At 37.0% G+C, this 140,280-nt stretch overlaps 16 protein-coding genes, 1 long non-coding RNA gene and 2 pseudogenes across 24 annotated transcripts; 10 read left to right on the top strand and 9 right to left on the bottom strand.

Moving 5' to 3' along the window:
• Nucleotides 1-43,077: 43,077 nt before the first annotated feature.
• LOC103330061 (uncharacterized) lies at nt 43,078-48,146 on the bottom strand. The gene is made up of 4 exons (XM_008232604.2): nt 47,610-48,146; nt 46,266-46,501; nt 45,293-46,091; nt 43,078-45,077 (listed from the first exon to the last, which is right to left on the bottom strand). Exons 2-4 carry the CDS (start codon nt 46,497-46,499, stop codon nt 43,285-43,287), a joined length of 2,826 nt encoding a protein of 941 aa, XP_008230826.2. The 5' UTR covers nt 46,500-46,501; nt 47,610-48,146; the 3' UTR covers nt 43,078-43,284.
• Nucleotides 48,147-52,737: 4,591 nt separating this feature from the next.
• Nucleotides 52,738-54,007, bottom strand: LOC103330060 (PPR containing protein (DUF179)). The gene is made up of 2 exons (XM_008232603.2): nt 53,722-54,007; nt 52,738-53,632 (listed from the first exon to the last, which is right to left on the bottom strand). Exons 1-2 carry the CDS (start codon nt 53,816-53,818, stop codon nt 52,872-52,874), a joined length of 858 nt encoding a protein of 285 aa, XP_008230825.2. The 5' UTR covers nt 53,819-54,007; the 3' UTR covers nt 52,738-52,871.
• A 337-nt stretch (nt 54,008-54,344) lies between these two features.
• Nucleotides 54,345-56,554, bottom strand: LOC103330059 (Tetratricopeptide repeat (TPR)-like superfamily protein). Its single transcript, XM_008232602.2, has one exon. The coding sequence runs from the start codon at nt 56,422-56,424 to the stop codon at nt 54,607-54,609; it is 1,818 nt and encodes a 605-aa protein (XP_008230824.2). The 5' UTR covers nt 56,425-56,554; the 3' UTR covers nt 54,345-54,606.
• An 858-nt stretch (nt 56,555-57,412) lies between these two features.
• Nucleotides 57,413-60,587, top strand: CM1 (chorismate mutase 1). Its single transcript, XM_008232601.2, has 6 exons — nt 57,413-57,928; nt 58,583-58,808; nt 58,894-58,980; nt 59,621-59,764; nt 59,973-60,065; nt 60,172-60,587. Exons 1-6 carry the CDS (start codon nt 57,747-57,749, stop codon nt 60,409-60,411), a joined length of 972 nt encoding a protein of 323 aa, XP_008230823.1. The 5' UTR covers nt 57,413-57,746; the 3' UTR covers nt 60,412-60,587.
• Nucleotides 60,588-61,815: 1,228 nt separating this feature from the next.
• LOC103330057 (early nodulin-like protein 17) lies at nt 61,816-63,618 on the top strand. Its single transcript, XM_008232600.2, has 2 exons — nt 61,816-62,167; nt 62,956-63,618. Exons 1-2 carry the CDS (start codon nt 61,972-61,974, stop codon nt 63,294-63,296), a joined length of 537 nt encoding a protein of 178 aa, XP_008230822.2. The 5' UTR covers nt 61,816-61,971; the 3' UTR covers nt 63,297-63,618.
• Nucleotides 63,619-63,737: 119 nt separating this feature from the next.
• Nucleotides 63,738-66,354, top strand: LOC103330227 (glucan endo-1,3-beta-D-glucosidase-like). Its single transcript, XM_008232770.3, is given in 2 exon segments — nt 63,738-65,315; nt 65,317-66,354. Coding segments are annotated over 2 exon segments (2,085 nt in total). The 5' UTR covers nt 63,738-63,944; the 3' UTR covers nt 66,031-66,354.
• Nucleotides 66,355-66,841: 487 nt separating this feature from the next.
• Nucleotides 66,842-68,445, top strand: LOC103330056 (early nodulin-like protein 20). The gene is made up of 2 exons (XM_008232599.2): nt 66,842-67,343; nt 67,939-68,445. The coding sequence occupies exons 1-2, from the start codon at nt 67,136-67,138 to the stop codon at nt 68,304-68,306; spliced, it is 576 nt and encodes a 191-aa protein (XP_008230821.2). The 5' UTR covers nt 66,842-67,135; the 3' UTR covers nt 68,307-68,445.
• Nucleotides 68,446-68,994: 549 nt separating this feature from the next.
• Nucleotides 68,995-70,382, top strand: LOC103330055 (cell division topological specificity factor homolog, chloroplastic-like). Its single transcript, XM_089050027.1, has 2 exons — nt 68,995-69,185; nt 69,805-70,382. Exons 1-2 carry the CDS (start codon nt 69,093-69,095, stop codon nt 70,360-70,362), a joined length of 651 nt encoding a protein of 216 aa, XP_088906153.1. The 5' UTR covers nt 68,995-69,092; the 3' UTR covers nt 70,363-70,382.
• Nucleotides 70,383-70,506: 124 nt separating this feature from the next.
• LOC107880940 (F-box/LRR-repeat protein At3g48880 pseudogene) lies at nt 70,507-71,122 on the bottom strand (annotated as a pseudogene).
• A 906-nt stretch (nt 71,123-72,028) lies between these two features.
• On the top strand, nt 72,029-74,934 carry LOC103330054 (glutamate NMDA receptor subunit epsilon-1, putative (DUF3598)). Of its 3 annotated transcripts, none has more exons than XM_008232598.2 (7): nt 72,029-72,450; nt 72,821-72,915; nt 73,124-73,244; nt 73,355-73,473; nt 73,701-73,887; nt 74,000-74,143; nt 74,361-74,934. In XM_008232598.2, the coding sequence occupies exons 1-7, from the start codon at nt 72,175-72,177 to the stop codon at nt 74,649-74,651; spliced, it is 1,233 nt and encodes a 410-aa protein (XP_008230820.3). In that variant the 5' UTR covers nt 72,029-72,174; the 3' UTR covers nt 74,652-74,934. The 3 variants fall into 3 exon arrangements, with proteins under 3 accessions (XP_008230820.3, XP_016649125.2, XP_016649126.2); XM_016793639.2 differs by having other exon boundaries at nt 72,126-72,450; nt 73,348-73,473; XM_016793640.2 differs by lacking the exon at nt 72,821-72,915 and having other exon boundaries at nt 72,286-72,450.
• Nucleotides 74,935-76,888: 1,954 nt separating this feature from the next.
• On the top strand, nt 76,889-80,611 carry LOC103330053 (putative WRKY transcription factor 3). Its single transcript, XM_008232597.3, has 4 exons — nt 76,889-77,517; nt 78,584-79,302; nt 79,393-79,551; nt 80,018-80,611. The coding sequence occupies exons 1-4, from the start codon at nt 77,077-77,079 to the stop codon at nt 80,298-80,300; spliced, it is 1,602 nt and encodes a 533-aa protein (XP_008230819.1). The 5' UTR covers nt 76,889-77,076; the 3' UTR covers nt 80,301-80,611.
• Nucleotides 80,612-82,033: 1,422 nt separating this feature from the next.
• LOC103330052 (cyclin-dependent kinase C-2 C-like) lies at nt 82,034-86,330 on the top strand. Its single transcript, XM_008232596.3, has 9 exons — nt 82,034-82,890; nt 83,279-83,563; nt 83,724-84,041; nt 84,281-84,508; nt 84,721-84,818; nt 85,051-85,153; nt 85,263-85,670; nt 85,756-85,891; nt 85,981-86,330. The coding sequence occupies exons 1-9, from the start codon at nt 82,369-82,371 to the stop codon at nt 86,013-86,015; spliced, it is 2,133 nt and encodes a 710-aa protein (XP_008230818.2). The 5' UTR covers nt 82,034-82,368; the 3' UTR covers nt 86,016-86,330.
• A 1,129-nt stretch (nt 86,331-87,459) lies between these two features.
• On the bottom strand, nt 87,460-92,860 carry LOC103330051 (uncharacterized). Of its 2 annotated transcripts, none has more exons than XM_008232592.2 (10): nt 92,306-92,860; nt 90,082-90,465; nt 89,887-89,970; nt 89,226-89,729; nt 88,979-89,114; nt 88,696-88,858; nt 88,476-88,604; nt 88,145-88,339; nt 87,932-88,054; nt 87,460-87,848 (listed from the first exon to the last, which is right to left on the bottom strand). In XM_008232592.2, exons 2-10 carry the CDS (start codon nt 90,383-90,385, stop codon nt 87,735-87,737), a joined length of 1,752 nt encoding a protein of 583 aa, XP_008230814.2. In that variant the 5' UTR covers nt 90,386-90,465; nt 92,306-92,860; the 3' UTR covers nt 87,460-87,734. The 2 variants fall into 2 exon arrangements, with proteins under 2 accessions (XP_008230814.2, XP_008230815.2); XM_008232593.3 differs by lacking the exon at nt 92,306-92,860 and adding an exon at nt 91,661-91,800.
• Nucleotides 92,861-98,364: 5,504 nt separating this feature from the next.
• Nucleotides 98,365-106,574, bottom strand: LOC103330226 (uncharacterized; annotated as a pseudogene). Its single transcript, XR_016126126.1, has 16 exons — nt 106,392-106,574; nt 105,169-105,252; nt 104,887-105,077; nt 104,372-104,379; nt 104,219-104,296; nt 103,943-104,077; nt 103,574-103,849; nt 103,334-103,469; nt 103,062-103,212; nt 102,843-102,971; nt 102,512-102,706; nt 102,350-102,421; nt 99,390-99,565; nt 99,092-99,299; nt 98,883-98,948; nt 98,365-98,775 (listed from the first exon to the last, which is right to left on the bottom strand). The product of XR_016126126.1 is annotated as an uncharacterized LOC103330226 (transcript).
• A 194-nt stretch (nt 106,575-106,768) lies between these two features.
• LOC148918083 (uncharacterized) lies at nt 106,769-110,232 on the bottom strand. The gene is made up of 6 exons (XR_016125849.1): nt 109,437-110,232; nt 109,214-109,338; nt 108,983-109,058; nt 108,111-108,868; nt 107,445-107,569; nt 106,769-107,251 (listed from the first exon to the last, which is right to left on the bottom strand). It is a non-coding gene; the product is annotated as an uncharacterized LOC148918083 (long non-coding RNA).
• Nucleotides 110,233-117,950: 7,718 nt separating this feature from the next.
• Nucleotides 117,951-119,991, top strand: LOC103330050 (transmembrane protein (DUF872)). The gene is made up of 3 exons (XM_008232591.3): nt 117,951-118,090; nt 119,040-119,328; nt 119,770-119,991. The coding sequence occupies exons 2-3, from the start codon at nt 119,061-119,063 to the stop codon at nt 119,847-119,849; spliced, it is 348 nt and encodes a 115-aa protein (XP_008230813.2). The 5' UTR covers nt 117,951-118,090; nt 119,040-119,060; the 3' UTR covers nt 119,850-119,991.
• A 1,924-nt stretch (nt 119,992-121,915) lies between these two features.
• KIN11 (SNF1 kinase homolog 11) lies at nt 121,916-126,563 on the top strand. Of its 2 annotated transcripts, none has more exons than XM_089051054.1 (11): nt 121,916-122,095; nt 122,888-123,086; nt 123,232-123,416; nt 123,508-123,690; nt 123,811-123,942; nt 124,181-124,366; nt 124,629-124,718; nt 124,789-124,872; nt 125,314-125,454; nt 125,711-125,953; nt 126,097-126,563. In XM_089051054.1, the coding sequence occupies exons 2-11, from the start codon at nt 122,897-122,899 to the stop codon at nt 126,208-126,210; spliced, it is 1,548 nt and encodes a 515-aa protein (XP_088907180.1). In that variant the 5' UTR covers nt 121,916-122,095; nt 122,888-122,896; the 3' UTR covers nt 126,211-126,563. The 2 variants fall into 2 exon arrangements, with proteins under 2 accessions (XP_088907180.1, XP_088907181.1); XM_089051055.1 differs by having other exon boundaries at nt 121,942-122,095; nt 122,893-123,086.
• Nucleotides 126,564-127,249: 686 nt separating this feature from the next.
• On the bottom strand, nt 127,250-128,706 carry LOC103330225 (uncharacterized). Its single transcript, XM_008232769.2, has one exon. The coding sequence runs from the start codon at nt 128,704-128,706 to the stop codon at nt 127,444-127,446; it is 1,263 nt and encodes a 420-aa protein (XP_008230991.2). The 3' UTR covers nt 127,250-127,443.
• Nucleotides 128,707-131,444: 2,738 nt separating this feature from the next.
• On the bottom strand, nt 131,445-137,846 carry LOC103330046 (hyperosmolality-gated Ca2+ permeable channel 2.3-like). 3 transcript variants are annotated; one of them, XM_008232587.3, is made up of 11 exons: nt 137,446-137,758; nt 137,188-137,340; nt 136,583-136,728; nt 136,338-136,401; nt 136,025-136,234; nt 135,090-135,278; nt 134,416-134,714; nt 134,054-134,330; nt 133,315-133,593; nt 132,138-132,371; nt 131,445-131,887 (listed from the first exon to the last, which is right to left on the bottom strand). In XM_008232587.3, exons 3-11 carry the CDS (start codon nt 136,600-136,602, stop codon nt 131,729-131,731), a joined length of 1,731 nt encoding a protein of 576 aa, XP_008230809.2. In that variant the 5' UTR covers nt 136,603-136,728; nt 137,188-137,340; nt 137,446-137,758; the 3' UTR covers nt 131,445-131,728. The 3 variants fall into 3 exon arrangements, with proteins under 3 accessions (XP_008230809.2, XP_008230808.2, XP_088907179.1); XM_008232586.2 differs by lacking the exon at nt 136,583-136,728 and having other exon boundaries at nt 137,446-137,846; XM_089051053.1 differs by lacking the exons at nt 133,315-133,593; nt 136,583-136,728 and having other exon boundaries at nt 137,446-137,844.
• Nucleotides 137,847-140,280: the final 2,434 nt, after the last annotated feature.

Raw genomic sequence — 140,280 nt, 5'->3', positions numbered from 1 at the left:
TTTTTTTCTCTCTTTCTTTGTTTCTCTGTTTTATTCTGATCAGACGTGAAAATCTTAGCAGGCTCACAGGGTATCCTAGCTTCAGTTTCTGATGAAGGAAACATTTATAGTCTTGTGCTTTATTAGCAGTAAAGTAAACAATGAAGGATTGTCTTGGTGACCGTGGCAACCAAATAGAAAACAACTCACAAGGGGGATTAGCTAGCTCATACTAATTCTTCATAAAGCAAGATTAGCATAAACATTGTCGATTATGAACAAGTAAATTACAAAAAGACTAATACTACTACTTGTACCTCCTCAAAGTAGTATATATGCATTGTCAGCACAATTTGGGCAAAAGTAGCTACAACAGTATGAAATCAAAGAAGTAATATGAGAAATCCACATGCACACTAACAAGGCCCATTCTCAGCACAATTTGGGCCAAAGCACAAAAACGAGGAACGCAAAAAGCCTTCGCGGCTACATACTACTATTACAACTTTAAAAAAATATGGACCTTATTACAGAACACAACACATGCTTGATTTGAAGCGTGGTATATATATAAAACTTACTTAGGGTAACCCAGATTGCTCCTCGTCAGGTTTCATTGTGAAGCAGCGGGCAATGATCATGTTCTTCAGATACACTCTATCAATTTTTCACAGGTGTGAACAATTCCTCCAACTGCACTTGTAAATAATGTTTTGACGTATGGGTACAAGTAAACAACTTCAAAGCTCACAATCCAAACGAGGAGGGCAGCTGACCCTAAATATGGGACAAGGATCATCAATTCCAAAATGAAGGTAAGAGCTCCAAAACTGAGGCTAAGCGTGCTCACGAATTTTCCAAAGTTTGAGTTAGGGTGAGCTTTTAGTATATATGTAGCACCAATTAGTGCCCCGAAGTAAATGGTTAAAGCAACAATAAGCATCACAAAAATCGGATGGTTTGTGTCAAATAGAGATGTCATTCCAGCTCTCTGCTTTAGCGAGAGGAGTACGCCTAGCATAGCGATGAAAGAAAGTATATATGTGTGCAATGCCTTTGTAGAAGGTTCTTCACTTGTGCTGTTATAATTAATGACAAAGTTTAAATGGTCTTGCAACAAAGGATTATATATATATATATATATATATATTTATAACTAATAAGATAAATTCTGAGTAATATTTATGAGAATAAATAACAGACCATAGATAGAAATAAGCCGAAGATAATTTCTGGGAAGCAATTGGTGCCCAAAAGAAATTTTTTTTTTAAAAAGGAGATGTCTGAAAATGAAAACAAAGAGAGACACAACATTTCCCCCACAAAGAAAGACCAAGTACCTCAACATTTTTTCTCCAACAATCTTTCTCATCAAACCATGCAGGATTTCATACCTCAACTTTATGTTTTTGGAGAGAGATTCTTCTCGAAGAACAATTTTGGAGTCAGGTTGGTTTTTCTGTTTTCCAGAGACCCATATGGCATAACAAAAGGAGAAGAAATGTGTGTGTGGGCCCTAGGGGAGTGATGAATTCGAAGAAGATGCAGCTTAAAGGAGAGGAGAGAGAAAATTAAAAAAGTTTAAAATTTCCAATTTGTACCAACTGTTTGATAAAATAATATATTTGTTTTGTGAAGAGATATTTAGTCAAAAAATGAAAGCTGATTTTATTGAATTTAATTTAATTTTGATTATTAAATTACTTTGATGCCCTATTGAGTGTTTTGGTATTTTTTATGAGGTTTTTAGATTGAGTTTGTTTTAAGAAATTAATGGCAATTTTGTAATTTAAAAGAAGTTTAAAGCGTTTTTGTTATGTTGTAAATGGGCTTTGGGTGTGTTTCTAAAGTCAATTTCATATAGGGTTTTTATTTATTTATAATTTGGGCTCCTATATTGGGTATAATGGTGAATCTCCCAAAATTTAAACCAAGAGCCTGAGCTACGACTGAAACAAAGGCAAAAAGAGTTTAATTTGTACAGATACTGCTAAGTTGTTGGTGATGAGACCTGGTGTTAGCATTAATGTATACTCATTGGGTCTTGATTCAATCAAATTATCCTTGTTATAATTTTGAATATCAAAATGGTTAGCATTAAAGTCCGAGAAATAAAATCCTTTCTCAACAAGTTGGCTGCAAACAAATATATATTTATAGCTACAACAATAACAAATTGGATTAATGAAAGGCAAAGTAGTATATATGCATGGTAGTACACTTACCCCTCTGAACGTAGAGGGTCGCTAACAGGAATGCTTGATTCATCATTCATCCCGAACGCAGCCATAAAGCTACAGTAAACACTTCAGAAACAGAGTTCAGTTCAGGAAGCAAACATGCATATGTCTGCCTTATTATACAGAGATCAAAGAAGCATCACGTATCAGAATTCATCTACAACATAAGAAGAAAAAATAACAATATCGACAAAATGAACTTACTCTTCAAAAACGACGTATGGAAAAGTAAGATTCAGAGCAAGTGTTTGATAAGAAAGAGCTTCGCCTCGCTAAATAATAATTTTTTATATTCTTTTTGGGGTGAAAATATAATAACAGGAGTAGTTAGACACTCCGTCGATTTCTTCGTAGCTTTGACTCAGGCATAAAAGTCTCGTTTTCGTCGTAGATTTTTATCCCTCTTTTATTATATTATATATAATATATAGAATTTGTAATAAAAGACTTATAATTTAGGTTAAATTTCCTCTTAAACAAATTAGACATGACTCAATTATAAATATTTAGCTCTAAATATGTAATTATTGAATATCTAGGAGCCCGTTTGGTAACGTTTTCGGAGAATGTTTTCTGAGAATGAAAACAGAAAAAATAAATTTTCATGTTCTAGATTCGAAAATGCGTCTGGTAGATGAATTGAAAAACATATTCATAAAATAAAAATAGTGAAAACATATATGGTAGGACAATTTGAGAATAACGATATGTGAATTATTTTTCAAGTATATTTTTTGCTCATAAAGTAGACTAAGTACCTCAACATTTATTATTTTATTATTTTCTCATAGAGTCAACAGCATTTTGACTCGCTTAAGTGGAAGGACAGATGTCACAATTTTAGAATAGAAGTAGAAAGGGAGACACAATTTGGGTACAGCAGATCTCAAGCCCGTTGGGGTAACCATGCAATTCCTGAACGTTGGAAGTTTTTCATGGCTATTTGAACAAGACAATTTAAACCAAGAGCAAATGGAGCTACGACTGAAACGAAGGCAAGAAGGGTTTGACTTACGGTTCTGATCGTGGAGGATCGCTAACAGGGAGGCTGGCTTGATGATTCATCCCGTGCGGTTGGCCAAAGTCTGCTGCAGTAAGAAAGAAACAGAATTTAGATCAAAGGCGCGTCGCATATTATTGGATATACTGTTTCTGGGTCTTAGAACAACTTTGGCGTGGCGGTAAGGTGGCTTCTTGAGTAACAACATAAGAAAAAATGAAAGCAAAATAATGCACTGAATTCGATCCTCTTATGGGTCTCAGAACAACTGTGTGGAGACAACTTTAATTCCATAACCAAAGCCAGAAAAATAAAAATTAAAAAATAAAAAAGAAGAAGAAGAAGAAGCAACTGGGTTCGCGAGCTGACACAAGAAAAAAAAGGAAACAACTGGGTTCGATCTTCTTATGGGTCTTACAACAACTGTGCGGAGAGACAACTTAATTCCATACCCAGAGCCAGAAAAAAGGAAAGAAGAAGAAGCGACTGGGTTGAGCCAGACAAAAAAAAAAAAAAAAAAAGGGGGAAAAACTAAGTGGGTTTTTGAGCTACAACACAAGAAAAAAAAAGGAAACAACTGGGTTCGATCGTCTTATGGGTCTTAGAACAACTCTTCGGAGACGTAACTTAATTCCATACCCAGAGCCAGAAAAAAGGAAAGAAGAAGAAGCGACTGGGTTGAGCCAGAAAAAAAAAATGGCAAAAAAGAAGAAGCAACTGGGTTCTTAAGCTACAACACAAGAAAAGAACTGAAAGAAAAACAGCGCACTTAGCTCGATCGTCTTATGAGTCTTTGAACGATTGTGCAGAGACACAACTAAATTCCATACCCAAAGCCAGAAAAAAAAAAGAACAAAAAGAAAGAACAAAAATGAAGAAAAGAAGAAGCAACTGGGCATGTTCTTGAGCTACAACATAACAAAAAGTACTGCTTCCCCAGACAACTTATGAAAAAGTACTGCTTCCCCAGACAACTAAATTCCATATCCAGTTCCAGAGCCAGAAAAAACGAAGGCATGTAGATTTGCAAAGTACTGCTTCCCCAAACAACTTGGGAAAAGTTTGGGACCAAAGCCAACTTATAAAGCTTATCATCATGCACTATTGACAGATTTTGGCGAACTCATAAGAAAAACAGTCAAACAATGAAAGCAATAAAATGTGCACTTACTCTTGTAAACGGCTCACGGTTGTATGGTATGGTATAGATATGGAAGAGTATGGTATGGTATAGATATGGAGTGCCCTTCCCTTCGTCCGAACCGGAAATGTAAAACTCAGAGCAAGTCTTTTGGAGGAGGGAGGAAGTGGTTGTTAACATAGGGACGAGTGACACGGTTGTTAATATATATATAGGACGCGGAAATGAAATTCCTATTTAGCCAGACAAGATCATTTTGTAAAATACTTACGTCATACCCTGCCTTTATTTTATTTTTTTAGTATTATTATTTTTTTGAAAGATCCCCGGTGTTTTTTTTTTTTTTTTGGTCAAGTTTATTTGCACAGGTCTTTGAAGAAGAAAAATACTTACGTCAGCCACCCCATTGCTGATACGTGGACAATGGGCCTTGCCGTAATCCCCTGCCTTTATTTATTATTATTATTTTTTTGTTTTTGGGCGAAAGATCCCCTGCCTTTATTTACAACAAGTTAGGGAAATCGTCTTATTAGAAAGAAAACGTCAAGGGGACCACAAGTACACCGAAAACAGAGAGTCAACAAAAACTGCATACATGTATGTTTTCAATTCAATTAATTTTTTATAGAGATGATATTTAATAAAAAAAGTGGTGTTAACAAACGAAGCAGAATAGTATAGTCGGTATAAGTCGGTGTGTATAGTCGGTGTTATACACTTGAATGTTCATTTGAGGTACAACAGAACGAAACCAAACAAGTCGGTGTGTATAGTCGGCCGCTAATTGTTTAATTCCAAATCATGACATTTTAGCGGCTCTAATTTGCTCAGTGTTTAATTCCCGCTATTTAAACGCCACAATAGAGGGAGAAATAAGAGAAAGAGAGAGTGACTGAGCGAGAGGAAAGCGCTCTGTGTTTCAAAAAAAAGGCAGGAGAATTAAGAAACGCTAGAAAACGAGAAGATCAGCGACCCAGGTTTCGAAACGGGAGTTTTTTCTTTTGTTTGTTTCGGAGATTGTGAAACGGCAGCGTTTTTGCGATGGCGGAGCATACGGAGGAAGTGAAGGCGGCGGAGGCTCTGATGGATAAGATACGGAGGAAGTGAAGGCGCCAGTGTCGCCGGCGTTGGAGTCGCTGCAAGAGAAGGCCGTCAGCAGCGGCCATTCGGCGTCGTTGAAGGCCAAGGCTTACAGGCTCTTTGGGAGGGAGAAGCCCGTGCACAACGTCTTCGGCGGTGGAAAAGGTACATTTCGCGATCGAAACGAATTGTTTGTCGCTAATTGATCTAGATCTGGAGAATGGAGCTTGTGGCTTTGATTGATGGTTAATTTTGATTTTGTTTAATTACAAATGGTCCTTAATTTCTTCTTTGATTTGATTGATTTTTAAAAAGGTTTGCTTTTTATGCTTTTCCAGTTTTGCTAATCAAACTAAGACTCTCAAGCTAATTATGAAAGTGAACCTTTATAATCATATAGTTAAAGACGTATTTAATTACGTGGGTTTTGTTTTATCATCTAAAATATTGCGAATTTCAGAGAGCATGCAATTGATAAATATTGCGAATTTCAGAGAGCATGCAATTGATAAATATGTGGATTTGACGTACAAAAAAATGAAATCAAAGATGGCAAAACAAGTATATATACTGACAACCGACTTATAAAAATTAAAAATATATAAATATGTGAAAAATGAGTCGAATATTAATCATCATCAAATTCAAAATAACAAGCCGCTGAGCTCAAGTCTTGGTCGTGCTCGTGCATATGGAGACCTTACAGAAAACATAGACAAGATCTGAAGAAGCAAACTAAGTTGAAGCTTATAAGTTAACTTACTTACGGCTATACCCAGTTTGCTCCTCGGCTTACGTTGTGAAGCAGGCAATAATTCTGTTCACATATTCTTTCAACTTTTCAAAGCCGTAAACAATTCCTGCAACTACCATTTTATACAATGTTTTGACGTATACCCATGAGTACAGAGCTACAAAGCTCATAAAACAAATGATCCAGAAGAGGAGGGCAGCTGACCCCAAATGCGGAACAAGGATCACCAATTCCAAAACCAAGGCAAGAGCTCCAAAAAGGAGGCTAATCTTGCTCATAAAGTTTGCCAAATCTCGATTAAGGTGAGCTTGGAGTATGTATGTGTTGCCAATCAATGATCCGCCGTAAAGGATTAAAGCAACAATAAGCATCACAATAGTCGGGTAGTCTGTATCAAATAGAGATGCATTTTTGGTTCCTTGCTTCAATTGGAGGAGCACGCCTAGCATGGTAATGACAAAAAATATATATTTGTGCAATGCCTTTGTAGAAAGTTCTGTGCTTATTCTGTTATAATTAATGACACAATCAATTTAAATATCGCAATATAGGATTATATATAAATAACATATCATAACTGGAAATTAATTAACCGGAGATGTATATGCTCCCAGCTGATGTTTTCTTCAATGTTAGTTAATAACAAACAAATCTTGAACGTAAGCATAACAAACGAAGCAGTTGTTGAGGAATATAAATTCCCACATTGGAAACTTAATTAAATATAATATAATATATAATGTAATATGATATCATAGCGAGTCGATATATTGAGCCCGATTAACCCAAATCAACTGAATGTATAAAGGCAGAAGACCTTAATAAAGTTGAAACATTTAAAAGATAAATTATGGTAAAACATTCAAATTACCGCCAATTACCCTTAATTAATAAAATTTCAAGAATTTTTTTTACTTAATGATATATTAAGAATTAAATTTTTTTAAATTAAATAAGGATAATATATTTATTTTTTATATTTAAAAAATTAAAAATAAAAAACAAAATCAGAACATGGTTAACAGAAGTGTGTCCACGTGGGCCATGTTGAACGACGAAGCAGCAGAGTAAGGAGATGAGAGAGAAAATAAGGTCTCCCCATCTTTTTTTGTTTTTTTTTTTTCAACCAAAATAAAAGGATATATGATAGAGAAAATAATATTCCTGGAAATGTGGGGACCATAAGAAACTATTTAATCACTGTTTCTTCTTAGTTAGTAGAATACAAAACGAAAAAAGTATGAATAAAATACGTATATGTTATTTGGCAACTGAAAAGTTCGGTCATTATATAAATTTTTAATATATATAATTTTATTCAATAATATGTGAAAAATATGTGTATAATAAGTGAATTTTGTTTGTATTATTGAAAATTTTGTAAAAAACACGTGTATTAAACATGAAAAATACAGACATATGTGTATAATATGTGTATTGTACATTTGCTTTTTAAAAACGTGTGTTTTACTGAGTCTTTAAGACATGTATAGATAACAGAAGTATTATTGAAAAATAAATATGTACATGTATAATACGAGTATTAAATGGAAAAATACTAATTTGAAATTTACCCATTTTGTTATACAATAACAACCCGCTCCATCTATCCTAACCCGGAGACAAGCAAAAAGACCGGCCTGTTAATCTTTCTCAGGACACCATAAGTAACTCTTTACAATCCATCCATGTCATTAAATTTGTACAGATATCAGATGCAGCTAGCTAACTGGTGATTGTGAAGATAAATAACAAATAACATGTACACTTACGGCTCTGAACGTAGAGGGCTAACCGGAATGCTTGCTTCATCATTCATCCTGCTCGCAACCGCCTTATATAGCTACAGTAAAAAAGAAAAGAAAAAAAAGATTCAGAGCTCAGGAAGCTACGTATATATTAGGACGGAAGCAAACATGTCTGCCAGTGCCATATTATACAGAGATCAAAGACGTGACATATCAGAGTTCATGTATAAACACTTGTAAAGTTATTGGATCTCTTTCTGGCTCTTAGTCTTAGAACAGCCACTGCACATTCGTTTCACAAGGTGCCTACAAGTTACAACATAAGAAAAAAAAAATGAAAGCAAAAAAATGCACTTACTCTTCTAAACGTCTCACGATTGTATATAATGCCCTTCCCTTCGTACGTACAGATATGGGTGTGGCTGTGATCGTTGGGTGTCTTGAGAAATTATTTGTGGGAAAGAGAGTGGGAGGGAGAGAGAGAAAGGCAGGGCAGGGCATGGGAGAAGCGCAGAGAGACAAAGTCAGTGCTATGGGATAGATGAAGGACGAGAGAGAAAGGCAGTTGGACCTCTGTTTGAGCACAGAGAGAAAGGTCGGGCAGGCAGGGTAGTCGGATTTTTTTATTTATGAAAGGCCGGGCAGTAGGATTTTGATGCACGGTGGGCAGTAGGATTTTGATGCAACGTCGGGCAGTCCGGGCAGTCGGATTTTTTTATTTATGAAATGCAAGGTCGGGCAGTCCGGGCAGTCGGATTTTTTTATTTATGAAAGGCCGGGCAGTAGGATTTTGATGCACGGTGGGCAGTAGGATTTTGATGCAACGTCGGGCAGTCCGGGCAGTCGGATTTTTTTATTTATGAAATGCAAGGTCGGGCAGTCCGGGCAGTCGGATTTTTTTATTTATGAAAGGCCGGGCAGTAGGATTTTGATGCATGGTGGGCAGTAGGATTTTGATGCAAGGTCGGGCAGTCCGGGCAGTATCAAAAAGAAAGGCCGGGCCGTAGGATTTGTAGGATTTTGATGCAAGGTCGGGCAGTCCGGGCAGCCGGGCAGTTTCAAAAAGAAAGGCCGGGCCGTAGGATTTGTAGGATTTTGATGCATGGCCGGGCCGTAGGATTTGTAGGATTTTGATGCAAGGTCGGGCAGTTTCAAAAAGAAAGGCCGGGCAGTAGGATTTTGATTGATGCATGGAATCATGGCAGTCCGAGAAAGTCAATTTTTTAAACTCAAAAATAATTTTTATTTGAATCCATTAGATTAGATTGGACTCCCGACTTGTATCCAATCTAATGGAACCTATTAGATTACATATGAATATTTTTAGTCTTTTGACCGATTAAGCGTGGAGAATCAGGTGGAGGGGAAAAATGGAATCCACATGTGAAACTAGAAGCTATTTGTCCTTGTGTGGGCAGTTGCTCTATCATGTTGGAACATTGTCAATTATGAACAAGTAAATTACAAAAAGACTCACCACTTTAAGGAAAGATGAAATGGTAAATTACATATTTAGTTACTTCTCTTGAGGAGGTACAACAGAATGAAATCAAACAAGTTTATATGATTTTGTTTGATATAAGGAAATTCTTTTTTTTTTTTTTTTTTAGGGAAGGTAAAAATAACAGATTTAGATTTAGTAGATAACAATCTGCATACAAGAAAGCCCACATGCACATGCAGACTGAACTTTAACAAGGCCCCTTCGGTTGGCCCGAGCACAAAAAGAGAAATGCATGAAGCCTGCGGCTATATACTCCAAATTAAGAAACATATTATATACCTATGTGATTAAATTAAAGAGTCAAAATATAAATCATCAAAATTGAAATAACAAGCTACTGAAGTCTTGGTCGTGCATATATGTATGGACCTTACAGAACACACAGACAAAGATTTCGACCAAACTCTGACTTGCAGCTTGTTGGTTCAAGCGTGGTATGTATAACTTACTTACGGCAACCCACTTTGCTCCTCAGCTTTCACTGCGAAGCGGGCAATGATCATGTTCACATATTCTTTCAACTTTTCAAAGCCGTAAACAACTCCTGAAAATGCAATTTTATACAATTTTTTCACGTATAGCCAAAAGTACGAGCTACAAAGCTCATAAAGCAAACGATCCAAAAGAAAAGGGCAGCTAACCCTAAATTCGGAACAAGGATCACCAATTCCAAAACCAAGGCAAGAGTTCCAAAAAGGAGGCTAATCTTGGTCATGAACTTTTCCAAATCTGGATTGAGGCGAGCTTGCTGTATGTATGTACTTCCAATCAATGATCCGCCGTAAATGGTTAAAGTAACAATAAGGCTCATAATAGTCGGGTAGTTTGTGTCAAATAGAGATGCCACTGCAACTCCCTGCTTTAGTTGAAGGAGCACGCCTAGTATGGTGATGAGAAAAAATATATATTTGTGCACTGTCTTTGTAGAACATTCTTTGCTTATGCTGTTACAATTAATGAGAACATGTTATTGGCATTGCAATAAAGGATTATTTGTTATCTTATAATGAACTAATAAAACTATGACCGTAGCATTTATCAGAATAACATATCATAGGTAGAAATTAATAAAGCCGAAGATATATATATACCTAGCCACCATTTTCTTCCAAGTTAGAGAATAATAGATCTAGAACTTAACGCTAACAACATATCAAGAGCTGAGTTTTTTAAGTAATAGTCCTATAAACTGCTTCTAATGAGCTCTTCTCTGGTCTACACCAATATCTCTCTTCCTTCTTCTCTTGCAATCCCTAAATCTAATCCTCTTCTTCTTGTTAAGATATGTCCGGGGCATGCATAAAAGTGCTTTTCTGGCTGCCCATTTACCCCATACCTAACAACAGACCTAGGGAATTGCGAGAAGATTAAGACACTATGAGAAAAACACTTTGATTATTTTCTCATAGAGTCAACAGCATTTTGATTCGCTTAAGTGGAAGGACAGATGTCACAATTTTAGAAAAGAAGTAGAAAGGGAGACACAATTTGGGTACAGCAGATCTCAAGCCCGTTGGGGTAACCATGCAATTCCTGAACGTTGGAAGTTTTTTATGGCTATTTGAACAAGACAATTTAAACCAAGAGCAAATGGAGCTGCGACTGAAGCGAAGGCAAGAAGGGTTTGACTTACGGTTCTGATCGTGGAGGATCGCTAACAGGGAGGTTGGCTTGATGATTCATCCCGTGCGGTTGGCCAAAGTCTGCTGCAGTAAGAAAGAAACAGAATTTAGATCAAAGGCGCGTCGCATATTATTGGATACACTGTTTCTGGGTCTTAGAACAACTTTGGCGTGACGGTAAAGTGGCTTCTTGAGCTACGAATACAAGAAAAAATGAAAGCAAAACAATGCACTTAATTCGATCATCTTATTATGGGTCTCAAAACAACTGTGTGGACCATGGAGACAACTTTAATTCCATACCCAAAGCCAGGAAAAAAAAAAGAAGAAGAAGAAGAAGAAGCAACTCCCAAACCGATTATAAAGTTTCAACGAAAATAATAGATGTACAACTTAAGACACTATGAGGGGTGAGTGATCAGACCACGGGGCAACTGGGCAGAAAAAAAGAACATGTACCTAGTGAGAATCAGTTGTATATGTATAGTAATAATAGTATATATATTGACAAGAAACCAAGAGCCAATTTGAGCTACGACTTAAAGGAAGGCAAAAAGAGTCTAATACGTACGCAGAGATATCGGATGCAGCTAGCTAGGGGTAGTTTTTCAATTAGAAAAAGTTGAAGCATGCATGCAGATGGTTTGGTTTAATTCGGGTAAAATGAATTACTTATTCAGATCGTTTCTCAAGTTGGCTACAAATAAATTAATAAATTAAACACAGGCAAAGTAACATGTTACACTTGCGGCTCTGAACGTAGAGGATCGCTGTTGCTAACAGGAATGCTTGCTTGATGATTCATCTCGCGTGGTTGGACAAATCTCGCCTTATACAATTTTAGAATTGAGATCGACGAAAGCGTCACATATTTGGAGTTCACATTCTGTTCACTCAAAAAAAAAAAGGCAGATTTTGGCGAACTCATAAGAAAAACAGACAAACAACTATAGTAAAGCTACATGGGATCTCTTCCCAGGTCTGACAGCCATGACCACCACCGTGCACTTTTCCGTTTCGAGAGAGCTACAACATAAGAAAAAATGAAAGCAATAAAATGTGCACTTACTCTTGTAAACGGCTCACGGTTGTATGGTATGGTATAGATATGGAGTGCCCTTCCCTTCGTACGTACCGGAAATGAAATACTCAGAGCAACTCTTTGGAGGAGGGAGGAAGCGCTTGTTAATATAGGGAGGAATGTCACTGGTGAAATTCCTGCCCTTTGTGAGTTGAACTTTGTCAGACTGGCATGAATTTCCCAGGCAACTGGTATTTGGAAATTTGGAATTGGGAGTTTAACTTTGTCCGACTGGTGAAATTCCTGGCATGCCCTTCGTGGGTTGAACTTTGTCCTTCTGGCATGAATTTTCCAGGCAACTGGTATTTGGAAATTTGGAATTGGGAGTTGAACTTTGTTCGACTGGTGAAATTGTCCGACTGGTGAAATTCCTGGCATGCCCTTTGTGAGTTGAACTTTTCCTGGCATGATTGCCCTTTGTGAGTTGAACTTTGTCTCCTGGCACGATTGCTTTTCATGGCAGATTGCTTTTCCTTTTCATGTCCGATTGCTTTTCATGAGTTGAACATTGATTGCTTTCCTCTTCATGGCAGATTGCTTTTCATCATGGCAGAATGGTTTTCATGGCAAGATTGCTTTTTGTGAGTTGAACATTGATTGCTTTCCTCTTCATAGCAGATTGCTTTTCATCATGGCAGAATGGTTTTCATGGCAAGATTGCTTTTTGTGAGTTGAACATTGATTGCTTTCCTCTTCATGGCAGAATGGTTTTCATGGCATGATTGCTTTTTGTGAGTTGAACATTGTCCGACTGGTGAAATTCCTGGCATGCCCTTGCTCTTTGTGAGTTGAACTTTGTCCGATAACTTTGTCGGATGAGGTGTAATTTCCATTGGGATCCAATGGCTCTTATTTGAGCCCAATAAAAAATTATTTTTTGAATAAGAAATAGTAAGCACTCTCAACCCAAACCCAACTTGTGAAGGAGATCTGTAGCCAAAAAGTTTAATTACATTTTTTGTCAATGGAGTTTGGCCCGAAATTAAATTTGGTCATCGTGATTTCAATTTTTTTGATTTAGTCACTGTATTTTCAGTAGTTAACAAATTCAGTCCAACGTCTCAATTCCGTTAGTTTGTTGCATTAAAAATGATGCAACAGATGTATAAGGACTTACAGATCGACAAAGTCTAAACCTGAAAAAATAAACTAAAATCAATCAACAACTGGAATCCACTTGACAAAAATTTAAATAACATAAACATACATTAGCCAAAAAAATTAACATAAACATAATCATAAAAAAATATAACGTAACATAAACATACATTAGGAGTTGAAACTCCTGGTATGCCCTTTGACCAACGGTGGAGAATCATATGTAGAAATTAATAAAGCCGAAGATATATATATACCTATTTTGTCCAACTGCCGTAAACAATGTTTTGACATATGGGTACGAGTAAACAACTACAAAGCCCACAAACCAAACAAGCCAGAAGAGGAGGGCAGCTACCCGTAGAACCGGAACAAGAATCACCGATTCCAAAACCAGGGCAAGAGCTCCAAAAAGCAGGCTAATCTTGCTCATGAATTTTCCCAAATCTGAATTAATCAGGTGAGTTTGGCATATATATGTACCATCAATTAATGACCCGCTGTAAACGATTAGAGCAACAATAAGGCTCACAATGGTCGGCTAGTGTGTTTCCAATGGAGATTTCATTCCAACTCCTTGCTTCAGTTGTAGGAGCACTCCTAGCATGGTGATGATAGAAAATATATATTTATGCAATGCGTTTGTAGAAAGTTCTCTATTACTTGAGCTATTACGATTAATGAGAAAATGTTATTGGCATCGCAATAAAGGGTTATGGATATGTAATCTTGTAATTAATAAGAACAACTAAGAGCAATAATTATGCAAATAAATAACAGAGCATATATAGCTAGAAATTAGTTAAGCCGACGTTAATTACATACTTCTAGCTGCTATTTCCTTTAATGTCAATTAACAACAGACCAATAGCTAAGGGCTGTCTTGTACGGTTTTTAGAGAATGTTTTCAGATAATATTTTTAGAGAATGAAAACGAGAAAACAAATTTGCATTTTTAGGATTCGAGAATGAGTCTAGTAGATTAATTAGAAAACATATTTAGAAAATAAAAATAGTAAAAACGTGTCTAGTAGTATAATTTGAGAATAATAATATGTGAACTATATTTCAAAGGTATTTTTGTTAATCTCTGATATAAAAAAAACTATAACACAATTTTATGTATAAAGCAAAACTAATAAGAAACAACTTCAACCCCACTCTTTTAAACAAAGGAAAGGTTGATTTAAAATTTAAAAATTAAAATAAAAAAGCTAAAGAAAAGAAAAAAAACAAACACACATGTCACCTCTTTTTTTATTGGGTATGAATTTGAAAATGACCCTATAGGTTGGGGGATTTTATGTAGTTTGTCCTAATTTTTAAGAGTGGCGGTGAGTATACACCTTTGGTTAATGTGGTGACTAAAAATGTTCCCGTATTCATAACTAACATGTTACTTCTCCTTCCAATTCCCTCTTCCAAACTTATTTTACAAACAATGTCGTGTAGTTCGAGCATTTAAATTGGCTCAAAATACCACTCTGAGTAGGGATGGAAATAATACCCGTCAGGTTGGGTCCCCGTCAAGTCCCCGTCCTAACGGGAGAGTTTCGAAATCGAGGCTGGGGGATCCCGATCGGATGGGCCGGGATGGATTGTTATCCCCATCCCTGAACCCGACCCGATAAGTAATATATATTTTTATAATCAATATATATTAATATAATATAATAAACAAAATTACCCTAGAGACTAGATGGATTTATTGTGCTTACTGAAAAAGTTTCTAAAGATTTGGATATAAATGATTTCAAGTTTTGTGTCCACCTTCTTTGGCTTGTTGAGTTATTATTTTAACAAGAAATATCTTGTGGTGGTTGTTTTTAAAATTTCACAATGATGTGATTGTGCTTTAGAAAATTATTTTAACAACAAATATCGTATTAAAAATCGGGATTGGGCGGGTATGGGAGGCACTTCAACGGGACGGGATGGAGATTCCCAAAAGCCTAAACCGGGGATTGGGCGGGACGGGACGGGATGGTATTGCATACCCGACCCTAACCGCCCGTTGCCATCCCTAACTCTGAGTCATTATTTTGGTCCTCTGGTGTTAGTTACTCTTACTCAAATCGTCGTCTAAATCATATCCTTTGATCAAATTCTTACTCCTTGTACAAGAAAAAGGGTTTGATAAAAGGATTCCCAGCTGCATTTAGGTATTGTGCATTTACTCGCATTTCGTAAAATTTGGATCATTCAACTAATCCAATGCTTGTGGTATGCCACATCAACTACAATTGTTTGTTTCCTTTAAATAAATAAAAAAATTGACATTGTTATTCCATTTGACAGAAAATTTATTTAAAAAAACCTCCGTCGCTGGTTTCATTATTCCTTTCATCTTTTTTATATTTATTTTTTCCTTTGGGAAGCCGTAGTCATCAACTTCCTTCCAACCTTTGTACCTCATCCTATGTACCCCTCCATTTCTCCTCCCACCACAGAAAAAGACACAAAACCTTTACGTCTTCAAACACCTCCGCCATCACACTCATTGAAAACCCAACCACCGTTCCTTTGTAAATCCCGTAGCTCAATAAATACATACGCCTTTGTCCTCATTGCAGGGAACCCAAAAGCCGTATGATTTTACTCCTTCCACAGCAAACCCTTATGATCACCCAGCACCATCCCCATCATCACCGCAGAAAACTCAAGATCTCACAGAAGCTCATCATCAATCAGAATAGCAATCAATTGCAAACGAACTCGTACTTTTTTCTTATTTGTCGTCATTTGTCACAACAAGGCATCTTTATTTAATCGTGCATGGCTGGACCTGATTGAGTATCTGAAATACTACATACAATCCCACATGTTAAATCAAGAGCCAAACTTACAAATCTATGAAGAAAAGAAAGCAACTACATCACCACACCACAAATATTGTAACTATTTTTTCACTTAAGCCTTAAGCTAACAACTGTCTAACAGATTAAAAACAAGCACGTGATGTACACGTGAGATTAAGTTTTATACAGTTGTTACTTAGAGTTGAATGAATGGTAAGAAAAATTCCTGATGAAATGCTTTATTTATTTTTTTGGTAAAAAACAAAAACAAATTCTCTATCCATGAAATTATGTCCATCCACGACTCACGAGTGATCAATTTTCTGCTAGTTATGGCCAAATAGATATTGGAAATAACTGTAGAGCAAAAGCAAACAAAAATGGAAGGCAAAAAGAAGAAAAGAAATATATTGCTAACTTTTGTATGGGGAGGCTTGCGTTGGTTGGGCTCAATATGTCTCTAATTAGATATGTTTTTGGGATTAAACTGTAGGGCATTTTCTTCACGGCCCTACAAAATAATAAGATGATGAGCATGAGCAGTGCTGAGCTAGCATATTCAATCGAAGCCCATATTCTTGCAAAGCTTATTTCAGACATATAATATAACCAAATGCATGCATGCATGGTGCCTTTTTACATTGGGTTGATAATACTAAGCAAAGTGGCTTAGATTGGCTTAAATTGCCATAAGCTGCTCTGCTTCTATGAGCTCTTTTTCTGGCTTGTTACATCAATATGTCCGGGGTATGGATGTATTTGTATTTGTATGTGTATGTTCACCTTAAACAAAGACAAAAGGAGTTTAATTTGTACATATAACGAATGCAGCTAGCTTGGGGTAATTTTTCAATTAGCAAAGTTTAGTTTCAGACAGTAAAATAAGAAAAAGAAGAAGCATTCAAATTAGTTGGGTTAAGTGTTTAACGAAGCCTAATATAATTATGATTGGGTCTTTATTACATCTTGTTATAATTTAAGAATCCAAATGGTTCGTTTAATTTGGGTCAAGCTAAAGCTATAGGCATGACTCAAAGGCCGAGGGTCAAAGGAGAATGTTGAAGACAGTAATGTCTGTATGCTTGTCATCTTGTCCTTCCACCACCCATCAGCCTGTGTGTCGACATAGACTGAGACGACTTCAAAATCATAACTTCATTAATGACAGATGTATGAGATAACGACCATTCTCCTACTACCCTTATCACCCGCACACTATCAAATCTCTATGCTTTTTATCATTTTTATTTTTGAGACACAACTTAACTTCGCTTAACTTCGCACACATGGCATGCAACTTAATTCATGCATATTCAAATTTTCACTTATGTTTTCTTTAATATATAATTATTATTTTTGTATGTACATAAAATGGTGATTTGCATGAAGGAGAAATAAAGTAAAAATACAAAATATCCGAAAATTATTCTTTTTAAAAAGAAAGGAAAAATCATGAAAAGTAAACATTATTTGACATGTTAATACGAATATGTATAAGATTGTTTGAGATGCGGGTATGTTTTTGTGCTTGAAAACTTTACACTTAAAAGAGCAAAATCATATGCATTTATCAGGTTTATATATATATATATATATATATATATATACAGAGAACTTCCATTGAGGATCCTCAAATAAGCTTATTTGAGGGACACCCCTTGTAGGGCCCACTCCGGATTGTATTTCACTAATCCAAACCGTCTATTTTGTTGATACTCATTCACAGATTATCTCTACAAAAAATCACTTGAATCCGATATCATTTGACCATTCAATTAAGTTATTGAAATTTTAGTACTTTCTTAAAACACCGTGTTCATTGATTTTGTAGGACACAATTGGATGTCGAAACGGTTTCCGATTTGTCTAATTTTTTGTAAGGATGATCTACGAATGAAAACCTAAAAATAGATGGTTTGGATCATTGAAAAAAATTGTAGGGTACTTAAAGGGCATCCTCAAATAAAATTATTTGAGGATCCTCAATAGAAGATGTATATATATATATATATATATTCATATATATTAGAAACAAAAACAAACACAAAAAGCTTAAAATGATACAGGAATTTCTAACAGGATTAGCACCAATGTATCTATTATGACCAAATAAATGTTAACAGGAAATTAGGTACAAAACACAAGCACTAAAAATAAACGAAAGCGAAAACATGCATGGTTTGGTTTTATCTCTAATTGCAGGCAAAAGTGTTTACTAATTAACAAGTGCCGACTAATTATGAACATAATATATTGTTTAGTAAGGCCGTGAGGAACATAATATTTTGTTTATCAATAATGATGAAGACAAGAAAGACTAGTTTTTTTCCTGATCGTTAACCAATAGGGCAAGACTTTGTAAATCTTTGGAGCAGTCACACATAGCACGTGTCCCATTGGCTGGGCACGCGTTGATGTGTCCCTACCTAACGAAAACCCTCAGACACTCCATGGAGATGAGCAGTGAGATGAGCGTGTAAATGGATGAAGTGTAAGGGTGGTGGCCTATGTCGCTGTCTACTGACATCCAGGAAATTTAAGTGCCATCGTTAAATTATTAATCATACATTAATCGCAGGATAATGACATTTGCATCGATTTTCACAACCCAATGTGTTTGACTCCACCAGAAATTTTGTCGATCAAGTTATAATGATTTCTTCTTCTATTTTTAAAGAGATTTAAAGGGTAAGTCATAACAAATTTAAGCAAACCCATCTCGAAATATACATATTTGCACAAGTACTTGTTTCAAAATGGTTTGAAACCGTTTGTTTTCTAGATTGGCAAAAACATGTTTAATAGTTTATGTTAGCAATTGGCTTATTTAGTCGGACCAACTTTGAAAAACTCTGTGCTAAAGCGTTACTTTTTTCTTATTAGTCCTTTGAAAAAGAAAACGCCACAGGCAGTATTTTATAAACTCAATTTTACACGTAGTTTGATTCAAAATGAAAACGAGGACCATCACACTGTGCTAATATGCTATACATGTGACATGTCGGTATAGTAGATTTTTGGACGGTTGGATGTGAGAGTGTTTTAATAGATCAATGGCTGTAGTCTGCAGAGGAATGACGTGAAGAAAGGGTACTCAGGGGTAATAACCTGAAGAAAATGTGTGAGGAGGAGGTTTCGCGGGAGGTCATACTCATATACAGCCGTAATATTTGACCGTCATATATTGGGTGAATTAGCATGCGAATACACAGCAATTTGTTTGTCCATTTCCTACTCTTCACTATGAATTCAAAAATGACAACCCCTAGGCCTCTCCTCACCAAAGAAAAAGAAAATTGACAATCTCCTTTCGTTAATGCTTTCTTTTTAAAGTATTTTTCTTCTTGTGCACATTTGCTCTCTATCATCTTGGAACAAGCTTGTGGCAACAACACAAGAAGACCCATTCTAAACACAATTTAGGGCAAAGCACAAAAACAAGGAATGCATAAATCCAACTTAAAATATCATATATATGAGGCAAATTTAAATTATCAAAATCAATATGGAACTTATTATATACAGAACACACCCCAAGACAGTATTTGAAGCTAAGTCAGAGTTGCAGCTTCTTGTTTCAAGCGTGGCATGCATATGTAACTTAGGGCAACCCAATTTGCTCATCGGGTCTCACTGTGAAGCGGGCAACATATTCTTTCAGTTTTTCAAAGGCCTGAACAATTCTTGCAATTGCACTTTTATACAATGTTTCCAAGTATAGGCACGTGTACTCACCTACGAAGCTCACAAACCAAACGATCCAAAAGAAGAGGGCGGCTAACCCTAAATTCGGGACAAGGATCACCAATTCCAAAACTACGGAAACAGCTCCAAAAAGGAGGCTAATCTTGCTCATGAATTTTTCCAAATTCAAATTAAGGTGATCTTGGTTTATATATGTAGCGCCAATTAATGATCCGCCGTAAACGACTAGAGCAAGAATGAGGATCACAACAGTCGGGTAGTCTGTGTCAAATAGAGATGACGCTCCCTGTTTCAATTGGAGGAGCACGCCTAGCATGGTGATGAGAGAAAATATGTATTTGTGCAATGCCTTTGTAGAAGTTTCTTTGTTTATGCTGTTTTGATTAAGGAGAACATGGAAATGGCATTAAATAAGTATGGATACGCATATTTATATATATAATGTTGTAATTATTAAGAACAACTATGAGTAATATTTATGCGAATTCAATAAATAACAGATCATTGCTAGAAAGTAATTAAGCCGAAGATTCCTCAACTACATGCTATTTTATTTCGTGTTGGTGAATCATATGGACTATCTGAAAGAAAGAGAGAGATGCAAAGAAAAGAAACAAAAAAGGAAGAGGATACTAGGAGATTCTGAACTAGAAGGAATGACTGCCCAAACTGAAAATGCAGGGGGCTATAAGAAAGAACTCAGTCAGTGGGACTCGTAGCAGAACAAATGTGTGTCAGTGGCCTTATATTAATTACTGTTTAAAATAATGAATATAGAAGGTCCTAAAACAATTAAAAATATAGATCTCTCTTTTTAAAATTTGTTTAAATAAAAAAATCAATCTAACAGATTAATATATATATATATATATATATATATATATAATTCCCAATCATCCGTTCCCTAATTCCCAAGCGAGAGCGACCAACCCGCTACACTCCAACATCTGTCTCCTTCTGTCTCTCTTTCCCAGCTACACTCCACCCCGATCCACCACCTCCGAAGGACCGGCGACTCTCTCCCAACTAACACCCTAGATCTCACATCTCTCGCCGACTGGAGGATCTACCTTCCACCTCCCAGGCCTCCTCGTCAATTTCTCCGACCGTCCCCATGCCCTCCAGATATTTTCTGCGGCTTTTGTTTTTGGTAATTTAGTTTGGGGGAAGAAATATAGGCTGGGTTTTAAAGATTCAAATGACAGGCTTGCCCTCTGGAAAGGTCAAATTAAGAATTTATTTTGGAAGTAATCTTAGACGTTGAAAGCTCCTTAGTTTTCCTTAATTTGTATTTGATTGAAAGCTCCTCAGTGAGTCTACTGGTCAACATGACTCAAGTTCAAAAAGGGGAACATGGCGATTGTATTGTGAAGATATATAAAGGTATCTAAATCCAAAACAAAAACAGTGTTTCATTCAATTCAATGCCGAGAAGCAAAATGCCGTCAGAAATAATGTTTTCCAACCACTGGGTCGGAGATAATGTATTTTCGACACCCATGTTTTGCCTATATTGATATTGCTTAAATCTCCGTCGGAAATAAATTTAAGCAAAATCATTTTCTCAACCAGGCTGCAAACAAATTAAATGATTATGACAGGCAAGGTAGTATATGTATGTATGAAACTTACGCCTCTGAACGTGGAGGATCGCTAACAGTAACAGTAGCAGGAATGCTTGATTGATCACTCATCCCGCACCCCTTGGCTTTGCTTTAGAGAAACAAAGAAAAAAAGAGAGTCAAGGAACGGAGTTCAGGAAGCTCGGAACATCAGAGGGTCTTAGAACAGCCACTGCACATTCGTTTCTCATAAGAAAAAAGAGTGTGTGCACTTACTCTTCTCAACGTCTCGTTCCTGCAAAGCGTAAAGAGAGTGTGCACATTCGTGGTATATCATATAGATATAGAATGCCCCTCCCTTCCTAGCTACGTACGGATATATCATTTATGGCTATGCCTGGGGCAGTGATGCGCGTTACCATATATAGATATAGAATGCCCCCAACCCCCCCCTTCCTAGCTACGTACGGATATATCATTTATGGCTATACCTGGCGCAGTGATGCGCGTTGGCAGATAAACATTGTCAGAGTGAGGGAACTGCAGAGAAGAAGAATCGCAGAGCATCAGCTTTTGCATAGTTTTCGAGGGGGGACAACTGATCCCAAAACAGGACACAATCAGCCATCATAAAATTACATAGAAAAGCCCCTAGGGCAGCCCTGAACTAATCCCACCAGTGGGGAACCAAGTGAATCTAGACAATGCTATAGCATCCACCATAAAGAAACTTGATGACCACACATAAGGACAAATATGAAGAGAGAACAACATCAAATAGCATTGATACTGCTGCTGTATCACCTTATCATGCACCTCGTAGATAGCAGATCACTTATTCTACAGTTTGTTAGAGTCAGTTAGTTTTGGTTAGAAAACTGGTTTAGTTAAAATGTTTTCTAAGCTTGTCCAGGTGGCCCTGATTAGTTGCCCAAACCAACCACCCCTGTATAAACACATTCTCTGTAATTATCTTTACACAATAAATTAGTTAACTACTTTCTGCTGCTGCTGATAATTTTTCTCGGCTCCCAAACACTGAGCTGAGGGATTAAGAATAAAAGGAGAATTACAAGTTTTCAATTACCAGAGCAAATCGGAGTAAACTCAAAAAGCAGTGCCAAGTATTTTGAGTTTGGGGCCGCGTGGGTGCTTTTGTACTGTTCTAGATCCACCGGACCCAAGAAGCCGTACATGCAGCAGTAGGGTTACTAGGGTCTCATTATCCTCTCTTTAATTCGTTATAGCCACAAAAAAATATAAAGCCTTTTTATTTTTTATTTTTTATACTTCTGTCTGTTTTCGATCTGCCTGCTTTTTCAGTCGCCTCCAGGCACTCACTCTCTCTCTCTCCGTATCATTGACTTCATGAAACAGCAGTTCATTGTAGTTTCAGTCTTGGACCTCATCAACTTCCGGCAGGTTGCTTGAGTTGCTTGTTTGTTCTGAAATCAACCAAACCATATGTAAGCTTTTATAATCTAGTGCTTTATTAGCAGTAAAGTAAACAATGGAGGAAACATGCTCAACTAGTTGTCTTCTTGATTTTGTTTATTTAGTTAAACCAATTATGAAATAAGCTTAGAGCGTTTCTCTGTAATAATGAATCTTAGAGACACAAGACATTTCAGAAATAAAAAAGAAGTCAGATAACTAGTTCCTTACCAGCCTTGAAAGCATTTGTTGACCACTCTTTTTGGTGCCTTTTGTTCTTTAAATGCAGATTACTAACTCTTCCATCCTTCCCCATTTGTGGGTTTTTAGGGAATTCCTTTCAAAAGGCCAGACACCTTTGTAGGCATTTGCAGTAAAACCTGCCTTTCTATCTCCTCTTTGGAGCTGAAGTCATTGCCAAACTTAAAGACAGAAGTTGAAGCGGACACTCTGTCTATCTGAATAGGTTCATTCAGATCAGTCAAACCACTGCTTCTTTCTACATCAAAACATTGTTATAGCCGGATGTTTCACCAATGTGATTAGATAAAATATCATCTCTTGCCTGAGTAACCACATTTTTTCTGTTAGGAGGATAATTTTCTGTGTCTGACCCCATGAAATCTCCTTCTGGTTCTTCTCCATCACTGATGTATTCATCGGCTGGAAGTTCAAGATTGAACAATCTTCTCCGAGGTTTCTTCCCTCTGGAATCCGGAGATTCGCGGTCCTTCATCCTGACTATACGTTCGCTGGGGCCACCACTGGTTTGCAGGGTTTTTCCAATAGAATTACAAGCAGATTGGCTGATACTTCCAGTACTCGATGTACATGGTCTACCAAAGCTGGAATCAACCAAGGGTAAATTAGAATTATGCCTACTGTTTCTGTCATCTTCGTTTGGAAAGCCAGAGGAAGAGAGAGTTGATAGTGATGTCCCTGCTACTTTTTGATGTTTGAGTAGTTCTTTGCTTTTGATCTCGTTCATCAAGTCCTTTTGCCTTTCGTAAACACGATGGAGTTCATTGAGCTGAATGAGAAATCACACATAAAGGTGTTCAAATATTAGCTAACGATTTTGAGTACTCAAAGCTTGACACTTTTTTACCAATATAAAACCATTGTCGTCTGATATTTCTTAATATTGAAATAAAAGCTATAGTCATAATCACACTTTAGAGCTCAACAGATTAATTTAGGTTCTAGAATATACACCTGATGCCTGAATACTGACTCATGCTTCAGTATAGTTTGCCTCATTTGTTCCTTATCGCGTCCATGAAATCCATCCATAATCGGCCTTGTCAAGAATAATTCATATTGTTGCCCATTCTTCAAGTTTTTGTTCTCATGAAGCAGGGACCAGCTACCATGGCAAACATTGCTACTTAGTTTCTGCACGGAATAATATCCTGGTTGATACATCTTTGACTGTACTTCAGTTCCCATTCTTGCAATTAATTCAGACGCATTGCCAAATCGGTTTATACATAGAAAGAAGTAATAGTTGGAAGAAAAAAAAGTAATAAATTTCAAAGGAGGTCAGAGTGGACAGATTGCACACTGAAACTTGAGGCAACTCACTAATTCCGACAAGATTTCAAAGCAATATAAATTTTTCTAAAAGGCTTCAACAATAGCTCAGCCATATGCGATACCAGAAAACTAATCAACTGAGAAAGCATAAATCTTTGTCAGCTGTTTTTAAGACATAATTTTGGAAATTGCAATTCATCTGTAGTGATATCATTAATCATAGTTCCACGTTAGCACATCTTCAACCCAACATCCCTTGCCTGTCCATCTAAGTTTCATGAAAGGACAGAATTTATCATCTTGAGCTACATGCAGCTCAAAGTTACTATTTTAAAATTCGAATTATGATGGTACATCTCATGGATAAAGAATAAATACACGCGTTTAACTAGTCCATCAAATCATGCAGTCCAAAATCTGAGCCTAGATGGAAAAATAGCAGAAGCAGAGATACAGTCAGTTCACTGAAGAGAGGATCCAGACGATCCAGATGCAGAGGAAGGCTAACCCTAAAACCCGGACAAGATCACCAATTTCAAAACCAAGGCAAGAGCTCCAAAAAGAACGCTAATCTTGTCCCGGTGTACAACACCACCACTTTTTTGTTCGTAACGAGGGAGAGATAGAATGGAGTTCTTCACGAAGTTCGAGACAAAGGAATAAAAAAGAGTTTCTCTATGGCCTCCTCCTTTTGAGACATTATGGCTTTGGGGTCGACCCCGGTAACAAAGAAGGAATCCATAGGAGAGGGAGAGGGAGAGGAAGAGAAGAACCAAAGTAGACGACCTCCTTGAGATGGGGAGAGAGTTTGACCACTTATAGGAATGTTATTCAGCACCAAATGCGCGCAATAAAGCAGTGCGCCTGGAAAGAAAGAGGAGCAGAGGGGGTTGATTTACAATTTTAAAGCTGAAAAGCACAAAAAGAAAAAGGAAGGTCTTGTCTTTAAAGGGGACCAGGTCAGCCATAGCTTCTTTGATCATGCCGGAATGGGGAAGAAAAGAATGCTGATCGTTAGCGAGAAGAAAAAGCGGGAGACCCCGCTCTCTCCACAATATCCTTAAAGACCTCTCTCGTCAGGGGGCCATAAATTTTGCCACATCTGAATAATTAAGGTGAGATTGGTGTATATATGTACCGCCCATTAATGATCTGATGTAACCCATTAAAACAACAATAAGGGTCACAAAAGTAAGGTAGTATGTGTCAAATACTCCCTGCTTCAGTTGGATCAGCCCTGCTAGAATGGTGATGAAAGAAAATATATGTTTTTGCAATTCCCTTGTAAAACATTCTTTGCTTGTGCTGCTATTACAATTAATTAATGACAAAATGTTATCAGCATTGCAAACTAATAAGGAAAACTATGATCTACAACTTAAACGCTTGCAACAGTTCAAGAGCGGAGTTTTTAAATTAGTCTCATTCCCATAAACTGCTCTGCTTATAACATCAATATGTCTGGGGTATGGATGTATTTGTATCAGGGGCGAGCCCTAAAGGTGTGCAAGTGGTGCCACCGCACATGGCTCCAAATTTTTAAGGGCCCCGAAATTTTTTAACGTGTATATTATGTATATTGATATTATAGGTATTATATATATACTTGAGCATGTAAGAAAGTAACACAAGTGTGTATTTAGTTGAGTTGGAACTCATCCCCTTGAGTTTTGTTGGCAAGTTGGGTTCAAGTCTATATTGTGTCATTTAGTAGTTGTATATTTACATTTCTACTTCTATGAATGTTATTTATGATTGCTATTGCATGCTAATAGATGATGAATTTTATTTATTAAAAAAATTATTTTATGGTGTTAAATCATGGCAAATTTCTTTATGAATATTTTCATATTAGATTGAGGTCTCCCTTTTAAGTTTCGCACAGGCCCTCAAAATCTCAAGACCGGCCTCATTTGTATGTATATGTTCTCCTTAAACGAAGGCAAAGAGTTTAATTTGTACAGATAACGGATGCAGCTAGCTTGGGGTAATTTTTCAATTAGCAAAGTTTAGTTTCAGACAGTAAAATAAGAAAAGGATTTCAAATTAGTTGGGCTAAGTGTTTAAGGAGGCCTAATTCATGATGAATGGGTCTTCATTAAATCTCGTTCTAATTTAAAAATCCAAATGGTTCTTTTAATTTGGGTCAAGTTAGTAGGCTAACCATAAGTGCTGGACAAGTAAAAGCGTCTCTACAGTTGCTGCAAACTAAGTGAAAACCGTCAAACCAGTAAATCAAGTCGACTGGGACATAAAATATCGTGTTTACAAAACCCCAAAAAGAAAAAAAAAGAGTCAATTTCGGATCGGTTCTGATCCTGGTTCTTGCCTTAAAAAGATATGTTCAACCCAACTAGTTTATTTATTTATAAGCCTAATCCAAGTCATACTAGTGAGCTCAAGTAATACCTATATCATTTAGCCCAATTAATTTGAAATCAATTTTTAACAATAAGTGATTTTCTCGTAGTTTACCAAACGGGCTGGACTTTCCAAATTTTTTTAAAAATCACTTATCACCCAAAATAAGCAATGTCAAATGGGCATGAAGTCAATTCCGGATCGGTTCTGATCTTGGTTCATGCCTTTTAAAAATATGTTCAACCCAACCAGATTATTTGTTCATAAGCCTAATCCAAGGCATACTAGTGAGCTCAAGTAATACCCATATCATTTAGCACAATTAATACTCAAATGTTTTGGGCTCAATTTTTATCAAACTAAATGATGACTCTAACCTATATTTTTTTTTTCTTCTTTGTTAAACTCATTCTTCTTCTCTTATTCGCCTTCCTATTTCTCTCTAAACGTTTTTCTCTCTTTTTCACCTCTTACTCAATTTGAGAAAACGATGGCTCGCTGCTATCACCTCATAGCATCTTACATTCCCAAACCGAAATGAACTGGGCTGTGTGTAATATTCGATTTCGATACCAATTTGAGGGTAAATCGGACGGTGCACACCCCTGCTGCAAACATTCTGGCCCAAAAAAAATAAAATGCTGCAAACATGAAAGGTAAAGTAGTATGTATGTATGTAGACTTACGCCTCTGAATGTAGAGGGTCGCTAACAGGAATGCTTGTTTGATGGTTCATCCCGAGCGAAACCAAATTAATACCTGCAGGAGAAAAAAAGAAACGGAATTCAGATCGGAAGTTCACGTATTAACACAACTAGAGTTACTGGATCTATTTCTGGGTGCAATTTATAAGAAAAAAAGAGAGCATAAACATACGATTGAATGCATTCATATAACAGCTATCCATTGTTTACCACAATATACAACGATTTGAGAGAGCTGCAATTGTTCGCAAAGTAAAAGCGGTGCGAGCAATTTGAGAGAACTTGAGGAATTCGGGAGAATTAGGGATTTTGGCTTTTGGCTTTTGGGGAATGTAGTTTATGATATGAGGACAATGATGAGGTTGTCTTTATAGATTAATCAGAGTAACTGTTAAGATGAGGCACGTCAAAGCTCTTCCGGTGCAGCGTTACTTATGATGCAGACCAACCACAGGTCCACAGACAATCTCAAAGATTGAGCATTGACTTGGAGGCTCGGGTCTTACAGGCAACCACTTTTGATGAGCTCTTCCGGTGCAGCGTTGCTTATGATGCAGACCAACCACAGACAATCTCAAAGTCTTATTTTATTTTACTTTGGGTAAGAAAATAAAAAAATGTAAAAGTGTTCCGATTACGAAAGTGAAAACATGGTTTTGGTTTTTTCTCTAATTGCAGTCAGAGGTGCTTATTAACAAGTGCTGACCAATTATGAATTTATCGTTTGCTGAATAATACCTCTCGATATAAATTCATAATGTGCGACAAGCACGGAATTGATAGGCAAATATGGTGTACCATGTCCATTCGCAACATAAGTAATCAACAAAAGAGAGCAATTTACATATATGTATGTAGAAATTATACGGGCAGCCCATTTTGCTGCTCGGCATCCTCGGTCAAGTAGCCAATAATATTCCTGAAGAGCTCTTTCAACTTTTCAGATGCATGAGCAAGTTCTTCAGCTCCACTTTGATACAATCTTCTCACCACAACTGCACTTTGATGGTATGACTTTGATACAGCTATCGCAAGACAAATGCTCCACACGAAGATGGCAAACCATCCCAAAGCTGGAACAGTGATTAGCAATTCTAAGTTCAACGCAAAAGTTCCAGACAAGAGGCTAATCTTATCCATGACCTCGGCCAAGTCTGGATTATCATGAGCTTGGAGTATCTTGGCAGCATATGAGCCGAAGTAAACCAACAAAGCAACGATGAACGCCAGCATAGTAACGCGGTCTGTGACAAAAAGAGACGCGACTTCAGCTCCGCGCTTGATTGAGAGAAGCACAGCTAGCATTGTGATGGCAAAGCAAATACATTTGTGCAATTCCTTAGTAGAACTGCCATGATGACGACGCTCCTGCTCCTCGCTTGTGCTGTTATTAATTGTACGATGAAAAACTTCAACAGAATCGCCTTGGATTATCTATACAATTTCGTTTCGTCAAAATTATACCATCTTAAGCCAGAAAATCTTTGGGCAAAAGTTGTATTATTACCAATATTTCGAATGCATAAGACTAATAACAGTTTTGACCAAAAGAAGATTAATAAAAAGTAATATTGTCAGTGGTATATGAGTAGATAGCTAGCTAGGAAGTACTTACGCATGAGATGAAGGTGTTGGAAGGTTAGCACCTTGATTCATCCCAGTGTTTGTACTAAGCCCCTTCCCCCTAAAGAAATAATTCACAGAAAGAAGCGTTAAGCAACGGAAAGAAATGTTTGAATTTTGAGCTACGTAATTATAATTAACGTACAAAATGAAAGAAGAGAAGTATGTGTATGCTAACTTCGACTGTTTCGAACTTTCGATCAAGGTCTTCGTCTTCCTTTGGAAAGAGCTAATATAATTCAGAAGGAAGTATTACTCTATCCTTCATGTTTTTGGAAGGAAAACGAAAGATATTTATAGTACTTTATACCAGATACTGTCATAATCAAAGCTAATACTCTACATATTATGGATGGGCGTTCCTGTTCTTTGGGTCAAAAATTGTTGTATCTTGTCATGAGATGAATGTCCATGTTCTCTTCGGGTAAAAAAATGTAGCTTCGTTAAGCTTGAGATGATGTCCTAATCAAAGCTATTATACATACTTTGCATGAATGATCAAGTTTTCTTTGGTTCAGAAAAAAACAAAGTAGCTTATATGTGACATGATGTCATAATCAAAGTTATTGTGCATGAGATGAATGTCCATGTTCTCTTCAGGTGAAACAGAACGTAGCTTCGTTAAGCTTGAGATGATGTCCTAATCAAAGCTATTATACATACTTTGCATGAATGATCATGTATTCTTTGGGTCAGAAAAAAAACAAAGTAGCTTATATATGGCATGATGTCATAATCAAAGTTATTGTGCATCTAATGGACGGGACTTCCTCTTTCCTTTGAGTCAAAAAAAAAAAAAAACAAACAAACTCTATATATATGAGATGCTTTCCTAATCAAAAAACTGAGATGCTGTCCTAATCAAAGCAATACATACTTGTTCCCGTTTTCTTTGGGTTGGGTAAAGAAAAAACACGAATATGAGATGCTGTCCTAAGAACATTCATAATGGTCTCCTAAATCACCACCTTAGACAAATTTGAGGGAGGAATTGGCAAAATACAACCCCAACCATACTCCCTATCCACCTCCTAAAATAAGGAGACCTCTAGGAACTCCCTATAATTTAATTCTGCTTTGTTCTATGCATATTTTTAACATTCTAAATAATGCTAACCACTTTTTTAAATAATTTTTGTAATAGTGATGACCAATTACATTGAACTAAAAGAGAATTATAGTATTTATGACTCCCTAAAGTACAAAGTATGATTGGAGTTCAAATTTTATAGAGAGCTTCTAAACTAGATTTTGTGTGTTTTTAGCTAGAATTTAACTATAAAAAAATAAGGAGCATGATTGTAGATGCTCTAATAAAAAAAGTGTGCTTATTATGGATGGATCATGGATGTTCCTGGTTTCTTTGGGTCAAAAAAATGAGATGCTGTCCTAATCAAAGCAATTAATACATACTTGCTCATTTTCTTTGGGTGAAAAAGAAAAAGCTTATTTGAAGGATCCCTAAACGAAGTAGGTTATATATGAGATACTATCCAAATCAAAGCTTGTGCATATTATCATGTGATGTTCCGTTTTTTCTTTGGGTCAAAATTTGAGGTAGCTTGTATATGAGATACTGTCCTAATCAAAGCTATTACACATATTTGCATTGCTTTTCTTCCTACATGCTCCTTGCATAGCTATATCACGATTGAATTACATACAACACAATCCTGCTTGTTAAAATCAAGAGCAGAAGTTACAAATGTACGAAGAAAAAGAAAAGCAACTTATTCTTTTTACACGGAGATAATTTTATAGATTTAAATAATCAATTAATTATTTTTTATATTTTCATTTTTCTTCTGTTGAAACCAATTGTTCTTATTAGGATTTCCTTTCGTAACAAGGTCATAAGACATCTCATGGTCATCTTTAGATTGGATAATTAGACAACGTTACAGGCAATGTTTAACAAACTCAGGGCTCATTTTGAACTGCTTCTCTAAGACTTACTTTTACTCGTAATAAGGACTTCTAGTAAAAATGTTTTTGTTATAAAAGCATTGAAATTTTCATAAGAAATCCAAGTGCTTTCTAAAAAAGTACTTGGGAATGCTTCTTTTCTAAATGTTTATGCCAAACGTTATCAGAAACATTGTTAAAAAACACTTTTAATCCATTCAAAAACACTCTTAAACATACCCTCAATTTTATATACAGCTTAGGCTTAACCCGTTAATCTACACATAGTTTGGGCTTTACAGCAGTGACGGTCGATGACGATGAAGAAGACAGAGAAGAAAGGTGGCTAAAGTTATATATACGTGGCAATTAAGTAGAAGAAAGGCATTTCGTATGCAAGTTGTTTAGTATTCAAGCGTGGGAAAAAAAATGAACTAAAGTAGCCCATCCTGGTTTGGGCCCTGGACTCTTCCATCAAGAGGAGGCCCTTCAATCTAAGGATCAGCTCCTTCAATTTGTGTGCACTTTTAGTTGGCGTTCGCGTTTGTACACAAAATTTCCAAGTATGAGGCGGACTTAGCTACAATTATCACAAAATAAACAAGAGATATTTAGTTATATATCTATTCTTAGCACTAGTGTTATAGATAAACACTATACAATTTAATTTATATAAGCAAACTTAAAAAACCCATATTATTGCCAGCCGTCCTATTTTTGAGTTTACTTAATAAACTAATTTCCGGTTTTACCCTTTTGTTTTGAGTGTTTTGGGTTTTTTTGTGAGGTTTTTACGTTGGGCATGTTTTAAGAAAATCAATGGCAGTTTTGTAAATTATAGGAAGTTTCAAGCCTCCTTTTTATGTTGTAAATGGGTTTTAGGTGTGTTTTTAAAGTTCATTTCATATAATCTTTTTTATAATTTGGGCCCCATTATTAGGTATAATAGTGAAACTCCCAATAAACAATCAATATTCTGAACATTAACAAATGAAAAAAAAAATTACAAAAAACTGAAGCAGACAATATTTTGAGCTAGCAAAGTTACTGAGTGAAAAATCCTAAACAATTAAAACATAGCGCCTTTAGAGCATCTACAATCATGCTCTCTATTTTTAGTTAAATTTTAGCTAAAAATATATAAAAAATATTTTAGAAGCTCTCTATAAAATTTATACTCCAATCATGCTCTCTAGTTTAGGGAGTCATAAATGCTATAACTCTTTTTAAATTGGTCCATCTCTATTAAAAAATAATATAAAAAATAATTAACATTAATTAAAGGTTTGAAATACTCATTAAACAAAGCAGTATTAAAGTATAGAGAGCCACTAGGAGTCCTTTCTCTCTCCTCAGATTTAGGAGCTCCTATAGATCTCCCTATTTTAGGAGGTGGATAGGGAGTATGGTTGAAGTTGTATTTTTCTAATTTCTCCTTAAAATTTGTTTAAGAATGTGGTTTAGGGAGCTCATTGTGGATGCTTTTACGGACGTAATTTTGTACATCGCCTTCCAGCTTAGATATATTTAAGTAACATTTGTCCACGTAGAGTTGACTTCCTTTAGCCACGTTGGTTTGACTTTGTCATTTCGTGTGGCATATGCGTGCATAGGGTGGATGTGCAACAGGCGGTTGTACGAGTGGCACTCTCGCCTTATAAATATAAAACAAAACAAAAAAAATACGAATGTATATAGTCCAATTCATAAACATGTATATATAACGTGTGGAAACAGAAGTTGATAAAAACGAAAATAAAACTCGATGCATGGTCATGCATGCGTGAGCAGATAACGTGGTATCTAGATTCTAACCCTAAGAACACTATGGAATACACCAATTGTACAAACCAGCTAGCTGGCATGGATACCTAAGACTATAGTACAATATATATATATCTTTGTATGTCTGTGGTAATTATATAGGTAGTGCAGTCTGCTGCTCGGCTTCCTCGGTCCAGTGGAAGAGCTCTTTGAATTTGTCAAAGGCATGAAGAAGTTCATCAACTGCACACTGACCCAAGCTTTTCAAAACAACAGCACTTTGATGGTAAGACTTGATTACAGCAATCACAAAACAAAGGCTCCAGACGATGATCGCGAACCACCCAAAAGCTGGAACAACGATCAGCAATTCTAAACTCAAGGCGAGAGTTCCAGACGAGAGGCTAATCTTATCCATGAACTCAGCCAAATCTGGAATGTAATGATCCTCATGACTTGGGCTTGGAGGACTATCTTGATAGCCAAAGACCCGAAGTAAACCAATAAAGCAGCAATAAATAGAAGAAACGCAACTCCAGCTGCGTGCTTAAGTGGGACAAATACGGTTAGCATGGTGATGAGAGAGGAAATGAATTTATGCAATGCCTTTGTCGAACTCTGACGAGGATGATCAAGCTCATCCTCCCCCTCTTTTTTGCTATTACCATGACAAAATTAAATGGAATTGCATTATATATGATTGAATATTATACACAAGAATTCAATATATATATATATATGTGTGTGTGTGTGTGTGTCAGTGTGTGTGTTAAAGATAAGTGCAAGGTTTTCAAACGTGAAACAAGAAAATCTTTGAGCAGAAAACTTCATGTATGATGAACTTACGCATGAGGTAAAGGGTCGTTTATAGGAAGGTTGGGAGCTAGATCCATATATGTGCGATTGTCGTACAAGTGCCCTTTCCAAGGCAAAGAAGTGTTTTAATTACATTAATTGTGATAAGTAACATCAATTAACATATATACAAAGTGAAAGAAGAGAAGTATTCATTTACTTACTCGATGTTCCCAGCTGGAATGTTGTACGAAGAAGACCCTTAAATCCTTCCTCAGACAAAGAAGAAGTAATATAGAGCTCAGAGGAAGTGTTATGCTGATATGAAGTTATGAACTCAGCTCTCTTCCATGTGTTCTTTTGAAGGAGAATTTAAGGGTAAATTAGTAATTAAAGTGCCTTAAAAAAAATACAGGAACTGTGTCGCTGAGGCAGGCTGTCTTAATCGAACCTATTAAATTATATACTTGAATGTTTTGAGTCTTCTTTGACCCAAGAAACAGAGAACACATGGTATTGGAGGGGAATATGTCGCCTGCAGGATGTCCCTGGATGTGAAATTATGGATGCTACTTCCCCAATTGGTAAACAAAAAAGAAAAGGGGAGAAAACCAAACCGCCCCAATTGGTGAATTAGTGGTAGGGTTTCATTGCAATTGCACCATCGGAAGGAATTAATTCAACAAAAAGTTGGTAAACAAGAATTAATTAAAGAAATCAAATTCCTTTCTTTGAACACGACGGTGGCAATATTACAATTATCAATGAAAGAAAGGTAATTGACAAAATGAAATGGTAATTAATGAAAAATCATAAGTAGAAAAATATGGGTTGGAGTGACACATGACGTGGAAATGAAATTCCTGGTTATGTCCTTTGAAATGCAATAGTTTTAGCTAGACAATATCTTATTTTGTAAGACTCATATGTCTTAGATTTGTGCGTGTGAAGCTCACATTGCTGACGCGCAGAACCACAAAACAAGAGCCCAAGTTACAAATCTATGAAGAAAAAGAAAGCAACTTATTCTTTTAACACCGAGAGAAAAAAAAAAATTATTTTGATTTTAATTTTAATTTTAATTTTCTTACCTTGAAACCAGTTGTGCTTATTAGGATTCATATGTATGCTTTTAAAAGACAAGGTCATTAGACATCTCAAGCAGTGTTCAATAACCAAGCCATGATTATCAACTCGCCACTCCCTCTCTTTCTCCATCTTTTCTTTCTCTCATAAATCTAACTATCAAAATTCAATGTTGCAAACCAACTCGTACTGTTTTCTTATTTGTCGTCATTTGTCACAAGGCATCTTTATTTAATCGTGCCAGACTTACAAAATTATGAAGAAGAAAAAAAGCAAGTTATTCCTTTCACACGGATATAATTTTATAGACTTAAATAGTCAGTGATTTTTATTTTTATTTTCATTTCTTTCCAGTCTAAGTCCATCTTGTTGGGTGAGATAAAAAGATTGCCCTTCTCTTCGTAGGAAGTATTGCGCCTATAGCTACTGTAAAAAAAGGAGCAAGAGATATTAGTGATCCGAAGTCTCATTCAGTTAGTAAAATATTAAATGCTTACTGAACTTTCTTCACATCCTTAATAATTAATTTGACGTGAAATTGAAAGTTTTGGTATGCCCTTTATGCGAAAAGGTTTGGCATGTTTCGCAATGCGTAGGGGAAAATCATGTGTAGGCCAGCATCCACAAACCCCATAATCCTCTTTTCTTCTTCAATCACTCACCCTTATCACCCCCACACTATCTCTATGCTTGTTATCATTTTTATTTTTGAGACACAACTTAACTTCGCACACATGGCATGCAACTTAATTCATGCACTATCAAATTTTCACTTATGTTTTTTTTTTATATATATAATAATTATTTTTGTACGTGCGTAACATGATGATTTGCATGAAGGAGAAATAATGTAAAAATATATATTTTTACAAAATATCCAAAATTTATTCTTTTTAAAAAGAAAGGAAAAACCATGAAAAGTAAACATTATTTAACATGTTAATACTAATAGTGTACCACCTTCTTAACCCATTTTAATATTAATTAATAATTAGATCCACCATAGTTGAGAGTTGATTATAGTATTTTTCTTCCATGTTAGTTAATAACTTAAGCGCTCTTAAGTAATTTAAAAATCCAATGGTGTATTAGCTAAGCAACAGATCAAGAGCTGAGTGCTTAAAGTGTTTTTCTTGCTGCCCACTGCCCTAATTTTCTAGATGTCAGTCCAACATGGAAAAATTGACATAATTTCTGGGAAGCAATTTGTGCCCAAGGAAAGTGGGTGTCGATATAGGAAGGTTCAGAGCAAGATCATATGACTTGTAGGCTTGGGTCTTACAGGCAGCCTCTTTTGATGAGCTATTTTGTCGTTGTATTATCGATGCAGCCTTCCTTATGATGCAAACCAACCACAAACAATCTCAAAGTCTTATTTTATTTTACTTTGGGTAGGAAGAAAAAAATGTAAGTGTTCCGATTACAAATGGAGTTAAAGATTTCTCACTTCTGGGGTTTACTATCAATTAATATACATTTATATTTTAATTTGTGAACGAGTTAAACTTTCATACTAAACTATAATTACTGATCAGACCGAAAAAATTATCATGTGAAGACAAGATATTTGCATTTTTGTCCCTCATTGAAAAATCCAAAAAACACCCAACTATGCAATCAGGATAACACTTTTTGCTATCTCCGGCCAATAACATAATAACACTCATAATAATTTGTCTATGTGTCATTGTGTTATTGGTTAGGGATAACAAAATAGTGTTATCCCTTCTCCGGTACAAGAAAAGTTTTGTTCCTGCTTTAGAGGTCTCTAAAAGAAGATTCTGGCCAAACCCATATAAAAGAGAAATGCCCGAGCCCATCAGGTAAAAAACTTAGCTCAGATGCCCATTATATCATAATAAAATCATCAATTCCAAAATTTGTTACAAAGGTCACTCAATTAGGTGTTGTGTTGCATCATTAGTCCCTACTATTAGAGAGACTTGACAGTAGAGATTAATGGTGCAACACAACACTTAATTGAGTGACCTCTGTAACTATTTTTGGAGTTAAGTGACCAAAATGTAACTCCGAGTATAGTTGAGGGACCATTGCTACAAATAACCCTTTTTTTTCTTTTTTTCTTTTTTTGTTATTTCGTTTTTATAAATATTTGGAATGAATTTCCAAGTTTACCAATGGATTTAACGGAAAAATAGATAGACTTGACAAAAGGGACTAGTAATGCAACACCATACATAATTGAGGGACCTCTATAGCTATATTTGGAGTTGAGTGACCAAAATGTAACTACGGGTATAGTTCAGGAACCATTGCTACAATTAATCCTAAAATCAAAGCTTCTAATGTCTAATTTTTGAGCTAGTTCCGTTTGGAAATGGCCAGACTCATTAGCAATGAGCTCTTGTGGTCTGAGTGAGTTATATTGATTTTTAATTTCTACTCTTTGAACTATTGTTGTGAAACAAAGCACCAAGTTGAAAGCTCATGTGGAAGGAGCGATTGAATCCGATGTTTTGTTTTAAATCTCTGGAGCATAGGAATTATCTAACGGTTCAAATTAGAAAACTGCAAGAACCCGCAAGCTTTCACGCCATGGAAATTATTTATAAAAGAAAAAGAAAAAGTGCACTTACTTACTCTTGCAAACGTTGTATAGAACACGTACCAGAAAAGTAAAATTCAGAGCATGTCTATGTAGCTTGTATATGTATATGTTTTTGTGCTTGAGATGTGGGTGTGGGTGATTGTGACATTTCAGTACACTGATTTTTCTTTTCTTATTTTATTATATGTATATTCATATTTTTTTTAAATATGCATAAGATTGTTTGAGATGTGGGTATGTTTTTGTGCTTGAGATGTGGATGTGGGTGTGGGTGATTGTGACATTCTATTATACTGACTTCTTTTTTTTTATGTATATGTATATGTATAAGATTGTTTGAGATGTGGATGTGGGTGTGGACGTGGATTTACACTTAAAAGAGCAAAATTACAAAACACATATACATGTCACACATATAAGATATAGGTTTATTATTGTTTTTTTCTTCAAAACTTCCCAATGCTACAGCCCACCATAGTCTTGGCTGTGATTCCGCCATGCACATGTAACTTAAACTGTATGACATAAAATATTCCTTCCTCAGACAGACAAAGAAGGAACTAATATACTGTACTTTAACAAAAAGATAGAGCACACAATGAGTCAAAAGTAAATCAACAAAATGAAAATAACAAGCCACTCAAGTCTAAGTCTTGGTCGTGCATATTGACCTTATTACAGAACACACAAACACATGATCATGTGAAGCAAACTCTCTGACTTGCATCTTGTTGGATAAGTGTGGTATGTAACTTACTTAGGGTAACCCAGTTTGATCCTCATTAGATTTCATTGCGAAGCAGTAGGCAGCGGGTAGATACTCTCTCAAATTTTCAAAGGCGTGAACAACTCCTCCAACTGCCCTTGTAAACAATGTTTTGAGGTATGGGTACGAGTAAACAGCTATAAAACTCACAAGACAAACGATCCAGAAGAGGAGGGCAGATAACCCTAAGGCCGGAACAAGGATCACCAATTCCAAAACCAAGACAAGAGCTCCACAAAGAAGGCTAATATTGTCCATAAATTTTGCCAAATCTGAATTAGGGCGAGCTTGGCGTATATATGTGCCACCAATGAATGACCCTCCGTAAACGATTATAGCAACAATAAGTATCACAAAAGACGGGTAGTCTGCATCAAACAAAGATATCGTTCCAGATTCCTGTTTCAGTTGGAGAAACGCGGCTAGAATGGTGATGACAAAACATATATATTTGTGGAATGCCCTTATAGAAGGTTCTCTGCTTGTGTTGCTGTTACAATTAATGAGAAAATGTAAATAGTAAAGGATTGTTTATATTATATACATGTAATCTTATAATTAATAATAAGAAAAACTATAGAGCATGCATTTATCAGAATTAACAACAGAAGAGCTGAGTTATTAAAGTAGTCCCATTAACTGCTTCTGTTGAGCTCTTTCTCTGGCTTGCACCAATCGGTCCGGTGGCATATGAACTAATCTCAACAAAGAAAGAAACAATAGTTCCTCCGCAAGTAGACCAAGTACCTCAACATTTATTATTTTATTATTTTCTCATAGAGTTAACAGCATTTTGATTCGCTTAAGTGGAAGGACAGATGTCACAATTTTAGATAGGAAGTAGAAAGGGAGGCACAATTTGGGGACAGCAGATCTCAAGCCCGTTGGGGTAACCATGCAATTCCTGAACGTTGGAAGTTTTTCATGGCTATTTGAACAAGACTATTTAAACCAAGAGCAAATGGAACTACGACTGAAACGAAGGCAAGAAGGGTTTGACTTACGATTCTGATCGTGGAGGATCGCTAACAGGGAGGTTGGCTTGATGATTCATCCCGCGCGGTTGGCCAAAGTCTGCTGCAGTAAGAAAGAAACAGAATTTAGATCAAAGGCGGGTCGCATATTATTGGATACACTGTTTCTGGGTTTACAACAACTTTGGCGTGGTGGTAAGGTGGCTTCTTGAGTAATAACATAAGAAAAAATGAAAGCAAAATAATGCACTTAATTAGATCCTCTTATGGGTCTCAGAACAACTGTGTGGAGACAACTTTAATTCCATACTGAAAGCCAGAAAAAAAAAAAAAAAAAAAAAAAGAAGAAGAAGAAGAAGCAACTGGGTTCGTGAGCTACAACACAAGAAAAAAATGAAACAACTGGGTTCGATCGTCTTATGGGACTTATAACAACTGTGCGGAGACATAACTTAATTCCATACCCAGAGCCAGAAAAAAGGAAAGAAGAAGAAGCGACTGGGTTGAGCCAGAAAAAAAAAAGGGAAAAAAATAAAAGCAACTGGGTTCTTAAGGTAAAACACAAGAAAAAAACTGAAAGAAAAACAGCGCACTTAGCTCGATCGTCTTATGAGTCTTTGAACAATTGAACAATTGTGCAGAGACACAACTAAATTCCATACCCAAAGCCAGAAAAGAAAAAGAAAAAAGGAAAAAAGAAGAACCACAACTGGTGCAAGGTAAAACACAAGAAAAAAAACTGAAAGAAAAACAGCGCACTTAGCTCTATCGTCTTATGAGTCTTTGAACAATTGAACAATTGTGCAGCGACACAACTAAATTCCATACCCAAAGCCAGAAAAAAAAAAAAAAAAAAAAAAAAAAAAAAGAACCACCGCAGCATGGTGCAAGGCAAAACACAAGAAAAAAACTGAAAGAAAAACAGCGCACTTAGCTCGATCGTCTTATGAGTCTTTGAACAATTGAACAAGTGTGCAGAGACACAACTAAATTCCAGATCCAAAGCCAAAAAAAAAAAAAAAAAAAAAAAAAGAAGAAGCAACTGGGTGGGCATGTTATAGAGCTACAGTAAAAAAGATACAGAGTTCAGGAAGCTACGTATATATTAGGACGGAAGCAAACATGTCTGCCAGTGCCATATTATGCAGAGATCAAAGAAGCGTGACATATCAGAGTTCGTGTATAAACACTTGTAAAGTTATTGGATCTCTTTCTGGCTCCTAGTCTTAGAACAGCCACTGCACATTCGTTTCACAAGGTACCTACTCGTTACGACATAAGAAAAAAAAAAGGAAAGCAAAAAAGTGCACTTACTCTTCTAAACGTCTCACGATTGTATCGTTGGGTGTCTTGAGAAGTTATTTGTGGGAGAGGAAGATGGTGGGAGGGAGAGAGAGAAAGGCAGGGCAGTGGGAGAAACGCAGAGAGACAAAGTCAGTGCTATGGATAGATTAAGGGAGAGAGAGAAAGGCAGGAAATGGGATAGATTAAGGGAGAGAGAGAGAAAGGTAGAAAATGGGATAGATTAAGGGAGAGAGAAAAAGGCAGGGTAGTGAAAGAAACGCAGAGAGACAAAGTCAGTGCTATATGGGACAGATTAAGGGAGAGAGAGAAAGGCAGGAAATGGGATAAGATTAAGGGAGAGAGAGAGGTAGGTAGAAAATGGGATAGATTAAGGGAGAGAGAAAAAGGCAGGGTAGTGAAAGAAACGCAGAGAGACAAAATCAGTGCTATATGGGATAGATTAAGGGAGAGAGAGAGGTAGAAAATGGGATAGATTAAGGGAGAGAGACAAAGGCAGGGTAGTGAAAGAAACGCAGTGAGACAAAGTCAGTGCTATATGGGATAGATCAAGGGAGAGAGAGAGGCAGGAAATGGGATAGATTAAGGGAGAGAGAGAGGTAGAAAATGGGATGGATTAAGGGAGAGAGACAACGGCAGGGTAGTGAAAGAAACGCAGATAGACAAAGTCAGTGCTATATGGGATAGATCAATCAAGGGAGAGAGAGAGGCAGGAAATGGGATAGATTAAGGGAGAGAGAAAAAGACAGGGTAGTGAAAGAAACGCGAGATAAAGGCAGGGTAGTGAGATTAAGCCAGTGCTTTGAAAGTTGATAGAGGCAGGGTAGTGAGATGAGGTACCAAAAAAGGAGAGTCTCATTTTCTCGGAATCAAGAGACAGAGAGAAAAGTTGGGTAGTTCTCGGAATCAAGAGGGTGACAGAAAAGTTGGGTTATTCCTGTGCCATGGTGAAAGTAGGACGAAACGTCAAAGGAATGGAGGTCATAGGAAAGCCGTCATGTGTGAAAGCTAACATCATTTCCTCTTTCTTTTTCGTCCAAAAAAAAAAATCACGTCCTCTTTCTTCTCTTCCTTCTTCTCCTATCTCACGTTTTTTTTGAGTCAATTCTTGTCTCACGTCTTGTTCTTATTTCTTTTCCTTCTTCATGTCTCACCCAAAAATCTTATCTCTCACACCAAGCTTTCCTTCCTCCAAAACCTCTGCAATCACAATCCCTTCTTTTTCCCCTATCAAAAGAAAACTCACATTTCAAGAGAGAATGTATCTTTGTACATTTGTATTACTATTATTGTAGGTGGTGGGATTTTTTGCGTTTCTGGGCTTTATGGTGAAGTGGCAGGCTTCTCCGAATTCCAGCAGCAAAATTTGTGATGAGGCTTCCAAATCTAATGCCTTTTGTCATTTTTCAGATAGTTGACACACTTATTCATTTTTCACCATAAAAATCCATTATGTTCAGAAACCTTCCTGAGAAACAAGACAAAGAAGAATAAATTATTGTTTTTCATTTTTGGGTAAAGCCAAAAAGTTCAATATTTGATAATTTTTAATATGTTTTGTGACGTTGGTGTGAGATGCGATTTTGGGGCACAATCAAGAAGGGACAAAAAAGGACAGGAGCTAAATGTGTTATGTTTCAACTTTCATGATGCATACCATAGCTCAAAAGTTTTCGTGTGGCCATGGCTTCACCAAACAAAACATCACATGCATGCATACCATAGCTCATGGGTCATGAATCATTATTCTTTATGTTTCAACTTTCATGATGCATACCATAGGCTCATGGGTCATAGACTCCTATGATAAATATAACCATCACATGTGACCCATGTATTCCACAAATTCATTCCATTTGTGTGCAAAATCTTGACCATCCTAATAATTGCTTAAAACAAGACACATCATCAAACCTTGAGAAAATTAATTAAAAATATCTAATAACTTCTAATATTGGAAAATTCAATTAAAAACTAAAAAATAAGATTAAAAAGTCACATTAATCTTTAAAATAAAATAAAAAAACTGAAATGCAGCTTCCCCTCCCTTATCCCCGCCGCCTGTGCCAACCCCAACACACCCAAATAGACATACCATCCACCATCTTTCACCCCACCCAACACCACCCAAGCTTCACTCTCTCTCTCTCTCTCTCTCTCTCTCAAAGAAACCGACAGCCCTCCCCCCTCACTTTTTGTGGATTTTTCTTTTATTTTTAATCTTTTGTTTAAATAATTAAATAATTGTCTAATCAAAAGTAAAATTAAACACTTATGTTGCTAACATGTCATGTCTTTAAATGGTTAGATTATTAAAATAGTCAAGATTTTGATAAATGTGGGTAAATGTAGGAAATCTAAATGTAGAGGCTCGGAATTCTTTAGTTATATACACATTCTTAGCACTAGTGATATATATAAACACTACACCATTTAATTTCTATAAACAAACCCAAAAAAGAACAGTTGGCCCTTTGAATTTAATTTTAATTATTAAATTACTTTGATACCCTGTTGAGTGTTTTAAATTTTTTTAAAATGAGATTATGGGGTTTGACTTGTTTCAAGAAATGGATGACAATTTTATAATTTATGAAAAATTCAAAACCTCTTTGTTATATTGTAAATAAGTTTTGAATGTGTTTCTAAAGTTCATTGCATATAAGAAAAAAAATTTATAATTTGAGTACTTATATTGGGCATAATAGTAAAACACCTTTTTTTTCCGTGGTTTGTTCTTTTTGTATATCGTTTCTCTGTTTTGACGAAGTGCCATGTCTCAAGTCAAACTCTGCAGTGAGTTTACACTTTCACCACACAGAGTCGGCGGATCCAAGACGAGGTTCAGAAAAGAAAAGATGGAAAAATATTTTTCCGACTATTGAAAGTACCTAAACAGCCCTATAGGCTTTGCTTTGCTCTTGCAGTTATGTTACACGTTTTCAGTTCAACAAATTCTTCTGTAAACTTATTCTGATTAATGGTACAAGTTCACTCAGAATACGGGAAATGAAACTAAGGATGGCTCAAATTTGGCATAATACATACAATTACTACTCCGCCGCTTAGAAAAGCCGAGGGAAGATCCATGCATGTTAGCTCTAAAACTTGAATGCCCTTCTGAATCTCTATGGACAGGACGGCTCCCCCCACTTATCTTTTAGGAACAGGAGAACTATATCTTTGCCTTGGTGGCCGCCTTGTCCTCTTACCCCAACCAGTTAGACTTCTTTCCTCAAGTCCCTGCAGCTCCTCGCATTTCGGTTCCTCAATCTGGGGCTGGCTAACTGCGGCTACAGAAGTAGAGGGAGCAGAGGTTCCAATCCGCTTCCTCCCCCTTCCCTTACCACTCCTACCGGCATTTCTCAGTGTCAAACTTGACTGCCAACTGCCACCAGTTTCTCTAATCAACCCTTCGATTAACTGAAGATCCTCAGTCACCTCATTTCTTGACAAAGAAGAAAGACCGGGAAGTACATCTCTCTGGAAGTCCTTTCGTTGTCTGCCCCTCCTCGCCTGACCTCTTCGTGGCCGTTTGGGAAGCGACACTTCTTTTCTTGGATTCTCTTGACTGGGAGGCACATAGAAGTGCTTGTCTACCTTGGTTTCCACCAAATTTAATGTCATGTGCTCAAAGAAATCCATCACATCATCTTCATCACAGGCAGTCCCCTTAACTTCTGCCACTTTATCGTTGTCAATATTTCCTTCATGTGAAGAAATTAATTCTGCAAACCAAAGAAGGGAGTCATTTTCTGAAGCATCTGTTTCGTGACAAGTGGCACTTTCTTGAAGATGATGTGCAGCACTGTTCTGCATATCATGACCTTGGGATGATGAGATGGCAACTAGAGCCTCAGCTGCAACTCTAAGAAGGCCCTCATGAGGTAAGTCAAGAGGTTCCTTACATTTGCTTTGCTTAGAATCTTCCGCATCTATATCTGATTCAATTATCACTGGTGCCTCCAAATCAATCACAGTTTCAGTTCTCATAATTGGAGAGGCGGCAGTCATTTCAGTTTCTTCTTCAGTAAAACATCTATTTAAATCTATTTGGTGTCTCGAATCAGCATTGGCATTAAACAATCTCTTTTCTAGACCCGGACCATCTGCTTTCAGTTGCACTGTACACATGTGTGACACAGGATCCTGAACCACATTGCTTTTAGCTGATTCAATTCTAACGGTGTAGCCATTATCAACTGCAGAAGCAAGACAACCAGATTTTGAGGATGAACAAGGATAAGGAAAAGAAACCTTGTCAAACATGGGAAGAGCAAAAGTCTTCCTAGTCTTCACCCAATCGCCTATTTCAACTCTCCAATTCTCAGCATCATGGCCACGCATTAACGATGAGCAATTCTGAACAGGACTTTGATTGGGGCCCTTTCTTAAATCAGTTTGGTTCGCAAAATTGCGGTTGCTGTCTCCATTTGGGAAAGCAAGGCTGATTGAGGGGTGAGAAGCTTGTAGTTCATTGGTATCTGATTTTGCACGAAAGCAGACACCATTTTGGTGCGACACTTCAGCTTTTAGACTGGGAGTTGATGGTATTGAATTACAATCTACAAGCAATCTGTCCCTGATAACTTCAGTGCTTTGCTGCAACATGATCGAAGCCTTATCAGATTGTGAGGTATTCAAGGAAGTGTTTCCTTGAGCTGATATTGAGTTCTGGCTCAAGCTAATTGGAGGTTTTGTCCAATTAGGAGATGACTCGGAAATGGTCACATCAGACTGCAAAGGCTTAGCAGATGAATTGACATCTCTTTCAAAAATTTCTATACCAAAAATTGTCCTCTTTCTTTGCTTCTCCATTTTATTCTGATCAGAGGAGAAAAACTTAGTAGGCTCACAGACTATCCTAGCTTCAGTTTCTGATGATTCACATGGCTTATTAAAGTCTTGAAGACCAAACCTTCCACCAGGAAAACTTCTTGTTTGTTCTGAAATAAACCAAACCATTTGTAAGCTTTTATACTCTGGTGCTTTATTAGCAATAAAGTAAACAATGGAGGAAACATGCTCTAGTCTTGGTGATATTGTTTATTTAGTTAAACCAATTATGAAATAAGCTTAGAGCGTTTCTTCTGTAATAATGAATCTTAAAGACAGAAGACATTTCAGAAATAAAAAAGAAGTTAGATAACTAGTTCCTTACCAGCCTTGAGAGCATATGTTGACCACTCTTTTTGGTGCCTTCCGTTCTTTAAATGCAGATTACTAACTCTTCCATCCTCCTCCATTTGTGGGTTTTCAGGGAATTTCTTTGCAAAAGGCCAGACACCTTTGTAGGCATTTGCAGATAAAACCTGCCTTTCTATCTCCTCTTTGGAGCTGAAGTCATTGCCATACTTAAAGACAGAAGTTGAAGCGGACACTGTGTCTATCTGAATAGGTTCATTCAGATCAGTCAAACCACTGCTCCTTTCTATATGCAAACCATTGTTATAGCTGGATGTTTCACCAATGTGATTAGATAAAATATCATCTCTTGCCTGAGTAACCTCATTTTTTCTGTTGGGAGGATAATTTTCTGTACCTGGCCCCAAGAAAACTCCTTTTGGTTCTTCTCCATCACTGATGTATTCATCGGCTGGAAGTTCAAGATTGAACAATCTTCTCCGAGGCTTCTTCCCTCTGGAATCCAGAGATTCATGGTCCTTCATCCTGACTCTACTTTCACTGGGGCCACCACTGGTTTGCAGGGTTTTTCCAATAGAATTACAAGGAGATTGGCTGATACCAGTACTCGATGTACATGGTCTATCAAAGCTGGAATCAACCAAGGGTAAATTAGAATTATGCCTGCTGTTTCTGTCATCTTCATTTGGAAAGCCAGAGGAAGAGAAAGTTGATAGTGATGTCCCTGCTACTTTTTGATGTTTGAGTAGTTCTTTGCTTTTGATCTCATTCATCAAGTCCTTTTGCCTTTCGTAAAGACGATGGAGTTCATTGAGCTGAATGAGAAATCACACATAAAGGTGTTCAAATATTAGCTAACGATTTTGAGTACTCAAAGTTTGACACTTAATATAAAACCATTGTTGTCTGATATTTCTTAAGTCTGTAATAAAAGCTATAGTCATAATCACACTTTAGAGCTCAACAGATTTAGGTTCTAGAATATACACCTGATGCCTGAATACTGACTCATGCTTCAGTATAGTTTGCCTCATTTGTTCCTTATCGCGTCCATGAAATCCATCCATAATCGGCCTTGTCAAGAATAATTCATATTGTTGCCCATTCTTCAAGTTTTTGTTCTCATGGAGTAAGGACCAGCTACCATGGCCAACATTGCTACTTAGTTTCTGTACGGAATAATATCCTGGTAGATACATCTTTGACTGTACTTCAGTTCCCATTCCTGCAATTAATTCAGACGCATTGCCAAATCGGTTTATACAAAGAAAGAAGTAATAGTTGAACAAAAAAAAAAAAAGTAATAAATTTCAAAGGAGGATCAGAGTAGACAGATTGCACACTGAAACTCGAGGCAACTCACTAATTCCGACAAGATTTCAAAGCAATATAAATTTTTCTAGAAGACATCAATAATAGCTCAGCCATATGCCATACCAGAAACCTAATCAACTGAGAAAGCATAAATCTTCGTCAGCTGTTTTTAAGACATAATTTTGGAAATTAAAAGTCATCTGTAGTGATATCATTAATCATAGTTCCACGTTAGCACATCTTCAACCCAACATCTTTTGCCTGTCCATCTAAGTTTCTTGAAAGGAAAGAACTTATCATCTTAAGCTACATGCAGCTCAAAGTTACCATTTTAAAATTCGAATTATGATGGTACATCTTATGGATAAAGAATAATACATGCGTTTAACTAGTCCATCAAATCATGCAGTCCAAAATCTGAGCCCAGATGGAAAAATAGCAGAAGCAGAGATACAGTCAGTTCACTGAAGAAATTCATGAAAGAAATAGATTTAAAGAAAACTAAATTATTACTTAATCTGCTGACAAAACCTAATCGGGAGTCGAAACAAAAACCGAAGTGAAACATGATTAACTAAAGAACTTTCCTTTTCTTTGTTCTCGAACTAAAAAAGTTCACTTGTGGAAAAAAATTACAGCACTAGAACTTTTCAGTTCAAAGAAGGCACATTTTTCCCTCACGAAGTCCTACATCTTATTAACTAAAAATCTAAGTCTAATTAACTATCTAAACTTGCACTGGGTAAGACAATGGGTTGTTGATTGAAGAAATTTGGCTGCCTACCTAGTCATTAAAGCTTGCTTGATTGAAGACATGAACACATCCACAATTTATTCTCAGGATATAAACATGAAAGACTGAAAAAAGAATGGATAAAACCAATTTCCCAAATCAGACCTTAATTACTGGCTGAAGATTAAATCAGCACTACAAAGTAGTAACCAAGAAAATAAATAAACCAGAGAGAAATAAACAACACCATTAAAGAAGCCACACAGAATTGAAATTTAAAAATTACCTCATATGGTGATCCTCCTACAAGCTTTATCAGAGTTTCCCTACAAATTCACCGAAATTTCCAAAAACTGGCAGCGACCTAGAAGAAACCAATCGAGCTCCATCCTAATCCACAGCCGCAATACAGAAGACTGGGTGAACAAAACAAGTCAGAACAACCCAAGAAGCCCACGAACCAGAACACAAACAACAAAGTGGGGCACTTGTTTGCTGCCATTGAATAATCAGAACAAACTTAGAAGATTATTATCTCCAGACAAGAGAATATACAGCAATTCAGATCTGCTGCGGCAGAATCTAATGGTGAGAAAATAGAGGGATCCCACATCACCCCAAAACTAGAGAAAAAAGATCTTTCCTTTTTAATCTCCCCCACGGACAGAGAGAGAGAGAGAAGCAAAACAACAACAACAGCAAATGACTTGTTCAAAGAACAATGACTTCAAATTTGTCAACTTGTGGTCTGCCCCTCTCCATTTATTCTATATACCTTGCTTCTCACCTATGGCTTTTGCTCCAATGATTTTCTTCCCCATTTAATTATTACTTTTTCCTTTCTGGGTTTTTGAGGATGTGAAAGATATGGCTATTTTTTTAACCTTTTTCTTTTTCACATTTTCTAGATTCTCTCCACCTTCCATGCTTTTTGGGTACAAAAATATTTATATTCGGAAAGTACTTAAAAAGATGGAGACACCTGGGTTCACTGAAGCAACAACCTAACAGTTTCCCAAAGTGTTACTTCAGTTTATCTTCCTCGGAGTGTCACAATCACGCGCGGTTTCATGTCCCGCCACGTAAGTACGTCATGACGTTCGAGGTCTGAGTTGGTCGGGGGTTTTGACTACGTGCGTTGAAAGGCGCGTAGATCATGTTTTTCGTTGTTTAAGACTTCCAAAATGTGAGAAAGAAAATTGAAAAGTACGCTGTTTTTATATTAAATATTTCGCACTTATATGCCAAGAAAGAAATTTAGATTGGTTTTTGGATGATTGCTTTTGTTTGTTTTTGTCCAAATCTGATTGGCGTTTTTCTTTATTCTTATATTATTGGGGTTTTATTATGGGTCAACTCAAAAGACTCAAAGACTCAAAAAGTTGAACAATATACTAGGGGGATGAATTTCAATGTTATTTCCTTACATTTTATTCTTTTATTTATTTATTTATTTCTTTCTTTCTTTGTGCACAATATTATTACAAAAATGCTAGTTATACTATATTTATATACCACATTGTGTACGGTTTCTGAGTCTCTGTATTTAGGTCCTGTGTATTTACCCTCACTTTGTTAAATCTAAGACACTCAAATAATCTAACCATCCAATGCACGACACATCATCAAATTGTAAGTCATTTTTTAATTAACCCAAAAAAACTGTTAACCCTAATGTTATAACGTCGTTTAGGTTTTTTCTTTTATGTGTTTCCTCCCCTTTCTATCGTATGCGTGCTCTTTTTTATGTTCCTCTTATTGCAAGAACTAACAGGCTTTATATTATATAAGGTTTTGTGTAGACCCATGGCGCTGGGGATAAGATTAATCAATGATGATAATGTCATATGCAATCTCTTGTAGAGAATTGTAAACTGATTTGTCATGCATGCCACTAGTGTACAAACCGAGATGAAGATATTAAAATTTTAAATACACGCATAAGGACATAATGAAATAAGGAAGAGAGACAATCGACACTAGCCAATTACATAGTAGCGTCTATCCCTAATCTCAAGGATTCGTAGACATTCAATTGCCTCACTGCAATTTGGCCCCCCAAAAAAAAGCTCACTGCAAAGAGGAGAAAAGACTCAATGAGTTTGAGAAATAAAAAAAAAAAAAACTCACTTAATATTTGATGATGTGTCATGTGTAGGATGGTTAAATTTTTTGAGTGGCTTAAATTTAATAAAATGTGGGTAAATGCACAAGATATAAATGCAGAGGCTCGGATCCATTGTGTACCACCTCTCTAATAAAGGTGAGCCTCATTGTATTGGTGGGTTCCACTTCTATTAGAGAGGTGGTATACAAGGTTTTGATTTGTGTTCTCCACAGCTACCGCAGCTTGGATAATGACATACTCAGTGGCATTTATAGTGTGGTTTACAAAATATAGTATCATCATTGCATCTCTTTGCCTTGTGACTTCATTAGCCTTAGTGGATGTTGTCACCTTAACAAACCACGGCAGTTGATGTATTCTGATCCCTAGTAGAGGAGGGCAGGTTGATGAGAAGAGTTTGGATTGCAGAGGATGTTATGCGAGAATGTTTGATATTGCACTAGATATCTCGCAAAATTGAAGGTATGTTTAAAGCACATCAAATTTAGCCACCCCTCATCCTCTGAAATTGCATAAAAAAAGTTCCACAACCAGGCTTACGACAATCTTGAGACAAGCCTTAGGATGATCCGGAGGTAAGTATGGGATGATCCTCGTGTTCTCCACGGTTACTGTAGCCTGGATGACCATGTACTCATTGGCGTTTACAAATTGAATCCAAGTAGGATACCAAATGGACCCTTAAAATTATATGTTGTTGTTGTTGTTTCTCTTAATTGGGAGGAGGATGGACAGATTACTAGAGTATGTTGTTATCGATCTAATTATAGACCATGTACCAATTTGGGTTGGTGACTTGAATTTTTTTTTTTTTGCTCTAGTTCATCCATAAGAGCATGTCCAGCGCAATGAAATAACCCGCAAAGGCCCCCAAAGCCTGGCGACTCCAAAGAAAGAATCGCAGCCCGGCAAGCTCTGGTCCCACCAGCCCGGCAGCCCAAGGGCAGTTCTGCTGGCTTCACCGAGTTTGTGACGCTACGATGTTATCTTGACGCTGGCGCTGAAATTCAAATTTTTTTATGTTGTGCCACGTGTCGCGCAGGGACACTCCGATCGTTTTTTAAATCCAACGGTCCTCATTTTTTGGCTTAAAAATTGCAAAAATTCGAAAAAATTCTGAAATTTTTTAAAAAAATACCAAAAAATTCTGTATTTTTTCCCTATAAAATACCTAACCATTTTATTTCCTTTCCACACCAAATCTTCATACAATTCTTCTTTATCCAATATTTTTTAGTCTCCACTCACATTATTCACTTTCCACACCAAATCTTCATTCAATTCTTCTACATCCAATATTTTTTTATCCAAAAATTTAATTACAAAAGATTATCAAAATTAATGGTTTAAAGTATAAAAAAATAGGAAATGAAGTACAATGAATATTATTTGCCTTTGACTTGCCCTAGACCTTGCCCTCATGGGTGGAGTTGCAAATGGCAAGGCTGACACTATTTACGTGAATAGTGGCAGCCCTTGCTTGCCCTTGCCCTAGACCTTGCCCTCATGGGTGGAGATGCTCTAAAGATATCATGTTCTTACAAAACTTTTGCCTAGTTTTCTTGAACTTCTTATGTTTCTTACCTTGGGTATGGAACTAGGAATTTTTGAATGGCTAGGTTATAAAATATCTAGTTATATTTTTTAACTTACAATTTTCATATTTTTTTAGAAATAAAAGTATACATTAAATCATAAACCGTACTAGTTCATAGCCCTATGAACTAATTTCCAATACATTTAGCATAAAACAAATGCAGATTAAATGCAAAAAAAAGGTTAACGCAAGAAAATGAGGAAACCACCAAAAAGACCACAAAACAGACTTTGGAAAAATAATATTTCCCTATTAACGTGTTGTAGATTTTTTTCTTTTTTTCTTTTTTTCCCCCTTAAAAGATGTCATCATAGAAATAGTGGGGAAACTGCCAAAAAGGCCACAAAACAAGAGCCCCAACCACAAGTGGGAACGGCAAGTTGATGAGCTATATAGGTTTAATTTTGTTTTTCTTCAAAAACAACAAGGCCTATAATTGGTTTAAAAAAAATATTCTTCAAAAAGCTACCTAGCCCAATGTAGCCTTGTAGATAGTTCCGCCCCTTAGATAGCAATGTATGGTCTCCTTTCAACCCATTTCTTGAAAACTGATTTCAGGATGAGCATGGCAGCATATCGACATATGAAGACTGTCCTCCCAGGAAGAGTTTTTGAGTCTTTTAGGACTAGTCCACCAGTGATCATATCAATTTCTAATTGACTCTCTTGGTGAAGTGGTATGCTTAGTCCTATATATATAAGGCTTAGTCCTATATTAAATAACAACCTCTTTGGACATTAGCATTTAGTGATACGCTAAACAAAGTGTACATGAGAGCATAGTGGTTTCAACAAGTGTATTTACTAATAGGGCATGAATCACGTGTCAAAGGTTGTTTGTGGTGCCGGGAAAGAACTTCAAGCTTATTGTCCTAAATCATCTCCACCAGGTGCGTTATTTTTAGGTCGAGCAGTTGATGCAAGGCTGTACAAGTGTCCCATATCCTGAAGAAGAGAATCAAATTTAAAGAACAGTAATGCAAAAATCAAGATAATTAAGGCTATACTTAAATAGTAATAACCATCAGATGACAAAGTGCATGCGTATTAAGCATTTTCTTGATGAAATCATTTTTTATCCTTCCATTAGACAAAAACATCCTGGGCCTAGAATGGACAATGTGCATACACAGGTTTCCTCAAAAGATAATGCAAATGCCAAGGACTAGAATGGCCACCTAACCAATCATTCAACCCTAGTTAGCATTTTCTATCATATACGTACGTATGTATTTTTTAAAAGACTCGATTAATATTTTTGTATACATCTAAAAGACTCGGTAAAATACACGTTTTTGTTTTAAAATCAAACGTATAATGCACATATTATATATACGTACGTATTTTTCCAAAAAAATAACTTATGTTTTTCATATACATCTAAAAGACTCAGTAAAATATACATTTTTTAAAACAAAGAGATTCTTAAGTTAAGTCTAAAAGGTTAGGAAAACCAAGAATAACATTCCCCACAAGAACTTACCAAAGAAAAATCTATGGTTTTAAGTGTAACAAACCAAACAAATACATTCCGGTCAGCTATAAGTGGTGCCGCAGTCTTCTACAGTCTAAAACAAGTAAACGACAAAAGCTTTTCACCAAATTCTTTGGTGGAGATGAAGGGTTGCGGGGGATCTATATTGCCTTTTATATCACATTAGATATCTTACAGTTTCTGTCATTAGAATATTAATAAGAACACGAATTGTACTCGATAGTCCATATACATGGGGAAAATGAAAAACCACGACAGATGGATCTAATTGTATTTGCCTTACAAATTTTACATATTCTTCTAATATAAAAGCCACAACAGATGGATCTCACCGAACCTTCCTACGGCCCATATGACCAAGGACCTTCTCCCACAGCCCAACACTTCCCACACTCCTCAAATCAATTACACTTGGGCTACAAGCTGCTACAATCCAATACCCAGCTCTTATTTCATCCTTCAATTGCTCTTTCTCCCATCCACAATACCCATCAAAGAACCTAAACTCCCCAAACCCAACCATATTCCTTTTCACCATTTCAGCTGCACAACCCACACTTTCCTTTGTCCCATAATACAATCCCTTCATTACCTCATCAAAAACGCCACTCCTCCCAACCACATCATCTCCCCCTTTGGGCCTCACCAAGAACAGCCCCTCCTCCAAAGGCCCACCAAAGAATAACGGCCTATTCGAGAATGTGCCCGCAACATCAAGAGCTGTGGATCGTGTCTCCTTAATCGACATAAGGGACGGCCGGTTGAGTATGATGCCGGATGGGCCCAAAGGCCCAGTGGATAAGACCAAAATGACTGTTCGCTCGAAAATATGGACCCCGTCAAGCTTTTCGGTGGCAAGAAGTAGGCAGCCCTTTTCAGGCTCATGGATTGTGTGAGCCCATTTGTCACCAACAGTGATGGGCTGCGGAAGATCAACCACAGTGTCAAGGTCCACAAGTGAGGAAGTGGGCTTTTTGGACTTTGATGATTTTTCTGCAGCTACCAGTTTTGCTCTGAATGATCGCCAATCGGTATCAATTGAAGGTTTGCTGTCATCATTGGACGGTGGAGATGAGTCCATGCGGCAACCTATCATTTGACAGAAAGCAACCCATTAGCAAATGTACGAAGAGCAGACATTGTTCCCTGCTTGAAATAAAAGGAATAGGAAAACTTACATGTTATTGATGATGGAATGCCAACTCTTTTGCAGTGAAATGGAGTTTTGATGGAATTTGAGGTGAAGGAATTTGAGGCAAGGAAACAAGCTTCCATGATGATGGGTTCTTCTAGCTTAGCTTCTTTCTTTTGAGTTTTGATGGCAGATCAAAGCTTCAAAGATGGCAAGGAATGAAAGAGCAGATCACACTGATATATACAGTGAGTAAGAATAAATATGCACCACATGGTGGTGTTCGATCCAATCCCGTTAGTCCTATCCCATCCCAATCCATGTTGGATGTTACTTTCTAAAGCTTCCAAAGCATGGGCCATTGGATATGACTTTACACATGGCACAAAAGGACGAGGAGCTCCTCCTTCTTTGTGGGTAATGGCTATCTGAGATAAACCAAACTCTTCTGGATGACGTGTCATACTCGTACCCAGTTATTTGTTGAGCACTTTGATCCCCAAACTCTGAAGCAAACTAACTTTGATCTGTGAATTTAATATACAACTTACAAGAACACGGTTAGTTTGGGTTTTCTTTGTTTAAGAAAACAATAGTTTCATTAAGAAATTTAAGGTTGAGTTACGACTTACAACCAAATCAGCCAGCATGATCAGTGCAAGACAGTAAGACAGTAATAACCTTATTATCTCACTGATAAAGAATGAATGACCTCGACAATTGTTAGAAGTCAAATGCATACACTGAAACGCTGAAGCAACAAAATACAATCGATCCCCTTCTATTTATCAACAAGTATACACTTTTATAATGTAAGAACATTGGTGAGAAGTTTCTCTCTAGAATCTCTTCTATTATGAGGCTTGCAGAAGTGTTTCTGGCCAAGTTTGAGTTAGCTGATCCTCACCAAATAATTACCATCTCTGGCGGTTCATCCACGTATCCCATTGCTAATACTCCTTGATGACATATCCGATTGCTTGAAGTCCTGACGTAGTCTCTCGATCATCTGATATATTTCACCGGATTTAGGGTGTAATTTATCAAATACTGTAAATTCATGGACCTCATCACCGACCTCGATGCTACTGGCCCCTGAAGGTTTCTGGACTCCTGTGTTTCTCATTTGCAGCCTCACATTAGCAACATTTGCCCAATCACCAGCTGCAGCGTAGATATTTGACAACATGGAGAAATTTCCTGCATCTGATGGGTCTAACTTAACCAAGTGATCAAGCACCTCCTGTGCCAATTCTGGATCATTATGCATCCGGCATGCCCCCAAAAGGGTGCCCCATATAACAACATTCGGTTCCATTGGCATGCTATGCACAAGCCTAAAAGCTTCCCTGAGACACCCCCCACGACCCAAAAGATCAATCATACAACCGTAATGCTCAATTTCCGGTACAATCCCATACTCTCTCTCCATAGTATGGAAGGCTTGAAGGCCCTCCTCCACAAAGCCGGCATGTGTACAAGCACATAAGACACCAATGAAGGTAACTTTATCTGGCAAAAACCCAGCTTTTACCATTCTAGAGAAAAGCTGAAGCGCTTTATCACCGTGTCCATGCATGGCTAACCCTTGGAGCATGGCATTCCAAGATACCAAATCTTTCTTTGCTATCCCATGAAAGACTCTAGATGCTTCATCCAACATACCACACTTTGCATACATATCAAGCAACGCATTGGACACAGGAGTACTACACTTGAATCTAGTCCTCTCAATAGAGGCATGAACTTTCATACCCAATCCAATCAAACCAGACTCTGCACAAGCAGACAAGATACTAATAATTGCCCCATTATCGGGCTTCAATCCAGCTTCCTCCATTTGATCATATAGCATAATCGCCTCCTTTGCAAGCCCTTTTTCAGCATACCCAGAAATAATAATAGTCCAAGGAACCAAGTTCCTGAAGGGCATCTTATCAAACATCATTCTAGCCATACCCATATCCCCGGCTTTGCTATAACCCGAAACCAGAGTCGACCAAGACACAACATTCCTCTGGGGCATTCTTTCAAACAGTTCAAAGGCTTCATTCATTTGCCCCGCCTTCGCATACCCATCCAATATCGTATTCCAGCTAACCGCATCTTTGTCAGGCATTTCATCGAACAAGCGGCGAGCTTCACCCAAGTCCCCCGTTTTTGCCAGCCCACCAATCATAGAATTCCAAGACACAATGTCTCTGTCACCCATCAACATAAACACCTTCTTTGCCTCACTAACACCAAGCAACCCACACTTGGAATAAGTGTCAATGAGCGAGTTGGGCACAAAGATATCCAAACAAAACCCAAATTTCTCGATGCTGGTATGAATCATTTGAACCACAGGAAACCAAGGTCTGCCCGAACACGCTTTCAAGAGAAATGGGTAAGTAAAGTTGTCTGGATAAACCCCATTGAGCTGCATATCAAAGAAAGTTGCGAAGGCCTGTGTGGTCTGAGAGTTCTGAATGTGAGCTCTGATGAGAGTATTGTACAAATGGACATTGGGGTCTTCAACTTGATTGAAAACGTTGACGGCAAGCGCCATTTGGCGACAGAGAGAGAAGGCGGCAATGAGCTTGGGCGCTGTGTGTAGGTCCTGGTGGAGATCGGCTTTGAGAATTTGGGCGTGGACTTGCTTGATGTGGCTTAGGTTTGTGCATCTGTGGAGGTCTGAGAGTTTTTGGTCTAAGAGTCTTCGTCTAGAAACCCATGACGGGGATCGAACTGGTACACACATCTGCATGGCAGAGAAGAGATTTAAGAAAGGTTGGGTTTTTCAGTTTGGAGAAGGCATGGCAGTTATTCTGGTTTGTGGGAAAGGATGAGACAGAGTGACAGGGTGCGTGCGGCTCTCTGCTTGTCTTTAGATTTGAGGAGTTTGCTTAGCGGCTTGACCCAATTTATGTTCTCAGCCCAATAAAAGCTAAAGAAGGATGAGCTTCGGCCCAGTTTCAAGATTCACTCAAATTTGCTTTGATCCAAACAAATTGGTTTTTCACAAATGTCGATTAGGTCAGTTGGCTAGTTGGTCAAGGTCAGTGTGCATGCCATGTTGCACCCGAGTTCAATTCTCCTTTTCATACATTAGAGTAGTTCATAATATTGTTATTTAAAAAAATATATATAAATAATAATGTTCAAATATTACTTATAGTAGTATAAATTTTGGTTATATAAGGACATGTGAAAATATGTATAAATATTTTTGTCAATTACTATTTACTATTTCTGATGGATTGAAGTAGAGATCATTGAAAGAAATTTTTTTGGCCCATTAGGTTATGTCCTAGTGCGTTATATTACAAGGACTAATTACTTTCGGACTTCATTCAATATTTTACTTGCCAAATTGCCTTCCATTCATGACCAAAAAATTGGTCAGTTCATTCCCACACATTTCCATCTAGAAAACACTCAAACAATAATCTAAGTCCTAGTAACCTTGCCTAATATTCTACTTAATTGATTGTTTCACTACTAAACTCATAAGTAAAGCAAATGTTGAGTCAATAAAGAATGAACACCCAAGTGAACAGTCAATATTATATGTATAAAGAGTTGTTGAGCTCAGAATGGTCTTACAATAAGAGTTTAGGGATGAAAGTGGAGAGCCCATGAACCTTGTTGTTTTGTTCTTTTTCTTAAACTACCCCATGTGAACTTAGTTCTTGCTATTCTCAAATTCACTAGAATATTCCGCATTTAAAGTAAAGGAAGAACTGTGCAAGCCATTGGGTTGGTGAGAAACATTATTTGTCTTGTTCTGTCTATCTACGCAACCGCAGGGAATCAGAGACACAAGCTCAGGTGCCCCGCATCTTGTGACATCTAAGAGAACAATCAAAGGCAAAAGTCTCAAAGCACTAGGCGCAGAGGAGAATCGGTCATCTTTTTGTTGGGCGCATGCGCCTATTGAACCTACCCACCAATTCAACCTCTACACCTAACCCCCTCCCTCATCATATTTCCAACACCTTCATTCTTACTTCTGTCTTGTGATTTTGGCCTGGTTTTCTGAACCATCATCTCTCCCTTTTTTTGTGTTGTTCTTTCTCTCTGTTTTCAATGGAGGCTAAGCTGTTAATGGCCTCCTCTCCCGCCACTCTTTCAGTTCCCCGTGCTTCTAATTCAAGAATCAATCGCATATTGCCATTGAAAGCAATGGAATCTAACAGCTTAACCTGCCTCAATTCAGGCTTACCAAAGAAAGGAACTTTATCTGTTCAGGCTTCTGCAACTTCCATTGGGTACAATTACGGCAACCCTTTTTTCTAAAATTTTTGGTCCTCACAATTTAGTTTGTTGGCCCTTTATGGATCTATGGATTATTCTGTTTTCAAGAGACTTCTCTATATATTCTGCTCTTCAAGTCTTCTGCTTTTGTACTGTTCATCTGTTTCTGGAAATGGCCATGCTTTATTTTGTTGTGCACATAACATGTATGTATGCAATTATGCCGATTGCCCAGTACTCCAATTTATTTAAACTGTATTGACTGCTGATTAAATTTTCTAATAATTTAATATATTCCCAAATGAAATGCATAACATGATTTCTTCAAATGTATGATTGTATGCAAGTCTAGGATTCAATAATAATTCACAGATACTATGAAGTCAGAGCGGTTCTATTTTAGGAATGGCAGCTTAGCTTATTTATTTATTTTAGTCCTGAAGTTCAAAGTACTTCAAATAATTATGTTAGGCCAAATTGTTATGATTTCTGGCATGTCTTGCTGCATATGTTTATCGATGCATCTGCATAGAAAAGTATGCTCCTAGCCACTCAACTCCATTGGTCATCATACAAATGCATATTATTGATTATTGGATGGGTTAAAAAGCATCTTGCTTTCAGTTTACTATGGCCCGATTCTAACGCCAGGCTGCCAATTTATGTAGATCATTGGCTACAAAGAAGAGGGTGGATGAAACTGATAATTTAACCCTAGAAGGTATAAGACATTCCTTAATCCGGCAGGAGGATAGCATAATTTTTGGCCTTTTAGAGAGAGCTCAATATTGTCATAATATGCCTACTTATGACTCCAATGCTTTCCCTATGGTCGGGTTCCACGGCTCCTTGGTAGAATACATTCTTCAAGAAACAGAAAAACTTCATGGTCAGGTATGTTAAACCTTAATATGAACACTAAGAATAATTGAAGAAAGTATTATTGCTGGCTTTCTTATTGACTTTGCGTTGCAATTAGGTTGGTAGATACAGCAGTCCTGATGAGCACCCATTCTTTCCGGATGTCCTACCTGAACCAGTGTTGCCACCTCTGCACTACCCTCAGGTAAAATAAAACATGCATTCACTAAGAACAATAAGGTTGGTTATGTCCAAGCTTGTGGTTATCTTTACTTAAGGGCCAAACTAGGAAGCACATTTGAAATAGTTCTTGTAAATAACGTACTTGGATGGGTTAATTGTGATTGAAAAAGTTGTGCTCAGCAGGGTTTTTTTTTTCCTTTCTTTAGCTGGTGTTTTCAACATGGTCACAGAAATTTGCATGGGGTATACCATTATTTTAGAGATACTCAAAAACAGTTTACCTGACACTATTTTAGAGATACTTGTTCTATACCATTATTAGATCAATTTAAAATGGTAGTCAATCATGTGTATCCATTTGAAGTACAAAATTTATTCAGAACAACATGATTCTACTCGAAATTTTGAAATGTAAAAATCTAACACTGATGCATAACAGTAAAAGAAACAATTACTTGTGGGTCATTGTTTAACTGAGAATTCACTACAAGGATCTAGCCCTGCAAGTTGGAGTCTTTCTTTTTATCTCCACAATCTCTGAATCTGTCCTATTTGTACAACCTTTCCTGTGTGGTAGCACCAGTTTTTGCTCTTGTTTTGTATGAGTCTTAACCCCTTTCATTTTGAAGATATAATTATGCATACGTCTGACTTGCAAACAGGTACTACATCCCATTGCCAATTCAATTAATATAAATCACAAAGTTTGGGAAATGTACTTCAGAGATATTCTTCCAAGACTGGTGAAGGAAGGAGATGATGGTAATTTTGGATCAACTGCTGTTTGTGATACAATGTGCTTGCAGGTATTCATTTTACCTGATATATCCCATCACAATACATTTCTAGTTCAATTTGGAAGACAAAATACGCAATAACCTTTTTTATGCATGTGATTTTTGCTCTTGACCTTAGTAGTCCCGTATTGCTCCTCTCTAATAGATTCAGTAATTAATCGGAAGTAGTTTTTTAAGTAGCATAATGCTGACTGGGGGTGTCCTATGATGATGGCAGGCTCTGTCAAAGAGAATCCACTATGGTAAATTTGTAGCGGAGTGTAAGTTTCGATCCAATCCAAAGTCCTATGAAGCTGCCATTATCGAACAGGTACATGTACATGAATGCATGTTCTGCATGCCACTGTCATAAGCAGTTTTGAATGTTTCGCGAGCTGAGTCAGTTTTCCTTATGCTGGTGACGTTTGATTTTTCAGAACAGGGAGAAGGTGATGGCTTTGTTGACATATCCAACGGTCGAGGAGGTGATCATAAAGAGGGTAGAAATGAAGGCCAAAACTTATGGGCAAGAGGTGACCTTGTACAAAGAGGAAAAAGAGAAAACCGACCTGGTTTATAAGATACAACCAACCTTGGTTGCAGATTTATATGGGGATTGGATCATGCCAATGACAAAGGAAGTTCAAGTTGAGTACTTGTTACGAAGGCTGGACTGAGAGAGCTTGTCTTCAATATCTATTCATTCCTATTGACGTACAGAAATTTGTGTTTTGCTTAGATGCTGCTATTTGTAATTTTCTACTTTATGTGGATGCTTAAGACATGTTATTGTTGTATTGTATGATTAAATATTGATTTATAATAAGCACAGGCGGTATGCAGTTTATATATAGTTTTGCAAGCTCAAGCCCACATGAACTTGAAAGTCTTGAATGTAAGTATCTAGGCCCAAAATGTTGGGTATGGTCATGGATGTGGAATTCTATAGTGATTAGGTTTTATTTTTAACCGTTTGATTAAATTGGTTAGTTTGATGCAACGTTTAAGAAATAGAATTTCATCTAATAACCTTAGATAAGGCCTTCACTATAGAATGACTCGGGTACGGATACCCAACCACAACGTCTTGCTGTTGAAGTTCCAACTTGCCCTCTTTATTAAAAAACTATAAAATAAGATTTAGAAAACAAAACCCTGTACAGCCAAAGCAGCTGGATTGGATTTGGGTGGCGTGCTTTATCTGAAAAGGCCACATGGTTTACAGCGTGCCAACGACAACTATCATAACCCTAAATAGATTTGCCTTCTTGATGGTTGATCTTTGCTTGGTCCACAAACTTATTAAATCTATAGACAGCCATTAGATTGTGCCTAAAATTGTTCAACTTTTGGGAAAACTTGTGTGTTTTATGCTAACTTGTCATTATAATGATCCCACAAACTACAATCATCGTCAAACATGGAAAGACACTACTGATTGTGGCCTTTTTTTACTTTTTCCCCCTTCCCACCCAACAATTTTCAAACCTAGCAAATTTATTAGCACAAGGCCACAAGAAAAAAGGCCATTTCTTTACTTTTACTTATTAATCACTGGTAGAAAGACTTGTTTCATGTGGCATATGGTGTTTTAGGCGTGTCTTGCAGCATTGGTTATAATTTGGTTCTTCAAATTTTGCTTCTCTCAGTGTTTGGTTTATTAAGAAATCTATAACCCACAAGTAACTCTGGCTCTAACCCAAAAGATAAAAAGAAGTTAATTTTATGTATTTCAAGCAGGGTTTCAGTCTTTTATCTAGGATCTAACTTACAGCATAATTAAAAAGTAAAAATAAGCACCCGAGATCCTAAATTCTCCCCTCTTCAATATCACATGTATAAAAAAAAAATCAGGCACGATGTCACAGTCAGAGAGAAGAAGTTTGTCCCATTGACCTAGTTGAACACCATAATCCTAGAACACTTAAATCTTTTTTAATGCATGACAATGAGATTTAGGTTGTGTTATGAAAAGCTACAGCCTTAACATTTTTTATTCTCTGCTAAATTTTATATTAACACAAGTTCAAAATTAAGAGTACAATATTTATATATTGTAACCCAAATAATCAGGATAAGCAGTCGATGGCAGTTGTAGATCTGAAAAGCGTACCTCTTCTTTATTAATAAGCGCAAAAACAAACTACCCAAGAAAAGAAACTTAAAGGCCCAAAAAGCAGAGAGTCTTGTTAGACAGTGTTCCAGAGCAACCGTTAGACTCTGCGAGAAAGAGAGCAATGGAGGGACTGAGAAGGGGGTTTGGGTCTGGCTCAGCTATGGTGCTTGTGGTGCTCTTGTGCTTTGTGCTGGTGATGGTTCCGGAAGTATCAGCTACTCGATTTATAGTGGGAGGAGGGAGCAAGGGGTGGACCAGCAATGTAAACTATACCATCTGGGCTCAAGACAAACACTTCTACAATGGAGATTGGCTCTGTAAGCTCCTCTTTTCTCAGATCCACTTTGCATACTAACTTCTTCATTTTCTTCTGTCATTGTTCTCTGTTCTCTGTTAGTCATTCATAGCTCAAAGCTTCTATTTTTAGCTCAATTTTGGTTGATGTTGCAGCTGAGTAATTTAGATCTGGAAATTGCTTAATGGGTTTTGCTTATAGTCTTCTTATGCAAAATTGTTTCCTTGAAAAATAGTTACTTTGTTCAAATTTGTTACAGAGAGTTTGAATTTTATCAGATTACCAAATAGTTGTTCTGAATCTTGTTTATTGATGTTTAAAGCTTATGTTGGAACTCAGTTTTGCCTACTGAAATGATGCATGCAGGAAAGAAGAAAGGGAAAGAAAAAAAAAAAAAAATTTGGTTATTCATGTCATTGAATGCGAGTTAATGTGTTTCTCTATTACCCCCAAATCCCATAGTATACAAGGTTTTCTTTTTAGTTTGATGTTTTAGTATTTTCCATGTATCATCCTGGCTGATTCAGATCTGCAACTTTTTTTATTGCTTTCCTCTTAGCTTTCCGTGTGAGGAAGGGGTCACCTTCTTATTTTTTGTTTCTTATACAACAATTTACTTTCATATTTTAGTGTTTCTTTTGGTTAGTTCTTAAAAGGTAGAAGTACATACTATTGTATATGAAAACTTCGAAGATGGAATCTTGGTATCATTTCATGTCATTGGACAGTTGAATTTTAAATAAGCACCAAAGATTAATTTGCTACTATATAGCTAGTTGGTAATTCTGTTTTTTTCTTCCATTCCTCCAGTTTTTGTTTATGATAGGAACCAAATGAATGTTCTAGAGGTGAACCAGACAGACTATGTGTCATGCAATGCTGATCATCCCCTTCACAACTGGACTACTGGAGCTGGAAGAGATGTGGTTCCACTGAATGTGACCAGGCACTACTATTTCATAAGTGGCAACGGGTTCTGCTATGGTGGTGTGAAGATTGCTGTTAAAGTCGAAAACCCGCCTCCACCTCCCTCAGCTTCCCCATTGAAGAGCAAGAGCAGTGCTCTAACACCTGCTTACAGATCCCAATTTGTTTTACCTGCCGTTTTTGCCATTGGTGCAATGTGGGATGCATTGGTTCGGTTCTGTTAAGTGCTGAGAATGCTGATGTTTAAACTTGAGCTAGCATTGATGGAGATGTCACAATCACAAAACAGTGAGGATATCCAAATCAAAACTAGACATTTCTTCTAGCTGTAAGCTAAGCCATTAATTTGTGAGGGAAATTGAGCTGCCTTCTACTTTACATTCGATTTAATTTCTTTTGGTTTTTGGGGTTTGTGATTTATTGATGGTGTTTTTAATTTCACCTTGGTGTAGTTGATCAGAAATTGGCAAAGGTTTTTTGGTTGAGCTAGTTGATGACTTTGAATACTTTTATTTATTGGAGTATTTACATGCGTTGATTACGGAAGTCATAGTGAGTTGTTGAAATCATTTGTATTTTATGTGGTGGCCCTTTAAGCATGGAGCTGCATGTGCCTTTTCTACTTGCTTCCCTATGTTTGTTCGAAAAATTAGGCCACTGATTTAGGAAACGACATTTGATTAAAGAGGGAGGGAGAGGAAACGACATTTGATTAAAGATGCATGTAGCACCATTGAACTTGGTCTTAGTATTTACATTTTTTTAGGTAATTAACCATCTGTAAGTTAATGACTGAGTTTTAGACGAGAGTTTTTCTAACTTACAGTAATAAACTCCAGACTAATTCAAAACAAATTTACCAAGGCGTCATCATGGCAAGTATGCTCAATTCTCTTGCTCTCATCCTCTCCATAGTCTGTTTTACTCTCTTGATCCCACAGACCACCCCCGCCCCTTTCCTCTTCCCAGCAACTCAATCCACAGTCCTCCCCGAGCCGTCAAACTTCTTCGCCACGAACCTCCTCACATCCCCTCTCCCCACCAACTCTTTCTTCCAAAACTTTGCTCTCAAGAATGGGGACCAGCCTGAGTACTTCCACCCCTACACCATCAGATCAGCATCCTCCTCTCTATCTCTCTCTTACCCATCTCTCTCCTACACCTCTGCATTCATATCTCAACCCTTCACACCTGACCTCACCATCTCTGCCTCACAAACCAGCACCTTCCAAGATCAGAATAACAACCGCCACCATGTAATATCCGACTTCAATGATCTCAGTGTCACTTTAGACTTTCCCTCCTCCCACCTCCGCTTCTTTCTCGTCCGCGGAAGCCCCTTTGTCACATGCTTTGTTTATACCCCCACTGCGGTTTCCATATCAACCAATTATACAATTCTTTCCTCCTCATCATCATTATCAAGTGACTCAAACACCAAGGTCACCATCAAGCTCGAAAACAATCAGACATGGCTAATATACACCTCCTCCCCAATTGGCTTGACTGACAGCACCCCATCAACCTTAACGTTTGGTGAGTTTTCTGGGATTGTTCGAGTTGCAGTATTGCCGGATTCTGATCCAAAATCCGAAGCAATTCTTGACCAGTTCAGTACTTGTTATCCGACTTCTGGTGCAGCTGTGCTTGGAAAGCCGTATACTTGGGGATATAAATGGGAAAATAATGGACCTGGAGATTTGCTTATGCTAGCTCATCCTCTCCATCTGCGGCTCCTATCTCATGCTACTGTTTTGAAGGATTTTAAGTACAAAAGCATTGATGGTGATCTGGTTGGTATTGTTGGTGATTCATGGGTGTTACAACCAAAGCCTGTTCCAATCACTTGGCATTCAGTTGGAGGCATCAAAGAAAATTTCTACTCTGAAATTATATCTGCGCTTCGTCGGGACGTTGAGGCTCTAAACTCAGCAGAAGTAACAACTACATCTTCATATTTTTATGGGAAATTGATTGCTAGAGCAGCAAGATTGGCTTTGATTGCTGAGGAGGTGGCTTGTCTTGATGTGATTCCATCAATTAAGAAATTCTTGATTGAGACAATTGAGCCATGGTTGGAGGGTACTTTTAGTGGCAATGGTTTTTTGTATGATGCAAAATGGGGTGGGCTTACTACTAAACAAGGATCAACTGATTCTGGTGCAGATTTTGGATTTGGAATTTATAATGATCACCATTTCCATCTGGGGTACTTTGTTTATGGTGTTTCAGTGCTTGCAAAGACTTGAGCCTGCATGGGGGGCCAAGTACAAGCCCCAAGCATATTCCCTTGTGGAGGATTTTATTAACACTGGCAAGCTATCAAATTTGCTTTATCCACGTCTGAGATCCTTTGATCTATACAAACTGCACTCATGGGCAGGAGGCTTAACCGAATTTGCCGACGGGAGGAACCAAGAGAGCACAAGTGAGGCAGTAAATGCCTACTACTCAGCTGCTATGATGGGGAAGGCCTATGGAGACACTCAACTTGAGGCCACAGGATCAATGCTTGCCGCGTTGGAAATTCAGGCAGCTCAAATGTGGTGGCATGTAAGAGAGGGAGGCAACAAAATTTATGAGAAAGATTTCACAAGGGAAAATAGGATGGTAGGTGTTGTGTGGTCAACCAAGAGAGACAGTGGACTTTGGTTTGCTCCTTCAGAGGCAAGAGAGATCAGGCTTGGAATTCAAATGTTACCCATTTCGCCCATCACCGAGGTTTTGTTTTCTGATGTTGGCTTTGCTAGGGAAGTTGTGAATTGGACATTGCCAGCTCTCCATAGGGAAGGAGAGGGAGTTGGTGAAGGGTGGAAAGGGTTTGTGTATTGTGTTCAAGGGATCTATGATAAAGAAGGTGCTTTGGAGAAGATTAGGAACTTGAAGGGTTTTGATGATGGAAATTCTCTCACTAATCTCTTATGGTGGATTCACAGTAGGAAGTTAAGTAAAGTTTGATCTCCTAATTTTGGTTTAACTAAACCAAATTCAATTCAATTAGAACTCTTGGGGTGCAAAGCATTTGTGAGGTGGGTGTGCAAAGAAAGCTCTTGGGTATCAGTGACAAATCCCTCCTCATCCGAACCATAGAATGGGCCTCTGAATGGACCAAAGTTGCCCAAGCAGAAATAAAATCTGGACTTTTTGAGATTATGGATATATTTTGAGCTCATTTGTTCTTGTGTCATGTAAGCAGATCCAATTGGGTGAATTTGTTCATGTTCACGTGGAACATACATACATCCCTATTCCCTAACATAAATTTCATTTTGCTTCATGTTATTTCTGTTTTTGGTTTGGTCATGCTAGAATTATCCTTCTGCTTCAGTCTTTCTATCGTACAACAATGTATACGTACACTTTCGATCTAACGGTGATTATCATTCTATACTGCAAGTAGGAAAATGTGAACTCGTCACATCTAACGATTAAAAGAGCTCATGTATGACATACATTGTAGTATGTTAGGATTATTCTTTTCTTTCCTTTATTTTGTTTTGGAAGGTTTGGTGTCAGAGCATATGAGAGCCTCTCTATCTTATGCTTTATTTTCTTGCTTTTTTCTTTAAATTTTTGGCCGGCTTTATTTTTATTGCTTTATTTACTTACTGTTGAATGTAAAATCAAATTATTGCGAATCTGTTTGGTCCTTTATTTATTTATTTTGCAGTGAGAAGTAGCAAATAGCACGTGGCTTGCTTTTAGAAGCCTTGTTCTTCACTGAACCAGTTACGCCAACGCACTCACACTCTCACACTCTCACACTCACTCAGTCGTGTAAGTGTAACCGCTCTGAAACATTCTTCGTAGGATGGGAGTTGAGCTGGACCCCACCAACCAACCATAACTCACTTTTCCAACCGATCCCCTCCTGCCACGTCACTGATAACACCAAAAAGCCCTTCTGCGCCAGTACAGATATCTGACTCATGTCCTCGTAGCTTGAGCTAAAGAGAAGAAGACTTCAACGTTTCTCTCGAGGCTGCTGAATCTGATCCCTCCCTCCCTCTACAAATACCATCAGCCGAACAAGCCTTAAACTCAATTACAGAGAAATTAAGCAATGAAAATGGTGATGAGGAGCAATTACAGTTGCAGATTAGCAGGGTTTAGATGGGGTGCGGTGGTGATCACGGCGGTTACGGTGGGGTGGCTCATGACGTCTGCAAACGGCGTGCTGCATAAGGTGGGAGGCGCACAAGGATGGAACCAGAACGTGAATTACACCGAGTGGTCCGCCAATGAGAATTTTTACGTCGGGGAATGGCTCTGTACGTTTTTTATTTTTATATAATCACCCCCTTCTCTTTCTCTTTTCTTTTTTATTTTTGGACCGTCTATAACCTAGTAATTATGTAGTTTCTCATACATTTAAAATCAACATTTTCTTGTGATTGAATTTTAAGAACACGTACATTTCACAAAGCATAAATAAGAGCGTTGCGTTTTGATAAATTAGCTGTACAACACTGATTTATTAGAGAGGTTGGTTCAGTTTGAATTTTGATTACATCAATTTTTTTTTATTTTTTATACAAGCGATAATTTAAACGTTTAAAAGAGTTATTAATGTGAACTTGTTACGAGTCTTAATAGAGACAATAAACATTTATTAATGTGGCATGTTTATAATGAAGGAGGTTGAAATTTATACTTAGCTGCGGTTTTATTATAATTTTCCCTTTTTTGCCCAACTTGCCAAGTAACCTGATTTTTTTTGGGTTATCTTAGCTATTAATAATTGGGAGTCATATCTTCTTCTCTTGCATTTTGCCTTTTTATTTTTGTTAAAACATATAATAAAAATGAAAATAAAGTGACTGACTTGTTTTTGTTTGTACACCTTGTTCATCTTGTGTTTGCAAGTATTCAATTTTGACAAGCGGTATTACAATGTTCTGGAGGTGAACAAGAGCAGCTTTGATAGCTGCAATGACCAAGGCTTCATGAAGAACATAACCCGGGGCGGCCGAGATGTGTATCAACTAACGGAGGACAGGCCCTATTACTTCCTCTCCGGCGGAGGCTACTGCTTCCACGGCATGAGACTGGCTCTGGTTGCCCTCCAAGATCAGCAGCAGCTCCCGCCTGCTCCAGCACTTGCTCCATCTACGAATGCTGCTTCTCCTAATTCCTTAACCTCAGCTCAAATGTTCATATTTCTATCCGCTACTGTGATTTCACTAGGCCTACCTTTAATGTGGGACGTTGATCTCTTTAAATCATACGTATGAGTGTGGATCATTATTGTCATTCAAGTAGTAGTAGTATTTGGTAAGATTTGAATGGTTGTGAATGTCAATTGTTGCTTCTTGAAAAGGAATTGGATATGGTTTATATATTTATATATTTATCAAGTAAATGTTTATCTGATTTCAGGAATTCGTATAATATATGCAGGCGGATAAGTGATATAATACCTTATCTATATATCGCTTAATTAATTTGGGAAATTTTGTCCTTGTAAATTATTGAGTAAAGGTGTTTATCGATTCAAAATCAACAATATTTAATCAATTTATATGAATCGTAGATTTTTAGATATTTAGTTACGTAATTATGATTTTACAAATTTGAAATTCTTATCGGCACTTCAAAAAAGTGATGATGCACTCCTCTTTTGTGTTTTTATAAAAGAAGAGGAGGATTGCACAATAACTTTTTTCGAAATGTCAAATATCAATTCTCTAAAGTTTTAATATTTAGAAGGAAAAAAAAAAAAAGGGAATTTCCTGACATGTGCCCCGGTGACAGAAGTGTAACACTCAGCAATCTATAAGGGCAAAATCGTCAAAACGGAAACTATTATGAACTGAACTCGAAGTTGGGCCAAACCACACAAAGGTTCAAAACTGAAATTTTGTCATGCCTAAAGTACCCGAATGTATATATAAAATTACAAGAATAACCTCAGCGAGTTTCCCTCTCTTCGTTTCGACTGTTTAACACCCAAGCCCTGAACTCCACACTCTTCAGCTGTGAGAGAAACAAAACCCAGTTCATATAATTTCTGAAGATAAATGGCGATTTCTGGTGAATTGGGGATCTCTGCAATATTGGGTTCTTGCCCTTTTAAGCACCACTCTCTGGGAAGCTCTCTCAAGCCCTCCAAGGTTTGCATTTCCCCTTTTACCTTGCACCACTATCTGCGAAGCTCTCTCCAACCCTCCAGGGCTTGCTGCAAAAGATTTCAAATTTCATGCATTATCCAACTGGGTTTCACGAGTTAGCTCCAATTTCCTCATGCATTGCTGGCCATTTGCAAATCTGGTTGAAATTTTGGTTTTCTATGCCTGCTGTTTTTGTGTATTCTCAGTTCTGCTTGTTGTTTGTCTGTCTATTTATCCTTTTACTGTCAATGTATGAAAATTGATACTGAAAGTAGTAATTATAGTAAGCTGGGAAAAATTTGTTAAAGCTTTCATTATGTAGGTGTGAATGTTTTACCTTTTGATTTTGAGTTACATTACATTACCCTTCCCTTCTGTCAAGTAGATTTTAGAGATTTGGATTTGACTAATTTTTCAGATTCCATTTAAAAAGGCCAAACCAGTGTTTAAGACTTAGGAGAGTAATGCTTAGCGCCAAGTTCTTCTTTAATTGAGTTTTGTGATGCTTTTACTGAATTCTATGACATTAGATTGATGAACATTCATGTCTAATATCTAATGCTGCCTAGGGCTTCAATTGCAAGGATTTCATTTTTGAAAAATGCAACCATTCATATTTCAGGTAACATTGAAGGGTTTTAATGGAGGAGGTAGTTCACGGGTGATGATCCAAACTTCCTTAAATCTGGAAGGCTACAAGTCTAAGTGCCAGTGTAGCCAAACGTTTGGGATTGCAGAAAACAGTGAACCTTTTCCCGGACCTCTAAGCCAAGAAACAGAGGGCTTTCTCCTCCGTGCTATAAACATGAGCTTTTTTGAGCGTTTAAACTTGGCGTGGAAGATAGTGTTCTCTTCACCATCGACAAGAAGGAATTCTAATGCAAAGATTGCCAAGCAGCGGTTGCAGATGATCCTCTTTTCCGATCGATGTGCAGTAACTGATGACGCGAAGGAGAAGATTGTGAGCAACATTGTTGGTGCTCTATCCGATTTCGTGGAAATAGAGTCACAGGATAATGTCCAGCTTAGTGTCTCAACAGATGAAGACCTAGGCACAGTGTACTCTGTTACAATCCCTGTTCGGCGTGTGAAGCCTGAATATCATCAAGATGAGGATGATGTTGGGGGCATAACCAATGATGAGTACAAGGATATTGGGGAACAGATTGGATCTTATTGATATGAAGTTTGATTTCCACACTCCTAACAACTCTCTCTCTCTCTCTCTCTCTCTCTCTCTCTCTCTCTCTCTGTGTTTTTAGCATTATTACATTTCATGGTAGAGCAGCTTTTAACTAATTAGTCTCATATGATCCTATATTGCTCATGCTGTAATCACAGAGCAATTAAGGGAGTTCACTTCATCCTCTTTCCATAGCCATTCTCCATATTCATGTCACCTCAAGATTCCCCTCTCATTTTTGGTCATTCTGCACATGATGCGATGGACATGCATGCATGTTATGAATTTTCGCAACTGAGAAGCCTTGTCAAGAATTATCTAGTCGAACTTTTCAAGTATCCTTCTAGGATTAGGAGGAATTCTTTTAGACTCAGGAGGCGGAGGGACTTCAATCACAAGTAAAATGTGATGTGTTTAGGACTTCCAGTTGTTGTAAGCCGTCCAATATAATGATCAAAGCGTCCTTCACGAGCTTTGTGCACCGGAGGCTTAAAACCCTAAGGATTGGAAGATATGCAACTAGCTTCGGGGCAAAGCTTTCCAGAATCTGGCAAGTACCCATGATCTTTAGTTTCCTGAAGTAATTGTTGCAGTTTTTGAAAATCTGCTCCATGACATATGCGAGAGATTTGATTCTAGGCATTGTCAGCGATTCAAGGTCTTTCAAGAAACCAAAGGCCTTGCATATTCCAGTCTTCTGTATTCTGTTTCAAGCTGGCATCACTTGTTGCTTAAGCTTTGGGTGTGATCCATGCATGAACACATTTAATTAAATAAAACCAAAATACAACACTTTTGTTCAATCATTGTTATATATATTAGAAATTTATAGCAATCCCCATTTCTAGCATTAGTATTGTAAAGAAACACTATAACATGGTTTTTTCAGTTATTATATTTTTTTAAAAAAAAAACCTCAAAAACTCATTAAAACCTTCCTAGGAAACTACTTTGGACAAACCCCATTGTAGAAAAGAGTACCACACATTCCAAAGACTAACAAGAGAGTCCTATCATACCACAAAAGACCGTTACAAGAACAGAAAAAAAATCAACTAAACACCAACACAGTAGACCTAGAAAGAGAACCGCATCACATCCCAACTGTCAAAAGAAGCCTTCTATGAGAAAAACTCATAGTCCTTTGACCATCCACAAACTAATCACGTGTTCAATTAGTGTCTGGAGGTAAGAAATCACATAATATATGCATATCATACGTATACAATTTCACTTGGGTTGGGATCATCGAATTTCAAAGGAAATTCATACATATTCTACTGAAAAAATGAAAAGAAAACAGTATACTGATGGATAACTACAATTTCATTTGTTCAATTAGTGTCTGGAGGTAAGAAATCACATAATATATGCAGATCATACTTAAAATTTTAGTTAGGATCATATAGTTTCAAAAGCAATTCATACAGATTCTACTGAAAAAATGAAAGCAAAATAGTTGGGTCGTGTAGCATGAGATCTGGATCGATGGACACCTACTATGGATTGAGCTATGAGATGTGACTTATTCGAGTTATGATTGATTTGTTATAGTTCTCAATTGTTGAGTATGGAAAAGGGGAACGAAGAGCTCGTTGAGCTACTCTCTTTATTGACCTGAACTTCATTCATGGTATTTGAGCAGGGGAGTAGGACCCTTTTTCAAATGGCTTTATTAGAAATAGGCCTCTGAATTTGGGCCCTTGAAATATCTTTACATAACCCATTTCGAGATAAGATAAAACAGGTCAGCTTCTTCGCTGCTCCGAGCTCCACACTTCCTCGGAACCCCTCCTTGCCTTTGCTTTCATGGCTTCCACTTACTGCTGTTCACTTTCACTGCCGCCCATTCCCTACCCACCAACCCTCAACAATATCCAACTCTTTCCCACAAAACTTTACAGCCCAAACCCGTTTTCTCACTCAAATTTTACACTTCGGAGTCCCAGAATCCGAGCTAACAACTCTTCCTCGTCCACCACAGTCCAAGATGAAGCTCAAAAGCTCAGTGACGAAGCCATGAGCATTGACAATCTTCGCCGCTTCGTTAAACTCAACTTGGGCAAATGGAATGGTTCCTTCTTTGTAAGTATCTAGTTTGCACTACAAAATTTGAGTTAAATATGGTTGCTATGGCTAAGTAAATGCAAGAAAAGTAGAGAAATTCAGTCTTTCGTTTTATGTTGTGTTTTTCAAGATGGCAAATTATTCAACTTTCTGAGAGAAAAAATGCATGTAGTTAGCTCTATTCGTTGAGTTATTGGTTTTCTGGGTTTGGTAATGAGTCTGTTTTATCTCCTTTCTCCTACGTTTTCTGGGCAGTCAAACAGATAAATTAAGTGTTCGAAGAATCGGCCTAGGCGGCAGCCTAGGTGCTAGGCGGATCTGAGAGAGTCTGGGCGCCTGGGCGGGTCGTGTGATTTTAGATTATTTATTAGTTTGAGTGATTTTGTAGCAATTTGATGCTGTTGGGAATCTATTGCATAAAGTGAATACGAAGCTGTCAGCTAGCTCTTACGGGGAAGATGAACTCATCAGTCTCATTCAAACGTAAGTTTCAGGTCCACTTATTACATTTAAAAAGTAAAAGTCTAAAAGATAAAAGGAAAGATTAGGGATTAGAAAAAATAATAAATTTGTTTATGAATATTTTGATTGTGTCAAATGTCAATCATTTATAAACTTTGGTATATTATTGATTCTAACACATACTTTTGCTTTGCCATTCTAAACGGCTTGATGCTGTCATGCTTTGTAGATTATATATTGAACAAGCTTCCTCAAACACATCTGTTTCTGGATATGATGATGATGAGCTGGAATGGGCAGAATACAAAATTAAAGAAACCAACATGTTCACTGCGGACAAATATCAACAGGTGAGGTTTTACCAGTGTCTGGTGATCATTTTCCCTTGATGAAATAGTTTATAGCTTAGTTTTTGTGATCAATTGTTTTCTGTTGAATATCCATTGTGATTAGTCTGCAGATTGGATTCTTCCCCAATGAGAAAGCATTTTCTCTAAGGTACCAGACCGCTGGCATGCTAGAAACTGTGCTAAGACAAGGGGTTCTTGGGGAAGATGACAGTGGTGAAGACTCACCAAAGTGAGTGGTTCCTCCCTCAAAAGATGTTCTTCATGATTCTATGATAAAACTTAAACAGTGGGATTGTAGCAATTGGTGTATACACATATTTCTTGTCCATTGGTGTTTCTTATTATTTTCTCTGAGCTATTTTTGTTTCTTTTCTTTCATGACCATTGCTTTTCTAACTAAAAGGGTTTACTAACACTAAAACTACTTGGCCTCTTCAATTTGTCTTCATTGTGTAGAAATCTAAAGCTTCCTTCCCGTTGGCCTTCTATTGTATGTGAGAGTTGTCTGTATTCACTAGAGAAAGATATGCGAGTAAGAGCATTCCATATCATGGACCCAAAAGGCATTGTCGAAATGCTTCTCATCTTCCTTGAGGAAAGAGGAGATGGAGTGCTTCTTCCTCCTTCCCTCGACAATAATATGGTAAATTTCACAAAGAAAACTAGTAGTGAGGAATTTTTTAATTTTTACTAGCATTACATTTTTACTTTCTGAGTGCAGTATCTTATATTATGTTTTTTTTAATTGGTCTCAGGAAAACAAAGACAGGATTGTTCCATTTCTTGGTAAGTGGAAAGGTCATTCCATAACAAAACGAAGTGGTGTTTATGGATCAACAATGGCTGAAGCTGATACAGTAACATCACTTGAGATGGATGATAAGGGCCAAATTATTCAGGTATCTTCCACTCCAAGCAAATCCTTTTCGAGACAACAGGGAATGTTGAACCGTTTTGCTTCGTTGATATAAATTTAGATGATCTAAGAACTCATTTCCCAAAAAGGAAAAATGGAAGGACTCTATACATATTATTGTTGGTTTACGTTTTGTTCAAGCATCAGTCTTTTACTTCCTTTTTTCATTTTCCCTAATTTCTGCTCATAAATAATATCAGGGCATCACTTCCACCTCTGCTGCGGGTGATGTTACCACTAATGTGCCGTGGACGGGTATCAAGTCAGACAATTTGGTTACTTTTGCTGGAGGTTACCAGATGACTTTCTTGCCTGGAGGTATGTACATGGGATGCCCATGTGATGTAGGAAAGAATGTTGCAGAATCCGTGTCATTCCATTTGGAGTTCTGTTGGCTTGAGGGCCCTGGAAAGAGACAGAGATTGGTTCGCACTTACGATGTTGAAGGTTTGGCGGTTTCAACAACATACTTCTATGAGACAAGAATGTGAGCACTCCATCTTCATTGTAGATATAATTTTTCAGAGGGAAGTGTTTATTTCTATCCATGGTTTTGCACAGTTCTACATAACCATTTGATGCGCCAGTTTGTACTTTCTTGAAGCCTTGAACTAGTTGAGAGAGTCTGGGGACTAGTCAGGCCAAATTTTTCTTTCCTGGACGTTGGAAATATAGGAAATCTAAGGTCCCATAACCTCCATTGTTGTTGAACGAGTGTATATTATTCTTGTATGTAATTTCAGATTTAAATTAAAGACAAGTTCTAGAAGAAAAGTCTAGTTGCAGAATGCAGCAAATGACATCCATTTCCTCATTGAAAAAGTTATAAGTTTGGAATTTCTGCAACCAGAATTGCAATAAAGGCTTTTTAGAAAAATATAAGTTGTCAATTTTTCCAGTTTGTCTGGGCCCTTCATGTCGGAAATTCACTAATTTGTAATCCGACTTGCACAACTTGGTGGAGATGAATCAATCATGTCCCTTGCTGCTTAAATAGCACAAGACTATCTATGTATGTGATATGCGCCCCCCACAACCACCAAAACCAAAATCAAATTAATGCAACTACTCTCCCACCTTTCTTCTTTGGCTATTAATATCTCAGTGTGGAGCTGGCATAGCAGAAACCATATAACTAGGAAATACAAGCCTACTACAAATCTAATTTATAATTTATAAAGTGTATATGCAAGATTGACCCAAAAAATACATAAATAAAACACTCATCGCAAGTCGCCGACATGCCTGGCACCATGAAAAATAATTTTAACTATCGAACTATTGTAGTTTAGACTATCGTTAAAAAAACAAAAAACGAACATTGCAAGCAAGCACCAGCTGTTTTTTGGTAATTGACCTTTATCAAGTTTCCATACATTTGAGAGCTTGCGTACGTCAACAAGAGTGCAAATGTCTATTTTATTATGCTACATGGCGCTGTCAATATGTTATGTTATGTAGAAGATTACTGGAATGTTCTTTTACTTTCATCTTCTGCACTTCATTCATCTTCTAAGTTGAAAAAACAAAAATTGATGGAATAATATTTTGACAATTATACATAACCTGAAAAATATAATTTAAATGTAGAAACGTACCGTGTAACACTTTTACTTTTTTATTTTTCAGATTTAAATGTCCTAAAGTCAGAACCTTTGTCGGTTGCTTACATAGGCTGCCAAAACAAGAACGATCGTGGGCTGCACATACAACACCAAAAAAAAAGAGGGAGGATTTGGACAGACGATCTAAAGATCTGGCTGTGGATAATCACAACCGTTGGGTCCCATTAGAATTGATGATGATGATGAGAGTGGATTTTTAGTTAAATTTTTGGAGGCTTAGCTAATAATAAATCTTTTTCCGGCAAAAAAAGCTAATAAATTCTAAATTTGTTAGGAAGGACCACACGGCACCTTGATGCCGGATTTTCTTTCGTGGGGCCCTCGGTTGCTGAGTTGTCACAAAACTTCGCGTTACATGCGATGTATTACCATTTAATGGTGCTATATCGTCCCCGTTTGCAACGCTAGTTTACTTGTAAACATGCTACTTGCAATTCGTCTCTCTCCACGTATTATAACTTCCTCTTGTTTTTGGGATTGATTTAATTCAAATTGTCGTTTTTTAAATTCAATTATAATGCATCGAGAGATTTTAGCATTTTCACAATTTTACATCACATATGCGTATTAACTAATTAAAATGTAAATTTTTGTTGTCTATACAAGTTTGTCACATATTTAAAATTACAGACGATTACGAGTCATATTATGTGAATCTTCTTTAAATATGTAAAACTGGGCCTCAAATTGGGAACAATTCACTTATAAACCATAGTTGGATAGTCACAAACAATATAAGGAGTTCTTATTATACAAAAGAAGAAACAATAAAAAGGAGTGGTTAAGGCAAAGAAGAAGCTTAGCATCCATAGACGGAGTCTATTGCGTTAATGTTTTGTTGTGTTGGGCATCCCATGTCTTGACCCAGATGCCGGTCTTGGAGGGCAACAAAGATTAAAGTCCCATCTATATGTCTATCTGTCTCTGTCTGAATTTCACTTTGGAGCAATTTGCCATTTGGAATTAACGAAGCCATACAGCCTCTAAATAAAAACATTACAAAGGTTTAAAATAAAATTTAAATTAAATTAAATTAAATTAAAAAAACAAAGAAAATTGTCGTTGTCCATTTTCTGCTCCGTGGACTTTCCACTTGAAAATTCAGGATAGCACGAAACCACCAAAAACCCAACTAATTTCTGAAGAGCAAAACCAAGCAACACAACACAAACCAGTTGCAGAAGAAACACAGAAAATAGAGAGAGAGAAACAGAGAGTTACAGAGAGATAGATAAAACAGAGGGTTTCGGACAGAGACAGAGAAAAAAGGTGCTTGCTTGATATAGCATCAATGGCCAAAAACCAAGACTCTGAGAGAGTCTCAGTTTCAGCACCACCCCAACCGCAAAGACCAGTCATAACACTGCCACCGAGGCCTTCCGCTGAGGCCCTTTTCAGCGGCGGATCTGGAGCCAGCCCGGGTCCGATGACCCTGGTCTCAAGCTTCTTCCCCGACACATACCCTGACTCAGAGTACAGGTCCTTCTCTCAGCTCCTGGCCGGAGCCATGGGCTCGCCTATGGGGTCCACAAGGCCAATCCAATTTAACGAAAACCCAGTTGATGGTTCGGCCCAATTAGAAGGAGGCTCTGAAAATGGCGGTGAGAACAAGTCTGGGTTTAAGCAGAGTAGGCCTATGAATTTGATGGTGGCTCGGTCGCCATTGTTCACTGTTCCACCTGGATTGAGTCCCTCTGGGTTGCTTAACTCGCCTGGCTTCTTTTCACCTCCGGTAAGTTTACAAAGCTCTCCTAATGCTATATTTAATACTGGGTGTGCTCTGTTTTTTCGGTATTTGTGTGTGTTTGATTAGTAACTGTTGATCAATGGTTATGTACTTGTGTGATTTTGTGAACATGGGTTGGTCAAAGGTGCTTCTTTTGTACTTGTGGAATGCTTCTTGTGCTCAAAGGGTGTACATTTGTGGGTTGACGATATGATTGGGGTGGTTATTGAGTATTAACAGAAGCTATTACTCAATGATGGGCTGGTCAAAGGTGCTTCCTTTACAACAATTTTGTTTTGATGATAATGGCTGGCCCTTCCTGATACCCTATGCAAAATGATGAATTTCTTCACAAAATTGTGTTGTATACAAGGAAAGTTTGAAGAAATGATGGATTTCTTCACATAATTATATTGTATACAAGGAAAGTTTGAAGAAATCAACTAATATCCAACAACAAATCAGGCCCTCAGGTTCTGCCATTCACAACAACTGTGTGAAAATCGTGCATTTATAGCCGCAACTAAATTAATGCCTATTTTCCTTGAGTGTTGGTCCTAGTTTGTATTATTTCACTCCAGTCATAAGTTTATTTTTGCTCTGTGGTTAGAATCCCCGATTAAGGATGGCTAACTATGATGTGTCTCATATAAAAAGGACACATGGGTAGCATGGGACTTCAAAGATACAATCATGACCAATTTTGGTGGACGAATTTGTTTAGTTTGTTGTGTCATGTGTGTGTATGTGCATGCCCCTATTACATGTTACATATTGTCAAAAGTCAAAATTTTGCTTAGGTAAGTATCTTTTCTACTCTGCATCGTGTAACATTTGTTAAAGGCTCCTTCAACTATGGTTAAACATGTAGAACCTTGAAGCTGATAAAGAGGTGATCTACAAATCTAAGCCATTCAATATAGTGATGCATTGGCGACAGACCATATGGAACATATGTTGTTATTGGTGCTTCATACCATATTGTCTTTCTATGCAATATAGTATGATTTCTGAAGTTGGATGACTTGTATTAGCATCAGGTATTCATGAATTTTTCCTCGTATTGGTGCAGAGTCCATTTGGAATATCACATCAGCAGGCCTTGGCGCAGGTTACTGCCCAAGCTGCACTAGCCCAATCTCGTATGCACATGCAAGCTGAATATCAACCTTCGTCGGTAGGAGCTCCCACAGAGCCACAGGCATATCATCCATCCGTAATGCCCAATGAAGCATCTCAACAGCAGACATTACCTTCAACATCTGACCATAGAAGTTCCGCGAGGCAATCATCAGAGGCATCTCATTCTGATAGGAAATACCAACCTTCATCTGTGGCCACTGATAGGCCTGCAGACGATAGCTACAACTGGCGGAAATATGGGCAGAAGCAGGTTAAGGGCAGTGAGTATCCTCGAAGTTACTACAAATGCACACATCTGAATTGCCCTGTCAAAAAGAAAGTGGAGCGTTCTCCTAATGGCGAAATAACTGAGATTATATACAAAGGGCAGCATAACCATGAAGCCCCTCAACCTAAACGTGGAAAAGATGGTGGTGATCTGAACGGACACTTGCATTCGCAGCCTAGGCCTGAAAATGGATTGCAAAGATTGGTTGGAGATTCAAACGGTTCTAGTGAAAATATAGCTTCTCACTCAATGCTTGAGAGGCATCAAGAATCTACTCAAGCTGCTCCTGGACAGTTACCAGGGGCAAGTGACAGTGAAGAGCTACGCGATGGGGAAATTAGAGAAGAGGGGGATGCTGATGAACCAAATCCAAAGAGAAGGTATTTTCAAAACCAATCATTTCATGTAATCACAGGATACTTTCTCCTTTGTTTTGTCTTAACGTTAAAATCTCTTGTCTGGGAGTGCAGGAACATAGATGTTGGGGCATCTGAGGTAGCTTTGTCACACAAGACAGTGACAGAACCAAAAATCATTGTGCAAACAAGGAGTGAAGTCGATCTTCTAGATGATGGCTACAGGTGGCGCAAGTATGGACAGAAGGTGGTCAAGGGGAATCCTCATCCAAGGTGGGAACTTTCTCCATATGAATCTTTGCTTATTTTCAGTTCTACTGATTGCATTATGCAAATGGAATTAGGATGGTTTCTCTAAATTGTTTCTGACATGTTTATATTTAAGATCCTATAAATTAAGCATTAGGATGGCATCTTTTTTTCCCCAGTTAAAAAAGGATATAAAGTATTCTAAAAATTCTTCACACTTTCTTTTATTGTGTATCCTATTTGATAGATGGAGGTAAAATTATGAACCATTGGACTTAGAAATTAACTTTTGAGGAGTGGGATAAACTCTCGATTACTGATGTGGAGCAAGCCATTAATTAAAGAACAATTACTTTCTGATCTTAGAGAGTCACTTGCTTAGCATACCTTTAAACAATATGTGAATAATTTATTCTCTAATATTTTTCTTTCTACTTGAGATATGGTTTCCTTATTATGAGCATCGTTTCTGATACAAATGTGTTAACAGAAGCTATTACAAATGCACTTATGCGGGGTGCAATGTCCGTAAGCATGTTGAGAGAGCTTCCACTGACCCCAAAGCTGTCATCACTACATACGAGGGGAAACATAACCATGATGTTCCAGCAGCTAGAAACAGCAGCCACAACACAGCCAATAACAATGCATCACAGTTAAAACCACTGGCGGTTGTGAGAGAGAAGCATCCCCTTCTTAAAGGGAGAGAATTCGGAAACAATGACCAGAGACCAGTACTTCTACAGCTAAAAGAAGAGCAAATCTTTGTGTGAAGTGCTCCGCTGAAATCGATTATGGAAGTAGAGGTCAGCAGTCAAGTCCAACCAACTAACATTGTGCAAACTGAATGAATACAGAAAATAAAGAAAGGCCTAGAGAGGTTTTTGCGTGGTGATTGTTGCTGGTGTGTGATCCGTTTTGATAAAATGCAGAAAGTTTTGCTGTAGGCCCTACATGATTTGTAAATTTGAATGCAGAAATAGGGTCGTATAGAATTATTTCACACTGAAATGGGAATACAAGTATATCTACTCATGTATAAATTTACTTTTAACATATTCTTAGTCTTGTTTATTTCTGCTTATGTGGGCTTCTTTTCGTGGGCTGTTTTATGACCGGCACAAAGCAAGGCTGGCTGGCTGGCTGTTCTTCATCCTGTTTATTACCTCTCTGCTTATGTGTGCTGTTTTTACTTTTGGGTACATGCCTACGTGGGCTGTTTTAGGACTGGCACAAAGCAAAAAGTTGAGGAGGCAGGCCAACTCATCTTTCATATGATCTTGTTTGTATGTTGACTGCCTGCACAGTGAAGCTGTGGCTTCGCATATCGAATAAGTTTGGTTTCCATGATTTGGTTAGAGATCCAAGTTTTAATTGCATGGTCATGTTTGTTTCGAAAACCATATCACAAAAGTTTACAACCATGCATTTGGAAGCAACAAAGAAAGATTTAAAATTAATAGCTCTTAACTACTGTTTAGGAGTGATTCTAAATAGGCAAGTAATCATAAGTGAAAGCAATTATGAAGAAAATCATTTTGTGTTTCTCCAAAACAAAAACCACTTAAAAGTGATTTAAAGTGATTATATGGAGAAATACGGGAGCGGTGTTTATCCCCATAAGTGATTTTGGTCCTCCCAAAATTACTTGTATGTCAAACGGATCAAGTGCCTTGTGTTCTTCGTATACTTCAGCCTCTTTTAAAACACTTATTTGCATAATTGAAAAAAGAAACGACTAATTTTAGAAATTGTTGTGACACCCCGACTCATAAACTTTGCACAGCCTTCAAACAAAATGTTGACCAGTTTTTCGGAGGAACAATGACCGACATACCAAAGTTCTTTATCCAAATGTACTTTGGTCCAAAGTTGATATCAAACATAAACTGAGTTCATTGAATCGGGTGGAGTGGTGTAATTAACAGAGTGCTATATTATACTGTAAACAATTTGATGTGGATTAGGAAGGTGGGGTCTTTTTTATTTATTCGTTTATTACTTTTTTCAGTCTAAAGTGGAGCCAAAGATCCAAAATGAATAGCATGTACAAAAACAGGGGAGGGTTCCAAAAAACTAATAATATCTACTCTGTTTCTGGATATACAATCATGCAGTGCAGTGGGGCTGTTGGGCAGTTGGCCTGCAACCACCATCACCACCCTCACCTCTCACCCCATGAATGACAGTCATGACACAAACTCCACAACTCACTCGCTTTCTCTCTCTCTCTCTCTCTCTGTTTCTCAGTGTCTCTGTGCGACTGTGTCCATTTGTCCAACCAAACACCAAACCATGAAAGCAACAAATGGAAAAGATAGAAAATAAAAACAGAACAACCAACATCCCATCTTTTCCTTTTTTTTGTAAAATTACAAACCCAAAAAAAAACATAAAATAAAAATGAAAGCAAAGCAAAAAAGACACAAAGAAAGAAAGAGAAAGATGAAGAAACAGGTTAGGACCCACGCATGTATATGTAGAAATCAATGTTGTTGTCTGTTGTCGTCTCTTTCTCTTTCTGTAATTGTCCTCCTTTGGTTGCGGACCGTTGGTCGTTGCATCCTCATAATCCTCCCGCACATTTCGCAAAAACCGGGGACTCATTGGAAACACCCAAAAAACCAGCCAAAAATGGCGACTCTGTTTTCTCCCGAGGGCTTAAGCCTCCCATTATTGTCCCTCCCCCAATTTTGGCTTCGTATGCAAATCCATTTTTGAGCTCGTAATGCTGTAGGGGTAACCTCCCTTTATCGACCCATCTCCCGATCTCGGCCGTCGATCTTCAGCCACCCCACATTTTTCCGATCGATCGATGCTGGCGGGATTTGGCGGCGGTGAATGGGTTGCATCAGCTCGAAGCAGGCGGCTGCCTCGGCGTCTCCTTGTTTCGAGTACTCGGCCGCCGTGGCCGACAATGGCTCCGTCGTTCTACAGCCTTCTTCTTCTTCCCTGAAGAACAGCGCCACCACCACCACCAACAATAACAGCAAAATCAACCGATCCAAATCCAAATCCAATTCAAAATCTAAGTCTAATTCAAATTCTTCCGAATTTAAGAAAACCAACAGTAAGAAGGACATTCAACATCAGGACAAGTCTGAGGATCGGAGCAGAGAGTTGATTCAGTTGAAGAAGCCAAAGAAGGAGAAGGAGGGGTCTCTAAATAGTTATAATAGTCACAATAGTCATAATGGCGGGAAAGGCAGTGGTTTTAGCTTCCGGTTGGGTTTTTCTAATCGATTGTCTTTGGAGGCTGAGCAAGTCGCCGCCGGTTGGCCCTCCTGGCTCAGCGCCGCTGCCGGTGAAGCCATTTATGGCTGGGTCCCTCTCAAAGCTGATTCTTATGAGAAGTTGGAGAAGGTAACACCTTTGGCAACTCATGCTCTGTTCTTTTGCTTCTTTTTTTTTTTTACAACTATCACATTAGATTCCAGGCTGATGTTTTCTGCATCCAATATTTGTCAATGAATTGGCTATCTGATTGATTTGATTCAAATTGAAAGTTCCCATCTTTCGTTTGTTTAAATGTTCAAGCCTTCAAAATCTTGCAATGTGATTTTTGTTTTGGTGTAATTCAATACCAAGTGAATCATTATGATTATGGCCTCACATGCATGTTAGTTTTTGAAATGTGATATATATATATATATATATATATTTCTCTGCCCACATTGGTTTGAATCTTGCATTTGCTTACAGTTTATTGATTTTTTACAATCGTTCTTTCTAATTGCTTGTGTGCATGTAGATTGGACAAGGTACGTACAGCAGCGTGTTTCGAGCACGCGAAGTTGAAACAGGGAGGATTCTTGCACTCAAGAAAGTGCGTTTTGACAATTATCAGCCGGAGAGCATTAGATTTATGGCACGAGAAATTATGATTCTTCGTAGGCTTGATCATCCAAACATCATGAAATTGGAGGGGATAATAACATCTCAATCATCGAGTAGCATATACCTCGTATTTGAGTACATGGAACACGATCTTGCTGGACTAGTAGCTAGTTCTGACATCAAATTCAGTGATATGCAGGTTAGATTCTTGCTTAATTCCTTTCCTTTAGCAAGTTTTGCAGAAACAGTATTTGTTATCAAAGCATTTTCTGCAGTACCAAGTATACAACTTTGTCAGAACATTCTTCTTTTTCTCTACCATACAAGTCAATAATTTTGGTTCAATTTTGTTTCTGTAGATTAAGTGTTATATGAGGCAGCTATTATCTGCAGTCGAGCACTGTCATTTAAGAGGCATTATGCATCGAGACATCAAAGCATCAAATATTTTGGTAAACAATGACGGGATTCTAAAGTTGGGAGATTTTGGATTGGCGAATGTCATTAACTCCAAGAACAAGCAACCGCTGACCAGTCGTGTGGTGACCTTGTGGTATCGTCCACCTGAACTTCTGATGGGGGCAACGGAGTATGGAGTATCCGTGGATCTATGGAGTGTCGGCTGTGTATTCGCAGAACTTTTTCTTGGGAAGCCTATCCTTAAAGGGAGAACTGAGGTAAGCACAGTGCTCCTCTGTTTATATATTTATAGAACCTTTGCCTTATTGTATGCTAATATACAATCCTCATAAGCAATATGGCATTTAGAATTCAAGATGAAGTTAATAACTAGCGTCTCGGTTTCTAGCACTTAACAGACTCTCATGCTGTTTTATTTAATTTCCAGGGGACTATGATCATATGAGATTGTACTTATCTGACAGCTGAAGTTAACAACCACCCTCTCATTTTACAGGTTGAACAATTACACAAAATTTTCAAGCTTTGTGGCTCTCCACCAGAAGAATACTGGAAAGCGTCAAAGCTTCCTCATGCAACCATGTTTAAACCTCAGTATTCTTATGAGAGTTCTCTTAGGGAGAGGTGTAAAGAATTTCCGACTACTGCAGTGGACATGCTAGAAAATCTTCTTTCAGTAGAACCTTACAAGCGTGGGACTGCCTCCTCTGTCCTTATGGCTGAGGTAATGGTTATGAAAACATGATCTCTGTAGAAACATCTTCAACGCAAAAATTCTGAATTTCAATATAGAGCTCAAACATTGGCACAAGTTAGCTGTCCTAAGTAGTTGTACATGGCAAATCCTTTGGACATTGTTTAAAGAGACATTCTTTAAAGCTAACAAAAGTTCTAACTTTGCTGATTCAATTCTTTATCATGGATATTTTCCTCCAGTACTTCAGAACAAGGCCTTATGCATGTGATCCCTCTCACTTGCCAAAGTATCCTCCTACCAAAGAAATGGATACCAAAAGTCGTGAAGACTCGCAAAGGTAAATTCTTCATTCATAAACATTTCAATTGAGGTTGTGGTTCGGATATATCTATAGGACTCAGGTGTTTCCATTTTGAGTCGTGAAGTTTACTGAGAACCGGATTCAAATGTATAATACTTTATAGATTAAGACAATGCTTTACTGCTGCAGTTAATTATGGGGTACTTAGATGACTGCATTTGCTACATTCTCAGACAACTTAATTGTGTTGAATAACTTGTGTTGTCAGGAAAAGGCCTGGTATTCGAGCTCGAGAGACATCAAGGAAGCCAAGGAGAGTTCGTAAGACCTTGCAAGAGTCAAATAATTCCGCTAAGTTAGCACCAAAAGAGGTGTTTCTCTATCTCTATTCATGCATGTGTATCTGTGTTTTTGTGTTATAGAAGGAAGAAGCAAGAAGCCAACCAGTTTTAACTGAATGATTTATCCTTGACTGTACAGGATGGGCAAGATGATAATACTCAATCTGCTCGTTGCAACCCACTTATCTTGAGGGAAAAAGGAGGTCTTCTGCGCCGTGAGTCTCTAAAACAGTCATTCGATACAGTTTCAGAGAATTGCAATTTGAACACATCCCAGGGAGATAGTACATTCTCTTCTGGTGCGCATATCTCAGCAGCAAGTGGCTTTACATGGGCAAAAAGGCAAAATGAGGATGGTACAAAATCCGCAGTTTCAGATGGGTCTAAAAGCCAATTCAGTGCACTGGATACAAATTTTGCAAAGACTACATTTGACTTTAGCAGACAAGGGAATGGAACTTCCAAGATTGCAATGCGGAAGCTCAGAACTTTCGATACATCTCAACTTTGCAGGGCAGATGAATCAGAAGATACAGGAAACGACATGGTAAGGACCAAGGACACAATCATCATCTTTGATACAATTTACCCAAAACGCTCTTATTATGACTTATCCTTTAACAATATATTAGGATTCCATTGATGAAGAGAAGCATGTAATTGAGTATTCGGGGCCGCTAATTTCCCAACTGTGTAGAATGGATGAACACTTGCGGAGGAATGAAAGCCATATACGCCATGCAGCTCGCAGATCAAGGTTTGAAAGAGGTACGCAGGCAAGTCTTGATCATGGTAGAGCTTGAAGAGGTACACATGTACCATATTACTTATCACATTACTCGTCATATTTGTTTCAGAGGTAGAACCCCAGGCATTACAAGTGGCTCTATGAGATATGAGATGCGTGGCTGGCAAATGTGGTACAAATAGTTTTATTATGCAGCGTATGCCGCGGAGAAGGCGAATGTCTCGTGAATGGAACTTATATATGTGCAGAGAAATGGTGCAAGAGCTGGCAATGCTTGTTGAATCAAGTTCATCATCATCCCTCGAGTATAATTGGAGCTCAAATGACAAATTTCTGCTGGGCACCTCAAACCCTTTGTATCATCATAAACTGAGAAAAAGGCATAAAATTTATACAGATGTACAACAACACCACAGCCAATATAACAAACGTTTGGCAACCCAAATCAATTTTTCATAAGCTGCACAGCTCGCCTCTGATCACTAAGCTGACCATTTTGCCCCTTATGGGTGTTAAATTAAATTAAATTATTTTTTTTTCAATTTGATTTTCTTTTTGGATAACCTAACGATAGTGGCACATAATCAACAGAAAAGTTACTGGCACACTGTTCTTATTTCCACAGATTTTTTTATATAAAAATTATTAATTACGGATGGACAATTTTTTCTATACTCAAATTCATAATTAAAAAAAGCTATTCATAAATGGGTGAAGAAATTACGAAAAATATAAAGGAAACTCAAGCCAAAACAAATAAAAATAAAAAAGAGAAGTAATTTATGGGCAATTAAAATATGAGACCATGGTCGATGAACTCAGATCGCATAGGGGAAAACAAAAACAAAGAGAGAATTAAAAAAAACAAATTTAAATAATTTTTATAGATTCAGAAGCCAGAAATTTGGTTTTGATTTTGAATGAAAAAGAAAAAAAGGTTAAGAAATAATGTAGGGCAAACAGATCGCTGATGCTGCAAAAACTAGAGCAGCAGAGCGGCCATGGAGCCCCAAACGCAACCCCTAAAGTGAGAAGTTGGTTGTTAATGTGTGCCCAACGCACTGACGTGCGCCACGATTAAAACCTCTCCCGTGGAATACCACGCCGCCTCTTCCTTACGAGGGGAGCGCTCGGCCTCGGGCACTTTTCTTCTGCCCGCGTCTTCCACTCTTTTATTTATACCCTCATAACCCTAATCTCTGTTTTTTCTTTTTCGGAAATAAATCAGTCAATCAAATTTCCTTATATGCCCTTGCATATTGCAAGATGAAAATGTTTTTTCTTATTTTTTAAATGTTTCTAATTTATGAATTTATATCAACAGAAATTGTAATGGGCTGGAAAATGGTAATTTAAATTTTAAAACATGTGAGATAAATAAAAAGATCAAGAAATTATAATATGATATCTTTTGCATTTGTTCAATTATTTATCGGTGATCTGGTTGGGCATGTTACATGTATGAACCATATAATATAGGATAAAAATGTATTTTTGGTCACCATCGTGTTTTGTCCTGAATTTAAATTTGGCATGTGATTTTATTTTTCTGAATATAAGATAAAATGCAATTTAAGTACCATCGCGGTTGATATGTAACCACATTATTATATTGGAGAAATTATAGAGTAGTACAAATGATTCCGATATTAAACCTAGTCCTAGTAACACTCCTAAATCCTAAGCAGATTATCACCAGTAATATACCCTTTAATTTAATTGTACAACGCTAATCATGATTATAGAAACGGGTATAAAGGAACACTTTCATGGGGTATAAAGATCTTCTTCTCTTTGATTTACAAAGGGGCATCTCTTGATCACCAATTTCACGTCATGCCCTGCATGCATCTTGATCATGATTCATTCATCATCAAGGGTCACTAGACCGGGAATTTGACCATGATCTACAAAATCTATCTTGTTCAGTCTCATACAACACAGCACTTGCTCTGGCAACTCTTCCTGTTTTTGTGCCTACAAGCAGCAAACCCGATAGTCAGACCATTAACACAATTTCCAGCCAAACCACAGAAAAATATAACAAGATTGCTGGTTACCTGGATAGTTAAACCGAAATCCAGTATTCCGTTTTTTAGACGTTCTCGAAACGATTCAAGACCCTTCCTTGATATGTAGCTGAAGCGATGAATGTCCAGATCAATCTCAAAGTAGTTAGGACCCTGCATGTGAGAGAGCTTGATGAAGTCGAACAACATGGTTTTTAGGCTTCATCATCTTAACACTCAGCAACATGAATGTTCAATGTTTACCTTGTAAAAATTGTGCTGGGGGCGTGAAAGAACTGGTTTGTCATTATATGCATGTACAAGCTTCTTCTCAGCAGAACTCAGACCGAGATCTTCAGGATTTACCACCCCAGCCAAGATCTTTAGTCTTTCTCTAAAAGGTACAGTGGAGTCCTTTGCGAATCCTTTCACTTTTTCCGTCTCATCGTCAACCATTTTCTGAAGCATCATTCAAATATATCAACAGAGTGCGAGTTCCAATACAACATAAGATCACATTTCCATCAGGGAGAGTACATCAGAATAAAGCACACACCTATCCAAATGGATGAATTTGCATACAAAATGAAGTTACCTTGATGCTGTCCTGGAATTGAGGAGAGATGTCTTTATCAAAATTCTCAGAAACTTTGAAATACATTACAAGACTCATCCCCTCTCCATCACTATCACCAAGAAACATTGCAGCAGGATAAGTAGGCAACTGCAACAGGCGCAGAGCAATATCATTAGATACTGCCAAAAATATAACAAACAAAATATAACAAGATAAATCACTTCTTAAAAAAAAATACCTGTATGTTTACAATGAGGAGTGGAGGCACTTTTCCGTTTGCTTTCACATTGGGAAGCTCAAGATGCTGGGCAATGTGATGTATCTTTTTGGGGCATACAAACACATCAACACCTATTGGAGTATATGGACTGTAGTTCGGAGCAGGTGACTTTCGTTTATCTCTGGATGGTAGACCAACAGAAAATAATATTATCATTAGCAAGGCAAAACAGAGTAGTTAGTTGCAAATGTCTAAATTTAGTTAAGGTTGGTTTTGACAATAGAAAAAACCAAAGTCATACTTGAAATAGTTCTCGCCACGGAGTTTAAAAGTTGAGGGTGGAATCTCAGACCAAGATCCTGAAGTCGGCTTCTCTACTCTACAACATGGAATGATATATCCTGGTCTAGGCCGATACAGAAACCTTTTTGATTGACCTGTGGATATATCATTGAAATGTTCAGTAATATACATGTACATCAATCCCAATATTCTAAGTTTTCTTTCTATTCAAAGAAAATTGAAAATTGAATTATTTGAATACTTACATTGTTCAATGGTTTCTTCTGCATCACAGGATCTCCTTTTAAAAGAAAGCCTGAACACTGATGATGGCTTTCTCTGGGACTGCGGAGCCAAACTCTGTGCACTTAGAATCTTATCGTTGAAACTTACAGAAGGTACCAATCGAGATAAGCCGGATTTCAGGGCATTGTCTTGAATTTTTTCATTAGAATCACGTCCATCCTCTCTATGTCCTTTAAAGCTTCCATAACAGTGATCTAATATATTCTTCCTCTTACTGCAAACTTCATCAGCCTTCCCTAAGCGTGAAAGCTCATAGCCCTGGGTACTAATAAGTGAAAACCGATTTGATTCCCTGTGCTCATCTGTGCCTGTGATTTTATCTGATTTACCTCCATCTATTTTCATATAGCTTTGGTATTCTTCATACTTACACCCATTATCAACAAAGCGAGCAGATCTTTCGTATTGAAGTACTTGGCCACTTGAGATATTCCCAATTGGATTGCTTGCTAATGGAAAACTATCTGTAGAGTAAGAGAAGAAAATTAAGAAAACAAAACAAAATCCTTTTCCATTAAGTAGCTCGAGAAAAATTACTTCAGTAGTAATGACGTTTTGCAATCAAACAAGACCACAAGGCTTTCATTCTGTAATATGTAGTTACAGGCTGATGGCCAATACCTCCATGTATACTGATAAAGTCATCATCCGAATCAGACTCCAGAATACTCACTGAGTCAAACCAAGCTTCCTCTTGGCAAATTACTGCAAACGAATAAGTTTCAAAATATGAGATTCAAGAGCTATGAATTTTCTTGTCAGCATTATTGGTTGAAATTGAAAGACAGTTGAAATCTGATGAAAGAGAGCACACACCATTCGCATCATATTGACTGTGGTTCCATTGCAGCTGGGTGAGATGGAATGTTGAATTAGAAACCTTAGATCTTCTGTGAGTAGTTGTTGCACCATTCTCAAAGTCCACATGAACAAACTCACTGACAGCATAGTCACTCACGCGAGCTCCTGCATCACTATATATTTTCTTGAAACTGGTATTTCTTTTCTTGGTACCATCTGAAGCAGAGCAGGCTGCCTTTCTATGGCGTTTGATGACCCGTTGACAGTGTTTTTTCCGTGATTTAATTGTTTTGGATGGGGTTGACATGCAACCACCCATTGTAGCTCTTAAATCATGCAAGTCCCAAATACAACGATGCCTTCATCAAGTCCTCCAACTTGTGTGCCTACAATGAATAACTGAAACAAAATACATCAGAGATGAATAAAGGATTTCTGGAGAGCAGTTTCTATGATCACAAATAATCATGAGAACGCAATCAATTCTTTCATCATGAGACTGTTTCAGTAATTGATGGCTCAAATGCTAGGCCAGTTAACCAACTTAACACTTGGAAATTATTAGAATCAAACGGATGACACAAAGAGGTCTCTATGTTTAATGAGTATGGTGACACTATCAGAAAGCACCTTGGTTAGAAGCGACTGGTAACTTGAAGCACTACACTAGTTATTCAATCAATTTGTAGATGAAAATTTGTGCAATCATCATAAAAATCAAATGTCTGATTCAAACCTTCTCAAACAAAGTGGGGTGTATCTTTCCCAGTCCCATAGATAAGCCACATATCTATCTTAAGCCCCACATATTTAGTTCTGGCTCACTGGAACATAAACGTGACCAGCAAACAAAAAGATAGTACAACCACTTCAAGAACAACTAAACAGAACCTTAGTCCTTCTACTTGCTATTGGATACAAAAGTCTTTTTTCTTCTCAAGCTCCATGAAGAAGCAGAAATAATAGGTGTGAGGATGTAAGAGAAACAAATACCATCAATGCCACTGTTTAAGATAAGAAGACATGCCCGGCTGTAAAATCTAACATCTAACGACAATTCCTCTTTGCATAAGACTTCTATCACTCAATAAGTTCTATCACTCAATAAGGAGGGATGGGAAAAGAAAACTCCAAATGTGATTCTAACCGATGACCTTCAGGAATATGATGAGGCTTGAACAGTATTTTCCCCCCTTATTCATCACTGTAATTTTCTTTTCAAAATATGATTAGAAATTCTTAGATAACAGCTATCAACTTAATATGTCATGAAATGCTACTATGATATTAGATCAAGTAGTTAGGATCCTGCTATAGTAATGCATCTTCATTGTTAGCTCACATTTCACTTGAATAAAGGCAAACAATAAAAGACACAGAATAGTAACATTGAAACAGTTGATCTAATCTCAGAATTGGAACATAAATAATGACACAGAAAATTTCACAAGTTATATCAAACAGAAAAATTCAAAAGAATATCCCTGCTAACTAAGCAATATCAGGCAAATTCTATCAACTCACTGCTATATAAACAAGAAAGGCAGAAATTTCAGAGCTTAAATTCTGTAGTAAAAAATTCAGAATTACATACCCAGAAAACAATTCTGCATCTCTTTAATAAATTTCCAAACTGACAGACACATAAATATAAAGGGAAGGGGGGAGAGAGAGAAGAATAGCACCCTTTGAGTTTCAAGGAGGCTCCTGTTTTAACTTCCAAAGAGATATTAAAATTGCAAAAGGTAGAAGAAACGGCAGAGGGCCCACTTCCAAGGATGTAAAAGAAGACAAACGAATAGGATTGCAAGCAATCATATAACATATTTAAATGTTTTTAAAAAAGAAAAAATGGAATTCGTTCCCATCAATAGGACAATAAAAAGTGTAAAAATATGACATTTCGTTTGAAAGAAGAAGCAATGAAAGAAATACAAGAAGGAACACACAAAACTCAACGAACGAAAATGAAACAAATCAAAACAGACAACAAAGAGTCAGCATCACACAACTAAATGAATTTGAAAACAAGGAGCATAATCCCATTACGAATCCCATGAAATTTACGAATTTGTGATAAGCAAACGTCCCAAAAAAAAAAAAAATGAAGGCAGCATATGAAAAGTGAGAGCCTTTACAGATGAAACTAAATATTGGCAACTTTGGACAAAAACCCAGAAAATCTAACGCAATCAATGACCAAAAGATAGATAGAGATTGTCAAAAGCCGCAGCCTTACCTTGTTGCCAGAATGGTATCTTCAACTCCCTCTCTCTGAAACAAGAAACAGAGCCAAACCCAGTATGGGGCAAAAGCAGAGAGAGAATGAGATGGGGCGGATGGGTCCGACAATGTCGGATCCGGGTCTGATGTTAGAACTCGCTGCTCTTCCTTTTGAAGCTTGGATAACTTAAAAAAAATAAAAAGTAAAAACCTTTTAAATATCAATGGAAGAACAAGAAGGAGACAAATGATAAGGAGGATGATGAGGAAGGGTTTTGATTTATAAATAAAATTTGTAAAGTGTTTTTCAGAGAGAAGAGGTTGGTGGTGGGCTTGAGCTCTTTCTTTCTTTCTTTCTTGCTTGCTGTTCGTATTGTTGTCCTTGAGTTTAGCAAATAGCGTCCGAGATTTCGGTGGTCAAAAGCAGAGACTCAGAGAGAGAGAGAGAGAGAGAGAGAGAGAGAGATGGAGCAGAGGTTGTCAATATACTTGTCATTAACTTACTTTCACGTCTGTCTCCTTCCTTCATAAAAATCCGGATTCACAGATTCTTTTTAATTAATCACTAACTAATTTACTTCCTCTGTTCCTCTGTTTTTGTTTCGTGTCTTCTGGTTGTCGCTCTCTCTTTCCTGTTTACAAGATTCATCTTTTCTACAAAATATTCTTCCTTTGAAATATGAATTGCTAATTACGCATTGCTAGGATCTGGCTTACCATATTCATCTTTTTAGTTTTAGTTTTAAGATAAATACTTATTAGCATTTTCTATTACTTTAGTGACAAATAAATATTTTTTCGTAGTATTAAAATGTTATCTATGTCTATCCCTTTCATGAAAGGTTACCAAAATAATATTTCCTAACCGAAAAAAATATATACCTCTATTACTTCTTTGGTGTAATCTTCTTTATTTGATGTATGTGCATTTTTTTCACATAAAAATAACGACAATTGTTGAATAAAAAAACGACATTACTATTTGAAAACTCTTTCTATAAACGGGGCCCGGGATATATTGAATATGTATTCTACCCCTCGAACTGTAAATCCCATAGTTTTACAAAACATTTTGTATCTCCAATCTCATTCTTTTTTATAATTTTCTAATTAGTGGGATCGTAGTAGTTTAATTATGTTGACTTCCTTGCGTTTATGAGTCAACACATTTCCATGGAATTTGATGATCTCAACCGGCCTTCATCTTGGTCTAAAGCTCAGGCAGGGGAAACCGCAGCATCACGTGTGTGAACATGTAATTAACGATTGATTCAACGTGTAATTATGATTAACTACAGTTGTCAAGAATACATAAGTCTTTTTATCTTCATTTTATTGATGAAATAAAAGGATTATAATGTATTTCAATATTGCATGTATTGGCGTGGGCCACATGGGCACCACATATAACTCATGTTTATTAATATGACAATTGGATATGACCCAACCAAACAGATTGTCTGCCTCTTGTGCATAATTATATGGTTTACAGCTTCATACAGCTGCTTTTGTTTCCCTACCTTTTCTTCTGCTCTTTCACTATGCCTCACTCACACAGTCACAGTCACAGTCACAAGTCTGATTTCACCTGTTTTTGGAGGCATGATGCCTTTGCCTTAATGAAATAGCAACACCTATATGTCAATGCTTGCACCCAACTTATAAGAAAACTTTATCATACCTACTTTTTAAGAGAGAGAGAGAGAGAGATCCACCATTCATTGACTTGGGGGCTTCAAGGTTGGTATATAGCCCTAGCTATTTATAAGAAATATATATTTTCGGAGGGTGGGGCACGGAATTATACTCTTTGTTGAGCGATAGGGGCACCTAAATTTTTCTATAGCAGTGCTGGGCTTTTTCTAAAAGTTGTGTAATTTATTAGAGCCGTGAAGAGGTGGATAAGACTTGAACCCTAATTGTAAACTGTAAGTGACATGAACCTAACTTGAATATATGGAGATGCTTTTGCTTTATTTCACTTTAAACTATTAATTTTGATAAGCAGAATAAAAAAAAGATAACATTTTAAATAAAATTTTCAAATAAAATTCCAAACATTAAAAAAAAGAAATTGGAAATGCGAAAATATATATATATATATATAAACATTAAATTGAATAAAACGATTTTTTTTTAGGGATTTTGATGTGGAAAGTGAAAAATATTGGAAGGAGATGAGTTTTTATGAAGATTTGGTGTAGAAAGTGAATAAAATGGTTAGGTATTTATAGGGAAAAAATACAAATTTTTTGGTATTTAAAAAAATTCAAGCTATGATTCATCTCAGCTGCAGATTTGTAAAAGGGAGATGCTTTTGGATTTTTACACCAAACACGTAGGGCAAGCAAGCTATGATTCATCTCAGCTGCAGATTTGTAAAAGGGAGAGGGAAAAGTAATTTGAGTGACAATCAATTTCCATGAAAAGAATTCTCTACCTATGATTAGGATACTTGAGGCTTAGAACTCACCCAATAATCTATATATATAAAGTAAAATGCAATAATAGTGAAACATTCAAAATATCAAAAAAATATTCTTGGTTAATACAAACATTAAAATTAAATTTTTTAATTAAATTAGAATAATATGGTAAATTTACACTTTAAAAAAATTAAAATTAAAAGAAAATTCAGATAATGAATCCTATTTTTATGGAATATAACTACTTATTATCTTTTTTAATTCTAAATTTTTTTTTTAAAAGTCCTCTTGCATGTGCGGAAGTGCATGCAGAGAGGCTAGTCTATATAATAAAAGATGTTGCCATGGCAATTTCATTGCAAGTGGCACATGACGGATTGCTTTCAGAAAAAAACAATCCAAATTTAATTTTCTTTTACTTTTTAAATTTCGTAGAACAAAAGAATCATTGCAACTAATAATTAGAATATATGATGCGTTCTTTACTGGTCTCTATAAAGTGGAACAACTCCATATATGATGCGTTTTAGCTTTGAACTTTTGAAATTAGAGTAGCTTATAGATGGACAATAGTTAAACCCATTTGATAACCATTTCAATTTTAGTTTATTAGTTTTATTATTTTTGTGCTAGAGTATAGAGGAAAATGATAGTGAGAATGAGAGTAAGGATGAGATTGAGAGAAGACGATGAGAGGAAAAGATGAGAGGGAAAAGTAACAAAAGTGAAAACAAAAACTTGAAAGTGAAAACAAGTTGAAATAGATTTTAATTTTTAGTGTTTGTTTTTACACTCCTCCCTCTCCATCCTCTCCTCTCATCTTCCCTCTCAATCCCATCTCCACCTCATTCTCACTTCCATTTTCCCTCTTTTTCCTCTAACTCTAGGAAATAGTAATCAAAGGACACTATAAATATTTTGCAGCATGACTAAATGCAGTGATGTTTGTATAGTAAAGTAAGTGCATTGCTTCGGTGACAAGTGTGTAAAAGTTTAGACGACAAGTATTAATATAAATATGTGATTATTTAAAGTTTGGTCTTTGATTAACTTTTACTTAAAGCTTTTGGAGATTTAGCATATCACGGGTACAAATTATGGTCTTAACGAATGGTATATTCCCTATCCATTTGTTTTCTGGACAACGAGATATTCTAACAACTTTAAATGTAAAAAGACAGAAATCGAACTCATGTACAAGAGACGGATACATTGTCTTAATCAACTTCCTAACTCACGTATGCTCCTCATATATATTTTAAGTGACTCATAATCGGATCCATCCAATGTTTTGGTCTTGAAACTTGAAAGAATCAACTAGAACCAAACCACAAAACGTTAACACAAGAAGCAACATTATAGGCAAAACGACATGAAGCTAAATTCTCCCCAATGACTAATATAAGTGCGCAATAAAATGAATAAAAGATGAAGGAAGTGGCGATCTGTTCTGCTAACATGAAAGTGCACAGAGCACGTGACATGCACGAGCATATTGCAGAAAAAGAAAGTGGATATATGCACGCACAATTAAATTAGCCCGTTGTTTAATCATCTTGCATTATATATAATTAATTGTATATTGTCTGTCCGCTTTTTTATTTCATTTTTTTTTTTCAGATGGTTGAGATATGCATGACCTGAAACTGACAATTAAATAAGACAAACCAAGTGCTTGTTAAATTATAGGTTGAATGGGTTTGAAATTATAGCTACAATTGGCGTGAGAAAAATGAAAGCAAAAGCATACCAGCACATGGGATGGGATTGGGATTCTGGAGAAGCTTTTTAGAATTTATTCATGATCCAAGTACACAACAAATCTTCCAGTTTGTTCAAGCGATTGCTGGGAAACTTCATATTTATATATCAAAATCAATTGACTGGGTTTTTTTCTTTTCCATAAAATAAAGGCCATAGCTTCAACACAGTTTACTCTCTCGAGCCTGGAGGGCACATGTTGACGAGTCCTTATTTAGTTAGGATTTTGATTCCTTATTATATTAAGATTTTGATTCATTACCTATTCATTTAGTCCTACTATAATTGAGATTTATTTCCTATAGTAGTTTGGATTTATTTTCTATATTATTTAAGGTCGGAATCAGATTTTCCAATTCAATTCACACCCCTAGATAAGTTAAAAGGAGAAAAAGGCATAAAAGACGAAGATGTGTTGGGGTACTTTTTGTGGTTGCGGTTCGGTAATGGCGAATTTTGCCCTGAACCGCAAACTGACCGACTATTTGCGGTAAGGTGATTTTTAAAACAGCAAAAATCGGTCAGTTACCGTGAATTAACAGTTTAAACCGATTTGAATATTTTGGGCCTAAATTAGACAATTTTATATCTTTAAGTGTGGTCTTTTTGTGTCATAAAAATTCAATCTTCCACACTTTTAAGCCTAGGTTTGATGCTCCTTTTGAAGTTTTTTGAGTTCAAGCGTACTTTAACCCAAAAATATAAATTCACAACCTTAACTTCTCAAGCATATATAAATTTACAATATAAAGAAATAAATTCACAACCTCAACTTCTCAAGCATATATAAATTCATAACCTCAACCTCCACTTCTCATGCATTCACAACCTAAAGAAAAATCAAATTCAAAGTTAATTAAAGTTACAAACCAAAAGGAGAACTCAAGTGTAGGTGGTGGTGAGTGAATTTTATTATAAGAAGAAGCCCTTTTTTATGAGTTGGAGTAGAGGTTGTGTTTGGGGATTAGAGGCATTAGGTATGTTAGAGTGGCTAGACTCCATCTATAACATAACACAACACAAAAGCAACAACATAAAAGCATATTAATAATAGATTAAACTCAACCAAATTAAAGAACAACATCTAACTACTAAAATGCAATTTTAAAAAAAAAACATATTTGCGGTTTGCGGTAACCATGAGTTGCCAAAATCACATACCGCAACCGCAATTGCGGTTTGGTTTCTAAAACCGCAATTTTTGGTCGGTTTTTAGGTATTGTGATTCCAATGCTGTATAATGTCGATTGGTTTTTGCGGTTTTTCAGTTTTTCGGTCTAAAATGTCACCCTTACTTTTTATTATATTTTAAAATAAATAGAAAGCAAATAAATATATTGATTATTGTATTCATAAAAAAGCACAAGAGTGTTTGTTACTTCAGTGGTGTGAGTCTTTTTCACTTGCACTAAAGAGGCCAAGGGTTCGAAACTCCTTGGAGTCAATATTTTTGCATCTGACGTGGTGTGACGTGATTGGAGCAAGACGCTGATTCAATGCTGAGGAGGATCAGACCCGGATAAGAATCCAAACGTCGACCCTTCGGGTTGCGCAAACCCGGATATAACTCGATCTCATTCAGTTCAGTCATCCTGGCCGTCCATCACGTATAAAACGACATGTCGTTTTCCATTTTTGTGTGTGCAAGTTTATTTATCTTTCTGGGTTTTACCTAATTCCATCTTCAAGCGTGCAAGTGCTTTTTCTGAGCCTTGATATCTGCGCTGCCAAAATCACTTCACCTCTATGTTCTATATAATGCCCCAAGAAGAAAAGTCGCCCCTTACATCTTGGAATATCATAACTAAATCGCAAACTGCTTTCAACTTTGGTAAAAGATCAAGTTCTGCTTTTCTTGAGATAAATGAAATACAAGATGAAATCAGAATTTCATAACTCCCCAATGAAACCTCCATTCACTAGAGTAATCAACTCACACACACCCCAATACGAAACAAATGTCTTCAAAATCCAAAATGAAACTTGATGCTACTTCCCCCAATCTAATATGTATATACAATGCTCAAAACTTGACCAAAATATATATATATATATATACAATGCTCAAAAAGTGTTCAATTCATTTTACCCAAAAACAAAAAGTGTTCAATTCAATCCCAAGGGTTTTTTTAGGATATCTTCATTCTGTGGACAATTTGGACCAAAGTTTGACCATAAAGAAACCCGTTAGCACAATTACCATTACATAGATCCAAAAAGTTTTCTTCTTCATCCTCCAGCCATTGATCTCCACCTCGTTTTGATGTGTAGTTAGTGTCATTTCCACTCGGTTACCCGCCTGCAATGAACCAACATATAAATAATAAATCATCTTATATAATTCCAAATTATTAATTCAGGTGGATTACATATGCAAGCAAAGATGTTAGAGTATGTTATACCCACCGGGCGATATGGATCATGTTGGGGAATAAACTCAGGCCATAAACGGCCGAAGAACCCTTGATCTTCCTGCACCAAAACACACACACACACACACACAAAGTTATATATATATAAACACCACACAGAGGGAACTCATAATTTGATCAGACATATAATCAAATGTGAAGAATAGGGAATGAATATATGGATGAGATTTGAAGTATATTCACCACATAAGGAGGGTCGAAATGAGGGTTGAAATGAGGGTTGATTTGCTTGATGATGCTAATAGGATACTTGATGGGCCCTCGTTTCCTTGGTGGATACCTTGAGCGATAGATGCAAGTGGCACACTCACAATAATATCCATTGAACTTCAAATTATTGCCATTGCAAACCGGGCATTTCCCTAATGGCCCATAGAACAACAAGTCTTGGCTGCAACAAACAATTATAAGTTGTGAAATCGACCAACCAAAGAAACTTAGTTACTTCATCATCGTGTCTAGGAATTAAAAATCGACTAACCATCTTCGGAGAAGAGCATCATTAGAGCCAGACAAGTCTTGGCCGTTAGCTTCTAAGAATTTACGTATTTGTTCCGTTGATAGTGCTGTCTTGACTGATGCTTGAAATTCCTTAAATCTAACAGCTACGTCTTCTTTATAGAGGTCGAGTTTGTCAATCACGGCATGTCGATTTACCTGATTGTGAGAAACAACGAGAGAACATCAAAGAGAGAAATAGAAAGATGTAGTAAACTCTAAGACAAGTTTGATGGTTATTCATAGAATGCAACAAATTTTAACTTTCAATAGTATTGAAATGTCGTATATTTTTTTAGAGAGTTGATTTTCCCACTCCTCTTTTATCCACTTACACTCCCTTTGTTAGAAATTGTACATTCCCACTCATCTTTTATGCACTTACACTCCCTTTTTTGTTATAGTAAAAACTATTAAAAAACAAAAGGGAGTGGAAAATCATCACCCTTTTTTTATGATGAAATATCGTATATTTTTAAAAGATAAAGTATTATGCAAGTTAAAATTCAGACGTTATATACATATATTGACCTAAAGCATTCAACGATAGCCAAAAGCATAACAATTCAATGCAAAGGCCAAGACCGTACGAGACCAATATCTATACTATGAACTTTACCTCGTATATTAGATCACAAATAACGACCTTGAAACAAATATATATGGATTCTATTAACCATATGAAAAAAGAAAATAAAAATCGGAGTTCATACCGTAGTTCTTGCTCTTCCATCTCTCATGTGTAATGCCATCGGAAACAGTAGAGTTTGTGTTCGCTAATATGATTTGACCTGTCTTGGCAGTCGTTTATTCTTCATGTAATGTAACAAAAAATTAGTATCATATTCATAAATAGAGAAGCAATTCCTACTTGTAACGGGTATGCTGTCTATGCCAACAACCCATTAAGTAATTGACATCTGGAGAAAATAGTTCAAATTGGAAACGGAGTGTTATGCACCTAGACTGGGCGAGACCCGTATTTGCCGACAAGAATCTGAGTAAAAAATGTTAATAGTAACTGGTATGCCGTAGCATTAGTCAGCGCAGCATGCCTTGTTTTGATTTTCTTGCCAGAATCCTTCGAGTCTTTTTTCTTATGTTTGATGGACTCTGTCTATGAATCCTTCAAGGATAAGGACGATTTCTCTACAATGTGTTAGTGTTAGCACTGAGAAAACCTTTTGGGGGCATGCCAATGTTCAGAGATCTATATATGAACAATGATTTCTCTCTTCATGGTTGTAAATTCCTGCAAACTGGCTCTACCCACAGTGGCCTCAAATCTCTGTTTGGACTCTATGCATCATAACTTATTCTTCAAATGTTCCAAGTTTAGTTGTTACAAGTACATTTCAAACCTGTCTAAGAGAATGGATTCATCTTCCTAGGAATCTTTAGATCTACCATATGAACCACCTTTGGCTACCATTTTTTCTCTTATTGTTCCTTCTTTTTGTGTAAAATTTGGATTTTATAACTATTGTGCATGAATTCTAATAATTTGAGAAAATTTTGATAAATCACATCAACATGTCATGTGGATACGTACACAAGCAATAAAATAACTTCTCAAGTGAGTCAACGAATTACTAGGTTATTTTCATGATCACAAGTTTATTGATTCAATTTAGCTCTCCAGACATAAATTTGTTTTGGTAAGGCTCCATAAACATAATATTTTAAATGTATAGCCGGACAGCAATACCCTTGAAATATAATATGAATTTCTCTTTTTTAATTACTTTATTTAGTAGTTATGTTTTAATTATTATTTACTTAGTGAATAATTAGTATTTAAGTATTTTATTAAAGAAAAAAATATAAAAACCAATTACTATTTATTAAGTAATATATTTATGAAGTTAATTAAAATATTTAATACTAATTATTCACAAAATAAATAATAATTAAAAATAATTTCTAATGAAAGTAATTAAATAAGGCTAAGATTTCATTGAATTACTAAAAAGAAAATTTAAAATATGAATTTATGGACCTAAAGATACTAAGTTTATACTTATTATTTAAAAAAACATCTCATGACGAAGTTTCATCGGCCAAGATCTATCCTAGCGTAATTTTGCCAGATTAGACCTCTCCCGACGAAATTTTGTCGGTAGAGGACACTTTTGTCGGGAGAGGTCTACTCCGGCAAATAGTTGCCGGCATAGACTTGTGCCGATGAAATTCTTGCTCTTTTTATTTATTTATTATTTTTAAAATATAAAATTAGTTTCTTTACTTTTATTTTTTGGGCAACTTCTTTAATTTAATATACGTCATTAATCTTAGCCTTTTTTAATTACTTTAATTAGTAATTATATTATTATTATTATTTCTTTAGTGAATATTTAAATAAATGATTTCATAAATTAATAAATAGTAATTAATTATTCTAAATTATTTTGTGGACTTTATTTTTTATTTTTCTATATTAAATAATAATAAAAACAGAATATTCGAATATAAATGCATTGCTATATTGTTTAAATATTCGAATATATTTAGAAAATATGACAAAGGGCACCTAAAAAGATAAGCAACATCATTATATCACTTCTCATACACATGCAACACACAAACAAGGCATAAATTTTCTCTCAACCCTAAGCGCACGTAGAGGAACAAAGCTAGAACGTAAATACATACCATGTCTACTTAATTCATTATCTCAAGGCTCAGCTTTGCTACAAAGAAATCCAGATTTTTTGTTATATTTAAAGCATATAACCACGCGGCTATACTCCATGAATAGAATATTTTAAAAGAGAGTATCGCCGAGCGGCTTTACTCCATAAAAATAATAAGTCGAGCCGGGCGGCTATTCTCCATAAACAGAATATTTTAATAGTATAGCCGTGCGGCTATACTCTATAAATAGAATATTTGAAGAGTACAGCCGTGCGGCTATTCCTTTTTTTTTTTTCCCCCACCTTGAACCAATTCGAGACCCTTCCTTGATACGTAGCTGAAGCGATGAATGTACAGATCAATCTCAAAGTAGTTAGGACCCTGTATGTGATAGAGCTTGATAAAGTCAAACAACTTGGTTTTTTTGTTTCATCATCTTAACACTCGGCAATATAAATGTTCAATGTTTACCTTGTAAAAATTGTGTTGGGGGTGTGAAAGAACTGGTTTGTCATTATATGCATGTACAAGCTTCTTGTCAGTAAAACTCCGACCGAGATCCTCAGGATTTACCACCCCAGCCAAGATCTTTAGTCTTTCTCTAAAAGGTACAGTGAAGTCCTTTGCGAATCCTTTAACTTTTTCCGTCTCATTGTCAACCATATTCTAAAAGCATCATTCAAATATATCAAAGACTGAGTGTTCCAATAGAACATAAGATCACATTTCCATCAGGGAGAGTACATCAGAATAAAGTACACGCCTATCCAAATGGATAAAGTTGCATACAAAATGAAGTGACCTTGATGCTATCTTGGACTAGAGGAGAGATTTCTTTATCAAAATTTTCAGAAACCTTGAAATACATTACAAGACTCATCCCTTCTCCATCACTATCACCAAGAAACATGGCAGGAGGATAAGTAGGCAACTGCAACAAGACGTAGAGTAATATCATTAGATATTGCCAAAATATATAACATACAAAACATAACAAGATAAATCAATTCTGAAAAAATACATGTATGTTTACAATGAACACTTTCCCATTTGCTTTCACTTTGAAAAGCTCAAGATGCTGGGCAATGTGATGTATCTTTTTGGGGCATACAAACACATCAATACCTGTTGGAGTATATGGACTGTAGTTCGGAGCAGTTGACTTTCGTTATCTCTAGATGGTAGACCAACAGAAAATAATATTATCATTAGCAAGGCAGAACAGAGTAATTAGTTGCAATGTCTAAATTCAGTTCAGGTTGGTTTTGACAAAAGAAAAAACCAAAGTCATACTTGAAATAGTTCTCGCCACTGAATTTAAAAGTTGAGGGTGGAATCTCAGACCAAGATCCTGTAGTCGGCTTCTCTACTTTACAACATGGAATGATATATCCTGGTCCAGGCTGATACATAAACCTTTTTGATTGACCTCTGGATATATCATTGAAATGTTCAGTAATATACATATACATCAATCCCAATATTCTAAGTTTTCTTTCTATTCAAAGAAAATTGAATTATTTGAATACTTACATTGTTCAATGGTTTCTTCTACATCACTGGATCTCCTTTTAAAAGAAAGTCTGAAAACGGCTGATGACTTTCTCTGGGACTGCAGAACCAAACTCTGTGCACTTAGAATCTTATCGTTGAAACTTACAGAAGGTACCAATCGAGATAAGCCGGATTTCAGGGCATTGTCTTGAATTTTTTCATTAGAATCACGTCCATCCTCAATAAGTCCTTTAAAGCTTCCATAAGAGTGATCTAATATATTCTTCCTCTCACTGCAAACTTCATGAGCCTTCCCTAAGCATGAAACCTCATAGCCCTGGGTACTAATAAGCGAAAACCGATTTGATTCCCTGCGCTCATCTTTGCTTGTGATTTTATCTGATTTACCTCCATCTATTTTCATATAGTTTTTGTATTCTTCATACTTACACCCATTATCAACAAAGCGAGTAGATCTTTCGTACTGAAGTACTTGGCCACTTGAGATATTCCCAACTGGATTGCTTGCAAATGGAAAACCATCTGTAGAATAAGAGAAGAAAATTAAGAAACAAAACAAAATCCTTTTCCTATAAGTAGCTCAAGAAAAATTACTTCATTCAATCAAACAACACCACAAGGCTTTCATTCTGTAATATGTAGTTACAAGCTGATGGCCAATACCTCAATGTATACTGATAAAGTCATCATCCGAGTCAGACTCCAGAATACTCACCAAGTCAGCTTCCTCTTGGCAAATTACTACAAATGAATAACTTTCAAAATATGGGATTCAAGTCCCAACTACAACGATGCCTTCATCAAGTCCTCTCCAACCTGTGTGCCTACAAATGAAACAAAATACATCAGAGAAGATTAAAGGATTTCTGGAAAGCAGTTTCTATGATCACAAATAATCATGAGAATGCAATATTCAATTCTTTCATCATGAGACTATTTCAGTAATTGATGGCTTAAACGCTAGGCCAGTTAACCAACTTAACACTTGGAAATTATTAGAATCAAAAGGATGACACACAAAGGTCTCTATGTTTAATGAGTATGGTGGCACTATCGGAAAACACCTTGGTTAGAAGCGACTGGTAACTTGAAGCACTACACTAGTTAGATGAAAATTTGTGGAATCATTGTAAAAATCAAATGTCTGATTCAAACCTTCTCAAACAAAGTGGGATGTCTCTTTCCAGTCCCATAGATAAGCCACTTATCTATCTTAAGCCCCAAATCTTTACTTCTGACTCACTAGAACATAAACATGACCAGAAAACAAAAAGATAGTACAGATACCTCAAGAACAACTCAACACAACCTCAGGTTTAATTAATTAGTACCTTTCTCTTAAGTAGTTGGTATTTGCAAAGTAAATGGGAGCATCAATCTCAAGTACGAGAATTCCAGGAACATTGCTTGCATTGCGATAATGCTCAACATTTCTGCAAACCATGGAATTCGGAAGGTTTCCTTGAACAAAAGTCCTTGGCCTGGCCACAAACAAAAGTACCCTGATCGCAGATATTGCAACCTACACAGAAGAAAAAAGAAGCATTAGTTCTAATGCGTAGTTTTAAGTTGTTAGATAAAGTCTTACCATCACACACAATAATGATACGTACCGCTAAGACTAGTCTAATTTCAACGCTGCCAAAAATGACGCCGATATAGGCACTCATGTAGACAACAAAGTCAAACTTGTCAACCTTCCAAAGGTGAATTGCGGCTTCATAGTCTATGACAACACGCAAGGCCCGACTATGTGTTTCTGTGTCTGTATATTCCCTAAGTCTGATTCAGTTAGGATTTCCAACTACTCATCCAACTTAGGCCAAACCAGATTCTTAACAATTACATACTACTTTTACAGGCTAAAATCTCTATTGCTCCCTCTAGTAATAACTTTTCGACCACATCTTTCTCTTTTCAGGATGCAAAACACATAATCAAAAGCCAATTTTCGTATAGCGGCCATCAGAAATTGAAGTGATTTCATAATTGAGCTAAAGTCAGGAAAAAGCAAAACAAAGGACCCGCCTAGCGCTTAGGCCCATTTTTCCAATAGCCTAACTGAACAAAAGCACAGTTTATAGGTTTTGAGCTGTTATTATGACCATCATTACATAATTTAACATTATAGAACAAAATCCAACACCTGTTCTAGATGTCTGTGCATCATAGATTTTCCAAAATAAACAAAATACAAAGATAATTTAGTTAAAACTACAAGTAATCTGAATGCATTCAACTAAAAAGCAGGAAGCAGAGTAATTAGAGACTGAGCTTAGTGAAAAGAAAAACCTTGGGTTGAAGAAACTATCCCACCAGTCAGAGTCTGCGGGTTTAGGCTCGACTGGAACCAAGCTCAAATTTTTCTTCAATTCCCTATCTTTCTTGCTTTTCTTTTATTTCTTGGGAGAAGCCATAAGAGCTCAAATGAGGAATTGCCCACCTCTTTTTTGGCCTTGAACTTGAAGACTTTGATGGGAAGTGATTCATTGAAGCGAGCCAAGTAGCGAGGGAAATGTAAAGCTTGTATTAGCCTTTTTGGCCTTTTTTTTAGATTTTTTTTTCTAATAAATATTATAGCCGCACGGCTATACTTTTTAAATATTATATTTAAATGGTATAGCTGCTCAGTTGTACTCTTTTAATCCGACAAATATTCTCCCGCACAGACATGTGCCAACGAAACTTCGTCGGGAGAGGTGTTTCTTAGTTTTCTATTTACAAGGTATAGTCGGGCGGCTATACTTTAAAATATTCTTTTTGGGGTATAGCCGTTCGGTGATACTTATAAAATATTCTAAATATTCTATTTTGGAGAATAGCCATAAGGCTATACGGTTAAAATATTATATTTATCAGCTATCAGGTTGTCGTCATCACAGTAAGCATCGTCCTCAATGCTGATTCCAAAAACGTTTGGCATGTTGAATTCAAGATTGAGCTTTGTTAGTATTGGATGCAACACTATACGCCTCCACCGAGGTGATACCATGTTGGTGGCATCCACTACATCTTTCATGGTTAACAATGAAAGTATGGTTGACAAGATGTGTTGATGCTCTTTTTAGGAGGTCAACTTAGAGAGAAGTGGATTGGTGGATGATAGGTGAAAGTGAGGACCTTTAGCGTGTGTGTGAGGGTTTGGACAAGCGATAAATGTAAAGAAGACAAGATATACGTGGTTCACCCTTAATGAATGGGCTACGTCCACGGAGAAGAATGTTCTCATTATGATAATGTATGATTATATTTGTACATGGGGTTGGACCCAAATATAAAGATGACAAGTGATATGCCCAGGCCAGGGATCTAGAAGAAAGAGAGTCCAAGGCCCAAGGGTCTAGCTCTAAGACCCGGATCCTCTTCTAAGTGGAGAGAAGTCTCATTTTCACATGGATACTATTCCCTATTTATAGCGAGATGAAAGTGGGAGGTTTGTATAGAATTTCGATGTGGGACTTTGTGCAAGTCGCTATGGTGGTAACACGTGTCCTGGAGATTAGGTTCGGCAGTTTGAGAGCTTCAGCAGTCGAGAGCTTCGGCAGGTGTCAGGACCTTGGAAGAGTGCCTTCCTTCGGCAGGGGGGAAGACGTGTCTGCCTTAGTGCTAGTTGTTTTGAGGCTGGATATGCTCGGTTGATTATGGTGTAAACAAGATGCAATCTGGCAACTCATTGATCAAATTCATGCTCTCGTCCTCCTCACCCAGAAAACAAAACAACAACCCACTAAATAACTTCATCATGCACTTGAAGAAGAAGAAGAAATATATATTGAACCCGAAAATTAAAAAACAAAACCAACTCTAGAGTTTCCGTTATATATAGGCAAGGCAAGTGCCGTCTCTTAAACATTAAGAAACAATTTATAAGAGTTGATGAAACACTTACAGTGGCTAAAGTTGCACTTTCATCCATTGGCCTTCACGTGTAAAGTTGAACAGCAATGTTGACTGCCTTTCCTACTGTTTTTCTTTTCACTGTTTGGAGAATTTTTTGTTATAGATTAATTCTTTCTGCACATATAAATGATATGAGCTTGACAATGGACATGAATAAAATTGTCACACCAACTATGTGATCGTGGCAACGTAACAAGGCAATCAAACGATTAATCTAAGAGAATGAAGCCTGGAATCCACCAAATATGAGAAAACTTCTCGTTTAATGAATTCATAAAGATAACATAATGCCCTACCCACAGACTAAAAATAGTTTAAATACTCCTAAAAACCCTAAAAAACAAAAGGGAAATTAACAAAAGTTTCCCAAAAGTAGCAGAATATTAAAAGGTCCCAAAAGAAAAAGAAAACAGAAAGCACACAGTGAAAAATAAACAAGGAAAAATCTTCAAACCTTAATTAAAGAGAAGCAATTAAGCAGATGTTGTACACTAGGATCTAAATAAAAATGAATGGAACAGCTAGATTTCCTACATGTTATCTCTGCTTCCAGATAATTAAATTCACTAATATACTGATATCAATGACAATATGATTAACATTGAAATCTGAGTTGTGATGTTCTTCCAAGAATAGGAAAAGGAATGATGCTTACAGTGTTCCCACAACCTTCTGAGTATTTGTTAGATGCTGTGTCCCTTGAACGATATGTGCCAATCCAAAATCTGAAATTTTGGGGTTCATGTTCTCATCCAAGAGAATGTTACTGACCTTCAACTCTCTATGTAATACCTTTCAAATACGAATCATGGTGGGGATAAAGAATCCCTCTAGAAATACCCTGAATAATATTGAAGCGTCTGCCCCAAATCAAGCTCAGGTCTCCTTGCTGGATCTTATAAATGCGAACATTCGAAATATAACCAATAGTTTCATTCACATATCCCATGCATTGTACAATGAAAACGTTGACTGTCACTAGATTTTTACCTTCTAATGCATTATACAATTCAGTTTACAGTTCTGAGCATTAAATCTGCAGGATATCTTGCTTGACTGTTTGTGTATTGAAAATAATTCAGTGATTATGTGTATCAATCGAAAATAATTTTGATTCCTTGTGCCCTGAACATTTAGTTCAAGTGAATTCATTTGTGGCTTTAAGTAAAGTAGGCAAATTACAAAGATAAAGTCCAGTGAAACTAACCAAATAGATGAGTGTCCAAGCTTCTGTTTGGCATGAACTCATAAATCAGTAACTTCTCATCTTCTTTGAAGCAGCAGCCCATGATCCAAGCAAGATTTTTATGTCGGAGCTTGGAGATCAACAGAATCTCCTTCTTCAACTTTTCTATGCCTTGCCCTGAGCTACTGGATGGTCTTTACTACTATTTCCTTCCCTTCTTGTAGACCCTACGTACAAATCAATCACTGCATTCATGTCCTTATCTTGTAGTTGTATAGAATTGTAGCTGTTGTGATACGATATTTTCCTTTAGAAAGAGAAAAGGCAAAATAAAAACTCACCTTGTAAACTGGACCAAATCCGCCCCCTTCCCTGAGTTTGTTTGTGATACTGAAATTGTTCGTAGCGATTAATATGCTGTCAAAATTATAGATGAAGAGTGTCACTTGAAGTCCCAGTAGTATCAGTCAATTTCAAGAACTTTGTTGTTACTTTGACTTTTCCTGATTTGGCAAATATAACAATCAAATACTGAGTCAGATAAAACCTTCAAAATTTCTTTGTTAACTTACACAAATGAATTGCATATCCCTTTTGGTTAGCTCGCAATCCGTGCAAACCAAACACCATGGCACCCAAGATACTAAACCAATAGCTGTGATCAGGCTGACAATTAACTTGGTTCGATTTCCTTCATCTGAGAAAATGAATTTGTAACGCAAACAGTGTGAGACAGAAAAGGAAAGAAAAGATATTTATACTTAAAGCTGTGCAAGCAATATTATTATCATTTACCTATTTCTGTACTGTCTAGGAGAATAAAATGATCTACTCCGCCAGAGGAAAACTCCTGTATATAAGGTCTTTGGACCAGGCCAAACACCCTATATTATTAACATATGCATAAGCCAAGCAAGAACAATTATTTAGGCATTGTATCATGCACTCTTCAGCATCCGAAGACGTGATATATTCATGGTAGTTTCAACCGTACCATCTTCGAAAACCCATCTCCTTTTCCTCTCGAAGTGACTGACTTGCTTGTGTACTACTCTCACAAAACAATTTTGTTTTCCTCACACACCCTGCTGTCCTGTTTCCTTTGCTCCATTCCTCATGTGACTTAGGTTTCAAACACTTGCGGATTGGAGATTCAGAAGTTCTGCAAACCCCAAAAAGGTCCACGTGTTCCATAATGGTCACATGGATTCTTTTGGGCCTGCCAGTTAAGATTCCAGTTCTCACCATGTTCGATCGGAATACATAAGCTTTAGTCTACCATCTGAAGAGATATCCATATATCAGAGTTTTGTCAAATACATAATAAGAGAAATACTTCGTTCCCTGCTGCACATTATCATCGAGATTCAACCCACAACCCTCTGAGGGTTTGTGCCAATCCAAAATCTGAAATTTTTGGGCTCATCTTCTCATCCAACAGAATATTACTTAATTACCTTCAAACAGGAATCATGGGGGAGATAAACAAGTCCTCTAGCAACACCTTGAATAATATTGAGGCGTTTAGCCCAATCAAACACTGCTCTTCTCATTGGATCTAATCGATACACCCATTGCCATTAGAAATGAAATCAATAGTCACCCTGAGTTCGGCATACTAGGATAGGAAGAACTCAGACATTATCAACAATACTGAAGAAAGATATTGCAGCCAAACATAAAGGGCCAGTGAAACTAACCCAATAACATCATATCCAAACTTTTGTTGAGCTTTACAAGATTCTTGTGTTGGAGTTCGGAGATCAATAGAATCTCATTCTTCAACTCTTTGATGCCTTGCCCTGAGCTCCTACTAGATAGTCATTTTCGAAAAATCGGCCTAGGCGGTGGGCGCCCAGGAGCTAGGCGGCAGCCGGCAGCCTAGGCGGGTCTTTTTTTCAGAGATGTTGTTTTTCATGGACTCATTCTTAAACTCTTCGATGCCTTGCCCTGAACTACTAGATAGTCATTTTCGAAAAATCGGCCTCGGCGGTGGGCGCCCAGGAGCTAGGCGGGCGCCTAGGCGCTAGGCGGCAGCCTAGGCGGGACTCTTTTATTTATTTATTTATTTATTTTTTAGATATTGTTTTTCTTGGACTTAGATTTCAACTACGTACAAAGACTCGGTGATGGTGGTGACCAAGGACGAGTACGAAAAATGCCATTCTGCTCATCCCATCTTCTTCTCCAACAATGGTGTGACCGTGTTCACATTGGACCGCCCTGGTTTGTTCTATTTCATTAGTGGGGTTTCTGTGCACTGCGAGAGAGGCCAGAAGATGATCATCAAGGTCTTGGAACCAGCAAGCTAACCTCAATCTGGTGACCAGAACGAGCAGAAGAATGATGCTGCAGTTGCAATGGCCGCCATCGCGTCTGCAACTCTCATGTCCTGCATTATGTCATTTGTGGGGGTCCTTTTCTTCTAATTGCAGTGATCAGCGATGGTTACTATATTTTTCTTGTGGTTTGTTTCAGCACGGATAAGCTTTATTGTTGCTGGTTGAAAAATTTGAAGAGTTTGCCAGCCGTAGGTCTACTTTGCACGATCATACTCTAACACTTCTTCTTCTTCTACTGTATCGTTATCTTATTTTTATGTTAGAAATATTTTGATAACTATATATTAAATTATTAATATATATTTTTAAGGGGTTCTTAAATCTAGATCCAAAACGATTAGTTGTCATTGGGTTTACTACACGCGTTTTTGGTTTTAGATGCAGGTCCTTTGACTTTTATTACTCTTTTTATTGTGTCGATTTTACCCTTTGAGATACATAATGAAACATTGAAAATATAAATTTAATGAATTATTTACTTGTAATTAAATTTCAGAATTTAAATTTGGAATTCTTTCATTGATAGTATTTACCTAATATATGGGTAAAATACAAATTAATCAATTGAAGTAAAGGCCCATATATTATACTAATCAATTAAGCAAACACCCACATTAAATTATGTACCTAATATACAGGTAAATAGTGTTCTTATTAGTAACGAAAAAAGCTTAGTGATAAATTGTGTTATCTACAAGTCATGAACATAAATTAGAGTACTACCTATAAGTTAGGAACATAAATTAGAAGACTACCTATAAGTCAAATACAAAAATAGACAAATAAAATTGTATGTTACCTATAAAAAAAAATGTACATATAATACTATTATTCATTGTCTAAAATATGAAAAAAAAAAAAAAACCAAATATATACCTATGCAATAGGCAATATGACAATATACCTACACCATATGATAATTTATCTACAAGAGTATATACTATACCTCTACCATATAGTGAACAAAAATAAAAATAATGGCCTATAAGTTCTCATCTTACTCATTTTAGACAATAGGGATATAATAGGAACAAAAAAAATTAAAATACAAATCAGTTAAATACAAAAGTTTGAATCAACATGTCAAATATGGAATGTAATCTACGTATCAAAATAGTCAAGAGACTTGTATCAATAAACAATAATTCGAGGACTAGACCCAATTATTGGTTGGATTTTTGGACCTCTATCAACTTTTCCATATTTTTAATTACCGTATCATATCCTAGTTTTTAGATATTTTTCGTATTGCCTTTCATATTGTATCGCCGTATACGTATCCGCTTCATAGGTGAGTTGAGATTAAAAGGAGTGTAGGACTGTAACTGATTGAGATTATGAAAATAAATTTGTTTCCAGTATGATATTTCTTTATGAGGGAGCATCAGAGAAGAAATAGAAGAAGAGAAGAAGAAAGGGGGCTCAACCCAAAAAAAAGGAGAGAGGAGAAAATCACAAAGATAGAGAAAGAGAGGAAGAGAAAGGAGAGAGGAGAAGAGAAAGAAGAGGTGTGCTCGTCGACAGAGAAGAGGCGGGCTGGCTCTCTAGAAAAGACTCGGATTCTAAACCCACATCTAAGCTTGGGTTCTGGAGCCACAGTTATTTGGGACATGGATCCCATGTCCATATTCAGTCCGAGACACATTTAAGTTCACCAAACAATGGTTAGGACCCATGTCCATTTTAATTAAAAATATCCAGTCCAGTCCAGCTCACCAAATAAGGCCTGGGTTCCTTGTAGAAGTTGCAAGAGATCCAAAGATGCTCTTGAAAGTTTAGGTTCAAACTGACCCTGAGCTTATCTCCTCCAACTTCATTTTCCAAACGCAAACGCCCCATGTCCACCACCTCATTATCCTCGCTAGCTACTTATCATTTGATTCCTTCTAACTAATCATCAACTAACTGACTCATTAATTGTTCTAATCCACCAACCACAAACGCTCTAAACTTTGACCAATTTGAATTAATAATTAATTAAGCAAAACACAAACAAATCAGTCCATTACTAATTTCTCCCTCGACCCTACAAGGCATGTGCATCCCCAATTTACAACAAATGGTATTTCACTCATCTGATCTAGTTTTTATTTAAAGAATGGTAGAGAAAGAAATGCAACAGAAAACTTGTTTTAAGCTTTCAACAAAAAAGTATTGGGATCTTCATTGTGTGGACAGATTGGAACAAAGTTTGACCATGAAGAAACAAAAGCAGGTTAGCACAAAAACCACTACGTATACAGAGATCCAGAAAGTTCTCTTGTTCATCCTCCGGCCATTAATCTTCACCTCGTCTTGATATATATATTTAGTGTGATTCCCACTCTTCGAGCAAACTGTAATGAACCAACATAAAATTAATAATTAATATCTTTATTTATCTTTATTTGCAATTAATATAGTCAACCATCCCATTTAATTCCAAATTATTAATTCATGTGAATTATATATGCAAGAAAAGATGTTAGGTTGATGTTATACCCTTGGATCGTGTATATGTAGTTGAAAGAAATTTGACCAAAAACGAGCGATGAACCCTTGATCTTCCTGCACCAAACACACATATTAAAAGTTACACAACACACACAAATGTGAAGAATATGGGATGAATGGATAGATGGATGAGATTTGAATGATATTCACCACATAAGGAGGGTCGAAATCAAGGTTGAAATGAGGGTTGAGTTGCTTCATGATGCTAATAGGGTACTTGATAGGCCCTCGTTTCCTTGGTGGATACTTAGAGCGATAGATGCAAGTGGCACACTCACAATAATATCCGGTGAACTCCAAATTATTTTCATGGCAAATAGGGCATTTCCCTAATGGCCCATAGAACAACAAGTCTTGGCTGCAATGCAACAAACAATTGTAAGTTGTAAAATTAAGCAACTCACAAATAAACTTAGTTACTTACTTCGTCATTGTGTCTAACAATTTGAAGGTTCTTATATATAATATATTTATGATCATATGCTCAAACAAAGAATGACTAACCATCTTTGGAGAAGAGCATTGTTGGTACCGTAACTGACCAAGTAACTAGCTTGGCTAGATCATCCACGTGTCATGCTTTGAGAAATCATCACCTTAGCCAAAAAGGCATTACCACAAGTCACAACTTTAAACAAAGCAAGAGGAGTCTCACATCGGAAAACTACAAGAAGTGAAGACTCCCCCTCACCTATAAAAGAAGACCACTCTCCACTTAGAAAAGGGTCTTGGATCTAGACCCTTCGGCTTAGACTCTTTCCTGGACCTCAAGACTGGGCTGGGCATCTCATTTGTTATCTTTATATTTGGGCCCAACCCCTTGTACAAATGTAATAATACATTATTATAATGAGAACATACTTCTCCGTGGACATAGCTCATTCATTAAGGTAAACCACGTATATCTTGTCTTCTTTATATTTATTGTTTGCCCATCACTTGCCCAAATCTTCACACACATGCTGAAGGTCTTCACCTTCACCCATCATCCACCATTCCACCTCTATCTAAATTGATCTCCCAAAAAGAGCATCAACAGTTTGGCGCCGTAGGGATATCACGATCTCCCCTAAGACCCCTTGTCGAACGGTGGGCAAGGAGGCCTCAAACCTTTTTCAAATCACCCTTGCGGAGCAGGAGAAAAGCCTGGCCGAGAAATTTTGACACCATTACGACAAGGGTTGTGCAACAAAAAAGAAGTTCGCAAGGATCTTGCGAACCTCCAACACAGACCTTGCTGTAATGCCTGCACTGAGGACCAAGACCTTTGCCAAATGTTAAGCTGTCTTTGACCTTGCCGACTCGACCGTACTCGCAAGTGTATAGCTTCCTTTCAACCTAACATTGCCAAACGGCAGGTCTGATATAAAAGGGATGCGCATGCTTTTCCCAAAACCCAGCCCTTTGCCTTACAAAACCAACACCTGAAAAATGGCAACCCTTGCCGAAGACCCAAACAAGGCCTCTAGAAATCTTTCAGTCAATCCTTGCAGTTCGGCAACGGTTGAGCAAAGACTACGGGAGACAACTTTCGAGCTCTGAAGTTCGTACCGACCCAAATCTACCCTTGCCGATCGGATTGATTCATAGAAAAACCACCCTGACGAATCAATCTTCCCCAAGCACTTAGCTCCTTTTCAGCCTAACCTTACTGAACGGCAGGTTTGGTATAAGGAGGGTGCACACGCTCCTTCCCAAAAAAAACAAAAAAACAAAGGCCAAGCCTTTTGCCAAAACTTGCCTTACCGAAGCCCAGCTCTTGAGCCCAACTCCAAGCCATGCTGAGTCTGCTTGGGCCATTTTTCCTCACTTCAACCCTCTTTGCCAAAACCCACATAAGGCCCAGCCCTTGCAAGCTGATTAGCCCAAACCACCTTGGTCCCTTCCCAAGCCTATGCCACATGGCCACCCTTTAAAAATAAATAAAAAATAAATAAAAAGGTGGGGCACCTTGCCGAACGGCAAGGCCCATGCACCAAGATTGAAAGGCTCACAAAATGCTCCCCATGGCTTCCTTGCCGAAGCTTCAAGGACTCAGCCTCTACCAAAGCTCAACTCCACAGAGCCCAGTCCCGACTTTCTTACTGAATCACTCTCCTTCTAAAAAAAAAGTCTTGCCTCAAGACCCCAAATCACTCTTATGTTGAAGCTGGTAGGCCCAAGTTTATTTTTCTATAAAAAGGTACCTAGATACCAACAGTTCTGGAAGCTCGCACATTCTTCTTCCTCCTTGCCAAAAGCCTAGTCAAATAACAGGACTTAGGCGACTCTCGCTCAGCCTAGCACCTAGGTCATACCTTCCAAGTGTGGACGTAACTTCTAGCTTGCCAACTTGGGGGACTAGCACATATGCATTTCTTCCCTTCAGCACCGTCGTGCCTTCAACATCTCCTTTGCCTCCAGTACCCCCTTACCTAACCACATCGCTCTGCAACATGCAAGCTTTATGTCACCTTCGGCACCCCCGTGCCTAAGTCACATAGCTCTGCAACATGCAAGCTTTATGCCTTCGGCATCCCCGTGTCTAGACACATCACTCTGCGATATGCAAGCTTTATTTTGGCACCCTCGTGCCTAAGCTCATCGCCTTGTGACATATAACTTTGTGCCTTCGACAACCCCTTCACCTTCGGCACCCTCGTGCCAAGTTCTCTCCCTTCCAAATGTCCTTCTTACCCAGGGACTTGGGGGACTATAGGCAGTGCACTCTACAGCTTGGAAGATGAACTGTGATGTTGCTCGGCTAGTGCACTTAAAATTACAAGTTCCCAACCAAGAAGTACCTTCTTCTGGCGAACTTGGGGACTACTGTTAGTACTGTAACTGACCGAGCAACTAGCTAGGCTAGATCATCCACGTGTCATGCTTTGAGAGATCATCACCTTAGCCAAAGAGGCATTACCACAAGTCACAACTCTAAGCAAAGCAAGAAGAGTCCCACATTGGAAAACTACAAGAAGTGAAGACTCCCCCTCACCTATAAAAGAAGACCACTCTCCACTTAGAAAAGGGTCTTGGATCTAGACCATTGGGCTTAGACTCTTTCCTGGACCTCAGGACTGGGCTGGGCATCTCACTTGTTATCTTTATATTTGGGCCCAACCCCTTGTACAAATGTAATCATACATTATTATAATGAGAACATACTTCTCTGTGGACGTAGCTCATTCATTAAGGGTGAACCACGTATATCTTGTCTTCTTTATATTTATCGCTTGCCCATCACTTGCCCAAATCTTCACACACATGCTGAAGGTCCTCACATTCACCCATCATCCACCATTCCACTTCTATCTAAGTTGACCTCCCAAAAAGAGCATCAACAAGCATCATTAGAACTAGGCAAATTTTGGCCATTAGCTTCCAAGAATTCACGTACTTGTTCAGTTGACAGTTCCTCCTTAGTTGATGCTTGGAATTTTTAAAAATATAGTAGCTACGTCTTCTGTATAGAGGTCAAGTTTGTCAACTGCGGCATGTCGGTCCACCTAATCATGAGAGACAACGCAATTGAGAACGTCAAAGAGAGAAAAAAGAGAAGAGAGAAAGGAGAGAGGTGAAGGGGATGAAGGAGGAGGAAGTGGAAAAATACTCTAAAAAATTAAGGGGGTACGTGTGCCGGTTCACCATCGATTTAGGGTTTATGAGACTGATTTTGGATGAGGAAGACCAAAGAAGGTTGAGATTGTTTCCTTAGAGGTTGGTAAGACTTGAACCCTAATTGTAATTTCCATGAATTCCTATTATATGCTTAATTACAACATCACTATATATAACTATAAGGACTACTACACACATGATCTCCCACCGAAACCCTAGTTAAAACTTTTGGTATCTCTATACTATGATAAAGACTCGTAGTGAACATAAACCCTAATTATAAATTATTACCCAAAAAAAAAAGAACTAACTGAAACGATGAAACCCCAAGAAAAATATTATGGCTCTAATTCAATCACATCTCCCCCATGCCCAATTTCTTAATTCAAATTGAACAAGAAGTTTGTAGATGGATTCCAGAATATCAAATTGCAGTTAACAATCAATCAGAAGCTAAAAAGTCACTCAAGCAATTCAAAAGAAAAACATGAAGAAATACCATAATTTGAAAAAGGAGATGCATACCAAATCTTTTTCTCACTTCTTGAGCTAAGGTAAACCCTTTTCTCAACTTCTTGACCTAATAAACAAAATTATTATCACATATAGAAGCAATTCTCAACTTGAATGCTGTATATATCATTAACCCAATAAGGGATTGACATCTGGAGAGAAGGATTAAATTAGGTAACTAACGGATTTCAATTACATAAGTTAACTAAAATGTTTTCTTTACACACGTAAACGTGCGGGCTTGGCACCCAAAGCCCATTGCTAATTTTGCTCACCCGAGCCCGCCAACCCGGGTTCCCCTTCTGCCTCCTTCATCGAATCTTCTTCGCTGCCTATTACTGAGCCAACCAAAGAGACCATAACCCAATTGATCTCCCTCGTTTTTGTTAACTGTCGGAGGTTTTTTCACCGACTAGGGTTGAATTTCAATCTCTGGTTAGAGCATTTGCAGAGAAGTGGCCGGATTGCAATCGCGGTTGTGGTTGAAAGGACAAGTCTTGGGTTAGTAGATTTGTTAAATTCTTGTGATTTTGGTTTGTGGGTTTAGTTTTTAGGAGCCATTCGGGCTCTCCCATGTTTTATACGATGTTTCTGTCCTGTTTTTTCAAATGGTTTTGTTTGTTTTTGTTTTTGTGTCTGTGCTTCTTTGGATTTCTGTTCTTTTATTGAATTGGTAATCTAGTACAAGTTATCAAGTTGTAAATTAACTTCATCTTTTTTATCTGTGCTTATTTGGACATACCATAATTAAGTGAATGTTTGTGTATCATTAGCTCCCAAACTTGATAACTTACAAGTTTAATGTAGACTTGTTATTGGAGATACGGTTGGTTTTTCAGATTGAAGTACCTGAAATTTGATCCTTCATTTGGAATGCTACCTCCACAAATAAAATGGGAAAGATGTGAGTGAAGAAATATAATAATTAAGAACATGAAGTCATCGTTCTCTAAGTTTCTCTTCATATGAATAATGGAACATGATATTTTTCCTGTTCTGCAAAAAAAGTTGTTTCTTCTTGCATAACTTTGATGATTCTCTGCTGTTACCCGAGCTTATTTATCAAGAGTTCTATTTCTTTGTTCAAAAGAGTATATACATTATTGGTATACAATCCGTTAAGGTAATCCGTGATTGGTTATATTTATCCTTTCTGTACTTCAATTTTATCCTGGGAGAAGGAAACCCGTGTTTTGTTCCTAATTATGAGAAAAAGAAACAGGCATGTCAAGTTCCTGTCATCCGTTTTTAAGGTACCTTAAATAAAGTTGTTAGAGGAATTCAGTGTTAACAAATTGTATGTATTTAAACTTTTTCACACCTCATATGCATTCATATTGTGCATTTGCTTTATTGTTTTGAAAAGGTTAAACCTTGTACATCTTATTAAAAGAAAAAAAACTTATTTGATGCTTACCGCTGCTTAGTCTACTTCATTTTTTATCTTCAGGTCTTGTTGAACACTTTGGTTATGGCATCTAGGCGCAATGTTCATTACAGCCCTCTTCCTACTGATGAAAATGATGATGTCTATGGAAAACCAAATGACCCTCGGTTTTCCTATACTCCGAAGTCCTTTGATAAAATCCCATGGAAATCCATACTCCTTGCTCTATTCCTGCTTTTTCTTGGATCATTGCTTCTGTTTCTTTCATACTTTATTTTCACTGGTCACATGGGAGGGGATCTGTCCCAAGCCTATGGCCTTTTGGCTCTAGGAATTCTCACCTTCCTCCCAGGTATGTCAAAAGATATTTCCATTTCTTTCGTTACCTCTACCTATCTGTTGTGACAACTTAAAGTTATATTACGGACTGACTATTTTAGAGTTGAAGACTAATGAACCAATTCAAAGAATAGGAAATTTGTCTTATAAATTGCCTTATCACACAATTAGAGATGAAGAAAATAAAATCTTTCAATTTGAGGAGATGGCATATAAATCTCGGATGGATAACTTCATATGACCTTAAATTCCCTTATTCGTATGTTGGATTTCCTCTTTGATGTAACTATTTCCTTTTTGTATGGTGGATTAAATCTTAAACCATATTCCTGAATCTGGCTACAGGGTATCTCGATGGATTAATTCTTTACTCATGGAAATACTCCATATTGTTTCAGTAGATTGATTGATGACTGACTGACTGACTGATTTCATATCATTCTTATGGCTGCAGGCTTTTATGAGACACGAATTGCATATTATGCATGGAGAGGTGCGAAAGGATACCGTTTCGCCTCCATTCCAGACTATTAGGGCGTTTTTGTCTTCAAACTTTACTAATAATGTGTATGGTGACATCTTCATGTAAAATCCACATTGTATAGAACACATGAACGATCCATATGTAACTTGTGTTGCTATTTATTTGTTATTTAATGACTTGTTTGGGTTTGAAGCACGCCACGCGCACACATATAGTTCATAGTACTACTGGGATTGTTCTTCAGCCTGTAGGTTATTAAACTGTTTATCCAGCTTTATTGAATCAAAGACTAAACAGAAGTTTTTGATATTTTTGCAGCCAAATTGTAATGCTTGCATATTAGCGCATTTTTATTTTTATTTTTGGTCAGGAATACTATTCATTAATAGTGGGAAACATTACAAATTGAGAAAACTCATTTCCAATGCAGCCCAATACCAACACATATGGCAGTCCCAAGAATAGAAAATCCAAATAAACAACAAAAGCCCATAAAATATTAAACAAAGAAACCCTAGATCTAGAACATAGGAGCAACCACCCATAGCATGCCAACAACACCACCAGAAATAGATTTGCCACCACCAAGGAGGAGTAACCGACACCAGGGGGTATCAAAGAGGCCAATGGAAGATGGGGGTGAGCAGGCCACCTGCGCGGAAGCTCTCCCATAATCCAAGTGTGAAGTGCAGGATGCACTTTAATTGTAGCCACGGACCACCACACACCACCGAGGAAGAACAACGAGAGCGGTGGACGAGGAACCGAGAAGCAAACGGTGGTAGTTGAGAACAAATGGCCAGATGAAGTTGTTGGCCATGGATGTATAGCATCACTGCATAAAAGAGATGAGGAGAGTGTAGATGTAAGAAGTGGAGGGTGAAAAGTGAAGGTGGCTGGGGAAGAAAGGAGATGGAGAGATGGGAGATAAAGGGTCTCACAGAGTAGGCTTAACTTGAGGAATAATAGAAAAAAAAAACTAAAGGAAACCGAAGTGGAGGCAATAAGCCCCAGATCTGAGACAAAGCTTAGGGGAAAAACACCCACCACATCCATTTTGGGTGGGGACCACAGAGGATGAGGCAAAATCACCACGGAGGGTAAGGCGGAAACAGTAAAAGAAAGAGGGAAACAAGGAGAGATAAACAGAGAGAAAGGAAGAGGAGGGAAAAGGGGGAAGGAGAAAAAAGGAGGAAGAGCAGGGGAGGGGAGGAGGGGCAGACCACCTCCCCCCCAAAAGCGGCGCTAAAGGGTTGGGGACTAGTAGAGAGAGAGATAGTGATAATCAGCTATTTTAGATGCTAAAAGGTTCTTGATTATCGCATTATGTTGAGCAAGACAATCTTATTTTTGTGGGTTCAAGGCTTGAATCTTTGTAATAGCCACTTACATATTGCTGCCCAAGCTTCCCTTGTAGGAGAAAAACTTGCATTGCACGGAGATAGCAAAACAGTGCTATACTCATGAGATGCAAATTCTTCTCGCCTTATAGATGAACTGAAAAATGCCAACAAGGCTAACCCTCTTGGTAAGAGACATAGGCATTTTAATGGCGGGCCTAGTATATCCAAATCAACTCTGTCATCCTAGTCGATCATGTTTCATAGAAATCATCACTACAATAGCCCCAAACGTAAGGTTTCATAGGAATCATCACTAAGAAAGTTAAGTTTTTCTTTTAAATAAATAATAATAATTAATTTAATGATTGGAATATATTCAGTTGAAAAAGATAAAATAAAATACCATCTGATGTGCCTTTTACAGAATTAGAATATATTGTCTTCTCATTAATAACTAGTTTAATTTTTATTTTTAACTGTTATATTAAAAAAAAAAAAAAACTTTGACAGAAAAATTGCTAAACAGTAGAAAATCGAAGCACAGATGACGAGAGAAAGGCAGCCAGAGCTCACTAATTTACTGCCCCCAATTTTTCCTCCGATTTGCCTTGAACCAAAACAATCAAGCGAAATCCCCACTTTGCCCCTCCAGACAAAACCAAATCAACCATCTGAGAAAGCGAATTCCTTAGTCGTTTCAGCAAATGCCATGGGCGAATCTGTCAATTTAAAGCATTAATTAATTAAAATAGTAAATAGATTAATAGAAGATCGTGGCGGAGTCTGTGAAAGTCTGAAGCGAGAAAGAATAACGCGACAGGGCGCCCTTCTGCGTCTCCATTTTTCAGTTTAGACTTTTAGGGGTCTCTGCGATACTGCTCATTCACAATCCAATTCGAAGAGACCCTTTTCGCCTTTCGTATCAGCGACTTCAATTTCAGAGTTAATTTCATGTAACTTTCTCTCTCTCATTCTCTGTATGATCTGTTTCTGTTGAATTGCATGCTTGTGTGGGTGTTTTGTTTAATTGTCAATTATGTGAATTTATTGATAGTTTCTGGGATCTGTTGCAGCTAGGTTTATTGGAATATCTGGAATTAGACAAGTATTGGAAAAATTGGGGCAAAAAGCTATTAAGTTTGGAAATTTGGGAAATTTTTCTGCTGGTTGAAGCTACTGACTGATTTATATGAATTGGGTTTTTCAACTTCTCTTTTTTCCTTTTAATGTATTCCCTCTTATTGTTATCTTCCTAAAAGATGCAATTTTATTTTTTTTTTTTTTTACATGAGTGATGTGTGGAAATTGGGGATGGGAGTTCTGTCTGAGGTGTTGCTATGACAGAGTTTTGTCCCTTACCGCACCCATAGCGGGTTCTCTTACTTTTACTTTGTAGTTGCAATTGTAGTATAAATAGCTTTTTGCCCTTTCGGTGTCTGATGGATTAAGGGCAGAAGCATTTCGATGTTGTTCACAATATAAATTTGCTCCACAAATAATCAAACTTCTATGTTCTTTATGTTTTTTCTGAAATTACAGTTCCAATCGAAGTCGCTTATTTTTTATTATTGTTTTGAGTATACACTTGAGTGTACATTTGTATACTCAGAATGACAAGTCTGCTGGTCTAGATTCAATAGTAACATTCCTGGTGCAATTGTAAATCTCGTCTTCCAAAATGTATCGGTGTTTGCACTCTCTTGCATGTTTATCTGAGTTTTTTATATTTATAATCATGCCTTTAGATTAGGAAAATGGATGGATCAGTTGGCCGTGGGGGCAGCAGTGCGGATGTTTATTTACCCAATTACAAGCTTGGAAAAACTCTTGGTATTGGTTCTTTTGGAAAGGTCAAGATTGCAGAGCATGCATTAACTGGCCATAAAGTTGCCATCAAGATCCTCAACCGGCGCAAGATAAAGAACATGGAAATGGAAGAGAAAGGTCAGCGTCTCTCTTTGTGAACAATGGTTGAATTTGATTACTTGTCTTTTTTCTATTTCAGACAGTTCTGTCTTGAATTCAAAGTATAAACCTTTGTACTTTACTTGTTTTTCCCTTCCTTTTTCACCCTTAAATTTTGGTGCAGTGAGAAGAGAGATCAAAATACTGAGACTGTTTATGCATCCTCACATTATACGACTCTATGAGGTCATTGAAACACCATCAGACATTTATGTTGTGATGGAGTATGTGAAGTCCGGGGAGCTCTTTGATTATATAGTAGAGAAGGGTAGGCTGCAGGAAGATGAAGCTCGTAACTTTTTTCAGCAGGTTATTTGGCAATTGTCTTGTTCTCTTTCTTCTACCATTAGTTTTGCTTCTCATATGAGTTACATAAGGCCAATATTTTTTCCTGAGGCAGATAATCTCAGGCGTAGAGTATTGTCACAGAAACATGGTTGTTCATAGAGATCTAAAGCCCGAGAATTTGCTCTTGGATTCCAAATGCAATGTGAAGATTGCTGATTTTGGTTTGAGCAACATAATGCGTGATGGCCATTTTCTCAAGACAAGTTGTGGCAGCCCAAACTATGCTGCTCCAGAGGTATAAAGACTGTGGTTAGATGGCCTTTTAGTAATTTTTAAATAGGAAATTTAAATAGATTATTCTTGTATCATGGCTTGATTTCTATCTCCAATGTTTCATCTCTTTCATCTTTTGTAGGTCATTTCTGGCAAACTGTACGCTGGGCCTGAAGTGGATGTGTGGAGTTGCGGAGTCATATTATATGCTCTTCTTTGTGGCACCCTTCCATTTGATGATGAAAACATTCCCAACTTGTTTAAGAAAATAAAGGTACTTCCAGATCTCGTTCCTTTGTTTAATATAAAAGTAATCTTATCTGATTATTTTCCTTCCGTTTCAAATTTTCTTGAGATGCAAGTATGTTTATGCTTTTGGCTTTGTGTCCATTGACAGTTATTTTTTTCGTTCTTTGTCCATATTAGTCACGTTTAGCATACCATGAATCAAATGGTTATCTGCTTGCATATTATTAGTTGTCTTCCCTAAACCCACATCATTTTCTCTACAGGGTGGGATATACACTCTTCCTAGTCATTTGTCACCTGGTGCAAGAGACTTGATACCAAGGATGCTTGTAGTTGATCCAATGAAAAGAATGACCATCCCTGAGATTCGTCAGCATGCATGGTTCCAGGCTCATCTTCCTCGTTATTTAGCTGTTCCTCCACCAGACACAATGCAACAAGCAAAAAAGGTTTGTTTGTTTTTGCTTTTTGGTTTTGTGAATTGGAGTCATAATGTCTGTTCTACTTTGCTTTTCCTCAATGTGCAAAGTGATATGTGTCATCGTCTTTAATTAGAATAGAGAAATGTTAGTGTAATTTAGTTTGTGCAACAAAAAGTTGATATATCAGCTGATCCTTGCTTAATGCATATCCTTTTCTGTTTTGGCTGCATCATATACTGGTGTACACCTATTATCATAAGTTCTTCATGTGTCACCTTGCATTTTGCAGATTGATGAGGAAATTCTTCAGGAGGTGGTTAAGATGGGATTTGACAGGAACCTTTTAGTTGAATCCCTTCGTGGCAGAGTACAAAATGAGGTTTGCTTCTTTGGACCTTATTCTCCTTCTGATTTTCCAATAGAGTCTAATTACCTGTTGCATGTTTCAGGGAACTGTTGCATACTATTTGTTATTGGACAACCGTTTCCGTGTATCCAGTGGCTATCTTGGAGCTGAGTTTCAGGAGACTGTGGTATGTATTCCCCCCACACCACCCACCCCCTCCCTCCTCTTCTCTTTTGATGTTGTAGCAACAACTTGGTTAGAAAATAAACTGTACTCTTTGAAAACCAAAGACTAGGCCTGTCGGCCATACTCTAACAAGATAAAAGTTGTTGTGGCCCATTTATCAGCCAAAAGGAAACTAGGAGAAACTTGTACTTCGTCTGAAACAGGATCCACTCTGGAGATATCCAACTTAAAGTAGTTGAGGAATATGATAGATCTGTGAATGGACATAATTTGTACCAAGATTTACAAAACATGATTGGGGAAAATGTTTTCAATGCTTGAACTGTTTGTATCAAGCTCATTATTTTCTTCTTTTCTGTGCATATTTGTATTAAGGTCGGGCACCAATTGGATTTAAGTTTTTTTTTTCTCCTTTTCTTTCAAATTCGTTTTTTGGGTCCAGGAATGTGGTTTCAACCGTATGCATCAAAGCGAGGCTGCTGCTTCACCTGTTGGGCACCGCCTTCCAGGATATATGGAATATCAAGGAATGGGTTTCAGACCACAGTTCCCTGTTGAAAGGAAATGGGCTCTTGGGCTTCAGGTTAAATTTCTCTGACTTCATGTTGTTATTTGGGAATAGGACATAAAAAGATAATATATTCTGCTGTGTTAGAAGATAGTTGGGTAAACATATCAAATTGGTTGGTATGTTGAAACAGTCAATGCTTGTGACGTCTAGGAATTTGTTTTGAGCTCACTAAGTGTGCTGGTCCTTCTGGACATGTACAATAGTGGTAGGTTGAATGGAGTGAACATCAAACATTTCAATTTATGATTGTTGATCCTTTCATTGGCAGTCTCGAGCGCATCCTCGTGAAATAATGACAGAAGTCCTTAAAGCTTTACAAGAATTGCGGGTTTGTTGGAAGAAGATAGGGCACTACAACATGAAGTGTAGGTGGGTTCCTGGAACTCCTGGTCATCATGAAGGCATGGTCGACAATTCATTGCACAGTAACCATTATTTTGGCGATGAATCCAGCATCATTGAAAATGACGGTGTCATGAAGACGACAAATGTGGTCAAGTTTGAAGTGCAGGTAACCGTTACTTTATGTAATTCTGTTTGGTCAAGTTTGCATATTGAAAATAGTTGCCTTTTTCAGATCATCTTGTCTCGAGTATCTTTCCAGAACATAATTCTAATACATACATTCTACTGCTGTTTTGGGGTCTTAAACAGCTCTTCAAAACTCGGGAGGAGAAGTATCTGCTTGATCTTCAGAGGGTTCAGGGCCCCCAGTTTCTCTTCTTGGATCTTTGTGCTGCTTTCCTTGCACAACTTCGTGTCCTTTAAAGCTAGAGCGCCAAGTCTCCCCAACAAAGTCCTTTGTGAATCTGTCGTGATGCTTGTGAAAAAAAAAATGAAAAAAATAACTTGTACCGTGTATATATTAATCTGTCTTTGGGCCACTTTTTACTATTTCTCATCTTATCCCCAGTTTTATATGGGTTTGTAGCTCTTCTTGTATTGAGCCAGTATTCCACACTGGCATTGGCCACGGTCATTTCTAGTTTTGGTTTTGAAGTGGTCTGTTCTGTCCTGGATTTTGCACGTTAAACCAACACGCAAATCTGTGTGAAAGAACTAACCTCTCTTTGGAGCATGCCCTATCTAATGCAAATTTTCCTTTTCATATTTAGGCAAAATTCATTGATGGGACTTACTTTACGATGTTGTTAATCACATGCATGCTGAACCGCTTCCACCACTTTAATTGAAAATTGTTTTCGTTCCTGGTCTTGTCGTTGCTACTATCTTTTGCTTGTGGTTTTTTGGTTTTTTATAAGCGATATTGAAGGAGGGTCTTCAGGTCTAGAGATAATTACTCTTAATTACTTTTACTTGAGCTACAACCTCCTTGTGACCGATATGTGATTCATCAGACTACTTGACAAGAAAGAAGAACCAGAACGAAGAATGTAGAAGATCATCAGATAAAAAAACATGTGTTTTCCTTTTAGCTTGTGTCCCAACTTATCAACTAACAAAACCCCAATTTTTCCATTTCTTTGGTCTAATAAATGTATTTGCAATCTAATGTATCAGTGCATTATCTTATTAACGACCAAATTTTAATCATTTAATCCTTTAATTCAAGGACTAAATCTACAATACACCGATGCATTGAATGCACCACATCAAGACCTCGTTTGTCTTTAGCCTCTGGCCGTATTTTTATTTTGTTATTGTTCTTCATCTGTCCAAGTAATGTCTTCTCTTCGGACGCCTTATTCCTTCTGATCTGATAAAATACTGAATGTATCATGCATTATGACAATTGAAAAACACATCTTGTTCAACCACAAACGTTACACAAAAAATTATGAAGAGACGCAATTCAATTTATTATTACTTCAGTGGTTTCTTTCAACCGAAAGCTCAAATTACAATTCACTATTTCTTTGACATACATTAGGAGATCAGCAATATTGCAAAGAATGGAATAATGGTGAATTCCAGATGATCTGGAACTAATTAGAGGATGAATTTGTTATAAGTAAAAAACTAAAAAGGCTCTCTTTTTCATCAATTAGTTGACAAAAAGCAGATGGGTTGCAGATCAAGTGAGCTCCAGAGTGACAATTCACCATCACTACTCAGAGAAATATCCATTGAACTCTGTTGGGTTTCTTCCTCTTCTTTCTTCCCCATCACCACCTCCTGATATTCTTGTTTTGCAGCAGCAGCAGCAGCAGCTTCCTCTTTGTTCTTGTTACAGGCTCTCTGAAGGTTGCTTAAGGACTCAGATATGCCTCTCCCTTTGGCATTTCCTGATGATGATGAAGATCCAATCTTTAACTTTAAGCACTCAGGTATGCCATTGAAGGCATAGAGAGAAGCAGAGAACTTTCTTTCATATTTCATTCTCTTCATGGCTGCTCTTAGCATTGAAGGCTCATCTGCATAGGTCTCTGGCTCCACTGGCTCCTCCATCTCCTCAGCAATCTCAAAAGGAGATGGAGAGTAGTAGTTGGATGCTCCAATATCATCCACAAACTGGAAATCAATCACACCAACTTGATCATTGACTTCTTCTTCTTCTTGATCCATATCTTCCTCTGATCCTTCACCGACAAAATTTGCATCCCCGCCACTGTAAGTCTGTGCCACTTCACTCAAATTGCCATAGTCCATTTGATCAGTTTCTCTTGCAGTAGAGTACTCTTCCTTCTCAGTCAAGCAATATTCAAAGCTTGATGTCATGTAGTCAATGCTACTTGCACTAATGATGTCATGATTGTTGCTTGTGATGTAATCTTCAGGATCATTAAGGAAATCAGTGTATTGGGTTTCTGAGAAATCTGCTCCTGCTTCTTCTTCCTGATGATCAGCATGTTGCTGCATTTGATGGTGGTTGATAGGCAAAGAAGCTGAAGGAGCAGAACAAGAGCTGCTGTGGTTTCTTGCTTTGAGCCTCTGCAGGAGAAGGTTTGTGATCTTTGAGGGAAGTGCTGGTGTTGAAGATGGTGAATGTGAGCAAGGCCAGAAATTGGTTCGAGTATTGGCACCGCGGAGCAAGCAAGCAGCCTCATCATAGGCCCTGGCTGCTTCCTCAGCAGTGTCAAATGTGCCCAACCACACTCTTATCTTTTGAATGGTGTCCTTAATCTCAGCCACCCATCTTCCGGAGGGTCTTTGGCGGACACCGACAAAGCGTTTTCGAGCTCTTCGTGCTCCTCCTAGCTCTGCAGCAGCCGAAGCTTCCTTCACCATCTCATCCCAAGCCATGGTTCCCTCACTTGAACTCCTGTCTTCCACTCCATCACTAACTTTTCTCTTCCTTGCCATATCTATAGCTCTTTTCTTTCGAGTATATTTTTCTTTGCTAGCGTGTTGTGTTTTGTACTTGCAAGTGATTTACTTGAAGCTGTAGGCTCAGTTGCTTTGATGATCTGGTTCTGTTGGGATGTGCATTTATATATGTAGGGAACTGAAGATCCTCTCAAAAAAATGATTGCAGGTTTGAAATGGTCGTACCGTTTGTTCTCATTTCTTTGTTTCTTTTTCCTCTCGGCCTAACACTAACCAAATGGAAAAGGACCTGCAATTGTTGCATTGCATTTGACCCAGCCAAAGATGCCTATATCTCTCTTCTATGCCATTATTTAAACAACATATCAATTAATAACAAGGAATTGTGAGCTTGAATGAGTCATACGTATCTCTTTTTTTCTGCATTTCTTTTATCATTTTTTCTGCATTTCTTTTATCAGAAACATGTATTTTATAAACTTTTTGTGTTTATTTTATAACTCACTGACGTATCTTCTAGCACCAAGGAGATACAAACATAGAAGTCATCTTTGTAGAGAAAGGGACTACTTGTTCCCTTCTATTGAATATTTCATGGCATTAAAACACAAGTACATCAGCAACCAAATGATCCCCAAGGAGAACAACAAATGGAGCCTAATTAAACAACATAGTGAGCTCTCTCTAATTTAGGTGCAGCATTTCCATTACTACCAGTACAGGATATAATTATATTTACTGAATTCCAATGAAAAATAATATTCAAGGCAACTTGGGGGGTAATTTAAGATGATGGGTGGTCCCTGAATTTATACCCGAGTTTTAATTTGGTCCTCTAACTCGATCAGTTGTTTCCAGTTGAGACTAAAAGGCTACACTTTGAACTTTGTACAATGGCATTTTCATCAAATACCAACACTAGATTTCTAAATGCTAGTTTTGGCGATGGTTCCAATTTCTCTTCTGCCCCAATCAAAACAAAAACAGGGGATCCATATTTTCTCTTAAAATTCCATGGAAGTTATAAGGCAAGCACTAGCTTTGTTTTGAAAGGACAAACACAGTAAACACAGCCACAAAAATCATGGGGCAAACATTCGTTTTTTTCACCTGTGATGTGACTTGTTAAACAACGCGTAAAATGTCACTTTCATTAGCCAAATAAGGTCAATTTACACTGCTTTGGGTGAATAACCATGCAATGAAAATCCCCTAATGACCCTTTCATTTTGCTCTCGTCATTTATGACCGAAGTTAAGAACAGCGATTTTTACAAAGCCCCCTCCACAATGAAGCATGTCCAGGCCATTCTAAATAAGAGGTGTTTGTTTTCTAATGCCATCTTATTATATCATATCTAAACACCTTTTCTATTTCATTATCTTGGATGGGTATATACGTCACTCATCAAGCTTGTAAAATGACGTTTTTGGACTTACTCAACTAGAATCCGATTGATGGTAATATAAGAACTTGAAGTTAATATAAGCAGTTAGTGAGGAAATGAGTTAGAATTAGGTTAAATCAAGAGTTCGATTTTCTCTTTGTAACTAGGAAAGTATCATATAACATAATGACATTTTTGTTAGAAACAAGCATATGAATGGTTGACTTTTCGATAAATGAGGTCGATAATTATGAGATTTTATACTTAAAAATATGAAATATCAAGATTAACAAGTTGTTATATCAAGTTATTAACTTTGTTGAGTAACGTCTGATATGACATCCCAAAAAATCTTTAGAATTGTAATATTATACATTAAATTTTTGATGGAATCAAACATGTGAGATGTCGAACTCTCCGAAAGTTAGATTGGCAAGATTATTTGTAATTATATGAAAATATCAAGATTAAGATAAGTTAGTTAGTACTAAACAGTTAGTAACTTTGTATGGTTAACCTCTGATATGACGTCTCAAAGAGCACAAGCTAGCTAGAAGAACACACCATTGAAGAAGATTTTAAGACAAAAGACACAAAGGTAAAACAAAAATGATAACAAGGATCAATGAGGTAGCAAGTCTAACGGGACCGTACGGCGGCCAAAAACAAAAGATGAGACGAACAAGTCCAAGAGAGAGCCGAATCTTTGGAGTTCACACTTGTTTTATTGGTCTTCTGCCCAAAATTCACGACCAACTTAAAATATATCATGATTTTGCTAAGAATAAATAAATAATTATCACGTCACTATTCTTTTTTTTATGAAGAAAGAAAACATAGATTGGACTGCACTTTAAGCTTGTGGTGCTGCCATGTCTGCATGTGATGACGTGTGTTTGTGATTCTGGTTCATCTTCATTGCAAAGGGAAAAAAAAGTGTTTAAGTTAGCATGGAAAGGGGAAGCTTAGATTGCGTCAGGGGCAAACTGAGTTTGATCATCCTAATGTTTTTTTGAGAAAATGTCAAAAGCCCTTTGTTGTTGCTCCACGTGGAGGCTGAAGAACAAACCAATTGTCAGCATTCTCTGGTTTCTAGTTTTTCTAGCGTAGGCTGTTTGTGGTTGTGGCACAGGGGTAGAGCCCAGAAAAGAAGGAAATGAGAGTGACATAAATTATATGTATGGTTGACAAATGCCAGGTTTATTCTTGAAAAGAAAATAAAGAACGGGTTTTGAATTAGGGTTCCAACAAAGGGTCAACAAATTGAAATGGAGATGGGAATGGTTCCAAGAATGTTGCAGAAGAAGTGTTTTAAGTTGACAAATGGAACACCAGTACCAGCATGTTTGGGCTTTGGCAACCAAAAGTTAGTTTAGTTAGTTGCCTGTGACACTAAAAGAGTATTATTTTATACATTCGTCAATCATAAAATCAATTGTCCACAACAGCCGTGAGACCAAAACAAACCTAACTCAAAGATCATATACTCTACATTTTACATGAATACAGAATATGAATTTACAGACAATCTTATTTTAAGTTTTGGCCGAAAATTTGTCCCCGTATTAGGAGCACAAGCTTTCTTTCTTTCCACAAGCATTACAAATTATTGAGAGAGTTCCATTGACAGACAGGTAAGTTTTTTTAGTGTAAGAAGACAAACTGCTGACTTCAAACTCCAGCTTGAAGAAGGGGTGAGTTATGGTCATCAGTGCTTCTTGGATGTCGAATTGGCATCAGAGCTGGATCCTCATATGCAGTGCTTAATTTATTATAAAACACAGCTATTGTCGGATCATTCTGATCTTGTCTATCTTTCTTTATCAAACACTGCATATAAAACACAGTAATTAGACCCTTACATACATGCCAAAGTGTCGGCTGAGGCATCCTTTAGCTTATAAACAAGAGAAGTAAAAGAAGAAACATTATCCAATAAGGTACAACAAAAGATCATAAGCTCTTAGGTTTTCACTATCAGATTTTGACATAACGAGATAGAGTGAATCCTATAGATCAAGGTCGGAATATTAGCTAATACAAAATCAAAACTAAATAGATAGTTTTGGTGCCAACATACCTCAAGAGGATAGTCTTCGAATATTGGTAGAAATCGTTTACGGCAGTACTCATTAAAAAGAAGTGTGAGAATTGGAAGAGGGACAATCAAACTGGAAGCTAAGGAAAGATTCTTCAGCCCAAATATTCCAATTGCAATAATGTGCATCAGTACCAAGGAAAAAATTGTTGAGTTGTGCACAGTTGGCCAAAATCTTCCACCAGTATCATACTTGGGTGCGTATACAATTAGCAGCTGTTCCAAATTGTTCACTAAATAGCATCAGAATATTTATTAACCAAATATAGCTAAATACAATGAATAATACAAATGAAATTTCCACCAATGACCAAATAGATAGCTTAGATGGTACAAACTACTAAGTACTCTCAACGTGTCAGCATAGTATTCAAGTAGTAAGTTAGTAATTCAACTCAACAAGGATCCTATATGAGCTTCTGATATCACTAGAACAAATTGCCAAAAATCAGAAGACATTTCAACGAAGAGAAAATTTGACCATGCAGAAAGCTTCTTTGTCTGAGGTTTGGGAGGTGCCAGAAGAGTTTGGGGTTGTACCAATTTTTCTTGGTGGTATCATGGAGCCACAGAGTGATTTTACCCTTGCACCGATAAATTTTCATCATACAACCTATATTTTGGAGTTTCAGTCTGCTCCTTGAAACACTAATTGTTAGCCAGAAGGACCCAATATATTGACAGGTTCTGAAACATAAACTTATATTATGTCCTAACTCCCAACTTCCCCTTGACCCAAAAAAAATAAAATTCCCAACTTCCCTCCCATGTCCACCTTTTCTCTAAATTAAATTATGATAGATCTGTGTCTTAAAGGTCTATTATAGTTAAATGAAAAAGCATACTATGAACCACGGAGTAAATAACAATCCAATTTGACAAGTAGCTACACTTCAAAATAGGACAATGCTTAAGTAATGCGAATCAATCCATTTTAAATGCCATTAGATTTACAACAAGATTGTGTAAATTTGTGCAATTAGTTCAGACAATATATGTGTAACCAACCTGTCACTTGATTACACTGGTTGTAATATTATACTATGCTATTCACCTTTAAAGAGCACTAATGCTCGAAGTAGGTTGTCTCATCTTGAAAGGTAGAATTTTAATCATTTTTATGCAATAATTTTACATAAAAAGAAAGCATTCAACTAACCTGGTTACGGTAGATTATGTATCCCAGACAACAGTAAACCAAAAGGAAGGGGAGAATCAGTGGAGCTAGGAAGAAGTATGTTATTCCAAGGAGTCCAAAAAACAGAACTTTAGGAATGTGACTATGGTATGGAATTGAAGGAACCTTCAATTCATCACTATCTTTTCCTGAAAATGGTCTTTTTATAATACTGCAAAACAGGGGACTCAGACGGAAGAGTACTGAGGATAGAAGACTGGTCCATCCAGATGTCACAACATATGCAATGAAGAATGATGCCTGCATCCAAGATAAAGAATCTATATAATATCCTTCATCATCAATTCCTGATGTAAATAAATGGTTTCAAAAGTTCAACTTTTAACATTTAAGCCAAATCTCAAGTTCGGCAGACAAAGATACAATCATACAAGAACCACAAATTTTTTATTGATAACAAATTATCCTCCTACTATCACCAAGATTATAACTTAATGATGATTGAGAAAAAGTATTTGAAAACGTTATAGGTCGGGAAAAAAATACCAGGAAGTAGTTAAGTAAAAATTTCACATGTTAACTTTCTGTGAACCCTCCAACAGTTGAAGGAGCTTTTTTATAGTTTAATTAAGATTTAAGAAAAACGAGAAAGGGCATAGCCATAGTACATGGGAAGTAATGAATTTGCTAAAAGCTTCTTAAAACTTCGTATGATTATTGCAGAGAGGGATACATGCTAAAATTGCGTATGTATTTTCACCTGTGCTGGAACAGCATCAGCAAGGATTCCCGGAATCTCTTTGGGATCAAGAAAGATATCGAACCGATAGAGAACTGTTCCTGATAGTGCATTTGCAAAGAAAATGTTCCATATAGTAAAGCACAACATCTTGGTGCATGCACTTTTTTCTATCTGACTGAAAGAGATGCAACCTTCCATGGATGACAACATTATCATGATGGGTGGCACAAAAGCCATGAACATCTGAAGAATAAGACTTGGAAGATATCCTGTTATGACTTCACTGACAACTGTTCTGTAAGTCAAGAAATTGTATGATTCAGCATCACGTCTTAAATAAGAGAGGGTTAATTAGTGAAAATGCTATATTTTCCACTTACAGGCTCAGTATGCTTTCCAGAAAAGGAAAATACGTTTCCAACTGTTCAAGATTAGTAAGGCCTTGCACTATTACAACTGGAATGAGGAATAGAATTGTAACAGCAGCGTATGCAACCACCACCAGCAGCATAGAGATCCATCTTTTTATAAAAGATGAAGAAAAGAAGGGCCAGTGAACGTCTTGAGGCTCCGGAGCCCTCTCGGTGGCCCATTCCGTGGGATTTGTTCCTTGTTGAATGTGTAATGCTATCGCAGCACCAAGTCGGGACTTAAATGACACAAAGGCAGCTGGAACTTCCTATAATTATTTTTTTTGGGCATTGTGGAACAATTGACTATCAAATTTCATGCTCATATAAATCAAACAATATTGGAATAATCTAATCGAATTATAATTTTTTTCTCTAAATACTCTGATGCCTTTTAGAAGTCAAAAATATGTGTCTAGGTGTGTTTGTTCATGCATTTCTTAAAGCCACCACATACAAAGCAGTATAACAAAAAAATAATATGAAGAAGAGTGTGTGTTGCTGGTTTCTATTACATTTCATGGATACTTTTGTTTCACCTCTTACATTCAGATTAATGCTAAAGGAATTCTGAAGCAGAGGAGATCTTACCATTTGAAAACAATTATTATCAAACTCTCTTGAAAAAATAATACCATGAATACCTTTCCTGCCACTGACAATTGCTCCATTCTCACATTATCTTCTAAAGTTTCTAATTTCTTTCCATAGTGATCTAAAACATTAACTTTGTGTCCAAAAAGCCCACAAAAGCCATCACGTATGGATCGTCGCTGGGGATTAGTTTCTGATTTCAGATGCGCAAGCCTTCTGTATAGCTTTTTAGCATCACTCTACAAAGTAAAAAAAAGGAATCATTGCCAATTTCTCATTTGATAAAGAAATGTACAACTGTTACAATTTAGTGTCTAAAACCAACCATATTTTGACATTATGCATTACAAATTTGAACTGATGCTCTTAGGTATGATGTTTTCAGAACAAACAAAAAAAAAGGCCTGATGGCCAGGCAGGAAGGAACTCTGAGGTGTGATGTTTAAGCAACTAAATAAATATAGGCTATGATTGATGACCAGGAAGGGTAGGATGAAGCAAGTAGAAAGGGACTCTGAGGTGCACAGAGCAATTACAGAAGCACCAGCAGGGCCTTCTGAAAAAAAAAAAAAAAAACTAACTTGTTGAGGATTAGTTTCATATTCCTTGAAAATTAATGAATTAATTAAAGGTTCCAAGGTAATACCCTCGTAAAACTAAATGTATGGCATGATGGTAAAATAGCAAGCCAATGCAGATCGCAGAGCTCAAAAACAAATTAATTCGTAAAAAATTTGTTCTTCAGTTATGAATTATGAGGTGCTGAGGCCACGTAAACAGGATAAACTACTTTCTGCATGATTATTTGCACACCTTGTAGGGACTATCCAATATAAATGCATTCAAACATAGGCACATAACATGATTATAAGTGAAAAATAAATGAGGTCTCATACTTATTTTCCAAAATAAACTCCCACCAGAAATCTGACCCATGTGGGGAGTGGGGGCAAAAGATTGAATCAATTATTCACAGAGTGCTTACAGTGAGATGTTGAAGTTTGTTGGTTCGGCGAACCACTGAATGTGAAAGATAAGTAGAAGGATAATACTCTGTAAAAAATTTCTCAACAGTTTCACTGCAGCTGCTCCCAGATGAGACAGGAATACCACGAACTAATATTGTAAACTGATGAGGCTGAGGTTTGGATGAATAGTAGTGAGCAATTCTTTTTGATGAGATATAGCTATACTCCTGCAGTTATAGTCATCAAGCTGAAATCAGTGTTGATTCCTTCTCATAAATGAACCAGAAAACGATGGAATAAGCCATTAAAAAGAAATAAAATCTGACTTACATAATAAAGAAGATAGCAGACGACTCCACTGACAATGTATACTGCACAAAAGTGAACCCATAACCTTGGGAGACCAAAGCAAATAATCAGGTGGTCTTCAAAATAATTTTACTATGCCTACTATAAATATAACAAATTCAAATGTACTTGAATATTATCTAGCAACAACAAAGAGAATTACTCCACATAAAAGGTTTATGTTGAAGTTAGTTTGAATAATATGTGGGAAGGATATTCACTCTCACCTAAGTCTAAATCTTGGCATGAGCTTGAAGAACTTCACTCTCACCTCCTAGTCTATGAATGTGCAAGCACAAAAAGTAAGAGAAAAGTCCAACTCAGTTGCCGGTATCTAGGACCAATATTTCCCATCCAAGTTAGCTTATATAATCTGCCAGAGTCCAACAAAAATAAAATGGAAATGAAAAAACAAAATACAACAAATCTGCCACAGGAATTAGAAGATACATCAGAGACCTATAGCCAAATCTCAACCTAAGCTCATACGGCTTCACCTCCTTTCTAAGGCTTTGAATGTGTGAGCAAAAGAAGGAATCCTAGGCTTTTAACGTTTCATTGATTGATGCACTAACTTATAAAGGACATATACTGCATAGAACTGAAAGCCACTAAAAAGGATTACTGCATTGGGGAACAACGTGTGGAAATATGATGCAGGGCTATACAAGACACTCAACCCATTGTAGCAAATGCAACAATGGCTCAAAGAATAATACCAGGCAGTGTTTAAGACTGCAATTTCATGTCAAGTTAATTCTTTTGTTAACAATCTTTCCCACAAGTTCCAATCAACAGCACCTACAGATGACACTCCGAACCAGACAATTACCATTTTGAGCCATCAGTGACATTTGAAATACTGAAGTAGTCCAAAGACTTGTTGGCAAAATCCGAAGAATCCGCATCTAGCTGAGTCCCCAGATAATTTATTGGAAGAAGAATGACAATCCCAACAATCCCAGCAAAGCCAAATACTCTCAAACTGCATAATTACAAACAACAACAACAACAACAAGAACTCAAATATGCCCTCAAAAAAGCAAAACCAATCTGAACATAACCCTGTAGTTCTAGTTTATTAAGTAACCTGAAGATAAAAATGCGAATGAAGACCACAGCATCGAAGCTGGTGGCCGACATAAACTCATCTTCAGAGGGCTGCCATGCCCTTTTCACCCAACCTGCAGTTGGTAACAGCCTCTCGAAATTGAACCCATTTCTCCGCTCTGATTCTTCTTTAGCAGCAACCAAGCGTGGTGCATAGACATCAAGATAACTGGGTTGCTTCTTCAATATAGAATATAGAGTGAAGAAGAGGAGACAAAGCCCAAGATTGATTCCTACTGATGTTAAAAGTGCCCACACTATCATATCTGCAAATAAAACCACTCAACCTCAACTGGGCAAACTGCAAATTATATATTTGAAGAGCAAATATGACATTACATCTCCAAGTCTCCAACTTTAACGAAAGAAAGCATCCACCCAACTGGGGTGAGAACCTGTCAGCTGTGTCAGTTTGACTGCGAGGGACAGGGCAGGGGCAGGGGCAGCAAGGGGAATTTACGCTTATGAGGCTTGCTCTTTTTTTTTTTTGGTCATTAGCTTATGAGGCTTGCTTCGGATTTTGTCAACTTAACCGACTTTATTTCTGAAATTGGCGATACTACCCCTGGGCCCGCATGGTCTCTTCCATGTGGCCTTTCACTGCGGATCAGACAAGACGGACTTTAATTTGCTCAAGCAACTCACCGCCGACTGGCCCAAATGTCACTCTCGATCGACTCCTACAAATATCGGTTTCTTTTTTTATAGGGCAAATATCTGGTTTCGATCCATTTAAAATCTTACAGTTGAGCGCAAGCGAGTAAAACTCAGCAGATAATTTAGACTATCATTTGTATTAGAAGAACTACATTTAATCAAATGAGCATGTTTTATAAGGATTTTTTTAGACCGCAATGAACCAAACAAGATCAGTTTAGATCCGATCCGATCGGTTTGAGTTAGTTAGTTTAAATTTGTATTTCATACTAAATTTTTAGTTCTTTTAATTATCTTTTTTTCATACAAGTGATAGTCTAAACTACAAAGGAAGGAAGGGGGTTTCACTAACTCATACACACACTATCAAGGTGTAATAGGAGTTTGAATGTGAGATCATTATTGACTGCAAGTCAAGATCTTTTCAACTGGACTAGACCTCATTGACAATTTTTTTATCATCTTTCTAGCCAAAACTAATGAGTCGAACCACTTATATTTGGTTATTGGATTGTCTAATACCTTATATAGAACTCCTATTATTTACTCATTAGACAAGCTAGGATACTTTTTAAATATAATAATACTAACCTCTTCGCACGCGCTTTCTTGCCTACTAGAGGCTTTTTTTTTAAAAAAAAAAATTTATTTTATTTTAGAATTAAAAAGATAATAGGTAGTTGTGTTCCATAAAAATAGGATCCATTATCTGATTTTTCTTTTAATTTTAATTTTTTTAATATGAAAATGTGTGAATTTACCATATTATCCTCATTTAATTAATAATTTCAATTCTTAATGTTTTCATTAACCAATGACATTTTTTGGTATTTTGAATGTTTTACTATTCTCTGTCTTTTGCTTTATATATATATATATAGATTTAAGAGTATAGTTGGGCGGCTATACTTTTTACATGTATTAGAATATTTTTAAAGTATAGCCGTGAGGCTATACTACATGAAATGATTTTTACTTATAGCGTTTATTAATTATTTTAATTAGTAATTATCTTTTGATTATTATTTATTTAATGAATTATTAGTATTTAAATATTTTACTAAGTGTCTATACTCTTTAAATATTATCTATATATATAAAGCAAAAGGCAGAGAATGGTGAAACATTTAAAATACCAGAAAATGCTCTTAGCTAATCCAAATATTAAGAATTAAAATGATTAATTAAATGATGATAATATGGTAAATTCACACCTTTTTCATATAAAAAAATTTAAAATTAAAAGAAAAATCAGATAATGAATCCTATTTTTATAGAATACAACTACCCATTATCTTTTTAAAATAAATTTAATTTTTTTTCCAAAAATTAAAAGTATAACCACGCGGCTATACTCTTTAAATGTATTAGAGTATTTTAAAAGTATAGCCATGGAGCTATACTGCATAAAATGGTTTTTACTAACTTCATAAATTACTTAATAAGTAGTAATTAATTATTTTAAATTATTTTTTGGACTATGTTTTTTATACAAAATTAGTTTGTTTAGTTTAATAATTTCAATTAAGTAATATCTGAGCCTTATTTAATTATATTTATTTAATGAATAATTGGTATTTAAAGTATTTTAATTAATTTCATAAATTACTTAATAAATCATAATTAATTATATTTACTCATCTTAAATAATTTTGTGGACTTTAAAATTATTTTTAATTTCCTAATATGTATTTAAAATAATTTCAATTATTAAAAAATTATTTTAGTATTCCAAACCCTAAAGAACTATTGGTTAAGTGGTCTCTTTGTTTTGCTTATCGATCCACATATGAATTTGGGTCATCTTCTTCATTATCTGAAAAAGCAAAATAAAAGTTGCCCGGCCCATTATTCCTTACTCAATCCAGTTTTATCTCCCAAGACAAAATAAAATAAAATAAATACAAAAGAGAGAAGATTCTCTCCTCCCTCTTTGCCAGCCGGTGACTCTTCAGCCCAACTCTCTTCTTCTCTTTTGCTTTTTCTTTCAGTGATCAGCTAAAAAGTGAGGATATTTGTATAACTTTGCAGTGAAATAAAACCCTGAACATGATTTAATTGAAAAGAGGATTATTTCATGGAGGATTTTGCTTTTGTTTTATTTTCTATTCTTAAGTCTTGATAATTTAATTTTGGACATATTTTATCCAAAGATTAG

Source organism: Prunus mume, linkage group LG4, assembly GCF_029339155.1.
Source record: "Prunus mume cultivar Tortuosa linkage group LG4, ASM2933915v1, whole genome shotgun sequence".
Lineage (NCBI taxonomy): Eukaryota > Viridiplantae > Streptophyta > Magnoliopsida > Rosales > Rosaceae > Prunus > Prunus mume.
Note: the sequence above shows the minus strand (reverse complement) of the source record. Positions and strands in the feature narration are given on the sequence as shown.

Bases quoted from the DNA above. Each gene is read 5' to 3' on its own strand.
- LOC103330061 (XM_008232604.2), bottom strand. From the start codon at position 46,499: ATGGGAACTGAAGTACAGTCAAAGATGTATCTACCAGGATATTATTCC. The intron at 46,092-46,265 runs GTGTATATTCTA...TTTCTCATTCAG, and splicing joins AGTCAGTATTCAGGCATCAG to CTCAATGAACTCCATCGTCT. The intron at 45,078-45,292 runs GTAAGGAACTAG...GGTTTATTTCAG, and splicing joins AACATATGCTCTCAAGGCTG to AACAAACAAGAAGTTTTCCT.
- LOC103330060 (XM_008232603.2), bottom strand. From the start codon at position 53,818: ATGGAAGCTTGTTTCCTTGCCTCAAATTCCTTCACCTCAAATTCCATC. The intron at 53,633-53,721 runs GTAAGTTTTCCT...GTCAAATGATAG, and splicing joins CATTCCATCATCAATAACAT to GTTGCCGCATGGACTCATCT.
- LOC103330059 (XM_008232602.2), bottom strand. From the start codon at position 56,424: ATGCAGATGTGTGTACCAGTTCGATCCCCGTCATGGGTTTCTAGACGA.
- CM1 (XM_008232601.2), top strand. From the start codon at position 57,747: ATGGAGGCTAAGCTGTTAATGGCCTCCTCTCCCGCCACTCTTTCAGTT. The intron at 58,809-58,893 runs GTATGTTAAACC...CGTTGCAATTAG, and splicing joins CAGAAAAACTTCATGGTCAG to GTTGGTAGATACAGCAGTCC. The intron at 59,765-59,972 runs GTATTCATTTTA...TGATGATGGCAG, and splicing joins GTGATACAATGTGCTTGCAG to GCTCTGTCAAAGAGAATCCA.
- LOC103330057 (XM_008232600.2), top strand. From the start codon at position 61,972: ATGGAGGGACTGAGAAGGGGGTTTGGGTCTGGCTCAGCTATGGTGCTT. The intron at 62,168-62,955 runs GTAAGCTCCTCT...CCATTCCTCCAG, and splicing joins CTACAATGGAGATTGGCTCT to TTTTTGTTTATGATAGGAAC.
- LOC103330056 (XM_008232599.2), top strand. From the start codon at position 67,136: ATGAAAATGGTGATGAGGAGCAATTACAGTTGCAGATTAGCAGGGTTT. The intron at 67,344-67,938 runs GTACGTTTTTTA...TGTGTTTGCAAG, and splicing joins TTACGTCGGGGAATGGCTCT to TATTCAATTTTGACAAGCGG.
- LOC103330055 (XM_089050027.1), top strand. From the start codon at position 69,093: ATGGCGATTTCTGGTGAATTGGGGATCTCTGCAATATTGGGTTCTTGC. The intron at 69,186-69,804 runs GTTTGCATTTCC...TTCATATTTCAG, and splicing joins GCTCTCTCAAGCCCTCCAAG to GTAACATTGAAGGGTTTTAA.
- LOC103330054 (XM_008232598.2), top strand. From the start codon at position 72,175: ATGGCTTCCACTTACTGCTGTTCACTTTCACTGCCGCCCATTCCCTAC. The intron at 72,451-72,820 runs GTAAGTATCTAG...GTGATTTTGTAG, and splicing joins AATGGAATGGTTCCTTCTTT to CAATTTGATGCTGTTGGGAA. The intron at 72,916-73,123 runs GTAAGTTTCAGG...CATGCTTTGTAG, and splicing joins CTCATCAGTCTCATTCAAAC to ATTATATATTGAACAAGCTT.
- LOC103330053 (XM_008232597.3), top strand. From the start codon at position 77,077: ATGGCCAAAAACCAAGACTCTGAGAGAGTCTCAGTTTCAGCACCACCC. The intron at 77,518-78,583 runs GTAAGTTTACAA...GTATTGGTGCAG, and splicing joins CTGGCTTCTTTTCACCTCCG to AGTCCATTTGGAATATCACA. The intron at 79,552-80,017 runs GTGGGAACTTTC...ATGTGTTAACAG, and splicing joins AAGGGGAATCCTCATCCAAG to AAGCTATTACAAATGCACTT.
- LOC103330052 (XM_008232596.3), top strand. From the start codon at position 82,369: ATGGGTTGCATCAGCTCGAAGCAGGCGGCTGCCTCGGCGTCTCCTTGT. The intron at 82,891-83,278 runs GTAACACCTTTG...GTGTGCATGTAG, and splicing joins CTTATGAGAAGTTGGAGAAG to ATTGGACAAGGTACGTACAG. The intron at 84,509-84,720 runs GTAATGGTTATG...ATTTTCCTCCAG, and splicing joins CCTCTGTCCTTATGGCTGAG to TACTTCAGAACAAGGCCTTA.
- LOC103330051 (XM_008232592.2), bottom strand. From the start codon at position 90,385: ATGGGTGGTTGCATGTCAACCCCATCCAAAACAATTAAATCACGGAAA. The intron at 89,971-90,081 runs GTGTGTGCTCTC...ATTCGTTTGCAG, and splicing joins CAGTCAATATGATGCGAATG to TAATTTGCCAAGAGGAAGCT. The intron at 88,859-88,978 runs GTATGACTTTGG...TCTACCATCCAG, and splicing joins CGTGGCGAGAACTATTTCAA to AGATAAACGAAAGTCACCTG.
- LOC103330050 (XM_008232591.3), top strand. From the start codon at position 119,061: ATGGCATCTAGGCGCAATGTTCATTACAGCCCTCTTCCTACTGATGAA. The intron at 119,329-119,769 runs GTATGTCAAAAG...TTATGGCTGCAG, and splicing joins AATTCTCACCTTCCTCCCAG to GCTTTTATGAGACACGAATT.
- KIN11 (XM_089051055.1), top strand. The intron at 123,417-123,507 runs GTTATTTGGCAA...TTCCTGAGGCAG, and splicing joins CTCGTAACTTTTTTCAGCAG to ATAATCTCAGGCGTAGAGTA. The intron at 125,455-125,710 runs GTTAAATTTCTC...TTTCATTGGCAG, and splicing joins AATGGGCTCTTGGGCTTCAG to TCTCGAGCGCATCCTCGTGA.
- LOC103330225 (XM_008232769.2), bottom strand. From the start codon at position 128,706: ATGGCAAGGAAGAGAAAAGTTAGTGATGGAGTGGAAGACAGGAGTTCA.
- LOC103330046 (XM_008232586.2), bottom strand. From the start codon at position 137,729: ATGATAGTGTGGGCACTTTTAACATCAGTAGGAATCAATCTTGGGCTT. The intron at 136,402-137,187 runs GTAATTGTCTGG...TGGTCTCCCAAG, and splicing joins GTCACTGATGGCTCAAAATG to GTTATGGGTTCACTTTTGTG. The intron at 135,279-136,024 runs GTAAGCACTCTG...TTTACTTTGTAG, and splicing joins ACAAACTTCAACATCTCACT to AGTGATGCTAAAAAGCTATA.